Below are 121,896 nucleotides of genomic sequence, written 5' to 3'. Positions count from 1 at the left end.
TGAGATATTTTTTTTTTTTTTTTTTAAATAAACCTTTTTGTAAATTCTTTTTGAAATGATTTTTAAAATCTTTTTAGTTTTATTTTGAACAAACTACTTGAATATAAAACTTAGGAAGGTTACGCCCAAAATTCATTTGGGCTAAAATTTATTTTCAATACCCAAAACTTTTTTTTATAAAAGCCTTTCTAATAAATAATAAGCCTTTTTCGTAAATAAAACCTTTTCAAAAACTAAAAGTTTTATAAGAATATAAACAATAAATTATTAAAAAAATGCGGAGTATTACAAACAGCGTCAAATACTTTTTCTTTCTGTTAAATCGTGAATAACAACAATGGTGAGGTGAAGAAAACAGATTTGAAATTAGGACTTACCAAATAGATGAAGGAGTTGAATTACATGAGGATTTTTTTGAGTGATTTGAGGCATATATATAGGTAAGTGAATCAAAGATTTTCACTAAAAAATAAGTATTAAAAAAAAAAATCAATCCTTTCTAAAACCAACTCAAGTTATATATTCATAATTTTCTTTTCTCTATATTTTTCTTTTTGGACGAAAACCTGATATACTAAGCAAAGTTTTGATTTCAATTTTTTTTGTTAAAGGGTAAAAAAACCCTGGTATTATTATAAAAAAAACGAATTCCTAGAAAAAATATGATTTATTATAATTTTAATTTATTTTTCAGAATCTCATATTTATAAAATGTTATTATAAGAAAATAAATTTCATAAAATAGTTAATAAAATTTGGGATATTACAAAATCCACCCACTCTTGTGACCAATACGAACCCTTGATTTTAAGATGTATGGTTTACTTTTATGTGGGCCATATAGTTATGAACTGTTGGCTCATCTCATATGTAATATGTTGTTGATTGTTTGGTTGGAAGAAAGCAGAGGAAGCGAAGGGGGGAGAGGGGGGAAGTAAAAAGAAGGAGATGCTAGAAAATCCATCCGATCCCTCGTCCAACACTCTGCCTGCTCAAATCAAGCGATATGCACCGCCCAATCAGAGGTCTCTCTGCTTTACTTTGTACTTCATTATCCATATTTCATTTTTCTCTTACCTCCAAACGCATACGCATGCAGGAATCGTGGTCTCAATCGGCGCAAATCTGGAGGTAACTTTTGATTGATTTTTCTTGGAAAACAAAACAAAACGCTTACTGTAACTATGTTTTCTGCTTCCTACTTCCTTATTATTGGAGCTACTGAACTGTTTCTGTTTATAATTGATCTATAGTAGATACAAGTCACATCAATCATAACTTGGTAATGTCTGAGTCATCTACATCCTACTTACCAACATACTTTTTCAATACTTTGTTAAAATTTCTCCAGATCGATCTGATAGAACAACCAATCTCCACTCAACTGATGGGGATACTGGTCTGCAGAGTGCTTTGAGTCTAGATCATTCTGATACAGGGAGCACCAAATCTGTATATGAGACTTTTCGCCCACGTTTGATAGCCCTAAATGGTTGCTGTACAACTGAAGCTTCCCAGCTTTTGCATCAACGTATGTAGCTTTATGTTATTTATCTTGTTACCTTTCCCCCACTTTTTTTTTTGATAATTTAGGCCTAAATAATTATATCTTGTGCTTCTGTCCACAAAGATTTTTTCTTTCTTTATAAATTGAACCTTTTCTTGTCCTAAACCCTTGAAGACGAGGCCAAAAGACATTGATAAAGAAGAAGCTTTTAGCATAGAGAGGGGCAAAGAAATCTGTGGTAGGCATGCGGGTTAGAAGATAAGGAAGAAAGTTGAGATTTTAATAACTTGACCACTCAGAAACTACCAAAATAAATGCACAATAAGAGTCTTCTAGGAAGCAACGTAGTGATGCATGGCTAGTGTCATGATAAACGAGCTTAAAGAAAATGTCAGAGAGAAGGTATGCTGTATTGCTGCTTTGTCTACATAAATATGTGCCGTGTTTCACGGCAATAGTCTAAGTTTACTCGTTTGATTTAAAGAATTAGAAGGTAGGCTGAAGCTCATTGTGGCAAAGTGCATCATGCAGAGCTTTGAACAAATTTCTTGGAGACCATATTTTAAGATTTCTTTTAAAACCGTAGGACTTCACGTGTGTATTATCTTTTGGAGGGAACTTATGCTGTTTAGATAAGAGGGATTTCACTTGGAGAAAAAAAAAGACACTGCAAACATCAGATGACATCCACTTTAGAAGCAAAATCATGATATTTGAACCATTGAATTTCTTCCATGAGCCAACAAGTCAAAGAAACTTTACAAGTGATATAGCTAAATATTGTTGTTACACAAATTGTTCAAGAAGATGGAATTGCGAGAGAGAAGGAATGAAACAATTATGTGATACAAATTGGTGTTCTCACTTCTTTGTCTCCCAAACTTTTTAGAACATTGCTATTTGCTCTACAACAATGGAGGTATTCTGGCGAGGTGATAAAAGTAATGGCAAACAGATTTGAATAGTGTGCATAAAAAATGTTATTTTGATTTCATATAGGGTGCCAGGTTACTAATCTCTGAAGGATGAATTCCAGCCTTCCAGTGGCCTTTAGCTTTGTGTTTTTGCTTTTGTCTTCTTCTCATATTAATATAGCATATAGGAGGGGACTTATTGGCCTCTGATAATATATGGAAGACAACAAAACTTATAGGAGTTGGGTTAAAAATGTATTGTGTGCAACATTAGAAGTTGATTTAGGAAGAAAACAGTCAGGGATAGTGTAGGAATTGTAGGACAAAAGGGGTCGATGTGACAGAGATTAGACAGAGAACAATTTTAAAAAGAAGCCAGACCCATTCACATGTTGAAGCAAGAGGGGGTTGGGCTTTTTCCCAAAGTAGGTAAGTGGATGATAAGCTCAGGAGTTAGGACATCCTAAAATAGTATTGTGGAAGATTAATATCGAATAGAACGAGTACTAATGATAAATTGGTATTAAGATTATGGTGTAGACTATGTTGTGCCCCTCTTGGGTTTGTATGAGCATTTGAATGTCTTGCTCACTGGAGTATTATAGAAGTCTACTTATATGAATTGGCTTGTCTTCCTTTATCCTTTTGGGTCAAGGCTATTATATTGTTGTTTTCTATGGCTCTTCTTTAGTGTAATTTACTTTCTATATAAGGCAAGTGAGTGGTAATTTTCCTTTGTATATGGTCCTTCCCAACCCTATTGTTCGTTCCGACTTCAAAGCCTTTCTTGAGCTTGAGGATTATGGGGTTTGTGTTCCTCAGCGTAATTCATAGGTGGGAGCTTAGCCGTTTTGTATCCTTGTGAGAAGATGGTAGATCTAAGTTTACTTTCAGCATGAAGTCTTTATCCCATGATTCATGATTGTGACCCTGATGATTTGCCTTGTTAGATTGTTTGATTTACTTGATTATTTGCGGGTGAGCCTTATGTAGCTGTTAGACTAGTTTGGGATCTTCGTCCTCTAGCAAGAGACCGTATGGTTCATGTTTGAATTTACTAAATTTGTGTATATTAGGTCAAGCTCATTTTATAATGCAAGATCTTGCCTCCTCTTTCAAATTCGACTCTTGGTTGCAATGGAAGGGCTTGTTATATACTCCCTCCGGTCTTTATTAGTTTACCCGTTTTTTTTTGCACAAAGTTTTAGGAGAAACAATGCTGTGGGACATAGAAGGAAAGAGAAACTATTATTTTATGTTAAAGTTGAAGTATGTGTGATGGAAAGTTAGTGGTCTCATTCAAAAAATAAAAACAAAAGAAATGGGTAAGCTAATAAAGGACATCCCAAAAAAGAATACGTGTAAACTAATAAAGACCGGAGGTAGTATTCAAGAGCTACTCCTTGCTAGACTTGGTGCATACAGCAGGAGGAGAGAATTGACAATTTTTCTTCAGATAGAATATGGACCGGCAATACCATTCAGCCAAAGATATCATTGATAAACTAAGAAACTGAAGTGTAAAACTCATAGAGACGTACCATAAGAACTTACCTGTAGGTGGGAGCACACATGTATCCAACCAAGGATGTACACTTTAGAGAAATAAGGCATGTGCTTAGAAAGGAGTATGCAGAACTAGAAGGCAGAAGAAAACTTTCAGGGGTAAAACGATGTACCAGCGGCGGTTAAGACTCTTACGAGCAACTTTGCCTATGCTCTAGTGGTCACAGAAGTTGGGGGCTATAGAACATGAATAGAGCCTTTCCTCCCACAAAAAATGCTGAATGTTATTTAATTGCAAAATGCAGGCTTCCTAATTCACTAGGTTTGTTTTAGTTTTAATTGCTTTGATTTTCCCAAGTTGGTTTAAGGATTATTGCTTTTGAGGTTCAGTTGACAAGTCAATTTCGGAAAGAAGTATCAACTGCCGGTCTAGAGTTTCAAACTTGTGTAATTTGGAGGCTCATTTTATGACTTGTTTAGGCGTAACTTTTCTGTGAAAAATAGCAGATTTTAGTCTTTCTTGTAATAAACAGCACCAAGCAAATGTTGCCAATAGGGGTGCCCAAGTGTTGCCTCCAGTAAGCACCTGTATAAAGAGGCCAGGATGGTGCTTGGACGTGGGGCGGTGAGAGCTATGTATTACTGAGTCGGGGACGGGAACGTAAATGGGCTTCGGACGGGGATAGAAATCTGAAAAACTCTAATAACGGTTACACCAAGGAAAGGACAAGAGTTAAAATAATTTAAAAAAATATCAGAAATAATGACAAAAATTCAGATTAAGTGCGCATATCATGAAGTGCAAAAAAGTAACAAAGTACTTGGGACGTGGTCAACCCGCCATCTTGTCAATCACTAGGTTGCCGGTGCTTGATGTTCTTAGGAAAGATGAGCAACTCACGAAGAGTTTAAGAAAGTAAGAACCCCGAGAATCTAAGTCAACATCTAGTTTTATAGACCCCTTTCCTTCAAGAATTTAAGTCAACAACTAGTTCAATATGTAATATCTGGCGTGAATATGTGTGCATTTCCAGAACAAGTTGTTTTACAGTTTGTTTGGTAGAAAGAATTTAGAAGGAAAAGAAAGGAAGTGGAAGGAAATTTATTACTTTCCAATGTTTGGTTCATTAAAAAAAAATTAAGTGAAAGGAAATGGGAGGAATTGGAAGGAAAAACTCTTTAATAAAATTTCACTTTCCTTTCCTTCCAAAAGCGGGGGAATTCGGAAGGAAAGAGAAAATTTATACCAAACATGGGAAATTAAGGTTTTTTTTCCTTTCTCTTCCATTCTTTTCTTTTCTCTTCCCTTCCTTTCTCTTCCCTTTCTTTCCTTTACTAAAAATGAACCAAACACACTGTTAGGGAACTACTCCCTACGTCCCCAAATAAAGTTCCCATTTCTTTTGGGCACAAGTATTAGGGAGAAATCACAAGTGGGACCTTAGATGTATGAAATCGGAATTTAAAATTTAAGTTAGTACACTATTCATGTATTGTTTATTGATGAGAGATAATGTGGGAAATTGGATAATATATTAAATGTTGAAAGCTAAATAATTTGGTGGACCCATACCAAATAAGAAAATGGGAAATCTATTTGGGATAGACATAAATGGAAAAATGGGAACTCTATTTAGGGACGGAGGGAGTTATGTTGACATTAAGATCAATTTGTTGACACGACTTTTGAGTTGGGTGCGTTTGACTCACCATGGGAAAATGGACTCGATCCCAAAGCAAGAGGAAGGAAAATCCTCGGAGGGTTTTAAAACTCTAAACGGATATTTGGGGCACCAAATCAGGAAAAAGGAAAATGAAAAGTTGGGGATTTTGGTCGCCTAAATGATGCGACCTGCTAGAAGCCGGTTGCTCGATTGCTTACTTGCTTGTGTTGTTGCATGTTGCACAAAGACGGAGCAAGAAAGAGAGGGAAGACACGGGTAAGCATAGTATTAAGCAATATAGAAGGAGAGGGAAGAAATGGTCTAAGTTTTGGATGTGTATGATAATTCGTAGAAGGCGATCCTCCTTTTCTCTATCCCTAGCCACTTGTGAGTTATGAGTGGCTTTCCCTACGTTGTTTTGGATGTGTATGATAATTCGTAGAAGGCGATCCTCCTTTTCTCTATCCCTAGCCACTTTGAGTTATGAGTGGCTTTCCCTACGTTGTTTGCTACTTTCAAATAATATACTTCTAGTAACCTAGTTCTTTATTTTGACAGCGGACAACATTCAACTTTTATCACTAGCCCCAGATTCAACAAAAAGAAATTTCAAAGTCTTAAAGAGTAATTACATGACCGTAGATAACTATTATGTTTTGTAACATTACAATTTAGGAGTACTTCTAATTATTTGGAATTTTTATTAATATCATAAAGTAACAAAACTTGAATTAGTTCTTCTATAACTTAATGCACTCTTTCCAACTTCCTCCGTTCTATAATAATTGCAACATACCCATTGTCACATTCCTTAAGAAATCCATGGGAAGAGGAGAGAGATAGATAAATAGTAGGAACCATGTGATAGGAGAGAGATAGAGAGAAGATATTACCAAATAAGGAATGTTGCAATTAATATGAAACTTCCAAATAAGGGAAACGTTCAATTAGAATAGAATGGAGGAAGTATTAATTAATTAACGTGTCTTTGAGTCCATATTCTGAATTGGGATAATAATCAAATGTGTCCATGTGTCCTTGAGAATCATGCCCAATTCTCTTGGATCTATACCCAGTCCGAGTATCACAGATTTTATCGATGTGAATTTCCGAATCGACTTGTGGATTTTTGTATTTGGTGAATATTGGTGGTAGTTGTGAAGGGCGCATGACTGTTGAGATTGTCAGTTGCGTAGATGTGCTTTATGGGGAGTTTGGAGGGATCAAGGAGAAGAAGTTAATGAGGCACAATGCTTTCGTGGCTATTGTATGGTGCATGCTAGAAAGGAATTTATGTAGCTTCTAGGGTGTAACTGTATCATGTGATTTTATGTGGGTAAAGTATTCGATTTTCCTTCTTTATGGTGGCTTGTAGTACTTGTTTCTAATTGAGGATTCCTATTTCTAACTTGCTTTTTGATTATATATATATTTATGTACATCAGTGTGCATGTATATACGTTTATATATATATATATATACTCCATGCGTCCCATATTAATCGATAAACTTTGACCGGCAGAAAGATCTAGGATTATTACTTAAGACTTTTTTTGGTAGTTTTAGTGGGCTATATTTTTTTTTTTATTGTAGTTAGTGGATTGTGGTACCCAACCTTTTTTGGAGGATGAGTGTAGAAGGGTGTATCTTTATTATTCTTTGGGTTTCTCATAAAGAGAGAAATAATATAACATTGGCGGGACTTTGCATTTCTAGGAAGTGTATAATTAATGTTGAACGAACGAAAATGAGAAGTTTATCACTTATGTATATATATATATGTATATATATATATATGTATGTATATATATATATATGTATGTATATATATATATATATGTATATATAATATGTATGTATAATATGTATGTATGTATATATATATGTATGTTATATATATATGTGTGTATATATATATATAATATATATTATATATATTATAAATATGTATTATTATGTATGTATGTATGTATGTATGTATGTATGTATGTATGTATGTATGTATGTATGTATGTATGTATGTATTTATGTGTGTGTGTGTGCGCGCGCATGCAGAGTGAGATTTTAGGATCATTTAAATATAGGCTCAACATAGAAAACGAGAAGTAATTTAGGCCTCTAGATATACAAGATCCAAGGGTTAAAGTTGTTCCCTTCTCACCGATGGTATAGAGATGTTAATGTAGTCCTAACTCCTAAGCCTACATATTAAGTTTTGCGATCATATAAGACCGGCCTTAGCACCCAAAGTGAAGTTAGGTCACTAGATGTACTAGTATCTAAGAGTTGAAAAGTTTCCTTTCTCATAGATGGTATTTAATCATCAGCTTGTCCTACCTTGAGGAACTTTCATACTTGTTGTCAAAAGTCCTGTTGTACGGCTTCTCTTCTTGGTTTTGTGCAGCTTTTCTGTCCTCAGAACCATCTAGCATACCTCATCAAAAAACAGTATGGCAGCAGCTCCACACCTCCACCTTTTCCGTTCAGATTTCAAACCAGAAATAAAATGTGCAATTTTGAGCTCTAAGCCTCTAACCTTCTTGCAAATTGCTTAATGTAGCTAAGTCTCAAATTCAGCTATGAATTCCTTAACATATAAGGACTTGCGTTTATATTCGGTCCTCTTTTCCTTTCAGATGCACTTTACAGCTCTCTTGGTTCTGTTTTCTTCCCTTTATTGCTCCTGTTCTGATATGCTGTATGCAATATTGACCATATCCTCTTCAGTAGAGCTTTAGGGGTGTGACCTGATGGATGTTATTTTGATTAGTAATGTCATTCCTCACTCGTGAAGTCTCCATTCTTTTGCTTGTTTTTTTTTTGCTGAAGGAGAATAGCTTGAAAAGTTGCAGTTTGGCAAGAGTTTCAACTTCCGAGAGCACCTCAGGAAAAATTGAAGCAACTGTCTGTTTAGGGGAGCCTAAATGGTGGAGCTATATGGAGCTTATTCCCTTGCTTCATCATTCTACTTGTTTCTTACCCAAGACATTATGGTTCATGCTTTTGTAATTAATTAATTAATTCTCTTTTTTCTAGTAGAATATTTTCTAATTCGAGAACTTCCTGAGTTAGAAGCTGAATCACATGGTGACTTGAGCTAGAAAATTCTGGTGATTCCTCTTATTATTTACATGTACTAAGACATTCCTCTTATTGCTGATATGCTATGGATACGAAGCTTACTGCAGATGCTTCTTGAAGGTGCTCTCCATTTTCTGAGCTTCTTTTTGGTTGTCTGATTTAGAAGCCTCCTTTCTGCTGTCATTGTGCATGTGTTTCTCATATTATCATGCACATGTTACTGCCGCAATCTTCCCCTTGACTCAAATCTCTATGCTAAGGATCAGGTAAACAAGTGCAATATAATAAGATCCAGTAGAAGATCCAGCAAAATAGTAACCTAAGATAGCAAGTTGTATTGATGAATCCAGGATTTCTCCATTTCAACTCTTTCTATTCGAGATGAGAGACTCTCCTTAAGCTGTAACTTCCTCACTTAATAATTTCATCCTTATTCTCGGCTCTTTTGCTTGCTCAATAGCACCATTGTTGTCACAGAACAACTCAATCCCTTTCATAGACACAGTAGTTGAATGTTGGCCTGACGTGATGAGGGTGGGTGGTCCTCTCATAAACAGCTTTGATTGGCCTATACCCACTACCCTCAAGGAGCTAAAAGGCTTCCTAGGCCTCATGAAACGAGGTGTTGTATCAGAACTCAGCCGAAGGAAGCCAAGTGGCCCAAGATCTAGGTTGCCCATGCACAAAGCACCTGTGGTAAGTTTCCAAAGTTTTGTTCACCACCTCTTATTGCCCATCTGTTTGGGGTGATAGGAAGTGCTTCTTAGCAATGTGGCGCCATGAAATTTTAACATCTCCTTCCAGAATAAGCTCAAAAAGATCTTCTCTGTGTCAGAGACTATGGAGGACGGGATTCCATGTAACCTAATTGTTTCCTTGACAAACAGCGAAACTACTGAATATGCAGTGAAAGGGTGCTTCAGGCCTAACAAATGACTGTACTTAGATAGCCTGCGTACCACTACTAGGATTGTGTCGAAGCCAAACGTCTTCCCATATCCGATAAGAGATACAAAGTGGCTGTAACGAGCCAGCCGGGATTAATGTTGAAGTTTTCTGTTGTTGGCAGGTCGCCCACGCAGCTACACACTTTGCTATATCCTTCCTCATGCTAGGCCAAAACCATTCCTTAGCTAACCTCTGATAGGTTTTGAATTCCGCAGAATAACCCCTTAGCTCAGAATCATGATATGCAGCAATTTTTGTATAAAGGAGGAACTTTTGGGAACTATAAGCCTGCCTTTATACTTTAGGATTCCTTGCTCTACACCAAAATCTTTAGGAACTGGATTCTGAAAATTATGGATCAGTGAAGAATGAAAGGATCATGTTGATTTGTTGACTAATATCTTCCCACTTAACCAAATTCCATACTGGCGGCAAATTCCCTTGATAAAGCATCTGCTACCCCTGCCGGAAGGTCCAAGTTTGTACACAATCTAAAAAATAAAGCGTAAGAGCTTGTAGGCCCATTTTTGATACTCTAAGTCAATCTCCTGTTGCTCCATGAGATACTTCAAACTCTCCTAATCAGGCCGTATAATGAACCTATTTTCCGGGGAGATAGTGTCTCTATTTCTGAATAGCCAAGACTATGGCCATAAGCTCTTTTTCATATGCGATTTTCCCTTGTTCATGAAACCGAAGAGTTTATTATAGTAAGCAATAGGATGGCTTATTCGCAATAGCACAACCCCTACCCCAAATCCAGAGGCATCAGTTTCGAGTATTAATGGTAGGTCAACAATGGGTAACAATAATGTACGGGCATTGATCATAGCAGCCTTCTCCACTTGTCCAACCAAAATTATTTTTCTTTATTGCTCTGTGAGACTGTGACTGGTCGTGCAATGGCTAGCATAACCTCCAATGAGCTTCCATTAATAGCATGTGAGGCCTAGGAAGCCTTTTAGCTCCTTGAGGGTAGTGGGTATAGGCCAATCAAGCATGACTTGCACCTTGCTAAGGTCCCCTCCTACCCCCTTTTGAGATATTGCATGACCAATAGGCCAACTCCAACTCTCCAACTGCCCAAAAGCACATTTTTTTCCCATTTGGAAAAGGTGCTGCTCCAACACCTTTAGCACCAATTTGAAGTGAACTAAGTCACTAAGTGTTCCTCAGTATTTTCTTGCTATACGCTAAAATGTCATCAAAAAATACCAGCAAAAATCTCCTCAAATAGGGTCTGAAAACTTCATTCATCAATGCTTGGAAAGTGGCTGGAGCATGGAGAGGCCATAAGGCATCAATAAGAACTTATAATGCCCCTCATGTGTCCTAAAGGCTGTCTTTGACACATCTTCCAAAACTCAATTACAAGTTTCAATTTTGGGTTAGGAAATTACTAAACACAAAATTTTATTGAATTGGATCAATACTTCGAATTGAATGAGTATAAGTAAGAGGTCCATTGATGAAGATAGAAAAAAAAGGTTTCTAATCGTAATCAAATCTTTTTTTCTTTTTTTTTTTATAGAGAAGCAAAAATGTAGCCAGTAAATGATGACCTTAGTTTACTAGAGGCTTCAATCAGCATATTTTTTGTTTGTTTTAGCTTGGTGGAAACAAAATACTTTTTCTTAGGATTAAATAGAGAACAAAGTAAGAAAGATTGTTAGAATCACCTCTTCTAGAGGTTGTTTGAATTGAATGCATTCATGCAAAAAGCTGACATAGATGTTATGGATGAAATTGTCTTGTGTAATTTCACACATGACTCCCGGGAGCTCATCAATGATGGGAATAGGATACTTGTCTGCCACAGTCATCTTCCAGAGTTGTCCTTTCTGACAAGCAAAATTGGGCTAGAGAATAGACTGATGGAGAGTTGAATGATGCCAACCTTTAGCATGTCATGGGTGAGCCTCTTAATCTCATCTGGATTGGTCCCTCTTTTGATATGATGGCATGCTCATTGTTCCTGGAGGGTCTTCTGGCATGTGAAAAACCAAAGCAAACTGAGACAAGAGTGGCTGCAAATAAGTGCGGGCAGACTGAATAAACCCTTTTCCTCCCCTTTTTGCTGCCACTTGGTTGAATTCAATAAAAAATCTCTCCCGCTTTTCTCAAGGACTTAATCATGGCCCTAAGCGAGATTTTAAACCTTCTGAAGGAGGGATCCCCTTTCAAGAGGAATGTTTCTCCATTCACCTGGAACTTCATAGTCCGTGTCCTTCCAATTTGCCTCTGCCTCCAATTTGCTGTCATAGTCCCTAGTTTTCCCCGCCATTGGATACCTAGGATAACATCTGAATAATCCAGGGGACAGATAAGTAATCCTCAGCAATAGTACACACTCCTTTACACACACCCTCTTTAGTGCCCAAAGAGACCCAGATGCTTTGTGTGTGGTTTTGGGTATGGCTAACTTCTCTTTAGTTTGGGTGGAGATGAAAATATGGGTTGCTCCTGGGTCTATCCTGACCACTATTTCCTGTCCATCTATTCCACCACTAACTTCATGGTTTTGGGGCTAGAATAGCCAATAACTGAATTTAGAGAGATTTCATATTGGTTCAGAGAGAGCTGTGGCTCAGAGGTGGGTATATCAAGGTTAGCCATAGGGATTTCTTCTAGGTCTAGCTATTTCCCCACTCTTCTTGAACTGGAGTTCTTTCTCACTTTACCTTCTCAATTTCCCCCACCGGCTCGATCGTTCCCTGAAAACCGTAGTTGGTGTTAGGTGATAAGGAAGTTCCACCCCTTTATTAGGAGTGGCAGTAGTGATACCGTAAGCCTTAGAATAAAAAGGAGCTGAAGCAATATTGTTCTTTTCAAAATAAACTTGGCCAGGCCCATACCTTTTCCTGGATTGGCTCGTAATGTCTTCAAATTTAATAGCAAAGACTAGGGGTGTTAACGAGCCGAGACCGAACCTCACTAGGCTCGGCTCAGCTCGAGCTCGAAAAAAAAAACTTCGGCTCGGCTCGGGAAGGTTCGCGAACTATTCGGCTTGAAAAAGCTCGAGAACGTTTCCGATGCATTTTAGCGGACTTGCTTTGTGCAATGCAGTATGATTCTGTTTTCCAGCTTTATATAATAAACGTTCTGCATACTTTGAACTTAAAAAAATAATAATTTTGTGGACAACAAATTTAACAAAGTTCACAAGTCACAAACTTTGACAATGTTATTACACAAATATCTCATTTGATACTTACACAAACAACAAGTTTATCTTCTTCCTTTGACATTCTTTTCCAAGTCCAAGCCATTATCCATGGTTCTTTTTCTCCTATTAACACCTAGAAAATATGTTAATACATTCATTAAAACAATAGTTATAAAGATATTAGTTTATAAAATTATAACTTATTCATTTATGTAATAGATATTATAAGATTAGAGAAGAGTGAGAAAATAACATCATAAAAGGACACAATTTATGGAATGGCAAGCATGATTTCTTTTGGTTCATCTTCATCAACAAACTACAATTATGAAATTAAAATTAGATATAAAGACTATATTGATAAACATAAAACAACAAAAATAATTTTAGTCTTACTTTGTTCTTTCTCCGGACTACAAAAGTGGACCTACACCAATCTCCAGTGCAAATCAACATTTGCACGGTTTTCGGAAGCAATGAAAGATCAATAAGTGTTAATAGTAGGACTGGCTAAGACATCAGCAACCAATCTAGACAAAACAGGAAATTTGCTAGCTCTCTCCTTCCATCAATTCAAAACTACGTTCTTCATCATCAGTTGCGGTACATTCCTCAAGATATACATCAATTTATGATTTTCTAGGCTCCACTCTTTCCCCACATCTAACAATAAAACCCTTGGCATTTCCGGAAGGCTCCCCCTTAACTATATGTGGAGCTATATTCCTACTTTCTCCAAGTTCTTCAACCAAAAGAGGATACAAAACCTTATACTCATCATATAACTCATACAAAGTATTTCTAACCTTATAATGTTCTCCGTAACAAGATTCGAAGGAAACATATGAGGAAATGTAATTTCAACAACCTTCATTTTCAAACAAGGGTCTAACACCCCACCAATAACCATGAGTAAATTACATTCACCCCATTATTTATCAAATCTTTCTTTCATGTTTTTCACCATATCTTTGAGAAAAGGATCACGAGAACTATCATTTTTGTCCAACATTTCTTTGATATAATAAACTTCACTAAGGAAAAAGTTGAAAGTGGGCATGTTGAGCGTAAGATAATATTTTTGGTATCATAGAACCTATATTATCTGGACTCGTCTAGGAGTGTCGGATATGGGTACGGATCCGAGTATCCGGTACGACACTTAAAAAAAAGGACACGGGGACTCTGTCCGAAATTTGGACACGGGTACGGGTACGCGAAATCAATATTTTGTAATACAAAATTTAATAATAAATCCAATAATCTAAATCTACAAAATAAAAAAATCTATTACTTTCACGCTAGAAAAAAGAGAGAAGAAAAAAAGAGGGAGGGAGGAAAATAAAAACTGTAATATAGTGGGCTGTGGTTGGGTCCACGTGACTACACTTCTGTTTTTTCCTTTTTGTCTTTAAGTATGTAATATTTGAAAAGATGAAAAGCTCCTTAGTTGGCCCACATACTTTTATAATTAAAAAAGTAACTCTTTTTGGCCCACCTACTCTTCATCTTCTTCCTCTTCACTTTGAGTAACTGTTCACCTCCTTCAACCTCTGTCCTCTACAACTTCTTCGTTCCTCTTACCATCAAAATGGATGAAAACAACATCATTGAAATCGCCTCACTAGGGATGCAAAAAGCCCTAATATTATTTACGTATTTCTCATGAATCAACAACAAATCTTAAGATCTAACAACTAGGGTTTAGAGCCGACCGCCGTGTCCGACTGCAATATGAAGGATCCGACTGTATTTCATACCCGAGTCGGTGTCGTGTCGTAGCGACCCAGGTATTTGGCAAAAAATGTCGAGTCCAGGTAACACAGCATAGAACACTTTTAAGATCTCAGGAAGTTCTTCAATTTTATGCCAATCATAAGAACTAGGACAATAAACATAATCGTTGTCCTCCAAAGCAAGTTTAGAAAATACCTCCTTAAACTTGATTACACATGATAACATATCATAAGTGGAATTCAACCTAGTCTTGCATTCAAAGAACCAACCTCCACTCTTTAAGATTGAATTGTTGGACAATTTCAGCAAATTTTCTCAATGTCGCTTCACTTTGATTGAGACAATCTACAGTTTATAACATTCTTGACAATGGTTTTGACTTGTTGCACCATAATTTTCAATATATGTGCATAACAACGTACATGAAACAATGTTTCACCACATAACCACTTTGTAAGTGAGAAAGTATTGGTTAAAATTTGTATGCATGAATTATTTGCGGTGGCATTGTCAACCAAAACCTATATTTAAAAAAAAATGTAATTGTTATGATAAGTAAAGATCAACTAACATGTAAGAATAAACATATTATTCAAAAGAATATGACAAACACTTACTTTATTCTCAATTTCCCGCTCCTTTAAACATTTGAAAATGTAATTTACTATGTCTTTGCTTTTTCGAGGAGGTATATGGACAAAACTCAAAAATCGCTTTTGGAGTTTCCAATCACGGTCAACAAAATGACCCGTAAGAACCATGTACTCAATCCTTTGTGGTCTAGCACGCCAAAGATCAGTGGTTAAGGAAATTCTATCTACATCCTTTAAGAGAGCCTTTAACTTCTTTTTCTCTTCCTCATAGATGAAAGCATTAATTTTTATAGTGTGGCATGAAACAAATGTCCGTTGAGGTATTCTCCTCTTTAACATCATGTTCAAACCTTCTTCTACAACACTAAAAGGCTTTTCATGTATGACAATCCAATTAGCAATCACTTCTCTTATACATAACATATCTAGCTTATCATTATGTAAATCACTAACATGTCCAGAATTTGGTGTACCCGCACTTGAATCAGATGGCAAAAAGTTGATCATACTTTGTTGCTTCAATTTCAATTTTCTTTGAACACAATTAGCCAAATGTCTTTTTAAACGACTCGTAGTGTTAGTCTTTGAAACAGGTAAGACGAGATTTACAATGCTTACATCTTGTTTTCCACTCCGTATTTATGAGTTCAGGATCCTCCAAATCCTTCCACACCTCTGCTTTTCTTGGTCTCTTGAAAGGATGAGCCTGCTCATCCCCATCTAACTCTTGACTAGAGTCAACGAGAGTATCTAGTGGTTCTTGCTCCATTTTTTCATCTTGGATCTCATCATCAACACATATAAAAAATTCTTCCATAATAGGAGTAGAAGAGCAACCAAGAGTCAATGATGGTACACAAGTAGAATCATCATTTGTTAAAAAAGCCAATATTACACACCTACTGCAATGGCTATTGTTTTCCCATCTAATTTTGAATAGCATTGAACCAGAATTTCAGAGATGGCAGGTTCAATAGTAGACAAGTTTGATGCAAAAGGAAGATGAATGTCAGACAACCTTATCTTGTTATTTTGTGTGGCAATAAGAGGTCCTAAACATTTTGTTATGAAACTAAAATATGAGTATAAGTTGTATCAATACACATAATGGTTTTAATCTATGTAGCACGGGTACTTCTTCTAGGTCACGTACCCGCACCCGCACCTGTACGCGTACCCTTTCCTAAAATTTCAAAATCTTAAAGTGTTGTGTCCCCGTACCCGAATCCGCACCCGTATCCGTCTATATGCGACCTAGGTTTTAATAATGGATTTAACGGCTATAATAGTAAAGAACCAGCCTATATCAAATGTTGCTGGATGATTTTAAACCACATGTTATTGTCAACATGATTCACAATATGTTTGAGAATAAGTTCAAAATCAGTCACAAACCGACCTCACCTAATGGAACAGCCTTATTTTAATTCCCTGAATATATCGAAATCCAGAACTTAGGCAAAGTTAGCTTGCTCTTTGAAGCAATTTGCATCAAGCCATAAACGATCAATCAAAATAAAGAAATTAACAGATAGTTGAACAGAAATTCAGATAATACGAATGGAAAATTCAGAGTAGAGAAACATAAATCAAAAACCGCATAAATAATACAACGAAATTCAGATCACCACATAGAACAAATCAATCTTAGAATGAAAAATATTTAGAAAAAGCTCGAGTGAAAAATCGAAAAGAAAACAAAAAAAACGAAAAATAGAAAGGATTACCTATCATACTGTTCGCTGGCTGCTTCTCGCCGCCAAAGACCACACTGCTTGTCGCCAAGGACCAACTTTCACTGTGCTCGAAGCTGGAGAAGTGAGAACTGTTTAGTTGGAGATTAGAAATTTAGGGTTTTTTGAACCTTGAATGGCTAAGGAAGTATGTCATTCTTTCCTATTGCTTTTCTATTTGGTTTTTATTTTTAAATTGGGCCGAAAGTGTTACATCTGCTTTATATTTTAAGTGGGCTTGAAATTGGGCCTTGTGTTTTTTTATGGAAGTCCAAGTTGGAATAAAAATCAATGTATAAAAAATTGTACTTTAAAATTCGAACATGTCTGCGAGCTTTCGAGACGAACTCCACTAGGCTCATGAAGGTCTCGAGCCGATCCTAAACTCGAGTACAACCCTCTTGAGTCGAGCTTTGACCCAGCCGAGCTCGAAACAGTTTACGAGCCACCCTGACTCATTAGCACCCCTAGCAAAGACTATGGTTGCATCTAAAGTGTAGGGCCCACCGCTCATGAAGCCTCACGTGAGCCTTGATGTCATTATACAAACCTTCGATGAAGTTTCCTTTGGCGATCTCTTGTGGCACCCCTTCCAAGGGAGCTAGCATCTCTATAAATTGCCGGTGATAATCCAAGATCGATTTGCCAACCATTGTTTGTGAAGAGAGCCTGATGAGAGCACTAAACCCTTCATATCCTCCTATCGATTTATGGGACGTTGGCGGTACTGAAACATTAGTAAGGCATCTCCCTTTAAGGACATCACCATGGCCTCAATTTGTCTTCCTCTACAACTGGTAGAACTTGAAATACCTCTCGTCAAGATCCAACCATCTGGGGTAGATCCCTCAAATAGAGGCATGTCTAGTATTTTATGCTTCTAGTTTCCGGTGCCATCGTGGTGTGGTGGTCCTCCTCCCTGCCAACCTTGATAATCCCTCGTCTCCCCATCCTCTGGAACTCCTTTGGACTTCTTCATCTTCATGTGGTGGTCCCCTTCTCCCTGTAGGATACAATGGAGGTTTCAACGATGTTCTTCTTAATAAGTTCAACATCACCTTCATTCTTCAAGTTTTCAATCATGGCTTCTCGGGGTCGAGACCCCTGAATGCATTCTTCCAAGTGGTTGTTAATGTCCCGGTCAAGGCTAGGGAAGATTGTAAATCTCCCATCATGCTCCAACAGCTAGATCCTGTGCCAGTTAGAAGTAGGAGCCATAAGTTTCCTCGTTTATCTTCACGACTTCGTGTGATGGCTAAGGATTAGGTAACAAGTACAATAGAATAGAAGATCCACCAAAATAGTAACCTAAGATATTAAGCTGTATTGATGAATCTAAGGTTTCTCAATTACAACTATCTCTATTCAAGATGAGAGACTTTCCTTAAGCTGTAAATCCCTCACTTAATATTTTCGTCCTTAATATCTCTAATCCCGGCTCTATATATAGGCACATGTATTAGATTCTTTCCCCTTTATATCATTCTTGACATTTCCTTACAACCTTTAACAGAATTATCCTAGCAAGATATTCCTCTAGTGGAATTACTAAGTAGCCCCTTTTTGTCTTCTAGCAAAGGAAAAACGTATAGGAGGTGGCTTCCTTGCACTCTACAGTTGCAACGTGGCTGATTATACTAGACCTTAGATTAAAGTTGTTAAATGCCTACGAACTACTTCACAACAGACAACACACAGAGGAAACTTTTTTGTTAGTGTCTAATCTAGCTGATGTATGTTAATGTTGAACATATCATCCTTCTCGTGGACAATGCCCTAATATTTACCCTTGTCCCAATTTAATCATTACATTTTGACTTTTACACTATTCACATTTACTTTCTCTGTTTCTTAATAAGTGAAACATAGAGAAAGTAGGGGAAAAACCAAGAAATCTAGAGAGAAATTTGGGACCACAAAAGGTACTTCACCGGAAACGGTTTTTTTCATCAAACGCCCATGAGTTCTCATGAAATTCACCATATATCTTCCGACTGTTCGGAATTCACCAAATACCCTGAACTTTTGTACAAATAATACAGTATGCCCTTTTGACAAACGGAGTCAGACTTTCTCTAGTCATTATACTCTAATTAATCCTAAACCCTAATTTAACCTAATTAACCAATAAACCTAATATTCCTTCCTCTTTTTATCTCCACCCAACCCTTCCACCACCTAAATACTCCATGCCAACCACCTTTAGAACCACCACAAATCTAAAAACACCCATCACCCACCCTGAAAAACGACCCCATAACCCCAAAATTGTCGTGCGTGATTTTTGAACTATGCCCACGACCCACCTCAAAAATCAGCCACTATCCCCAACACCAACTCCAAAAACACCCATTAAGCACCCCATCGTCCCCATTACCTACCACGAAAACACCCACCACCAACCCTAAACTAAACTCCAAAAATCATTAAATTCAGGAGGGAGTCGCTTTCGGATCGTGGTTCCAATTTCCATTGTCTTCTTCATCATCAATGTTGATGAAGTCTGGAACGTCGTCGTTTTGAGGCAACTACGACTGATCATCGTCCGATTGTCAAAACCACCGCTGCCGCTGTTGAGAGTGAGGGCGAGAACGAGTTCGAGCCAATGGAGTTAGACCGAGATTGCTGCTGAGGGTGAGGTGTTGGGTACCCCACGCCTCGATGTCGAAGCAGATGGCCGAGCAACCTTCTTGGAGAAGTGAAAAAGGGCAAGTTGTGGTTGGTTGATGAGGTGGTTGTGAGATCTTGTGTTTGGTGAGAAAATTGGTGAAGGACACTTGAGGATTGGCAGTGGAGGTGATGGTGGTGGGTTGACAGTGGTCCCAAATGGGTGACGGGGCTTCGAGGAGGGAAGAATGGATTAGGGTTTATTAGGTTTAATTAAGATTTAGGGGTTAAGCAGTGCTAATGACAAAAGCGCATGCAATATTATTTGTACAAAAGTCGGGGGTATTTGGTGAATTTCGAAAAGTCGGATGGTATATGATGAATTTCATGAAAACTCATAGGCGCATGGTGAAAAACGAAAAAAGTAGTAGTCTCCTCTTGCTTTTTAAGTGGTATATTTATAATAAAAAGGATTTGTTTTTGCTATTTCAAGCTTGGTGTTACTTGTTGTGAAATTTCGAAATAAGGAAAGTGTGAAACTTATTAAGGAACGAAGTTATTATGAGTTTGATCATGATATTCTACTTTTTTTGGGCACATAGATTGAGGAGAAAAGGTCTTGGTGGGCCTTAGTTGCATTAAAATTGAATAAAGAATGATATAGTTGTTTAATTTATGAATTTTTTATGGTGAGAGAGGCTGTGGGAAAAAGAAGATAAAATGTCATTTAATAGTGTGGACCAAATCCAAATAAGTAAATGAGAAATGTTATTTGGACAAAGATAAAGGAAAATTAGGAAAGCTATTAGGGGATAGAGGGACTACTAATTTATCAAAATAAACGTTGTTCTATAAGATGTTGCTTATTTCAAAATGCAAAATATTTACTAATAAATAATGAAAGATGTTAATATTCAAAGCTGTACATAGGGAAGTGTGGAGTTAATTTGTGATTAAATTGGGAGTTTGGAACAGAGTGAGTATAAAGGAAAATGATATTTAAAAAGTAGTCTCTAATTTGTACTTGTAAGAGGCAAGGGTCATAAGATTGGTAAAGGCCTATCTTGTGACTATAATTGCAGCTCTAATTATCCTTAGTGTATTCTAATGCAGGTTGGAAGACCGCTATTAATTGCTACAGTGATCCCACAGTAGATTTATCTGGTGAGTAATAATAGCTTCTCACCCCCCCCCCCCTATATTTGGATTAAGATCTTTGTAGGTAAGGAATTTTATAGCCCTTCTATCAGAAGGGCACCTTTTAATCATCCAACTAGGGCCTAGACAATGGCTGTGGTTGTTGTGTGCCTACCAATTTCATGATTAATGTACATGGTGTCCCTTTGGTGTTGAAAGATGTCAATAACGTTTATATGTTGCTTCCTCCATTTTTCTTTTGTTGTTCTTGTATTCCCATTGAGAAATTTCAACATGTTCCTATTTTGAATCTCTCCATACATAGAGTAATTTTATGACTTAAATCCCCATTGGTTTTAAGCTGCAATCAATGTGTTCACACTATTCAATGTTTTACTCTTTTACCTCTCAAACTTTTGTTTTATTGGTTGCCTAACATTAACTCAAAAGCGTTAAAATCTTTATTTTTAATTAATTTAATTTTATTTAAAATTGTAGAATCTTGCCTATATTTTCAGTTGCATTGGTTTCTCCCCGACTGAAAATAGAAAAGGGAGGGTGTACATCACGAATTCCATTAGATACCAAATAATACCATTTTCATTTTGAGAAGAGGAACCATAAGATTTTAGTGATAAATGGATGAGAACCTTTTCATTCATGCTTGAGGTTGTAGGTTTGAAACTTCAAACAAAGAATGCTTGTAATGTCTTCACTGTTGGGGCTATTGTGGAGTGATGACCTTTATAAGAGGAAGAGTGCCACGTGACACACACACACGTATACATACATACATACATACATACATACATATACATTCGTATATATATGTATTGTTAACGCTTTCTATTTATAGTATAGAATATACATATTATATTGGAACTTAAGATAAAGTTTAAAAAATCTGATTTCGTTTGTGGTTATATCAATTAAAATTTTAGAACAAAGAAATCTTATTGTAAGTCATATTTTTTTGACCCTATATATGGTGTTTGTGATTTCATTTATGAGCAAGGTTTTTATAATTAGAGTTCTTATTTATGAGCAAGTGGGTAGAAACATTTTTGTTCTTTTATTTTAGTGTTGAGGTGTATCCTCATTTCATTATTTCATCTTCTTATAGTGATAGTGCTAAGAAAAAGTAAAGGCTAATATTGGCATAGCTACAATCATTGAATAATAAAATATGAGTTGTTTTTCTTTGCTATCTAAATATAGCCAATTCCTCATGCACCTTGAATACTTTTTAAGGGTGTGTTCTCTTCACCTTAAAAGAAAATAAGTGTCGGGAAAAATAAATTCTGACAAGTTCCAATAAGTTCAGAATAGTTTCTGTAAGGGTGCATCATATTTACTTCTATCCCCAACAATGAAGAGATTGCACCCTAAGTTAATTAAATTTAGATAAGTTTCAATGAGTTCAAACACACCATAACATAAGCTTCAATGAGTTCAAACACACCATAACATAAGCTTCAAAGTCCATATAAGATCACATAAGCTTAGATAATTTCTAATAAGTTCAAATAAGCTCTAGAAAATAAGGTGAAGAGGTTGCATCCTAAGTTAGAAAAGTCAGTTCCAGTATGTCCCAATAAGTTAAAAAATTAATTGCAATTATTCCAATATATTTAGATAAGTTCAGTTTAACAAAATTGAAATGATGAGAATGCACCTTTATTTATAAATTTTCACTTTGATATTGTTTCTGTATTGGTGGTGCTGATGCCAAATAGTTTTGAACTTTCTAAACAATATCCGCCTTGATGGTCAAACTTGCGAAATTCAAGCTTGTATCCATTCTTGATGATCTTGATTGTGGCAATGTCAAACATAGTCTTGAACTTTTTGTTTGTTTAAGTGATTTTTTTCATGATGTACAAAGTTCAATATATCGAGCTTAATATTTCAGTCATGATGTGTTCTCAAATCTCAAGTACTCCCTTTGTCCCAAAATAAATGTATATTATCTCTAATTATTTAATTGCAAAAGTTATAAAACTTGGCATGCTGAAAATATACATGAAGATGAATCTAAAAAATCAGGAGCTCGATTTATGCCGTTGCAAAAGTTGGAGTATTCTATCACACAAAATCTTCTCTTACGAGTATGAAGTGGAGGTTTTATGTATTTGCGTATATGATATAATGATGAATGTATTCACAAAAGAAAAAAGGAATCAGCAATTACATACTATTTCAGGATGCCCAAATGCTGAATTGACTTACTATGTTTCCTAATTTTGATCTTTACTTCTCTAAAGTTTGTACCCATGCTCATCACCCACTTTTCTCTATAATTTCATCATCTTTAATCTTCCTTCCTAGAGCAATGATAACTTGCTCTAAAATGGGAAATCGTGTAATTAATGGTGAAGTTATTGATAACTATTTTATAAGGATTATCATCATTATGCTTGTAATATATTAGCAGCTAAATATATGGCTATCAGAATGAAAATCATGATATGAGTGTATTTAGTATGATGCCCAAACTATAGACATCAACAATTCTTATTATTATCATTCTATGAATGTGATTATTAGGAAATACCAAAATATGTGACTCAAGGTTTAACTGTTTAAGGTTCATATGCACATCCATCCATTTTTTTCCCTTCTGAATCTGTGGTATGCCTTAAACTTGTCGAAATGTTGTGATAAATGCATAGATATATAACTTTACGGTGACTTGTTAACACTTTATATATTGTTGATTGGATTTAGGAAAAATTGACAGGAACAATCTCAAATATGAACGTTATGCATTTTTTAGTCTAACTTCTGATTATTTCTCAGTGATCCCAACTTTAGGGTATAATTTACGAAAATGGTCCTAGTGATTCAGTTGACTTTTTCGTAATTTCTTCAGTCTGTTTTCCCCTTTTCTTCCTCCTCTTCCCCCTACCCCGCCACCCCGCTAAATCCCCTCCCCCTCCATGTATAACTCCCTGAAACCTCAACCTTAACATCCTCCTCCTCATGCTCTTCAAACCTCCTCCATCATAGATATTGTCCTTAGCCAAACCAAATGAACCTCCTCCACCGAACTGGAAACACACGAAACCTTTGAATTCTAACCCGAAATCGAAAGTTGACCATATCACATACCAATTTATGGGTCTGCCAGATTGAATTTAGGGTTTCATTGGGGTGATTGAAAGAGAGGAAATTAGGGTTATATGACGAAATGGGGAAGTTGGTGATAGAAGAAGACGAAAGAAAAGGAGAGAGGGAGTAGAAGATCAGAGAGAAAGAGAAAGAGGAGGAAAAGATAGGAGAATTTTGGCGGAAGTGAGGTAAGAATTAGGGTTTTTGAGGTGAATCAGAGGGGGGAAGATCGATTCTCTGGGTTTTGGAGTAGTTAATCGGATTGATGCCAACCATTTTCGCCGAAAAATTACTGGCTTTTGATGAATTCAGTAGACGAAAATTGAAATGGTGGAAGTTTGTTGATAATATTAGGAACTTTAGAGTAGAGAGGAAAAAAAATTGAGGGAGGGAGAGAAAAAGTGGATTCCGGCGATGGGATGGTAGTTTGGGTGGTTTCGATGTTGCTCGAACCAATTTTGTGAATAATAACCCAAAGTTAGGACTAGTGAAGAATAATCAAAAGTCGGGATTGAGAATGGCTTAACATACATATCTGCAATTGTTCGTTGAGTTTATGTCTAATATCCCATAGTTGTGTTGACTATTTTTGACACTTTAGTCAGACACGAGTCACTTTCTTCACGGTACTATTGGAAGATAGGTCAAGTTTTACCATCGTTGGAGAGGCGTGTGTTGTGCCTAGAAGCTTTGTGTGTGGGAAAGTAAGGCACAAGTGTGTTATATACTGCTGGAGTGCTGGGATTCACTGCTCAACAAAGGTTAGTCACAGATTAGGAAGCAAACAAAATATGGAGAAAGGAAGATTGTAACTTCGTATTTCAGTAGCCAAAGGCAAAAACGTTTCTCTGCTTTCTGAGTAGCTGGAATACTCCCAATGATTATAAACTAAATGACTCAATCTTGAAGATGACAATCACCCCTTCTGACATTCTCTGCTAATACCTGCTGCTATCTGACCCCTAACAAACTTCCCAACTTTATTATTCTCCACATCACATTTCATTCCTCTAACTGACTCCAGGTAAAAACCCAGACTCAACCTTCCTTTTGTTGCGCCTGACAAATGTGAACCGTATAGGTGGCTTGGGTTGGTGCATGACAGAATGACCAGCCACCCTTGCATATGTACAGGGCTTGACAAGTATTCTAGAGGTTTTCACCTCAATGTATGCTTACAATTAAGCCACCTGGCTAGCTCTAAAATTTGTACAGAACTTCCAGAGACTAAGTGGAGCCACGTCGGCGTATTTGTTATGGGTAATTCCGCTGAACGCGCCTTTTATTTTATTTTATTTTAATGTGCTTGAGATGCAATGTTTTGTTGTTTATCTGGGAAGCAAATTCCTGCTCTTGTTATTCTTGGAAGAACTAAGTTTGGTGGCACTGCGTCCCTGAAACTGCATTTTCTTTTCTTTTCGTGTGGGGGATGGGAAACATCAAGCCAGCATGGCTATTTGATGAGGTCAGATTCTAGATATGCATGCATCTTTTTCTATCAGGATCTCCTTCAATTTCTCTCTCCTTATCTTACATAGGTTTGGGTTGTCTTTGACACTCAAAGATACTTATGTGTTCAAGTGTCAAAGTCGCTTCTTAAAAAAAATTCTATGTTTCTTTTGAAAAATAAAAAATTTCTATGTTTCTGTTGAAAATGAAGTGTCAAGCGTTGATTTTAATGTCGTAATGTCGAGTATGAAAGAAGAATGCTAGCAACATAGCACTCTCCCCCTTCCTCTCGCGCGCTCTCTCTCTCTCCACCCCTAACCCCTTTCCTTTTTTGACAGAAAATCTTGCACTGATTGATGTGCTTTTGTGTAAACTACAACTCTAAGCGAAATCTTACCAAGGTGCTGTGGAAGGAAGGCAAAATGAAGTGATATCATTAAAACCCAAACCGGCTTTGCCTTATTGTTAGATCATTCTTTTTTTTTTTTTTTTTTCCCCTCTCAATTTTATTGAGTTTTTTTTTTTCGAGATTCTAGTTTCAGTGAGTAACGATCAACAAGTAGTCTCCAAGACTCAAAAACACTTCTCCAGTGATATTCCTATCTGTTGAGACTGGTACCCATGTCTCTTCAAATTGGTACAGAAGGAAAAAAAACAAAAAAGCAGTAACCGAAAGCCTCCCAAGTAGTACTATTTCATAGTTTCACAGTACCAATCGGAAGATACATGAGTACCAAGGAAGGAAAATGGGTACCAATTTATGTGTTCGAGTCTTTAAAAGTTGGAGGCCTAGACAAGCTCTATTTTTGCTAGTGTATGAACTTGTTTGATGGTTAATTTTGCCGTCATTTATTTCGTTAAATATGTTGAATCATCAAAATTTTCAAGAATGTCTTGAAACATCAGGATTCTTTATTTTATTCCTTGCAGAACGACCAGTGATGTACACAGGAAGTGCTGCATCAGCTTGGGGAAACTTTAGATTGCCCCATCAGGTTTTTTTTTAATTATTCCCTGTGATGGCGAACTTCAGATGCTCTGCACAGAGCACTAATATTTCCTATTTTGGCAGTTAATCTCTGGGCCGCAGATGGATTTCTTAGCAGAACTTCAAAATGCTATCAATAATAGTAGTGCAAGCTCGATGAACTGAAGACACTTTGAGATGCTACTATCTGTTACTCAATTAACATCTTGGTGGTTTATCTGGTGATTTAATCCAACTTCATAGTTTACTGTTGACAATTGTACTAATAAGCTAATATATATTGGTCTCTTCTTATGAACTGGCAATATAGGATGGTAGTCTTATCTCTAGAGATGTTTTGGATAAAACCTTGAAACCTTTTCGTGTAGCATGAAGCACGCAGGTTGATTGGAATGAAGCACACTTTAGGAACCGGTTTGGTTTAACAATTTTGGGTCTCTTCTTATGGACTGGCAATATTTCATGTCTTTTTTCAGCTCTGTATATTCCGGCAACATCCATCTTTACTTGCTCAAGCTAAAATAACATCGATGATAAGCATTCATGGTCGAACTCGGCCATTAAAGCTCCAGATTTAGAACTTTAATGGTCAAATTCGACCACTTAAGCTAGATAAGTGGTTGGATTTTTTCGTTACTAGTAAATTCTCTCGATCTCCTCCTTCCTCTCCCATCGTCGTAGGTCACTAACCGTAAAAGTTTTCTCTTTTTCTTTGGGATTTTGATTTTAATTATTTTGAAAACTGTAATATTTTTTGGATTTTGATTTTCATTGTATTGAAAAATGTAAACAGGTGCGTGGTGGTTGTCGGTGTTGTGGTCGGGTGATAGTGGTGATTAGGCTGACTGTAGGTGGTGGCGGCAGCGGCAGGATGGGTGTGGGTACTGGATAGGTGATAAAGGTAAGTCGAGAGACAAAATATAATGAGTGGCGGTGGTGGGTGGTTTGTTTATTGGTGTGGATGAGTTAAAGGTTTGGATGTGTTATTAATTTTAGTTAATTAAAGAGCCACATGTCTCTTTTACCTTCTCTCTAGTTTCTTAAATAACGTGCAAATTCTTTGGTTGCAAGTATTAAGAAACGGAGAAATTATCACATTACTTAATGAGTTTCATCATTTATAAAATAGCAATATCATTAAGAGTGTATTTGGTTGAAAAGAAACAAATCTTCATGAAAAGAGGTTTTATATGAATCATTTGCTATCGCAAAACTATAGTTGAATTTCCTTCCTTTGGTTGCAAGGAAAGTATAGAGAATAATTAAGAGCATAAAGAAGATATAGCTAACCAAATCCGTGGAACAATGCAGGATGAGTAAGATCTTTATGTCACGGTTGAAGAGAGAAATAGTGTTCTTGTAAAAACAATTTTTTTTTGAAATAAGGGAAGGTAAAATCCTTTGCAAGCAGGGGTAGGGGAGTAAGCAAACTGCGAAAAATCCAAAACCAAACTTGTTGAATTGGACTGGACTAGACTAAATTTGTTTGGACTGGACTTGAACTCAAATTTTCGAGTCCAAATATTTTAGAACTGAATTTGGACTCATCCCTTTGGAATCCAATAAATCCAGTCCAATCTAAAAGTATTTATATATACAATATATATAATATATAATTATATATATATAATGTATATATATTTAATATAGGGGTGTAAGTGGATTGGATTGGATTTTGCCAAATCCAAATCCAGTCCAAAGTTTTTTGGATTCGAGAAATTGAGTCCAAGTCCGATCCAAATATTTTTTGAGTCCAGTCCAATCCTGTCCGATAATTTTTTCTTGAGTTTGAATCCAGTCCATTCCAGTCCAGTCTAGTCCGATTATTATATCTTTTTTTTCGATTTAAATTCAATGATTCACAACGTTTTTTTGAAATGTTTGAGCATTTGACATCTGATTCAATTATCAATATCCACAAATTAGATTGAAAGCTTAAATTAAAGTAAAATACTATGAATAAAAAGTTGAATTAGATGCTTACCTTGATCTAAGTTGAGAGGAAGCAGAGAGACTAAGAATTAATCTGAGGGAGAAATAGAGAATGCGAAAGTCGAGACAGCGCGGTAGAAAGAAAATGAAGAGTAAAAGAGGAAGTGAGTACTCCCTCCGTGTCACAATATAAGATACGCACGAGGTTCGAGGTCGAACATTGACTATTAATTACTCTCAATTTATGTTGATAAAAAAATTTAAAAAATAAGATTATTATAGTATTTTTCAAGACGAATCCAACAGTATAATTTTTACTTATCGTATTTGAAAGATATTTGTGGTCAAAGCAAATTTTCGTAAAGCATGAATGCCTTATATTTTGAAACAGAGGGAGTAGTAAGGACTGAGGAGTGAAGTGAGATAGAATTAGTCGGCTACTAACCTACTACTGCAGTACTGCTAGTATAATTTACTTATTTAACAAATGGAGCTAAGTGCAATAGTCTAGCGCCAAGTAAAATTGTCTAGCACTAGTTGAAATATTTAGAGAGGGAAGGTTGAAAACTCCAAAATTTTAAAAATAGTATCAATTTTTTTTTAAATATACATTATATATGTATTAAATATATATTTATATATAAAAATATTTTTGGACTGGACTGGACTTATTGGACTCCAAAGAGATGAGTCCAAATCCAGCCCAAAAAATATTTGGACTCGAAAATGTGAGTCCGAGTCCAGTTCGAAAAATTTTCAGTCCAGTCCAGTCTGACAAGTTTGTACTGGACTAGATTGGACTCTAAACTTTCGTAGTCCGCTTACACCCCTAATTTAATATTTATATATATAATATAAAAAAATATTGTGACTTAGTTTATGCAATGGATATAATGAGCTTAGTTTTTCAATTCAATTATGAGAAAGCATTTATATCTAAATCGAGAAAAAAAAAATAATTGGTTGGATTGAATTCGGACACAAGAAAATATTATCAGAGAATAGACTTAAAAAATATTTAGATCGGACTTGGACTCAATTTCTCGAGTCCAAAAATATAGACTAAATTTGAATTTGACAAAGTCCAATTCATTTACACCCCTAAATAGGGAGATATTGAAAATCCCTCCTTACATACAATGAAAATTGATCTCATGATCTTTGAGATTGAAGGTGATACCAACACCACTAGGCTATCACCTGCTACTCGAGTGCTCTTGTCAAGTGAGATGAACAAAACCTTTTATAATGACGAAAATCATGGCTCTCCTTGCCATTACCTCACACGGTAAAGTTCAATTCCACCGAAAAATAAAGTTCTGCCCATATTCCCCCTCTATAATTTTACCAAACCAAACAAAGAAAAGTATGAGAAACAGTTCTGAGTTCTGGGAACACTTTCCTCCAACCTAAAATACCCTCATACAGTATTAAAAGCAACAAATAAAGGGAGGTGCAGGTATAAGATATGTTTTCAACAAATCATGCACCACGTTGAAAAACCACAGAAACAAAAACTAGAAAATACAGAAGAGGTAAAACAAATTACTGACGGGACAGAAGGGAATGGCATCTTGGGAGATGCATGGCCATCAAGTTCCTGTGAGTCATCTTCCAATAAGGGACTGAAATTTATCAGACCGATGATTCAAACCATATGTATTGAGAAACCAGAACCAAATTATACAAATGGCGCTAAAGCATTGCCTTCAAAAATCAAGGGAGCCGAGCCGAATCTTTATTCTTTCATAAGGATAAGCAAAATGCACCACCAAAATCAAAAGACATGAACAAGCACAATTCAAAGAAAAATCGACCGCCCACTAGTAATAATACAATTATTACACATTATTGTCAGAAAAGCAACCACTGAAATTCTGAAATGAAAACAAAGTGGCTAGTTAAAAGTATAATTAACCATAAAATTGCCATGTTTCAGGCATCCATCCTATCAGCTGCTGTAAAGCAATCTTGCTCCATACATTCATTCTTTCTTCCCAATTCCATGAGACATGTTATAGATCCCTTTACCCTGGAAGAAAGAATACGCACATGAACATCAAAAAGTTAGAACTAAAAGCAAAGAAGTTTCTTTTCTTGAAAGAAGAATCAAAGATAGAAATGAAGACTCACGATCAGGTATGCTGATGTTATGGCTAGAGCAAGAGGAATTGCAACAGAGGTGACCTTGTCGAGGGGTCCTTTCAGATATGTATGCTTGTGGATTTGTTGGAAGTACTTCTGCCTCTCAATAAGCTTCTCCCTGGGGAAAAATGGTGCTTCTCGTTCTGCCATCCTGCATGCCAAGAGATAGTAAACTTTAGCAAGAGCATCTTCAGGAATCATGCAAATAGAATTTTGAAGGTTAAATAACTCGTGAAAGACATCAAAAGGACTGCAACAGTTCCAGATACCTTAATACAAAGAAGATATAGGGTAAATCCTCTTAGCCTTGAAATATTCATTTTAGAGATCGTTGGGTCTAAAGTCCAATTAGGTCTAACCATTTAATTCAATCAGGTTATAATAGTAAAGAGAACGCAATCATATCAATAACCAAGTTTGAAGAAAAAGAATAATCCCGAATTAATTTCACAGCTTCTAAGAAATGTCAATACTAGATCTTATGCTCGATTTTACAACCAGCAATTATCATGCAATTTAGACTAGTGACAATCATTTTAGCAATCCCTCTATACTAGCATCTGCCATTTTACATACCATAAATTGTTTAAGCTAGGAAGAGAAGGAAACTTAATCCAACAAAAGAAGCATCTTTGGCTCCCTCTAGCATATCTTTTCAGTTCGAATACAAAAAATCACCTCCTTAAGTCCTTACCCAGCCTATTGTTATGTTCAGTCACCCTTCTCTTTAGAGAAACTGAGAGTTAAAGGAGAAATAAAAAAAGAATATGTTGAATCAATTGAATTGTTCCACGGCTGCCCCTCCTGCCGTCAGTGTTATTCCGACATCTTCATTTACCTCAAAAACGGGGTGTCGTATCGTGTCCGACACAACACTTTACTTGGATACTTTATTTTAAACTAAAAACTTGACTTTTTTCTACAAAATAGCCAAGTCGGACACGGACACCCGTATCCGAGTAGACACTCAATTCGTGTCCCTGTTGTGGACCATGGGAACTTAATAAGACTATAATTCCTTTGTTTCTTCTAGATGTTGTAGGGAGAAAGTGCACGTTTTTCAAGAAAGGTAGAGATAGCCATAGCAAAGGACCACAAAACATAGGTAAAATCCCCTTTTGAGCATATATGGTCTAAATGTGGAAAGGTGTCCAAAACTAGTTTGTCGGAAGTAATATGACATCTCAGTTTTAGGTAAGTGTAGAAATTAGATATACAAAGAAAAAAAAGAGGAAGTATATTGTTACACTTATTTTGGTACATGTAGATCATAATTGACGATTCTATACGATTTTACCAAATCTAGGGAGCTTTGTCTTAAAGGAAAACTAGGCAAGAACCTTTAATTAGCATATTTACAAGCATAAATGCACCTCATCGTCTTGGTGAGCTCAAGAATGTCAACAAAAGAATAGGAGAGCAACCTATGGCAAAACACAAGTTGGTGACTAATGAGTAATGACTCACAAGCCAAAGCACAAGGATATTAAGTAAAATTTTGTGGCGCCCTAGTCCCCTGTGGTCATGTATGCCGGATAGGTGCTATTGCCACAAACTTTTCATGCTAGCCTAAATCATAACTGCAATGAGCACTAGAAGTTGGTGGCACAACCTCCCACCCGAGCTTTAAAAACCTCTAACAACCTCCACTAGCTCCCGTTACTTAGCTCCATAATCAACATCCCAAAGGTACATTAGCACTTCTAAAGTCTCCCAAAAAAACATTACAAGCTACATCCTCTAACACCAGTTAGTCATGGCTAAAGATAACCGGCAACTCGCATCCTCAAATCTTTCCCAAATTGACTTGCGACCAAGTTACAAGGACCCCAAATAGCCACAACTTGGTGTTGAACTCCATAGGATATTAGTGCTCCCATTTACCTCAAGTGTGTCGTGTCGACTCGTGATATGTGCGACACGACACTTGGACAATTCATTTCAAGAAAAAAACTTTACCTTTTTCTTTAAAATAGATGAGTCAAACACCAGACACCCGGATGCAATTATAAACTTTATCCGGAGCATGAGTAACATAGCATTATGGATCCATGGATTGAGCCATGTGGGATAGAAGTCGTTCAAAAACAAATCAAAATAAATAGACCAAAAGATCCAATATACCCATCATTTATATTTAGCGGTCTTATGCAAATCGCCTTTGCAATACACTTATTGTAGGACCACCTTACTTTTTGCTCCTAAAGGGTCACTAACTATTAAGTTAAATTAGTGACTTTATAAGTTGAAAGGTCACCAAAAAATTTATCATACATTCGGGTGTACCATGAGAATGCTATATACCCAAATCTATTTTTTTGTTCATTACTCATTTGAAATCATCCAAATGAGCAAAATATACTAAAAAAAGTGAATTTCTAATGAGCAAAAATTAACCTTCGGTGTATCATGCACATGGTACATCCGGGTGTATGATAAATGAACTCATGGAGATATAGAACATCATATAAGTTATCATGCTTGCATATCCATCATTTCAATCTCCAATAATTACATATCGGATTTAACCTATGGACGAATATGGAAGCATACATTTCATGCTTGTTTGAGTAATAGCAATGAGATTCTGCAATATCATGCTAGAATAGCTAGGATTTCCAGAAGAAGATGTCATTTGTTTGATGAGAAATAAAAAGGAACATCGAAAATTCAAATGGCTAAAGCCGAAGGAGCTACTTTCGAAGTAACACAAAAGAAAAGCAACGACTCCATCTTTGATGCAGTGCTAGTACATCCGAGAATTCTTAATTGGCTAGTTGTAGATATCCCCGAACAAAAGATTATCCCGAACCTACACCAAGGTATTGACGGAGATTTGAAAATAGAGCAAAACAGAATGAGAATATGATACGACGAGATAGAAAAAAAAAGACAGGGAAGGGGTCACCCAAGGTCACTTTTACTAGAGGTGACCTATTCAGGACCCAAAGGTATGACTATCTTACAATAATTTATCGTAAATCGATCTTACATTAGATTTTGTATTTGTATTTCTATAATTTAGAGTTTCTATCATTTCAATATATTACAATTATAAAAAAATCTAAAATATCCATCATCACAAAAGTTTAGCAAATCGTGACAAGTAATTAGGCACTCAATTTCATGCTTCCAGTATTTCTATCTCTATCAATTGACAAATAACGAATAGACCATTCACCAAAATCAAAGAAGACAAATCATCGTTTATTAAGAATATCAATTAAGTGCTAAAACAAATCTGAAATCTTTCAAAACTAGCACAGACCCTTTGAGAAAAGTATTCTGAGATCTGAATTAACTAACTAACAATGATTCAGGCAAGAATATCAATTAAGTGCTAAAAGAAATCTGAAATCTTAAAAAACTAGCACAGACCCTTTGAGAAAAGTATTCTGAGATCTGAATTAACTAACTAACAATGATTCAGGCCCGTTCCTGAGCCAGGGCAGGAGGGGCGGCCTCCCTGTGGCCCAGGGATAATAGGTCATCTAATCCAGAATTCCAGTCACAAAACTTCAAAAATTGATTTGATGTAGCAGACAATAATAAATGACAAATCGCACATTATCATTGGATTCCATGAAACAAACATGAGTTAAGAAGTTATACCAAAATTTCGAACCATACGTATCTAACATGTAAATTATCCCTAAAAAACATGAAATAACATGAGATAAGAAAAGAAGTTGAATCCATGAAACAAACAATAAAAATCGCATAAAATCAATCGCGTGAATAATCACATGAAGTATATCTTAAAATCGCAAGAAATGATATATCACATGAAAAATCATAATAAAAGATCGTCTAAACAAGTAGATTCATCCAAGGAGAAAATTAAAACCTGAAACGAGCTTTGAAGATCAATTCGAGCGTCAAAATTCGTATGAGTGAGAAAGCTGACAACTTTCTAAAGTTTAGGGTTGGGACGGTGTAGTCTAGATTTTTGATGCAGATGGGCTGAAAACGTTGGGTCAGGGAATTGGTATCTCTATTATAATATTGGAAGAAACGAGGATTTTGACACCCTCTTTTATTATTATTGAAAACTTGTTTTAGGACCTTGCATAATGCACGGGTGTATTTATAACTTTATAACATAAGTAAATTAAATCACATAATAAAGACGAAACATATAATAAAATTTCACGAATTCTACATGTAATTGTGGTAATGAGAAGGAAGTACAAATAAAATAAAAGGCGTTTAACTCAAACTAAATGTTTGCAAACACTTCCTTGTCGACTACATTTGTTGTAGTTGTACGCACACCGTGTTCTTTACCAAAGGGGAGGATCTTGAGACCTTTTTTGCTCGTAACTCTGGACACGGCAACATAAAATTGACCATGGCTGAAAACAGGTCTCAGGAGATACAGACCTACATGGGACAATGATTGTCCTTGACTTTTATTTATAGTCATAGCAAAACAAACCATTAAAGGAAACTGACGTCTCTGAAATCTGATAGGAAATTTAGTCGAGTCAGACGGGGTGAGTGTCATTCTTGGGATAAAAACCTTTGCTCCAACATTACTTCCAGATATAACAGTTAGGGGTGTAAGTTCGATTTTTGGTTTGGTTTTAGGTCAAAACCAAACCAAACCGAAATAAATTCCAAACCAAATCCAAACCGAAATTCGACTCAATCCAAACCAAACCAAACCAAAATATGAAACCAAAAACCAAACCAAAACAAACTGAATTTTTTTTATATTTTCATATTTTCGTAATATTTTCATATTTTCTAAGTTTCGCAACTAATATTTAAAAAAATACACAAAAAAACAGAGATTAATGATATATTTTCGTAACTTATATTAAAAAGAATAAACAAAAAAAATACTCATAGATTAAAATACCTAATCTGAAATCTTCTTGAACCTCTTCAAGTTCAACACTTCAACCGGCGAGAGAAGAGAGAGAAAGAGGTAGAAATGGCGTGCGCAACCGGCGAGAGGAGAGAGAGAAGGAGGAGAGTTTCTGTCGCGTGTCGGCGTGCCGCTGCTGCGTGGGGGTTTCTGTCGCAGCCGTCAGGGAGAGGAGAGGAGAGGAGAGGAGAGGAGAGGATAGGATAGGATAGGTCTAGAGGAGTTAGGGTCCAGCTTATAATTTCGGTTTTATTCGGGGTTTTCGGTTTTCCAAAACCAAAATCGATCCAAACCGAAAAACCGATTTTTTTTGAATCCGAACCAAACCGAATTTCAAAAAAACCAAATTACTAATTCGGTTTGGTTTGGTTTTCGGTTTTTAACCAAATAACTTACACCCCTAATAACAGTTGCTTCAGTAATACGATTGCCTAAATGTTTAACGACTAACCTCGTGCCATTACATAACCCAGATGTTTGATCAATATTCCTTAGCAGCATAACTGGAGCACCAACCTTTAATCATATGCTATGATTCGGGAGACCAGAGCACCTTATCGAATTGAGGAATTCAGTGGAGTACATTTCATGTACTCCGAAGTTACCCTCCTCTTTGCTTATAGCGTCCGAACTCAACTACAGTTTCTCTTCTCCGTGAATGGTAGATAGAACATGATCATTGACTATCTCGACTATCTCATTCGTAGGGGCCAAAATTGCTCTTTCTTGGAAATATTCAACTTCCCAAATATGTTCATTAAGGTTTGGATAAGTGCTATCAACAATTGTCGAAATTGGATCGAGGCTTGGATCTATAAGAATATCTTTTGCAACCTCAATTACGGCTTCTCCATCATTAGGTCCGGCCTTACCGTCTCCTACGCTTAGTATCCACTCCGAAAATTCTCGCAGTTCATCAGCAGAAGATTTAGAAGAACTTGATTGAAGTCTCATATTGCGAGTAAGTGTTAGGACCTTACACGAATCCCACAAGTAAGACGAATTAACGGTAGCAAACACGATATCTTGCCTCGTTCCCTTTGGTACAACTGGTAATATCTGACGTAGATCACCACCAAACACCATAACTTTACCCCCAAACGGCCGATGCATGTTTGTCCTATCAACTAACCTCATTATGTCCCTCAACTTCTATCAAGTGCTTCGAAACAGTACTTATGCATCATGGGTGCTTCATCCCATATAATAAGTTTTGTCTTGATGAGAAGATCGGCTAAATCCGACCCAGGACGAATTCCGGCACATGTAGAATTCTCAGTTACATTCAGAGGGATACCAAATCTCGAATGCGCCGTTCTTCCCCGTGGAAGGAGGAGAGAAGCAATTCCACTCGAAGCTACAGGCAATACAATTTCGCCCATCTTCCTTACTGCGGCACATATTGTCTTCCAGACATATGTTTTTCCGGTACCTCCGTAGCCGTAGACGAAAAACACACCTCCTTCTTGACTTGACACAACATCCATTACTCTGCGATAAATGATGGACTGCTCATCAGTTAGACCCTCAAACAATTTATCGTGTTCCAACGTCATTTCCTCTATGTCGTAAGAAAGCTTATCTGCAATAAGCTTGTTTTGTCCTTCAAACATGATTAGTTCATCCGGAAACGACATCTCACTAAATCTACGCAAGCTGCTGCCATTACTTTGGACCATGGTGTAACACCCCCAAAATCCATACACGTCTAAAGCTACGTCGCATCGACTTTGGGAGTGTTACCGCCGCGATGGAACGCAAGGCATAATTAGAAATACGGTAACTCAAATTCATTGTCTCAAAACCAAATTGCAGCGGAATAGAAAATGTAATTACAACTCGGGAATCATAGATGACCCCTCTTTATTCAAACTCAAACCATGTAATAATGTTCTATAAAATTCATTAATGATCAAACCAAAAGTTAACTTCAACTACAGTCTAGCCCCCATATGCTTGATGTCATGCAGCAGCACCAGCTCACCTAGTCTGCTCCCCATTGAAGTATCAATAGTTCATCACAGGACAACAAACACATAATAACACACAGGGTCAGCTATGCTGAGTACGTAATGAACTATGAAAACCATATGAATATAAGTGAAGCATACATTACAACTGTTATATGAACCCACATAATTGCACATCCTTTACTCTTTCATTATTTGGCATCGAACGGGCCACCGTCATCTTACCAAATCATACGGGCTACTGAATCCTTAATAGACAACTTGGTCTATTAGATGAAATGCAAATACGGTTTTGTTCCGTCTCACACCCATCACCTTAGTATGCATACCCCCAAGATCGAACGGAACCTTCCGCCTACTTGAGTTATCAAAATATAAGGACACTACTGTCGTCACAGTAGGCCTGCGTAGGAGTGTAGGACAAGTCCTACACTCCCCCCATTGTTCTATACTTGTAGGGAGTCCAACTACAAGTATCGCCATAATCTTCTTTTATTACCAATCATTCTTTTATAACTTTAAGGAGTCATTTACATACTCTCTTAATTACCAAACTCAATCTTATCCCTAGTAACACCCTTGTTACTCTATAGATCAGATTAATAATGCTGATGTTACACTACGATAGAACTTCGCATTTCAATGCAACATATTTCAATGCATCATATTGATTTCACGTTATAAACGTCTAACCAAACAATCACAATCAAAATTTCCCTATCATGGTACTAGGTTCCAATAACATGAACTGCAACCTAAACATGATACTAAGCTTTGAAAGTAAACTGGTACGCGTACGTACCTTGTAACGGAGAATTTTCGCTGACTTAATAGAACGAGCCGCTTATGAAATTGGGACCGCTAAATCTCGCCGGCAAAAGAACTCCGGCGACCGACCTCCGGAATCGAAACACCACACCACACGAGTGCACAGTAGCCTCGCCCGGTTTCGCTCGTCGCCCACGGACACCACACCAGCCTTGCTGGTTCGCACAATCCCCGCGCAACAACCGAAACCCTCGTGCGACAGAACTCGCACAAACCACGCACCAACCTGCGACGATTTTCTCGCAGCCTTTCGAACACCGTCGCGCACAACTCGACACGCCTGCGCACCGCTCGAACCAAACCTCGCGCAGCCTTCGTCGCTCGCAACCTCGGCACACCCTCGTCGCTCGCAACCTCGGCACACCCTCGTCGCTCGCAGCGCGAGTTCGCACCACTCGGACTACGCCCGCAGGACCTATACAGCCGCAACTCACACGCGACTGAGAGGGAATCCGAGAGAGGAAGAAAGAAAATCTGAGGGAGAGAGGCTGAAAAATTCGAGAGAGAGAGAAAGAAGGGAGAAATCGGCTGAGGAGAGAGTGAGGAGAGAGAAAAGTCGGCTGGGAGAGAGGGAGAAGAAAGGGTTTAGGGTTTTTTTCTGAAATTCCATCTTCTTTTCTTTTTATACTCCCTTCCAAAAGGTAGTAACCCTAGGTCGATTAGGTTACTCTTAAAAAAATTCCGGAAATTCCTAAAAATTCATATTACTAATAATTTATTCCTATTAACTTGTAAATAAATTAAAATACCTTTTTATTAATTCTTTTATATTTTCTTAATTAGTACGAAATTAGTATTAAAAATACGGAGTATTACAGGCTTCCCCCCTTAAAAGAAGTTTCGTCCCGAAACTTTGAGGTAGCCCGTCTTAACGACGATCTTTTGCACTTCTAAGTCCCAAATTTCACAAGCGTTTTCTAACGTTCACACAATAGATAAGCAATTTTCACACATAACTAGCATATAACTAACATAATCAACATAATTAACATACTTTAGGGTGAAAGCGCGAAATTCTATCGCATTCTTCCCCCCTTAAAAGAAAAGTTACGTCCCCGTAACTCACGTACCTCTTGGAAAAGCTCAGGGTACTTCAGACGCATTGCATCTTCGGCTTCCCATGTGGCTTCCTCGGTAGTTTGATTTCTCCACAACACCTTGACAATTCTGACGTCCTTATTCCTCGTACTTCGCACTTTGCGGTCTAGGATCTGGACAGGTTTCTCCTCATAGGACAAAGTTTCGTCTATCTCTACGTTTTCAGGTTCAAGGACATGTGACGCATCAGGTACGTACTCCGGAGTTGGGATACGTGAAACACGTTATGGACCCTTTCTAGGTCGTTGGGTAAATCCAGGCGATAAGCAACTTTCCCTACCCTCGCCAGTATCTCATAGGGTCCTATGAACTTAGGGCTTAGCTTCCCCTTTTTCCCGAATCGCATCACTCCTTTCATTGGGGACACCTTAAGCAACACTTTTTCCCCAACTTCGAAATTTTCGTCCCTTCGCTTCTGGTCCGCATAGGATTTTTGCCTGTCCTGTGCAGTCTTAATCTTTTCTTGAATGACTCGCACTTGATCCATCGTCTCTTGAATCATATCAGGTCCTAACACTACGTCTCACTGATGTCGTTCCAACACAAAGGGCTACGACACTTTCTCCCGTACAACGCTTCAAATGGTGCCATCTTAATACTAGCATGGTAGCTGTTGTTGTATGAGAATTCTATGAGGTCCAAATGGTCTTCCCATGACCCTTGGTATTCTAAAGCACATGCTCGCAACATGTCCTCTAAGGTCTGAATAGTTCGTTCTGTTTGACCATCGGTAGCTGGGTGAAAGGCTGTACTCATTAATAGCTCACTACCAAATGCTTCCTGGACCTTTTTCCAGAAATTCGACAGGAATCGAGAGTCTCGATCTGATACTATACTTGTGGGTACTCCATGCAATCGAATGACATTTTTCACATAAGCCTTGGCTAAGGCTTCCATACTCCACGTATCTTTCATAGGTATGAACCTTGCTGTCTTGGTTAGTCTATCCACTATCACCCAAATGGTATTATTGCCTCCCCGACTCCTAGGTAAGGCGACAACGAAGTCCATGGATATCGAGTCCCATTTGTCGGAATGTCTAAGGGTTGAATCTTTCCCTGAGGTCTCTTGTGTTCACTTTTGACTTTCTGGCATGTTAAGCATTTGGAAACAAACTCAGCTACTGCTCTCTTCATACCAGGCCACCAAAACATCTTCTTGAGGTCCTTATACAACTTATCTCCCCCTGGGTGGACAGAATACGTCGTGTTATGACCCTCGCTCATTATCTTTTGTTTCAGCTCTTCACACTTTTGTGGCACGCACCACCTACCCTTATATCGTATGCTCCATCCTCATGGATCGCAAACCCCTCTGCTTTGCCCTCCTTAAGCTTTGCCTTGACTCGCTCAAGTTTCACATCCCCAGGTTGACTCGCCCTTATCTCTTCTAGGAAGTTAGGTTCGATGGTTAGGGCACTCAGCAATCTTTCTACCTCCCCTTCATGAACAACTTCTATCTGAAGTCTAGAGAATTCCTCACAAAGTTTGTCGGCAACGACTAATGTATTCAGGCTATGGCTAGACTTGCGACTTAACGCATCAGCAACAACGTTGGCTTTACCCTCATGGTATTGGATGTCTAAGTCATAGTCCTTGATGAGCTCTAACCATCTGCGCTGCCTCATGTTGAGGTCTTTCTGGGTGAAGATATATTTAAGGCTTTTGTGATCGGTGAAGATACGGCAGGTTACCCATAGAGGTAGTGTCTCCAGATTTTGAGTGCAAATACTATGGCGGCCAATTCTAGGTCATGTGTTGGGTAATTGACTTCATATGGCTTCAACTGTCGGGACGCATAAGCTATAACTTTCCCGTTTTGCATCAGAACACAACCCAACCCATTTTTGGATGCATCACTATACACATCATATCCTTCGTTCCCATTAGGCAAGGTTAGGACAGGGGCTGAGGTTAATCTCTCTTTGAGTGTTTGGAAGGCCTTCTCACTGTCCTCATTCCAGGTAAACCTACAATCCTTCTTCATCAGGTTTGTCATAGGTTTTGCTATTTTGGAGAAGTCTTTCACAAATCTCCTATAGTAACCGGCTAAACCCAAGAAACTTCGTATATCCGTGACATTCTTTGGAGTAGGCCATTCACTCACGGCTTTGATTTTCGCAGGATCGACTGATACACCCTCCTTAGAGATAAAATGACCCAAAAATGACACTCTTTCCAACCAAAATTCACATTTCGAAAACTTTGCATATAGTTGGTTGTCCCTAAGTGTCTGCAAAATGACCCTCAAATGATCTTCATGTTCCTCCTTGTTCTTAGAATAGATCAGGATATCGTCTATGAACACTACGACGAATTTGTCTAGGTAGGGTCGGAAAATTCTATTCATAAGGTCCATGAAAACTGCAGGTGCATTGTTAACCCAAAAGGCATAACCGTAAACTCATAGTGGCCATATCTGGTTCGAAAGGCAGTCTTAGGTATATCATGATCAACAATCCTCAACTGATGGTAACCAGACCTTAAGTCATTTTGGAGAACATCCCCGCACCCTGAAGTTGGTCGAACAAATCATCAATCCTAGGTAATGGATACTTGTTTTTCACAGTGACATTGTTCAACTCCCGGTAGTCTATACATAACCTCAAGCTACCATCCTTCTTTTTCACAAATAGACGGGTGCTCCCCATGGCGACATGCTAGGTCTAATATACCCCTTTTCTAGAAGTTCCTCTAACTGGTTCTTTAACTCATTCATTTCTGCCGGAGCCATCCGATACGGGGCTTTCGAAATGGGTCCAGTCCCAGGTACTAGGTCAACGGTGAACTCTACATCTCTCCTTGGAGGCATACCAGGTATTTCCTCAGGAAAGACATCCTGGAATTCCGGACTATGGGCACATCTTCAGGCCTTAACGGATCATCCTCCACTCTTCTCACTGAACACATAAATAGGGGCCAACCCTTGTCTACGTAGTTCTTAAGTTGTAACGCATTGATAACTTTAATTCCTGGTTCTCGAGGTATCCTCCTATATGACACTCTTTTCCCCAAAGGGTCCTTTAGTTCCACTTTTTGCGCATCGCAATCTATCTTAGCCCTGTACTTCCCAAGCCAATCCATCCCCAGAATGATATCTAGGTTTGATAAGTTAAACTCTATCAGATCAGAGGGAAAGTATCCCTCACCTATCTTTAATGGCACTTTTAGGAATCTTTTAGAACAATTAACAGTCTCCCCAGATGGAATGACTATAGGCATAGAAATCGACTCAGACTCGACCAATGTTAAATTTCTAACAGTTGCATGGGCAATAAATGACAAGGATGCTCCAGAATCAAATAAAACTTTAACAGGAGTGGAGTTGATAGAAAATGTACCCGTGACAACGTCTCTACGAGCCTCTTCTTCACTAGCCGTCATCATGTACAGCTTCCCTTTGCCCTTATCTTGGGAACTAGTTGCATTGTTAGCATTAGAGACTTGGTTGCTGGTATTGGTAGCGGGCTTGGAATAGTTAGAATTCCCATTGTAATTACCTCCCCCGTTACCATTCCCGTTACCATTTCCGTTTCGGGGCTTGTCCCCATAGTTCCCTTCCTTTGGCCATTGGGGTTTAGCTTGTTTTTCGAATAGCATTCATAGGCTCTATGCCCCATCTTCCCACATTCCCGGCATTCAACCTTGTTACCCTCACAATCCTTACCAGGTGGTTGTTCGGGCACTTTCTACACCGATATACACGCTCAGGTCTGCGGTTATTGGTGTTATTGTTGCGGTTGTTGTTGTTGTTGTTGGGATTAGGGTTATTGTTGGGTCCCTTACCAAAATTTCTCTGAGGGTTTTGATTATTCTGGTTCCCGTTGTGCTTTTTCTCAAACTTTGACCCTCAGGGTTTGGGTTATCCTTACGTTTCTCGCCCAGCTTACCCCCTTCCTCCCTTTTCCTGATAGCATAAAGGTGGGCAGCTTTGCCAAACACATGGTCCAGAGAGGTGAATGTATCTCCCCCCAGTCTACCCTGCAGGTCAAGGGTAAGTCCCAATTCAAAACGTGAGGCTTTAGCCTCCTCAGTAGGGGCAATCTCTGGGGCAAACCTCATCAGTTCAATAAATTTTCGGTAATATTCCTCTACCGACATGGTCCCTTGTTCCAGCATCATGAACTCTTGGGCTTTTTGTTTCTTAAGATACGGAGGGTAGTACTTGTCTCTTAGGGCCTTTTTAAAAGTTTCCCACCCGAAACCCGGTTGGCTGAGAAGGTTGTCCTTAGCCTGGGTCCACCAGAAATGGGCATCCCCCTGCAGATAGTAACTAGCTAAGGGCACTGTTTTCTCGTCAGGACAGGTTAGGGTGAAGAAAAGCTTATCAAATTCCCCAACCCAGTTTTCCAACTCTTCAGGTCCCCCTTTTCCATTTAGTATAGGTGGGTTCCTACGGGCCACTTTTTCAGATAGGTCCCATCCCGGCTGTGACCTTGGGCTAAGTTGGCTGTAATCTGTACTAGGTCACGTATCGATTGCTCGATGTTAAGAGAGGTGTCAGGGGCGCCTCCCGATCGAACCATTCTGCGCTGAAATTAACATAGTAGCTATTTCAGTGACTTACACATAATTTTTGTTTTAACTTATTCAACGAATACACATTTAACATATAAACATATATTGCGAACACCTTTAAGTCTGTACTGACTTGCATTACAATCATCCAAAATAAGATGCCATATTAACAATAAAAGATAATACTATGCACTATTATTGAAAATGGGAATGTAATATTTGTAAAGAAATACTATATATATATATATATAAATCAAATAATGTTACTCCCTAATCGGCATGCAAGCCTTATTATCCCTAACATAACAAATGAACAAAAACGATCAAAATAAAACAAAAATCCTAATCCTACATATATGTTCAAAAGAACTATGGGCCAAGACGGTGAGCTTCATCCTCTGATCCAGAATCCTCCATCCCTCCATCAAGGTCAATCTCATCTGCCTCAGGCTCGCCGTCCTCAAAGAATATATCTCTAGTATGGGTCCTAGGTCTTCCTCGGGATCTTCTTCCTCGATGGGATCCTCCTCCTCAATGGGATCCTCGTCCTCAATGGGATCCTCCTCCTCAATGGGATCCTCCTCCTCAATGGGATCCTCCGCCTCAATGGGATCCTCTTCCTGAACAGGATTCTCATCCTCAACAGGGTCTTCATTCTCAGCAGGGTCCTCTCCTCAACTGGTATATCCTCTAGTGGAGGTGGCTCATCATCATCATCCTCCCCATGTAACCCTGGTACAACCTGGACCCCACCCAACACTATAATGAAGGTCCTATTGTTCCTTTCATCATCAGAGACGTAAGTGACTGTCCTAAGATTCTGAAAGTCATCGGCTACATAACTCATCCTCAAATGGCTGGTATCTTGGCCTTTTTGCCACAGGTGCTGATGGCGGTTCAGGTATGACCCCTGGGTTCTCAGAATTCCCATCTATGGCCCTATTGCTCGAACTTTCCCTTTCAGATGAAGTAGAAGGGTTTTGACCCCTGGTCTCACGAACCCTCCACTCATTCTCGCAGTATTTAAGGTCAGTGAGGAAGTGCTTTTCGGAAGGCAGGTTCTGGTATCCGTAGGTATGCTTATTCCTATTGAAATACCCTTCTGGAGTCCACATATCCCCATACCTACGATGAACAAATCTATATGGCTCTATATCTGGAACATAACGAAGCATGAAGTGTATCCTAGAGCCCTCAGATCGTAACCACTGTTCCCCTTGCATAATTCTGTAATCCATAGCAGACTTCATTTTAAAGAACCACATATCCCAGTCTTCCCCTACTTGTTTCATCAAAAAGTCCTACAGCCTATGTCGTGAACCATCTGTGAAAGTAAAAACAAAATAGAATAGTCTAAGTTTTTGTAAAGAGGTAAATGCTCATTTTAACTTTGAAATCCACAAGTGAAATCAAGCTCATTCGATCAATAAAATAGTTTTTATACTTAAATAAGTTTTGAGTCTAATCAATTTAGACCTATCTTTGTACACTCTCTTAATCTAGTCACATTTGAAGATTTCAAGAACTTTCACCATTTCAATTACACAGAGAGCACATACAAGTTCGAGATACAAACAAAGTGCAATGATAACATGCCTATGACTTAATGCACATGACATGATCTATATGCTCCTAGCCCATACTACCCGTTTTGAAATCGTTTCGAAAACGTCTTTGAAAATAGGAGCTTCTGGCTCTGAATCCAGTTTTGTAACACCCCCAAAATCCATACACGTCTAAGCTACGTCGCATCGACTTTGGGAGTGTTACCGCCGCGATGGAACGCAAGGCATAATTAGAAATACGGTAACTCAAATTCATTGTCTCAAAACCAAATTGCAGCGGAATAGAAAATGTAATTACAACTCGGGAATCATAGATGACCCCTCTTTATTCAAACTCAAACCATGTAACAATGTTCTATAAAATTCATTAATGATCAAACCAAAAGTTAACTTCAAACTACAGTCTAGCCCCCATATGCTTGAGTCATGCAGCAGCACCAGCTCACCTAGTCTGCTCCCCATTGAAGTATCAATAGTTCATCACAGGACAACAAACACATAATAACACACAGGGTCAGCTATGCTGAGTACGTAATGAATATGAAACTTATGAACATAATATGATGCATACATTACAACTGTTATATGAACCTACGTTATCTCACATCCTTTAATCTTTCATTATTTGGCATCGAACGGGCACCGTCATCTTACTAGAATCATACGGGCTACTGAATCCTTAATAGACAACTTGGTCTATTAGATGAAATGCAAATACGGTTTTGTTCCGTCTCACACCCATCACCTTAGTATGCATACCCCCAAGATCGAACGGAACCTTCCGCCTACTTGAGTTATCAAAATATAAGGACACTACTGTCGTCACAGTAGGCCTGCGTAGGAGTGTAGGACAAGTCCTACACCCCCCATTGTTCTATACTTGTAGGGAGTCCAACTACAAGTATCGCCATAATCTTCTTTTATTACCAATCATTCTTTTATAACTTTAAGGAGTCATTTACATACTCTCTTAATTACCAAACTCAATCTTATCCCTAGTAACACTCTTGTTACTCTATAGATCAGATTAATAATGCTGATGTTACACTACGATAGAACTTCGCATTTCAATGCAACATATTTCAATGCATCATATTGATTTCACGTTATAAACGTCTAACCAAACAATCACAATCAAATGTTCCCTATCATGGTACTAGGTTCCAATAACATGAACTGCAACCTAAACATGATACTAAGCTTTGAAAGTAAACTGGTACGCGTACGTACCTTGTAACGGAGAATTTTCGCTGACTTAATAGAACGAGCCGCTTATGAAATTGGGACCGCTAAATCTCGCCGGCAAAAGAACTCCGGCGACCGACCTCCGGAATCGAAACACCACACCACACGAGTGCACAGTAGCCTCGCCCGGTTTCGCTCGTCGCCCACGGACACCCACACCAGCCTTGCTGGTTCGCACAATCCCCGCGCAACAACCGAAACCCTCGTGCGACAGAACTCGCACAAACCACGCACCAACCTGCGACGATTTCTCGCAGCCTTTCGAACACCGTCGCGCACAACTCGACACGCCTGCGCACCGCTCGAACCAAACCTCGCGCAGCCTTCGTCGCTCGCAACCTCGGCACACCCTCGTCGCTCGCAACCTCGGCACACCCTCGTCGCTCGCAGCGCGAGTTCGCACCACTCGAGACTACGCCCGCGCGACCCTCAAACACCGACTGAGAGGGAATCCGAGAGAGGAAGAAAGAAAATCTGAGGGAGAGAGGCTGAAAAATTCGAGAGAGAGAGAAGAAGGGAGAAATCGGCTGAGGAGAGAGTGAGGAGAGAGAAAAGTCGGCTGGGAGAGAGGGAGAAGAAAGGGTTTAGGGTTTTTTTCTGAAATTCCATCTTCTTTTCTTTTTATACTCCCTTCCAAAAGGTAGTAACCCTAGGTCGATTAGGTTACTCTTTAAAAAAATTCCGGAAATTCCTAACAACTTCATATTACTAATAATTTATTCCTATTAACTTGTAAATAAATTAAAATACCTTTTTATTAATTCTTTTATATTTTCTTAATTAGTACGAAATTAGTATTAAAAATACGGAGTATTACACATGGTGTCAATCTCCGCCAACGCAAACGCTTCGATTTGATCGTCTGTTAGCTGTAGGTCTGCGAAAACATAAATTAAAATTACACAACAGTAACGTATACTAAATATGCACATTTCTTAAGAATATATGTAGTAACTATTTTCAGGATATGTTGGTAGTTGTGTACCTTTATTTTTCTGAATACCCCGCTGCTTGTACAAAAAGTCATTAGACAGTAACCTCCAAGTCTTATGCCAAACATCCTCCGGCTTCGACATACTCCCGGATAACAGTAACATGGAGAACAAATGTCTTAGGTAGTGCCCTGATTCTCTGAAACTCGCTTCCGTGATTGCGTCAACATATTCCTTATCATCATCAAGTAATCCCCTTGCATATCAAGCTTCCTTGAAGGTAGGATACACTACACCATCAACCATTCTAATGTCTTCATAGCACGTCGCTCCTTTAACAAAGTTTAGCAACGTCCTAAGATAGAACTTCTCACCAGATCCCGACGATACGTGGTAGATGCGACCTATTGCAAAGCCTTTATTTCTTGGTGTCCACTCCCTCAACGCCTGCTTCCAAACAAATCTTGTAGGAAACTCCACATAACTAATCGCCTTGGCTTCTTCATATTTCTCATTACACTTCATCCAAGATAGGAATTTCGTATTGTTGATATGGGGCCTGTCTAGTACGGATTCTACATCAGCATGGTCATTAAACAGCAGGAGTTCGATAATGGATGTTGAATCCAAAAATCCTCCAAATTGCCTCGCAAGCTGAAATGTATTGACAATCATAGTACATCTTTATCTCGTCGATTTCTTTCCCTTCACCTTCTTTCTGTTTATCTTGGTACGCCGTAGCAGTAACCCTATCATACCCCTTGTTTATATATTTGAACAGGTACTTAATTGATCTTGGCTGGTTACACCACTCAACATTAATATGTGCTCGATATTTACGTAGCAATCCAGCATTATATGGAACAACATACCTATTGTCAAGATGAACTCCACCCTTATCAACTGTAGATCCATTATCTCTTCGCCTGTAAACGGGATATCCTTCATCATCCACTTTAGTCGCATCAATAAACCTCTTTGGAAAATGCTTACTGCATTGCTTGTCAACCATACACGGCACATTTGTGTTTGCTGCGCCACATGGACTCTGCATCATGAACTCGGTGACGGCTTGATATAGTTCTTTATCTTCACCTTCATCGGGCAACTCGGCAGAAATAATCTTATCAATATCTGAAGCTACGGGGTACTTGTCTTGTTGATGCATGAACAACAAAATATGCGCATGCGGCAAACCATGCTTTTGGAATTCTACTGTATATACCACCGAAAATTGGAAATACAACAAAGTAGGGTTTAATAGTCATAGTACAGACAGAACATAACTACACCAACACATATAGGTAGTTCAGAATCTATAATAATAATAATATAAGTAAGGAATATGTGTTACATACCAGCCCTAACACTGCCAAAATATTTTTGCGATCTTTCAAATCTCTTACCAGTTGGTCTAGTTTCATCTATTATAATAGTGAGAAAGCTGACAACTTAAAAAGAAGAAAAACGTAAAATGAGCATAAAAAAGTTCAATGAGAAAAAAAGTAAAATGAGCAACACGTAAAATGAGCAAAACGTAAAATGAGCAAAAATGTTGATAAATGAGCATGAAATTGTTAAATGAGCAAAACCATAAAATAAGTGAAATAAAAAAATGAGCAAAAATATTATGAAATGATCAACATCTCCTCTATGTGAGAGAGAGAGAGAGAGAGAGAGAGAGGAGGGCTCTTGTGAGAACACCTCCTCTATGTGAGAACACTTTTTTATATGAGAACAAATTTGGACCGTTGGATCTAATCTAATCAAACAATCAAACCATTCTAAATACACTTATGAGTAATGACATTTTTGTAATTTAGTTTAATCCTTACCCTCCTTTTCCCTCACCCCTTTCACGCTACCTTTGGATCTCTCTCTATCTACTCTTTCTCTCTCCTCTATATCGTCGTTCATGGAGTTTTAGTTCTTCAATGTTTTAGTTCGATTATTTGCGGATTCCACATTATTTTTTTCATAAAGTGGGTTGGTTACTATGTTACAACAGAGGGTCACTATGATATAGCAGAGGGTTGTGTTGGTTACTATCTATGATACAACAGAGGGTCACTATGATATGGCAGAGGGTCACCATGATATGGAAATAGTAAATATTATTTTTTCTTGACTAATTTCTTTAAACATGTGATGGATGGTTTATTATGATATAACACATGGCGCCTATGATATTATCTCATAGTTTTACTGGCTTAATTGCTCAATGTCATTTTCTTGATTCTTTTGTTAATTTTCTTCAAGTTTAGCTTTAATGGACAAAAAAAAAACAGCTCGAACACATATGACATATAGTGACCGTTATACATATATAGTCACCCTTCAAATATAGTTTTTTAATGTAATCCTAGAATGTCGTGATTTTCAAAGAACAATTTCAACACGTGAGAGAGAGAAAAAGTTGCTTGATACACACGAGGGTCACTATGATATAGCAGAGGGTCACCATGATATGAAAATAGTAGATATTATTTTTTTTCTTGACTAATTTCTTTAAACATGTGATAGATGGGTTATTATGATATAACACATGGTCACTATGATATTTTCTCATAGTTTTGCAGGCTTATTTGCTCAATGTCGTTTTCTTGATTCTCTTAGTAACCTACGGATGAGATTCATTCTCACAATAAAAAGTGTTCTCACATAGGGACCTATTCTCACCGGATCCCAACCCTATATATATATATATATATATATATATATATTATAATATATATATATATATATATATATATATATATATATATATATATATGAGGAAAGATCACATGAGAATGCTCCTTACATGAGAAATGAGAATGAATCTCAACCATACGATTGGTTTAGAATTACAACACTTATTCATTAGAGTTATAACCCTCTAAAAAATTTTGTTCTTTTTGAATTTTGAAAATTCAAATATTTCGTTTTTGGAGTTACATCACTTTTTCATTAGAGTTACATCACTGTTTCATAAGAGTTATAGCGTGTAAAATTCATTCTCATATAAGTATGCATTCTCATATGAACTCACTTCATATATATATATATATATATGACACTTCATAAGGCAAAATAGTAGCATTTCTTTCATCTTTAATGATCATATTGGCTCTGTTTGGTTAGGTGTAAAATATTTTCAATGTAAAATTATTTTCATGGTGTAACGCCCGACTCTTAAGCATCATTTATTAGCTCACTTAATCAATCATTAGCAGCGGAAGACCTAATTTAGTCGAAGCGTCACTGCCGTACCTTCCATCCAGAAGGTTGAAGGCAACATTATTTCATAAAACTAAACATATTATAATAACCATAGCTAAAATTCCATAATTTTGTGTAAGTGAACTTATAATACATAACCATCATATAGTTTCATAATCTAAAGTTAATATTTCCTCACTGTTATGCCTTCCCATCTTCATAAGCATACCTAAAACATAAAACAAAATGTCGTGAGCCGAGGCTCAATAACATATTACCTTAACATCGTAAAAGCATTCCAATTCATTTTATTAGCAAACAGGGAGGAGAAAAATAGTAAAACCATTTCGTGAACACAACCATTAAATCATAATCATAAAACATTATCATCATTCGTTATTTCATCATCATATATCTTTACTTTGGTAACTTGGCTAGTACAACAGAAGGGACGTGTCCCAATAACATACAGAAAGGCGGACACAACATAGGTGATACTTTTCGGTGCCTACATCATTGACATACAGAAGGGCGATCACAACATAAGTGACATTTGCGGTGCCCACAGAAAGGCGGTCACAACAAAGGTGACACTTTCGGTGCCCAATCATTAACCAGAAGGGTGGCCACGACAAAGGTGACACTTGCGGTACCCACGGGATACTGCCAAGAACCTTCTTTCACTTGAACTTTATCATGTTCCATTTTTTTTATCATTACATAATCATAACATAATCATCATCATATTTTCGTAACATCAAAGTCGTCATACTTCATAAAACATCAAATTATTTAATAAACGTCATTTAGATAGCAAAAATTTCATATCTGCACACCATAAAAACATCGCATAAACATTTCATAAAAACATCTTATGAAACATAGTTGGAAGGGGAGTTCGGGTGCTATCAGTAGACGTTACCTGGATTCCTGCTTAACAACTTTGATAGCCGGGGGAGGCTTGTAATATCCTTTATCTTCTTTAATCTATTCAAGAATAATTTTATTAATGAACGTTTCGTTTTGTAGCTTTTAAGCCTAAATACTCGCTAGCGCTTATTAAGGTCATGTCGTTCATTATAACGTCATAAAGGTATCAACAAAGGTCATTATTAACTTAGTCGTGAACAACTTCTTAAGGTGACTCTTTAATCGACTAATAAGTGAATTAGCTCCTTTAGTTATGCTTTTAGAATTATCGAAACATTATACTTAAGGTTATTATTATATATTATATAACCATTTGAAAGTATATTATTATTAGAGGGTTTCATAGTTGATCATGAGTTAATCGTCCACTATTAAATTAATTAAGTTTAAAGCTATAATATAACCATTAACATTTTTATAATATTATTTAATCACTTAAAACTATTAAGTTAAGCTATCTTGGTATTATAAGTGAACTTAAGGATAACATAAACTCATATTACAAATAGCATGCTCATTGGATTTTTAATCAATTCAACTAGCTTAGTAATCATGAAATACAGCCCAATCATAATTTTTAGGAATCAAGTTAAGTGGTTTAATTAAACTAACTAACCAAATCAGTCCATAAATATAAACATAACAAGTCCAATCATCTTTTAGCCCAACATAATAAAATTCAGATTATGAACACTTAAGTTTAGTTCAACTTGGATTCCTCCTAGGCCCAAAACTAACCTAAATAGCAAAAGGGACTAAACTGGGCTTGGATTAAAACATAAAAAGAAGAATCAAAATTTCTTTTAAATAAAATAGAAGAATGTCGTTACCTCTGCTTCTTAGAGCAGGGACGACAGTGCAGCGAGGAAGGGGGATTCCGGCTCCGGTAGATGGCAGAGAGCAGCGTCGACGACGGAGCGATGGCGGAACGATGCGGGGCGAAGGTCGCCGGTGGTGCTGCACGGTACAACGACGTGCGAAGAAGAGGAGCGAGCGAAAAGAGTGCGAGTGGCGTGGCGGAGCTCCGGCGAGTGTCGGGCGAAGCAAGGGGTGGGGTGCGATTGAGTGCGACTTAGGTCTAGTGGCTGTCTCGGCGTCGCGCGTGCCGGCGGCAAATGGTGGTGGTGCTTTTTGTAACCCGAAACAGAGGAGAGAGAAGGAAAAATGGGTTTTCTTTTGGGGGTTTGTTTGGGTCACATTTTTCGGCGAATTTGTGACTGGAAATATGGTGGTGGTGAAGTGAGAGATGAGAGAATGAAGTTTGTGAAATTGTTGTGTTCTTGGTGATGGATTTTATGGCCATTTATAGTGGATTTATGAACACTAATCCAGTAGTTGGGAGGAAGAAGATTGAAGTAAATATTCTGATTTTTGACTCGAGGAAGCTAAGAAGATGGATTGGTGACAGATTTTTGCAGAGGAAAAAAAATGGAGGGTGGTGGCATGTGTGCCAAGTGCCCATGGATGAGTGAGGAAGAAGGCAAGAGTAATGGAGTGTTTGACCATGGAAGACTTTTACTCATTTTCTCTTTTTATTTTGTAACCACAAAATCGGAAAATTTGCTCTACTCTTCATCAATCTTCATGTGGCTTTGCAAAAGTTTGCTGAAATGTTGGTATTTTGTGCTTTAGTGATTTAACAATAAAACTAACATTCTTGTTTAGTTCATGAAATCGAAAAAAATATAAATTATTGACATCTTGGTAATAACGTTTTTAAGTTGGTAATTTCTATGTTGTAATTCTATGATCGTTTTATTATGTGTTGCCTAATTAGTGAAAGGTTAAAATGAAATATATTTTAACTACTTATTATAATTAATTATTCACTTTAATACGCTTAAGTTTTCAGGATACTACACATGGAAAACAATTTACAATAAAAAACACAATTCCAAAATTAGTTTTCCGTTGTTTGGTTCCATGTAAGAAAAATGACAAAACGAAAGGAAAATGAAAGGGAAAGTAAGGAGGTAGTGTCTCGTCAAAAAAAAAAAAGGAGGTAGTGAGTAGAATGTACAAAAGAGATAAAGAAAAGGAAGGAAAATAATTTTCCCTTTATTTTGAAGGGAAAATGGTTTTTCATCATTGGGAGAGCAATGAGAATGTTTTACGCCCTACCAAACAGAGTCATTATGTAATACTATCCTTATATGCACGTTATGCTTGCAAAATCATTTTCAAAGTTAAATTAATTGTATCTAGCACAATTTGTAAAAAGTATTATCTACAAAGTACTACTAAAGGAAAATAATTTGAGAATAAAGGAAAATAATTTGAGATCTTTTTTTTTTTTGAAAGAGAAATTTCATTAATTGAAGGTCAAACGGTATCTACAATAGATATTAAAGAAAAACAAGATATAATTAAACAAGGTCAAATCAAATTCGTCTTCGAAGAAACTATAATTAACCAGATCGAGCAATACAACGCAACCCCCTTGTATTTGCTGAATCAAACAGCTATTGATGAGGAAGTCTATCATTCTGACATAGTTTGGGAAGAACATTCTTGATCGAGTCATGTTAACTGCATCCGAGATTCCAATACCTTCATGTAGACGCTTGAACGTCAACCAATAAGAACAATTTCTCATACCTAAAAACAAAACAACCACACTCACAACTCCCATAGGGGAGAAGGAGATCTCCACAACAGAGACTAAAAATCCCATAACGGGATTTGAAGAAATCTCATAAAGAGATACTAATTTATTCGACAAAACAAGAAAATAAATTAAAAACTGAAAATAAAAGGGAAAAGGGGGCTTACCATGGATGAAATCATCCATGGCAGCCCCTAACTAATGAAGAAGGAGTAGGTAAGGCTAGGGTTTTAGAGAGAAAAGGAGAGAAGGGGAGGCTAGGATTTTGTTCTATATGATTTTCAAATAATTTGAGATCTTAGTTAAATGAATATATCTCAAAGCCAATTACTAATAAATGAAATAATTTTCAAAGTTAAAAAGTAATAACTGGCGTAATTATCTCAAGAAATTATTTGAACCGATACTCTTAGTTACGTGAATATATCTCAAAGCTAGATAGGAAGCTCAATTTGTTCACAAACTAAAATAATATATAATGTATACAACAAATTTATGATAGCACAACAATGTAAAAGATAATAAACTTTTCACTTCCTACATTGTACCCTACCTTTTTAGAATTCCACACACTACATTCAAAATTTACCTCTTTTTAATGCACTAAACCCCTGCTAATCACACATCATTAATTTTGTTAACTTTCTGTAATCGAGTAGACCTAATGTAATATGTAAATATTCTCTCCAAAAATTAAACGATGTGGAACTTGTATTAATTCCACTATATTACAAAAAGTAAATGAAATTAATGACCTATCATAAACAGTAGAACATCGTGCATTAGAAAAGGTGATTTGTACTGTGTACCATTTTAAAAAGGTTGGCTACACTGTATAATTTGAAAGATTACAACACAGAAAGACCCAGTATTTCAATATTCCCTTCAATAAAATTTACACTATGTATTCCTTCATACCGTCCAGTGACAAATAAATGAAATAACTACAATTGACAGTGGATTCTAAAAGCAAAGAGACACCATTATCGTCATCACACTATATCAGGGTTAAGAACTACAACAACCAGCCGCTGACCTGGGCTGCTCAACAGTAGTATTTTCATCTTCTTGCAGAACTACTGTACGCCCATTACTCAATGACGATGAGTCATTCTTCTTTAGCTCATGAGATTGCATCACTTTGCGGCTCAAGATGGTGTAAATTTCTCTAACAACGGTCTGGAAAGCAGCAGCAACATTGGATGAATCTAAAGCAGAAGTCTCTATAAAGAATAGACCTTGTGCCTCGGCCAAAGCCTTCCCTTCAGCAGTTGACACCTCTCTTGCATCTTTAAGATCAGATTTGTTACCTACAAGTATTGTAACCACATTCATATCGGAATGTGCTGCCAAACAAACATCACAAACTATCAATTAAATGAATAAACGTTATCTGGGAGGACAACAAACTACAAACTGTCTTACAAATCCTACACAAACCCGTTAATTAATACCCAATTGAACACTTTCTCGTTTAAGTCTGAATCTCAGGCATTGCTGAGAAATCTATCATCATTTTCAAAGTATTTCGCATCCAGTAAAGATAATATCCTAGCTCTAGGCAGCACTTAAATAAGGTACTAAAACAAAGAAAAACAGAAAAATTAAACTGAAAGGGGAGGGGAGCATATCATGAGTAGGCAGTTGAGATAAAAGCAAATGCAGAAATTATGAAAACAAAACAAGTTAAAGCATGAGCCATAGCCCATATTACACGTGGAATCAGGTCAGCCATTTGTTATTATTCCAGTTGTATTTGGGTGATGAGTCACATGGTTCGGGTCGGATCATATTAAGTCTGTTGTTAGTACTTTAAAGGGAATAGATCACTTTTTTGCCATTAGTTGCCTAATCAGGTTAGGTTAGGTCACATCAGGTGAGAATCAGGTTATCCTAGTACAGTTTTGGTTAGTCGGGTAAATTTCCCGAGTAAACCAATTTGCCAATTTGCAATGCGAATTATGTGACACTGGTCTAGCCAATATTCATTATCTGACATTCTTAGCGTTGAAGTACCAAATCAAATGTCACAGTTCACAAGAAAATATGTATGATTCACATAGATATATACATGATCTCCAACTAAAAATTGTTGTAAATAATATAACTACAGTAATGACATGCAGACATTGACATTGACATTGACATTGTGCAGTGTGCATTTGTATTTTATCTTATAAACGCAGAACAAGTCAATAGAAGCACAAGCAGTGAAACAGGTAAGCTCAAATCGATGCTTACTGTGAAGTTCATTGAGCCATCTGCCGATGTTATCAAATGTTTGGCGTCTACTGATATCAAACACCAAAAGAGCCCCCACAGCACCTCTGTAGTATGCTGATGTAACTGCTCTGAACCGCTCCTGACCAGCAGTGTCCCAGATCTGTGCTTTTATTTCCTTTCCATTTATCTCAATCTTCTGTGTTTGAAACTCTACACCTATAGTTGACTTTGAATTCGGGTAGAACTCATCTCTAGCAAATCTTGCAAGCAAATTGGATTTCCCGACAGCAGAATCGCCAACTAATACTATCTTAAAGAGATAATCCTCAGCTGGTTGTTCCTCTGAATAAAATGCCATCTTCCACGCCTGAAAATGAAGTCAGCTTTAGAAATTCATACTATCTACTTTCTAGTCTAAATATTGAAGATATGTCAAGGACTCTGTACTGTAATATAGTACCATCTTCCCTAGTGCAGTAACATAGAATGCAGACACGTGAAGACAAAACAAAAACTTCGAGCGCATGCAAAGAACATCATCAATATAAGGTTGGTACCAGAACTCATAAGCAAACCTCCCACCACATCAACCATTCAGACACAGGTGCAAGCGCCACATATGGGTACAATTTCTTTTTCCAGTAAGGTGCAAGTAAAATTTAGGAGACCTCTCAAGAGAAACCAGGTATGAGTCCAAGTGTCTAGGTTAACAAAATTTAACAGGGGGACCTATCTTTGAATTCCAACATGGGTGCAGGGACACAGCATTTCGAAGCATATTCCAGATTCTAAGAGACTTTAGCATGTCTCTTCACAATACAACTACGTTAGCACACTTTTTTCTGATAAAAAATATGCACACATTTTACGTTTACTTATGTGCTACTAATTCTGATCTGAACCCCATCATTGAACACATATAACACAACTATTTTATTGTTTCTCCCTACAAAATATGTTACCAAGATACTTGAGACGTCAAAATGGAAATTGAAATAGCAGATGAGAAGTCCCATACGCTTGTCCGAGTCGTGTCGGATACAAGTACATAAGATAAATAGAAGAGTCAAAGTGGTCCCCAGTTAGAAGGCAAACAAGAACGCAAAGGGACCATGTCCAGAAGCGAGAATAGAGAAAGCATACTGCTGGGCACTTTCACATCAACATTCACCATACTTGTGATTACCCAACACCTTGGGCAGCCTACTCATGGGTCAGATGTGGCTGCAGGAAATGGAATTGCTATACTGAATTATTACTGATTCCACATAAATGCCTATGGTTATCACATTCAAAATTTAGATCCCTGGATTATTCAACGACCTCCTTACGTATCCTCAATACTCAATAGTCAATACTTGTCAGTTTTCTCATGGTTGAGTTTGAAAAAGTGTTGTCTATGAAGTCACCACATATTGAAATACAACCAATTGTTCGTGTATAAAATTTCATGACTACAATAGACAAGGTTTTCAATGAGCTGATAAGTATTCATAAGATTCGCACATCATGTGTTATAAATCTCAACAATACCTTCCTCAATTGTGCCCACTACATATTACCTGGAATGCAATAGTTAAGACCGTAAGATAACACGATTTGCTGATTAGATGCAATGTTGATGGACAAAAACTGTTGTGTTTGCCATCTCTGGATAATGGTTATTAACCAGAGCAATCACATATCTACAATCTAACGGAATGGAGGTTTCAAGACACCAAACTTATTGAGCATAGTGATGGAGATCCAACTTCCAAGGTTCACATTGAACTATGGAGAAGATTTTGTTAAAGTGGGGAGAGAAATTGGATTGCAGTGGGACAAGGAAACCTATAATTTAACGTTTCTAGTCTAGTCTAGTCAAACAAATGGACTGTATCAGTGCATTGAAGTTAATAGACAAATTTTGAATAAATAAAATTAAAGGCAAACATGTAGAATCAACTTACGATTTCTAGATACAACGATCCGGCTTCTTCAGCCGCCGCCTTTAGCGAATTTATGACATAGCTTGACCCTTTCTAAAAAGGGCCTTGAGAGAACCCCAATTTGAACTGTATGATGTATATATTTTCCTCCTGCCAACTGATTAATACAGAGTCATCATTACTACATAGACAAATATAATCTATTGTAATTTGGGCCGGGAAGGAGGGGTGTTGAGGAAAAATGTGGATAATTGTACATAGGCAAAGGGGGTACAGAAATCAATCAGGTGATGTTGTTAGATAAATGGAAAAACAATTATGCTCATCCAACAGATACTTCCAGAATTGGCCAGAAGGAGCTAAATCAAACACAGACAGGCAGAGCTACTTACAAAGTCATAGTAGATCAAACCCATAAAATATATATGACAGTCATATTTTGCCACATGAAGCCAGGATCAAATTTGGACATGTACAAGATGTGTACAGATAATCAACAAGGTCATAGTAAAAAAAGCGCATGAGAAGAACATAACAAGTTCTGCATGACATAAAAAAGAAATCTTAGCAAAGGTACCCACTAACTAGAAGTACAAGGGCTACCTTCATTCATGATTAATCAAAGCAATGGATTTATCAAATTCAAAGTGAATTCGACCACGAAAACACTCCGATGTGATCAAGTTTTCACAAGGATATGGCAAGCACGCAGAACTAGCAACTGTTATAGCAGCTTCAAAGCATATGCAAGCAAAATGACAGAAACACAAGGGTCTCCTACATGCCAAACGGTGACACTGTGTGTTGATGTGTGCAGCTCCATATAAGTAGTCACTTTGTTTGACATGGAAAACATGCTCACAAGCACTGAGAAACTTTATCATTCCTCATCAACCAATTTTCACAGCAGCAAGTCTTTCTGGGTCATTTCTTGATCCTCATGTACAGCCATACTTCGAAGAGTGCTAAAAGAAAGAGTACATGTGGTCACGTTCATGCTAGCCTAAATCCTAACTGCAATGAGCACTAGAAGTTGGTGGCAGAGCTCCTACCAGAGCTTTAAACTTGAGGCGACGAAAGTCGGCTTGCTTACTTTCAAAATGGGTCTCTGGAAAGCGAGTGCACTCTTCATTATTATGGGCTAGCCTATTAATGATAGAGAGCGGCTGGACCTGTACTACCAATGCTGACTAGAAACAAACAAGACTTTTGTTTCCGACTGGCACAGATTTTCAAAGCAGCGAGCCTATACGCGAGGCGCATCCCCTCCCGCGCTTTCAGCTAAAGTATGATTCCCGTGCCTTCCATAAACTAGGCAGGAACCTTCAATAGGCATACTTACAACTTACAAGCATAAATGCATCTCAACATCTTGGTGAGCTCAAGAATGTTGTGAACACAAAAAAAAAAAAAAAGGAGAGCAACCTATGGCAAAGCACAAGTTGGTGACTAATGAGTAATGACTCATAAGCCAAAGCACAAGGATATCAAGTAAAAGTTTGTGGCTCCCTAGTTCCTATGGTCACTTAAGCAGCATAGGTGCAATTGCCACAAACTATTCATGCTAGCCTAAATCCAAACTGCAATGAGCACTAGAAGTTGGTGGCAGAGCTCCTACCAAAGCTTTAAAAACCTCCATCACCTTCACTAGCTCCAGTTACATTGGCTCCACGATCAACATCCCAAAGGTACATTAGCACTTTTAAAGTCAACAAAGATAAATAGACTAAAGTATCCAATATTCCAATAAATTATATTTAGTAAGTCGTATGTAAAGAATAGAGATAGTTGTACTCTAGTCTAAGTACTTATATAACCGAACTTGAGGCAATGAAAGTCGACTTGCTTACTTTCAGAACGGGTCTTCAGAAAGCCAGTGCACTCTTCATTATTATGGGCTAGCCTATTAATGATGAAGAGCGGATGGACCTCTACTACCAGCTAACTAGAAACAAACAAGACTTTTTTTTCCACACTGGCAAAGGTTTTCAAAACAGCAAGCCTATACGCGAGGTGCATCCCCTTCCTTTTCAGCTAGCGCACACTACCTAAGTCTTGAAGCAAGTAAGCGCTTTAAGCTAAAGTGTGATTCTCATGCCTTCCATAAAACTAGGCAAGAACCTTCAATAGGCATACTTACAAGTTACAAGCATAAATGCATCTCATCGTCTTGGTGAGCTCAAGAATGTTGTCAACACAAAAAAAAAAAAAAAAAAAAAATAGGAGAGCAACCTATGGCAAAACACAAGTTGGTGACTAACGAGTAATGACTCACAGGCCAAAGCACAAGGATATCAAGGAAAAGTTTGTGGCTCCCTAGTCCTATGGTCACTTACGCAGCATAGGAGCAATTGCCACAAACTGTTCATGCTAGCCTAAATCCAAACTGCAATGAGAACTAGAAGTTGGTGGCAGAGCCTCCTACCATAGGTTTAAAAACCTCTATCAACCTCCACTAGCTCCATTTACATTGGCTCCACAATCAACATCTTAAAGTCTCCAAAGATAAATAGACCAAAATATCCAATATTCCAATAAATTATATTTAGTAAGTCTAACGTAAAGAAAGATCTCTACTCTAGTCTTAGTACTTGTCAAACCGAACTTGAGGCGACGAAAGTCGGCTTGCTTACTTCAGATCGGGTCTCCGGAAAGCCAGTGCACTCTTCATTATTATGGGCTAGCCTATTAATGATGAAGAGCGGATGGACCTGTACTACCAGTGCTAACTAGAAGCAAACAAGAATTTTTTTTCCACACTGGTACAGGTTTTCAAAGCAGCGAGCCTATACACGAGGCGCATCCCCTTCCTTTTCAGCTAGCGCACACTACATAAGTCTTGAAGCAAGTAAGCGCTTTCAGCTAAAGTGTGATTCCCGTGACTTCCATAAAACCAGGCAAGAACCTTCAATAGGCATACTTACAAGTTACAAACATAAATGCATCTCATCGTCTTGGTGAGCTCAAGAATGTTGTCAACACAAAAAAAAAAAAAAAAAGGAGAGCAACATATGGCAAAACACAAGTTGGTGACTAACGAGTAATGACTCACAGGCCAAAGCACAAGGATATCAAGTAAAAGTTTGTGGCTCCCTAGTCCTATGGTCACTTAAGCAGCACAGGAGCAATTGCCACAAACTGTTCATGCTAGCCTAAATCCAAACTGCAATGAGAACTAGAAGTTGGTGGCAGAGCCTCCTACCATAGCTTTAAAGACCTCTATCAACCTCCACTAGCTCCATTTACATTGGCTCCACAACAACATCCCAGAGATACATTAGCACTTTTAAAGTCTCCAAAAAGAGATACATTAGCACTTTTAAAGTCTCCAAAAATAAATAGACCAAAATATCCAATATTCTAATCATTTATATTTAGTAAGTCTTATGTAAAGCCCCCTTGCAATACACTTATTGTGGGACCCCCTTACTTTTTGCTCTAAAAAAGTCACTAAGTTAGATTGGTGACTTTTTTTAATTCAAAAGTGACCTATTTAAGACCCAAATTTATCCCTATCTTACAATAATTTATAGTAAGTCGATCTTATATTAGATTTTGTATTTGTATTTCTAGCATTAGAATTTCTATCATTCCAATATTTTATAATTGATATTTCACCAAGTATCCCGACCAGGTACCCTGAGTTTCATGGTAATACATCAAAATGCCCTTAATGACTAACGCCGGCTAACTCCGTTAGTCATTAACTCTGATTTCTTTGTTAAACCCTAACTAACCTTAATTAATCCCACTAAAAAACTCTAATTTATAACCTCTCCCTAACCACCAGTACTCAACCACCACCACCTGACCCCTAACCACACAACCTCACCCAGCTGAACCAGACCCCCTCCCCCTCCCCCACCCCCACCCCTGTAAGCCCGACCTCACCCCCACGAGCAGCCTACTGGGATTAGGTTGTGTAATTAAGGGTCAGGTTGTAGTGGTTGAGTGCTGGTGCCTAGTGATTAAGGAGAGAGATTATAAATTAGAGTTTTTAGTGGGGATTAATTAAGGTTAATTAGGGATTAACAAATAAAATTAGGATTGATGACTAATGGTGTTAACTGTTGTTAGTCATTAAGGGCATTTTGATGTATTAACATGAAACTCGAGAGTACCTGGTGAATTTTGAAAAGTATAAGGGTAGTACGTGGTGAAAAAACCGTTTTATAATTATAAAAAATCTAAAATATTCATCATTGCAAAAGTTCAGCAAATCATGAAAAGTAATTAGGCGCTCAATTTCATGCTTCCAGCATTTCTATTTCTATCAATTGACAAACAACGAATAGACCATTCACCAAAATCAAAGAAGACAAATCATCGTTTATTAAGAATATCAATTAAGTGCTAAAAGAAATCTGAAATCTTAAAAAACTAGCACAGACCCTTTGAGAAAAGTATTCTGAGATCTGAATTAGCTAACTAACAATGATTCAGGCCCGTTCCTGAGCCAGGGCAGGAGGGGCGGCCTCCCTGTGGCCCAGGGATAATAGGTCATCTAATCCAGACTTCCAGTCACAAAACTTCAAAAATTGATTTGATGTAGCAGACAATAATAAATGACAAATCGCATATTATCATTGGATTCCATGAAACAAACATGAGTTAAAAAGTTATACCAAAATTTCGAACCATACGTATCTAACATGTAAATTATCCCTAAAAAACATGAAATAACATGAGATAAGAAAAAAGAAGTTGAATCCATGAAACAAACAATCAAAATCGCATAAAATCAATCGCGTGAATAATCACATGAAGTATATCTTAAAATCGCAAGAAATGATGTATCACATGAAAAATCATAATAAAAGATCGTCTAAACAAGTAGATTCATCCAAGGAGAAAATTAAAACCTGAAACGAGCTTTGAAGATCAATTCGAGCGTCAAAATTCGTATGAGTGAGAAAGCTGACAACTTTCTAAAGTTTAGGGTTGGGACGGTGTAGTCTAGATTTTTGATGCAGATGGGCTGAAAACGTTGGGTCAGGGATTTGGTATCTCTATTATAATATTGGAAGACACGTGGACTTTGAGTCTTTGACACCCTCTTTTACCATTATGTAAAAATATTACTTCCTCCGTTTTTTTTATTAGATGTTACACTTTTCAAATAACAGACTCCTAGGTAATTTTTGAAGAGGAGAGAGATAGAGAGAATGGAAAACAAAATGGCCCCATATGAGCATGTGATAGGAGAGAGATAGAGAGAAGTTATTACCCAAAATAAAAGTGTAACATCTAATTTAAAACTTCCTAAAATAGAAAGTGTAACATCTAAAAAAAACGGAGGAAGTATAAATTTTACAATTTTATGAGTTTTTGAAAAAAAAACATAAAAAGAAAATCAACACATTAACAAACCGTCAATCGTAGAGAGAGGTGGCAGCTCGATGGAGTACCACTCTAAATTATAGGGTATTTTTCAGATATCTAATCCTTATCCTAACAATATATTAAGGCATTTGTTTCTATATTATTTAATCTCATACCCAACTTCTGAGTTGGTATGCCCTGCACGCTAGTAGCTTAGCAGAGGTTAATATTCAAACCAATTATCTTTCCTAATAAATAAAAAAATAATCAATCCTATTTAGAATTTAGGGATAAAGTTTGGAAGATGGTTATAGAAGAGGTAGGTCAAACCTCACAGGATTATGTTGTTTTGGGTGATTTCAATCAGAGGGTTTCTAACTCAAAAAATAGGTGGATCGATTGAAATCCCAGGCCAAAAACAGTTCTCAAACTGGAGAAATCATTTACGATTGTCAGAAGTGAATTTCCATGGCAACATTTCAATTAGTGTAATACTAGATCAAGTCCGGATAAGATTTACGAAAGATTGGATATTTTTCATGCTTTAGAAAATTGGTTACATTTCTTTCCCGATGCGATAACTTTGAACTTACCTATCCTAGTATCGGATAATAGCCCAATCCTTCTCTATACTAATCCAGAGAAGCAGAACTATACTAATCCAGAGAAGCAGAAAAAGGCGAGGCTCGATAAAAACCGATGTTGGTGCTTTGAATATCAAGAAGCCAAAGATTTTGCTTAGAGGCAATGGACTGAGATTTTCAACGGTTCGCATATGTATAGGGTCGCACAAAAGTTTTCAAACACAAGATTCAATCTTCTTAAATGGTGCAAAGGAATTACTGAGGTTGAAGATAAAGTCGGGAAAGATCAACTTGATGAAGTTTCGATCTAATTGAAGTATTGGCAACAGCGAGCAAAAGGTAAATGGTTGGCATGGGAAGGCTCAAACTCAAAATGGTTTTTAGGAAAGCTAAAATTAGGGGGAAAAATGTTTTTCACCAAGTACCCCTGTGGTTTTTCAAAATTCATGGGGTACCCCTACTTTTTTTTTAATGCACTAAGTGCCCTTACTATTTCAATAAAATTCACGAAATGCCCTTCATGACTAATGGTGTTAAGTTTCTGTTAGTCATTGACCCTAATTAACCCTATAATCCTAATTAACTCTATAATCCTAATTAACTCTCTAACCCTAAGTCCCTAACCCTTAAACCCTAATCCTAACACCTAACCCAACCGTAACCACCCACCCACGCAGCCCCCCACCCCTCCCCCACCACCTCCGTCGAATTCCCCCTCCCCACCCCTCACCCCCGTTGAATTCCCCCCCTCCCAACCCTCTGCAGCAACACTCCACCCCCTTCGAATTCCCCCTCCCCACCCTACCCCCGTCAAATTCCATTTGCTGCTGTTCTTAGAGGTCTCGATCTCTCTCTCCTTCTTCGTTTTAGAAAACTGATTTCGAAAATTATTTTTGAAAATGATTTCGAAAATTAATTTCGAAAATGATTTCGAGAATCAATTGGGGGAGGTGAGGTGGTGGATGGTCTGGTGTCGTGATATTAATGAGCGGCGGTAGGTGATGTAGTGGTGGAGGTCTGATGCGGCGAGAGTGTGATAGGAGGTGAGGTGGTGGATGAATGGGGGTGAGGTTTTGAGAAAATCGACAGGGGAGGGGGCTACTGCCGGAGGTGGGGGTGGGTGTGGGTTGGGGAAATCGACGAGGGAGGAGGACTGCTGCAGGTGGTGAGGGAGGGGGGGGAGGTGGTGGTGGGGCTAGGGTTTGGAGTTATGGGGTTAGGGTAGGGTTAGAGCAACTCCAATGGTAGAGCAAAATGAAAATTGGCTTAGAGTGCCACATAGATTTTTCAAGCTAATTTCAATTTAAGCCAAAAGTCCCCCAATGGTTAACCAATATGAGTAGGTCCCACATGAAGTAAGATAGTCTTTTTTTTTTAGAGAAGAGTAGAGACATTGTTCACCAAAATTCCCACATGGGCCCACAATTTTTGCTCAAGCCAATTGGCTTAGTTAAGCTACATTGGCTAGCAAATGAAATTCTAGCTACTCACTCCAATGGTTGGGCTAATTGCTTAACTTTTTATTTATTTGCTAGCAAGTCCCTAATTTTCACCATTGGAGTGTTTAGTTAGTTAATTAGGATTTCATTAGGGTTAGAGGGCTTAATTAACTCTAATGACTAACGAAAACTTGATACTGTTAGTCATTAAGGGTATTTCGTACATTTTACCTGCAAAGTAAGGGTGTCTGGTGCATTTCGTACATTTTACCCCCAAAGTAAGGGTGCCTGGTGAATTGAAAAAAAAGTAGGGGTACCCCATGAATTTTGAAAAATCACAGGGGTACCTGGTGAGAAAATCGAAAAAAAATGAAATCCTAATGTTAAAGAATAAGGATGGTGTATGGGAATGTGATGGGTTGTTGAACACCTGTCAAAAATAATTCCTGCAAAACCTTCTAACAATATAGTAGGGTAAGTAGGGTCAAATCCACAGAATGATGGTTATTATAATCTACCTTCTTAAGTATGGAGAAACTAAACAAGATCACAAAATTGAAATTTAAGGTTCTAAACTAATAAAAATATGAAATTAAACTAAAAAGATATAGGGTACCTTTAGACACATAATCATGTCTCCCAAAAATATAAGAAAGCGGGTTAAAGTATTATTAAATCAAGGAATATATTTCAATAACATGTGTCGTGTCAAAGAGTCTCCTGGTTTAGTGAAATAGAATCATGAGTTTTTCCATCCGAAAATGTCAAAATAGTATAGACTCGGGTGCACGGCTCGGAGACATTTTTCATGAAGTCAAATAAAACTTGTGAAATATTTTCTATTGTGTTTAGATACAATTAGGAAACATATATGTTATGAAAACAAGAATATATAAGTCGGTAAACTTAAGCATTATAATTATTAGGATGTCAATCGAGAATATAATTCACAATTGTAAGATGCAATCAATTTAGATAGTTTCAAAAACATGTGAGTCATCATAAGAAACGTTTTTTTAGTCTGGAAAACATTCTCAGTAAACAAAAATCATAAATTCAATTTTTTCATGAAACAATCGCTTCTGAAGACCCGGGTACACATCTGTGTGACAATTTCTTCATTAGGACATTAAAAGTCAATTTAGTTAATGCAGAGTTTTACCAACACCATTATTCACCACAAATTAGTCCAAAGTCTCTCATATAAATATTAGATAAAAAGATAACATTGATTCCAAAAAGTTACAGTATTCCCCGTTTTGAAGACTCAGGTACACGATGCCAACACATGTGAAATAAACGTTTTTTAACACACTAAACATAAGAAAATGGGTAAAAGCACTTTAAATCAAGGAATATTATTCTAATAACCCATGTGTCGTCTCAAAGAGTCTGAAGGTTTAGAGAAATAGAGTCATGAATTAACGTTTTCCCATTCGAAAATGTCAAAAGAGCATAGACTGGGTACACGACCCGGAGACATTTTTCCTGAATCAAATAAAACTTGTGAAATATCTTCTATTGTGCTTGGATACCATTGGAAAGTTGCATTTCGATATCCCACTTGTTGAAATCTTCAGACCACTCATCGGGTTGGAATAATAATATACGAGTAATACGACCTATATTTTTTCGCTATTATCTATAAAGGCAATACAATATATTTTCGAAGAATTGACTGAGTTACTAACATGAAACCCCTTATTACTTGAGCAAGTGGAATGTTATCCCAAGTTTCGGCTATTTTTGTTCGTGCTTCTTTTTTTCTTCTTCCCTTCTTTTGGATTGTTTTTGTATCTCTTTCGCCTTTAATTCTTCTTTTTTAGAATCAGAAATATGAAATTTTGCATTTTTTCCCATAAAAATTTTTAAAATTCGTTTAATTAATCTGGAAACAGTAAAATAAAAAAAAGAAGAGTTTTCTATTCTGTCTAAAAAAAGTGGGGAATGTATATTTGCTTGAAAAAATTCCCAAATAACTATTTTACGTCTTTGAACACGCATGGAACCCTTAATTATATCTCGACGAAAATCAGATATTTGTAACACCCCCAAAATCCATACACGTCTAAACTACGTCGCATCGACTTTGGGAGTGTTACCGCCATGGTGAAACGCAAGGTTTATTGAAATGAAACATTAACTTAAATCATTATTATGAAAAGTAAACTATAGCGGAAATAAAATGTTAACTAGAACTCGGGAATCATCATTGACCCCTTTATATTCAAACCACAAACTAAGTAAATTATAATAGTTCTATAATGTTTAACTGAAATGTTTAAAAGTCTAGAGACTAGAGAATATCCCCTGTATGCTCAATCTCATGCACCAACACCAGCACACCTAGTATGCTCCCCATTGTAGCATCAATGGTTCATCACAAGTCAACAACAAACACAAATAACAAACAATCAGCTATGCCGAGTATGTACTAAAACATTGAGATAATATACTAAGCATAATCAAAACAATAAGAATCGTTCCTAGACATGATATTATACGATAGTATTACATTTATTACTTTTATAATTTAGTTGGCAGCGAACGGACACAGTCGTCTTATTAAAATCATACGGGCTACTTAATCCTTAATAGAAAACTTGGTCTATTACATGAAATGTAAATACTTTTTCGTCCCGTCCCACATCCATCACCTTAGTATGCATACCCCCAAGATCGTACGGAACCTCCCGCCTACTTGAGTTATCAAAAATTCATAAGGACACTACTATCGTCACAGTAGGCCTGCGTAGGAGTGTAGAACAAGTCCCACACTCCCCCCATTGTTCAGGGAGTTCAACTACAAGTTTATTTCCAAAATCCTTTCTTAGTATTATCCATTCAGATAACATTAAACATGTAATCATTTAATGTTCTTTCTTAGATACATTGCTCAATTCTTTAATTCTTGTAACATCCTTGCTACACCATAAATCAAAGGATGCCAATCCAATAATTTTCATGCTTGTTAAATGATAGAATTACGCATTTCAATAATAATTCAATCTAATTCACAAGTCATACAATAAGGAAATACATATAGATTTCAAATCCATTCCATGCTACCAAACAATCTCATCAATCATAATCATACAATTGTTCCCTATCATGATTCTAGGTTCCAATGGAAGAATTCATAACCTAACATGATACTAACATATGCAACTGAACTAGTACACATACGTACCTTGTAACGAAGAATCTTCGCTGACTATTTAAATGCTCGCCTTATGAAATTGGGACCTAAAAAGCACATTTCACCCAAAGGGCCCCAAATAGTAAAAGCCAAAGTCTTCTAAAGGTTTCGTGTTGCCTTTTTAAGATGGTTTTAAATAATCACGAAAAATCCCTCACATGCGTGTACCAGGGGTCACTCAACATTGAGATTTTAAAGAATTGTTGAAATCTTTAGAAAAATGGCATCGGAATGAACTTCTACTGTCTAGAAATCAATGCACACGAACCCTAAGTCTACTCGGGGACCAGAAGCGGCATCCTTAGCTTGATTTTATGAAATCTTCGAAATAACACTCATGCGTGTACCCCGGTTCACTAACTCGGAGAATTTTTAAAAATGTGTATTATTTCTCACAAAACAGCATTGTAAAGCACATTTGACCGCAAGGGACCCCAAAAGTGGAAACGAAAGCCTTCCAAATGTTTTTTTTTTCCTTTTCAGAATGGATTTTAATAATCATTAAGATTGCCTCACAAGCATGTATTGGGGGTCACTAAACATATAGAATTTAAAGAATGGTTGAAATCTTTAGAAAAATGGCATCAAAATGAACTTCTACCGTCTAGAAATCAATGCACAGGAACCCTAAGTCTACTTGGGGACCGAAGACGTGTCTTTAGTTTGATTCTAAGAAATCTCCGTAATAACACTCATGCGTGTATCCCGGTTCACTAACTCGGAGGATTTATTTAAAAATATGTTTGATTTATCAGAAAATGACACTATAAAGCACATTTGACCCAAACAGACCCAAATAGTGAAAGCCAAAGTCATCCAAAGGTTTCGTGTTGCCTTTTTAGGATGGTTTTATATAATCACGAAAAATGCCTCACAGGCGTGTACTGGGGGTTATTGAACATTGAGATTTTGAAGCGTTGTTTAAATCTTTAGAAAAATGGCGTCAGAATGAACTTCTATCGTCTAGAAATCAATGCACAGGAACCCTAAGTCTACTTGGGGACCAAAAGAGGCGTCCTTAGTTTGATTTTAAGAAATATCTGAAATAACACTCATGCGTGTACCCCGGTTCATTAAATCGGAGGAGTTTTTAAAAAAAACGTTATATTTCTCAGAAAATGACACTATAAAGCACATTTGACCCAAATGGCCCAAATATTGAAAGACAAAGTCTTCGAAAGGTTTTGTGTTGCCTTTATAAGATTGTTTTATATAATCACGAAAAATGTCTCACAGACGTGTACCGGGGGTCACTCAACATTAAGATTTTAAAGAATTGTTGAAATCTTTAGAAAAATGGCGTCGGAATGAACTTCTACCATCTAGAAATCAATGCACAGGAACGCTAAGTCTACTCGGGGATTAGAAGAGGCATCCTTTTTTTGATTTTATGAAATCTCCGAAATAACACTCAGGCGTGTACACCGGCTCACTAACTCGGAGAATTTTTAAAAATGTGTTTGATTTCTCACAAAATAGCACTGTAAAAAGCACATTTGACCGCAAGGGCCCCCAAAAGTGGAAATGAAAGCCTTCCAAAGGTTTTATTTGGCCTTTTCAGAATGGTTTTTAATATTCACTAAAATTGCCTCACAAGCATGTACCGGGAGTTACCGAACATATATAATTTAAAGAATTGTTGAAATCTTTAGGAAAATGGCATCACAATGAACTTTACCGCCTAGAAATCAATTCACAGTAACCCTAAGTCTACTTGGGGACCAGAAGAGGCGTCCTTGGTTTGATTTTAAAAAATCTCCGAAATAATACTCATGCATGTACCCCGGTTCACTAACTTGGAGTATTTTTTAAAAAATATGTTTGATTTCTCATAAAATGACACTATATAGCACATTTGACCCAAATGGCCCAAATAATGAAAGCCAAAGTCTTCCAAAGGCTTCGTGTTGCCTTTTTAAGATTGTTTTAAATAATCACTGTTGAACCCTAGTTTCGATGATGACAAAGAAACAAAGATGCAAACTAAGTAGTGAACTAATGAGTTATTTAAGTGTATGATTTTTAAGGTATCAGTGAAAGGAACTAGGAGAATACGAAGTCAAGGAAGAAGTCAAGAGAGGATTTCAAAGACTAAGTAAAGAGTTTCTAGAAGTTGATACTGGAGAGCATTGGATCAAGAAGAATAAAAGCAAGGCGTTTTATTTTCTAGTTCCATTGTTAAAGGAACAAGTAAGGATGGTAAGGAACATTGGTAGTCTTATTTGAGAATGAGATTTGTTCCTTTCTAAGGAACAAACTAAATGGCACTAAACGAATCTGTTAAAGGAACTTAAATAAAAGGAACTAGACTTAGGCTTGAAGCAGTATAACGGTTCAATTATGAAGTTGAGTAAGTCATGCCTAAATAATAGGAAACCGTTTTTATCTAAGTGAAAATCAGTTTTAATAGAAAATCTTTTTAAGAAAAGATTTTTTTTTCGAAAAAGAAAAGAAAATAATTATCCGGTTTTTAAGAGATTTTATTTAAAAGATAATATTTTCTTAAAGATTAAAATTCAGTTTTTAAATCTGTTTTAAAGTTAACTGATTTTCGGATAAAGCTCAAGAACTCCTAATCTTTAGGAGAGTGGCAAAACATTCCACGTCCAAAATGAGATCATGGGATATGTTAAGGAACGTGTTCCTTAAGGGAAGGAACATCATGGATAATGGATTTAACATGAACTCGATTTTAATTCCCACGTTCTATATGTTGTCACTATAAATATTGAAGTCTAAATAAGTTCCAAAGTGTGTCTGACTAAGTAATTAAGTGAGTTTAACTAATTAAGTGTCAGTGCCTTCATTCTCTCATAATAGCCATTTGTTCTTTGCTTTCTTACTCTAATTCCACTAAGCTTATTTCGATCAATTGTATTTTGGTTTTTGGGGTAAGGGACTTTGAGTGAAGTTCTGTAAGAGAGAAGCTTTGAGTAAAGCTAGTAAGAGTGAGAAAACTTCGAGTGAAGTTGAGAGGAACTACTGTTAAGGGAACAGTGGCTCAGGAACTTGAGTTTAGGAACTCAAGGTGTGGCTCGAGAATAGAATTAGGTTGTAACAAAGTTGTTTGGCCTAATTAGTGAAAGAGTTGAGTTTAAAATCCCTAGTGGTCGAGGTTGTTTCTTCTTGTTGGGCCCAAGAAGTTTTTCCTCGTAAAAATCCCTTGTGTTCCTCTAGCTTGTTTTTGTTTAAGTTTAAATTTCCGCACGTTTATTTCTACACATACAATTCACCCTCCCTCTTGTAGTGTTCCTAGGGAAATAACAATTGGTATTAGAGCTAGAACTCACGACGATAGGAAACCCTATTGAGAAAAAGATCCAAGGAACAATGAATACCACCGAGAAACTTGAGGAAGGTTACTCACTCAAAGGCCTCCTATGTTCAATGGGAAGTACTACAACTACTGGAAGAACCGCATGGAGATATTCATCAAAGCTGAAAACTATCAGGTATGGAGAGTCATTGAAGTTGGTGATTTCGAAGTCACAACTACAAATGAAAAAATGAGGTAACTCTAAAACCCCTCTCTGATTATGACAAATCTGATTTTGAAAAGATGGAAGTAAATGCCATGGCTATTAAACTGTTGCATTGTGGACTTGGACCCCATGAACATAATAGGATCATGGGATGCAAATCCGCAAAGCAAATATGGGATTTACTAGAAGTAACCCATGAAGGAACTAATGAAGTCAAAAGATCCAAAATTGATTTACTTATGAATCAATATGAACTGTTCTCCATGAAAACTAAGGAAAGCATTCGAGATATGTTTACTCGTTTTACAAACTTTATTAATGAGAAACAGGTTCGAAAGGTTCTTAGGAGTCTTCCTAAGGACAGATGGATGGCTAAAGTCACTGCTCTTCAAGAAACAAAAGACTTCACTAAGTTCAACTTAGAACAGCTGGTAGGGTCACTTATGACTCATGAGCTTCACCTTGCAATACTGAATATGGTGAAAGCTCCAAATCAAAATCCATTGCTCTCTCAAAGCAGATGATGAAGATGATTCAGACTCAGAAGAAGAAGTAGCAGCCCTCATGGTTCGAAAATTTCGAAAGATGTATAGGAACATGAAGAACGGGAACTTCAAAGGTAAAACTAAGAAATTTTCTAACAAAGCTGCTTGTCATAAATGTGGTAGTACAGATCACTTCATCAAGGAATGTCCACTTTGGGAAAATGACAAAACCAAAGAAAGGAACAAGGAACGCTTTGCTGAAAGGAACAAAGAATCCAAGGCACCTTTCTCTAAGGCAAACGTGCGCAAAGCAATGATAGCTGCTTGGGGAGACTCAGAGACGGAAGAAGAAGAGGAACAACAATCTGAAGAAACAGCAAACCTTTGCCTCATGGCAAACATTGATGAAAAAGAAGATGAAGAAAAGGTTGAGGTAAGTCAACATGGTTTTGAGTCAGACTTAGATTGTTAAACTAGGCCTGAAATATATGATCTTCTTTATGATGCAATTCTTGAATGTAGAGATGAATGTGAAAACGTGAACAAACTGAACAAGCCCTAAAGGTCTGCAAAGAACACATAGAATGGCTTAAGAAAATGAGAACAGATGTTGAAACAAGATTCTTTGATTTATTTGATAAAAACTTGAAAATCAAAGAATACTATGAAAGTTTGAAAAATGAAAATTATCTAATCAATTTAGAGATTTCACACTTGAAGGAGTTTGTCCCTGTTCTAAGTTCCTTTGATATAAGATCAACTCCTTTGAAAGGTTACAGATCTGAGATTGAAAATTTAAATAAAGAAAAAATTTCTTTAAAGGAACAGATCTGCAATCTTAAAAAGGAACTGGTTGTCGCAAGGAGCAAAGGCAAAACGATGGCTGTTCCTAAGTGGATTGAGAAACCACAGACCAAAAGAAAAGAAGGTCTTGGTTTTGAGAACTACAAGAAAAGGAACAAGACCAAAAAATATGTAGATCTACCTAGTGACAAATTTTGTATGTACTGTGGAAAGGTAGGTCACTACATAAATTAATGCAAACTAAAATCTGAAATGATTGGTAAGAATGTGAAGATAAGTAACAAGAAACGGGTTGTCAAATCAAGTCCTAGTCAAGAACAGGAACCCACGAAAGAAGGGGTTCCTACAACTAACAATTAGTTGATTTTTGCACGTTGGAGTGAGGGGGAACAACACATGGTATCTTGATAGTGGTTGTTCCAAGCACATGACAGGAGACAAAACTAAGTTTCTCTCACTCACAACCTATGAATAGGGCTGGCAATGGGTCGGGTTGGGTCAAGATCAGGTTGGGTTGGTGGGTTGGCGGGTTGAGAACCCTTTGACCCAACCTGACCTGTTAACTTAAACGGGTTAAAATTTACAACCCAACCCAACCTTATGATAAACGGGTCCACCTTCAGGTCGACCCGTTTAATTTTTTTCGTGTTTTTTCTAGAAAAAAATAATAAAAACATAATTTATTTGCAAATAACAGTAGGCAGCAAATTAAAATTAAGTCATTACATAACCATATGATAATATTGTTCAAAATCAACACAAATGTTTAGCCCAATTTTTTTGGGCTGAAATCTGAATTGAGTTAAGTATTTTTTTAGCTTGTTTTTTCATAAATGGGTTAGGTGGGTCAAAATCAGGTTGGAATTTTCAACCTGACCCAACCCATTAAATTAAACGGGTTGGGTCACGTCGACCCATTTAATTAAACGGGTTCAAAATTTTGACCCAACCCATTATTAATGGGTTGGGTTCGGGTCGGGTTGACGGATTGGGTAATATTTTGCCAGCTCTACCTATGAAGGTGGTAGTGTAACATTTGGTGATAATAAGAAAGGTAACATAGTTGCCATGGGCAAGGTTGGTAAGTCACCACTACACTCCATTGAAAATGTATTTTTAGTTGAAGGTCTAAAACATAATCTATTAAGTATTTCTCAATTCTGTGACAAGGGAAATACTGTAAAATTTGATAAAGAAAAATGCTTGATCATCAACATTAAAACTAAGAAGGTTATCTTGGAAGGAACAAGGAAAGGGAACACATACATTGTGGATCTTGACCTTGTTCCTAAACAATTTAACTTGTCTTAGTGTTATTGAAGATGATTCACTTCTTTGGCACAAGCGTCTAGGACATGCTAGCTTTTCATTACTTGAGAAACTTAGATCAAAAGATCTTGTTTTAGGATTACCATCCATAAAATTTCATATTGATCAAGTTTGTGATGCATGTGCACGAGGTAAGCAAGTAAGATCCTCTTTCAAATCTAAAACGATTGTAAGTACCACTAAACCATTAGAATTAATTCATATGGACTTATGTGGACCATGAGAATTCAAAGCAGAAGTGGAAAGAGGTATGTATTGTTATTGTAGATGACTACTCTAGGTATACTTGGGTTATTTTTCTCACTAGTAAAGATGAAACTTATGATGAGTTCCTTGTCTTTGCTAAAAGAGTTCAAACACTTAGTGGTCATAAAATAATGCACATTAGATCAGATCATGGCAAAGAATTCGAGAATTATAAATTTGATGACTTAAGCAGAGATAATGGCCTAGATCATAATTTTTCTGCCCCTAGAACACCACAACAAAATGGTGTTGTAGAAAGGAAAAATAGAACTTTGGAGGAAATGTCTAGAACCATGTTAATTTCCAAGGAACTTTTGGGCTGAAGCTGTTAATACTGCTTGTCACATAATTAATCGTGCCATGATGAGACCTATCATTAAAAAACTCCTTATGAACTTTATTTTGGAAAGAAACCAAATATCACTATTTTAGAACATTTGGTGCAAGTGTTATGTGCATAATAATGGAAAAGATAATCTTGGAAAATTTGATGCAAGGAGTGATGAAGCAATATTTTAGGATACTCTCACATAGTAAAGCTTATAGAGTATATAACAAGAGAACTATGTGTGTTGAAGAAAGATTCACGTAATCTTTGATGAATCTGACAAATACAATCCAAGCATACAGGTTGATGACTATGAGATTGGGTTGGTACAACCAAGTGAGAAAAACGCAGATTCACAAGAAGAAGAAGAAGTAAAGAGGAAAGGAACGAAGAAATTGGAAAATCAATCGATGAGTTCCTGTTCCTCAAGGAGGAGAAGATGTTCTTGTTCCTCAAATGAAGGAACAGAGTCACCGAGGCTAACAGAGGAACAACTGATCAGAGTTCCTCATCTACTCAAGGAACTCATGAGGAACAACATGTTCCTATAAGAGAGTTTCAACCAAAACCTTGGAATACAAAAGTCACATCCAATGGAACTCATAATCAGCGACATATCCAAAGGTACGCAAACTAGATCTCAGTTTTGTGCATTTCATGCGTTCCTATCAATGATGGAACCAAGAAATCATGAAGAAGCCTTAACTGACTCTGATTGGATCACTGCCATGCAAGCTGAATTAAATGAGTTTGAAAGAAACAAGGTATGGCATCTAGTTCCCTCATCTAAACAACAAAAAGTAATTGGCTTAAAATGGGTGTTTAGAAACAAACTAGATGAATATGGAACCATTGTAGAACAAAGCTAGACTTGTAGTAAAAGGTTATAATCAACAAGAAGGAATAGATTATGAAGAAACCTTTGCTCCTGTAGCTAGATTAGAAGCCATTAGAATTTTAATTGCATTTGCTGCTTACATGGGATTTAAACTATATCAAATGGATGTTAAGTGTGCATTTTTAAATGGCTATCTAAATGAAGATGTATATGTTGAACAACCCCCAGGCTTTGAAAATAATAATCTCCCAAATCATGTCTACAAGCTTGATAAAGCTCTTTATGGGTTAAAACAAGCACCTAGATCATGGTATGAGAGATTATCAAAGTTCCTTTTAGAAAACAATTTTAAAAGAGGAAAGGTTGATAAAACCTTGTTCCTAAAATCAAAGGAACTGACATTTTCTTGTTCAAATATATGTTGATGACATCATATTCGGAGCTACAAATGAAACATTTGCAAAGAATTCTCAAGTCTCATGAGTAATGAATTTGAAATGAGTATGATGGGTGAGTTAAATTTCTTTCTTGGTTACAAATCAAACAAACTGAAAAGGGAATAATTGTTCACCAACAAAAATACATAAAGGAACTATTAAAGAAATATGGCCTCGAAAACTCAAAGATAAATCACACTCCTATGGGAACTTCAACTAGATTAGATGAAGACTCCATAGGAACAAGTGTTGATCAAACAAAATATAGAGGAATGATTGGTTCACTTTTGTATCTAACTGCTAGTCGTCCAGACATAGCTTTCAGTGTTGGTTTGTGTGCTAGATTTCAAGCAAATCCAAAGAGTCTCACCTACTGCGTGAAGAGAATTCTTAGATATCTTAAAGGAACAGATGATCTTGGACTCTACTATCCAAGAAGTGATACATTTGAGCTAAAAGGATATGCAGATGCAGATTATGCTGGAGATCTTGTAAATAGGAAAAGCACCTCAGGTATGGCACAATTCCTTAGTCATAGTTTAGTTTCTTGGAGTACCAAGAAACAAAACACAGTTGCTTTATCCACTGCTGAAGCAGAATATGTAGCAGCTGCTGCATGTTGCTCTCAAATGCTTTGGATAAAACAACAACTTAGTGACTATGGAATAAACTTTGATTGTGTTCCTATTTATTGTGATAATACTAGTGCTATTAGTATTTCTAAAGATCCAGTGCATCATTCAAAGTTAAACATATACATATCAGACATCACTTTTAAGAAAAATGTTGAAAAAGGTTTGATTAAACTTGAGTTTTGTCAAACTGAGAATCAGATTGCTGATATACTAACTAAGCCTTTGCAAAGAGATAGATATGAAAAATTAAGGCTTGAGTTAGGATAATAAAAATTAAGTGATTGTTCCTATTCATTCCCCCATGTCTGAATCAATTTGAGTGACTTTGTGTGCTAAAATAATTGTGTTTAATTGCCTAAGACCATTGCAAATTGGAATGTTACAAAACATAAACATGAATTCAAAGGAATTAAACAACTCACAAATGTCACATAATACTCCCCTTACTGTTCCTAAGGTAAGAAACATGCATGATATGAAGGACATTGATATGTAGCATTAGTTGTTCCTATAGCACAAGTTCCTTAGCATTTATTTTCTTTCAAAAATTAAAACTCATAAAAATCCAAAAATCCAAAAATCCCAAAAATAAGGAATCAGATTTAATTAAATCTTGATTTCATTTATCTTCTTTCGTTTTTTTTTTTCTTTTTATTGTTTTATTTTTTTCCCGCGTGTCAAAACACTGTTACATGCAACTTCCCTCTTTAATTCATCTTTCTAGAAACCGTGTTCCAACTCTTCATCTTCGCCATTAACGAAACTTCTCACACCTCTTCACAAACCATAAAACCCAATCTACTTCACATCATGGCAAAACCTCACGAAATTCTCCTTTTCCAACTCAAAAACTCCAATCCTCTAAAATGGAAAACTCTCCTTCTCCTACCAAAACCCTGAAATCGACAAAATCAAGAAACACCCACCAAATGAGCAAAATTAGAATCTCCAAGAAGGAGTATGCGAAGAAGAAGTTAATGGGAGGGATGATGAAGAAGAGTCCCCGGAACAAACTCAGGGGGAAGAAGAAATCACTCGTGTTCCTTCCAAAGGAACTGTTCTTCTTCTTCAAAGAAACGGGTTGAAAGAAGCGAATCACGGTATGTTAGGTTTTTGCGTAGATCTAGAATGGGCAAATAATGTGAAATTTAATGAATTAAAGACATTCTAAAGGAACAGGGTATGGAATTCTTTTGAATTGCTTTTAACAATGCACTTGTTCCTTTAGCAATGGAGAATTTGTGCGAATTTTACCAACACTGATGGTCTTTGCACAACTGAAGTTAGGGGAAGAAAATTAAGTTTAATCAAGAAACATTGGGAAAGTTTGGGAAGTTCCTTGCAAGGAACAGATTTGTATTTTAAAAGGAAAGGAACTGTTTCTTTCCCTAATTTTCCTCAGGATAAATTGTTAATATTTTGGAGGAACTGCTGGTCAAACAAATAAACCATAACCTACTCTCTCCACTTCACAAATCCTGTTCAATTTAGTATGGAGAGCACTCATTCCTCGCACTGAAAAGAGGAATGAAGTGGGTCTCTTAGACATGTTTATATGTTCTGTTTAGACACCACATACAAATCAACTTTCCCTCTCTTTATTACAACATCTTACCCACTGTATAGAAAACAACTGTGTTGTTGGTTATTGCGCCTTGATTACATCCCTCCTTCATCATTTTGAAGTTAAACTTACTGGTTGGCCCACTTTAGGAGTTAAGCAGGGAAATATCTTGAATGAGAAAACTCAATGGATTGGACTCTCTGTCCAAGGGAGTACTCACTCAAGGGAGAACAACTCCAGTTCCTCTAGCAAGAGGAAACTGCCTAGGTAGTTGTTGAGGAACTGGAAGATGTTATTCTAGAGGAACCAATTCCTACACCACAGGAACCTAAACCAAAGAGGCGCAAACACATTGCCAAAAAGCCTACCCCTCCTGTTCCTAAGAGAGTGAGGCAGAGCACTAGATTAAAAATGCTCTTCTGCTCTGTTCCTTCCAACAAGGACTCCCCTTTAGTCCTTTTTGATGTGGAGGAACAGGAACAACCCACTCTCAAGGAACCCACTCCACCATCATCTCCAAAGCTTTCTGTTCCTCTCACCAAATTATCCTCTATCTCTCCCTCATCCTTTTCTGTTCCTTCCAGTTTTGAACAGATTAAGGATGAGTTGACTAGGACCTAACCCTTTGCTCCACCTCACAACTCTTCCACCAACACCACCATTTCTCCTTCCATCTACAACACCTCCCATCTGTTTCCACTCCGGAACTGATGGTCCTTCAACCAACCTACTCCAGTTCCTCCACCAAAACCTCCTACTGCCTCTGGTTCCAAAGGTGAGGAACAAGCTACTCCGGATGATTGTGGCTGGGTTAACGATGTTTGTCTTCCTGCACAACATATGATAAAATTTTATAATCATCTACACTGGACTTTAGAGCTAAAACTGACAAATGCTGGTCTTATGAAAGTTCCAAGTGATACGGTGATTGAGCAACAAAAGAAGATGGAGACAATGGCCCTAGCCTTGGAGAGTTTGAAGGAGAGGTTGGTGCAAATCATGGTGAATGATGAAGAAACTGGAGGATGTGGTGAAGAAGAAGTTGTTGAGGAAACAATTCCCCTTCCCCTTTCTTAGTTCTTAGTTCATGTTTCCCTTTCGAGGAACAAGACTGTTGTTTAGTTTCTTTTTCTTTTTCTTTCTTTGTTTTTTTTGGAACAAGTGCTATATAAAAATGACTTTTGCTATTATGTCTGTGTTTGTGATTATTTATGCATAATTTCTTCCTTGGAATGGCTAGTATTCTGTGATTGATGTTTGAGCAAGTTTATCCTTTGCAATTCTAACTTAACCAAAATTGGTGCTTGCTTATGGTCTTAAGGTCCAACCAATTATAACTTACGCAGAGTCTACTCTTTTTGAGGATGACAAAGGGGGAAAAAGATTTAAGGAACAAACTGTAATAAATAAGTTAAGTAAATGAAAAATCAAAAATAGTTAAGGTAAATGAAAAATCAAAAATAAGTTAAGGTAAATGAAAAATCAAAAATACGTTAAGGTAAATGAAAAATCAAAAATAGGTTAAGGTAAATGAAAAATCAAAATTCAAACATTAAGTAGGTTACTTAATTTTGTTTTATTTTTAATTTTCTGCTTTATTGTTTTATCTTTTTCATTCACTTATATTATATGTTATTTCCTTAGTTTGTACCTTTGTTGTCATCATCAAAAAGGGGAAAATTGTTGAACCCTAGTTTTGATGATGACAAAGAAACAAAGATGCAAACTAAGTAGTGAACTAATGAGTTATTTAAGTGTATGATTTTTAAGGTATCAGTGAAAGGAACTAGGAGAATACGAAGTCAAGAGAGGATTTCAAAGACTAAGTAAAGATGTTTCTAGAAGTTGATACTGGAGTAGCATTGGATCAAGAAGAATAAAAGCAAGGCGTTTTATTTTCTAGTTCCATTGTATAAGGAACAAGTAAGGATGGTAAGGAACATTGGTAGTCTTATTTGAGAATGAGAATTTGTTCCTTTCTAAGGAACAAACTAAATGGCACTAAACGAATCTGTTAAAGGAACTTAACATATAAAAGGAACTAGACTTAGGCTTGAAGCAGTATAACGGTTCAATTATGAAGTTGAGTAAGTCATGCCTAAATAATAGGAAACCGTTTTTTTATCTAAGTGAAAATCAGTTTTAATAGAAAATCTTTTTAGAAAAGATTTTATTTTTCGAAAAAGAAAAGAAAATAATTATCCGATTTTAAGAGGATTTTATTTAAAAGACAATATTTTCTTAAAAGATTAAAATTCAGTTTTAATCTATTTTAAAGTTAACTGATTTTCGGATAAAGCTCAAGGAACTCCTAATCTTTAGGAGAAGTTGCTAAAACATGTCCACGTCCAAAATGAGATCATGGGATATGTTAAGGAACGTGTTCCTTAAGGGAAGGAACATCATGGGATAATGGATTTAACATGAACTCGATTTTAATTCCCACGTTCTATATGTTTGTCACTATAAATATTGAAGTCTAAATAAGTTACAGAGTGTGTCTGACTAAGTAATTAAGTGAATTTAACTAATTAAGTGTTAGTGCCTTCATTCTCTCATAATAGCCATTTGTTCTTTGCTTTCTTACTCTAATTCCACTAAGCTTATTTCGATCAATTGTATTTTGGTTTTTGGGGTAAGGGGACTTTGAGTGAAGTTCTGTAAGAGAGAAGCTTTGAGTAAAGCTAGTAAGAGTGAGAAAACTTCGAGTGAAGTTGAGAGGAACTACTGTTAAGGGAACAGTGGCTCAGGAACTTGAGTTTAGGAACTCAAGGTGTGGCTCGAGAATAGAATTAGGTTGTAACAAAGTTGTTTGGCCTAATTAGTGAAAGAGTTGAGTTTAAAATCCCTAGTGGTCGAGGTTGTTTTTTCTTGTTGGGCCCAAGAAGTTTTTCCTCGTAAAAATATCTTGTGTTCCTCTAGCTTGTTTTTGTTTAAGTTTAATTTCCGCAAAAAGTTACGTTTATTTCTACACATACAATTCACCCCCCCTCTTATAGTGTTCCTAAGGAAATAACAATCACGAAAAATGCATCACAAGCATGTACTCGCGGTGATTGAACATTGAGATTTTAAAGAATTGTTGAAATCTTTAGAAAAATGGTGTCGGAATGAACCTCTACCGTCTAGAAATCAATGCACAGGAACGCTAAGTCTACTCGGGGACTAGAAGAGGCATCCTTTTTTTGATTTTATGAAATCTCCGAAATAACACTCAGGCGTGTACACCTGTTCACTAACTCGGAGAATTTATAAAAATGTGTTTGATTTCTCACAAAATAGCACTGTAAAAAGCACATTTGACCGCAAGGACCCCAAAAGTGGAAACGAAAGCCTTCCAAAGGTTTTATTTGGCCTTTTTTCGGAATGGTTTTTATTAATCACTAAAATTGCCTCACAAGCATGTACCGGGGGATGGGGGTCACTCAATATATAAAATTTAAAGAATTTTTGAAATCTTTAGAAAAATGGCATCAGAATGAAATTCAACCGTCTAGAATAAAATGCATAGGAACCCTAAGTCTACTTGGGGACCAGAAGAGGTGTCCTTAGTTTTATTTTAAGAAATCCCCAAAATAACGCTCATGCGTGTACCCCGGATCACTAACTCGGAGGATATTTTTAAACATACGTTTGATTTCTCAAAAAATGATACTATATGGCACATTTGACCCACAGGGCCCCAAATAGTGAAAGCCAAAGTCTTTCAAAGGTTTCGTGTTGCCTTTTTAAGATGGTTTAGAATATTCACGAAAAATGCCTCACAGGCGTGTACCGGGGGTCATTGAACATTGAGATTTTAAAGAATTGTTTAAATCTTTAGAAAAATGGCGTCATAATAAACTTCCATCGTCTATAAATCAATGCACAGGAACCCTAAGTCTACTTGGGGACCAGAAGAGGCGTCCTTACTTAGATTTTAAGTAATCTCCGAAATAACACTCATGCGTGTACCCCGGTTCACTAACTCGGAGAATTTTTTTTAAAATACGTTTGATTTCCCGGAAAATGACACTATAAAGCACATTTGACCCAAAGGAACCCAAATAGCGAAAGCCAAATTCTTACAAAGGTTTTGTGTTACCTTTATAAGATGGTTTTAAATAATCACAAAAAATCCCTCACTGGCGTGTACCAGGGGTAACTTAACATTGAGATTTTAAAGAATTGTTGAAATCTTTAGAAAAATGGCGTCGGAATGAACTTCTACCGTCTTAAAATCAATGCACAGGAATGCTAAGTCTACTCGGGGACCAGAAGATATGTATTTGCTTGGAGTTCTTTCAAGGTTGGCCTATTTTTCCTAGGTTCTTTGGAAGGTGAACCCTTATTATTTTCAGTACCAGCCTTGCTAGAGATCTTAACGGGCGAGGAGGTAGTCGTGATCGACATTGACTCCTTAGTCGAACTTTTGGCAGTCTTGTCAGTTTTCTTAAAATCCTTCTTCTCTTTCTTGTACTCTGAAGAAGTGTTACTTTTACCTCTATTGTTGGCAATGGTAAGCTCCATGTCCTGAGCTCGCGTAGCCAACTCTTGAAAGTCCTAGGATTTATACCTTGCAAAATGTAAAGCAAGTCACAATCCATTCTTTGAATGCACATCTCAACAGCAGTGACTTTAGTCAGGCGATCTATACCCTCTAGACTAAATGCGCGTCAACGGTTGATGTAATCGATGACTAGCTCATCCTTCCACTGGTGAGTCTTAGTTAGTTCAGTCATATTGACAATACGTCGAGTGCTATAGAACCTGTTCCAGAATTCCTCCTCCATTTGATCCCAACTGTCGATGGATTGTGAGGGTAAATCAGTGTGCCAGTCAAAGGCCATGCCTTTAAGAGAACGAACGAATTGGAAATCATCTGTGGTACCAGCATTATTGCATGTTTCCACAAAGTGAGCAATGTGTTGCTTAGGATTTCCTTTCCCATCGAAATGCTGGAACTTGGGGGGATGATAGTCAAGTGGCATCTGCAGCTTGTCAATTCTTTTGGTATAAGGCTTTACATAGCGATGACTGCCTTGAGAACTTTCCCCGAGTTGATTTTTGATAGCGTGAGCTACCAATAACTCAAGTTGTCAAGTTGTAGGTGGGCGGCGAGCGTCTTCACCACTATCGCCTTCGCTTTCACCCCCATCCAGTCTTGATGCTGCGTCGTCTCCCTCAAGTTTCTTATTGAGGGCAACGATTTGCTCATTTTGGAGTCGGATTTGAGCATCTTTTTCTTCTCCATCCTTCATTAATTTTTGGAGTAGGCTATTCATTTCAGCAAGTTGTTCCCTCAACTGTCTTAGCCGAGGTCACCATAACAACAATAGTGTTTGACTGAGAAAAGAGCAAGGGTTCCTCTAAGTTGATAATCTTTAGAGGTGATGAGTGAACAATGTCATCACTTGTCTCATTGTCACTCCCCACATTGAGTGGGTCAAAGAGAGGGCTAGTGTGGACGGTCATCCTGTCTGACTTATTAGATGAGAGTTGCTTCCATATTTGAAGCAATCAATGATGGCTTACGTTCAGCCAAAGCGGTTGAGCGAAACACAGGGGCTTCACGCTCCTTGTATGAATCATGCACGACAGATGATTCAGTAGCAGCAGGCTTAGAGAGCTTTCTTGGCCTAGTAGGAACGTTTGTAGTTCGGAGCTTTGCAGCGGCGGAAGTAATAACAGCCTTTTTCATTCCTCTGGTGCGAAAACCAAGAGTCATATCATCCATAAAATCACCCAAAGTTACAGATTTTCGTGGGATGTTAGCAGACTTTTCAGAAGATTAAGAGATGTTCTTGTTTGAGGCCATTTCTCAGATTTGTTGTTGATGACGAAACAGAGATGAGAGGCAGAGATGGTCCCCCCGAGCGCGCCAAAATCTATATACACAAAATTTCGAGTCAAAATATATAAGACAGGAAATAAAGTAACAAAGAAATTATATTTCAATAAATGTATTGAGTACAATCTCTGTAAACAATTTATAATGGAAATAAAGTATGTCCTCTGATTCTGTTCCGTAGCTTGAGAGTGACACGTGTTGGTGTCGACGTGGAGTTGAGTGTAGGCTGACGTGCTGTCAACATCAACCCGAGTTTGAGTGTGGACTGACATTTTGTCAATGTCAACCTGAGTTTGAATGTGGGATGACGTTTTGTCAACGTCAACCTGAGTTTGAGTTTTGTTTGAGTATAGTCGAATGAGGGTTGACAAAAGCTTGAATCTCAGTCGAATATGTTTGAGTGTATCTGAACAGTCAGTACGGATTTGATGTGCTTGTTGACTATTTGTAGAGAGAATTCCTAGAGAAATTTATGAGCTCTTGAGAATAATAATTTTTTGGTCCCTCCAACTGAGAGATGTGAGGCCTATTTATAGGGAATGAAAATCCCTTCATGGACTTGGTAGTTTATGGGTTTGGGCCCGTTTATGACTTGAAAGTCTTTTTACCTTTGCCATTTGACCATCTTATTTGGACTAGTAATATAGGTTAGCCCAAATATTTTAGAACCCAAATTATATTTGTTTAGTTTAGTTTGGATGTGTTATTTGAGTGCACTAAATTAATTAAACTAGGCTAATTATATTTATTTTAGCTCAATAATTATTAACTTATTTTAATGCAAAACACTAATAATTTTTTAGTGTCTTCACACCCTAAAATGAGAATTAATTGGAACACTAGATGAGACATCAAATGGAATAAAGAATTCCTAATGTGCAACAAAGCATTTGGGACCAAGTTCTAAGATATCAAGAAAAACACCAATACAGCCAGCATACATGCTCCATCCAAGCTCTCAAACGGTCACATCTAACACAGCCCATCAAAATGATTCCCAGTTGAATGAAACACATCCTCGAGTAGCTCGGATATTTTAAATCTAATATCTACTCACAATATACTAAGACTAAGCAAAGAGAGTTAATTAGTTGTACAACATCATCTAACGAACAAAATTAGCTATCATGACATGCCATCATCACTATCCGTCAAAGTCCGGTTAAAAACGGTAGGAACCATCTGGCATGTATCTATTTTCGACATTGTAAGGGTTAAACCTTGGATCAGTGTAAGTCACCTCTTTAAATTCGTTAGGTTTAGGTTGGGCTGCAGGAGCCCCTGAACTTAGTTCTCTGCTCTTATCTCGGTTACGATGCTTTGACCTCTCTTTATGAGCTTTAGATCTGGTTTGCCCACTATGATGAGGGACTTCACTTGAGCCATAAAATTCTGAATATTCATGTCGCTTGGAAGATCTTTGTTTACTTGGCAAAGAAGCGTCCTTCAAAGTACTTGATCTCATCTTTGAACCCTTTCCTTCAGGATATTTCTCTGTTGTATTCCCGGCATAGGCCTTTGCTTCAGAATATTTCTCTGTAGTACTCGGGCCATATGCCTTCCAGGATTCCGAAAGAGGGGCAGGAGTTCTCTGCTTTTGGGCTAATTGAGGATTGACTTTATCTTCTGGCATCTTATGAGAGTCTTTTATGGGAGTGAGTCCTTTCCTTGAGCTAAAACGAGAGGGTATAAAGGAAACAACAGCATTACTGAGCGACTCGAGGGCTAGTTTTGAAAGATCAGATATCATATGTCCAAATGAAGACCATCCAGGTTCAGCCACGTGTTCCTCCTTAATGCTGCCTAAGATTGAATTTTGCTTCTCCTGGAGTGATTTTTGCAGAACATCTGATGCAGAAGGTTGAAGCTGCAGCAAGACATGAAAAGCAAAGTAAACACTGAATATCTGAGCTTACTTGTCACCCAAAGTTTCTTGAGGAAGTCCTTACTTTGAGGCTCGTGAAGTTCAAATTCGGCACATAAATGTATGGATACTACGAGAAGCTATTATACCAATTTTCAAAAAAATTATTAAGGACAAGCCACAGTAAGAATCTTTAAAAGTATTATGAAGGATAAGCTATTATACAATGGGAAAGCTTGAGCACGGTGAACTTTTCACCTAGTTTTTTAGAGAACTGGAGAGGACATCTAACAAGTTGCTAGGAGTTATAATAATAATTGTGGAAAAAGCAAATTTGCAAATATAAAGAATTTTTCAAAGTAACTGAAGCAAAACAGATATCTAATGATAGCTGAAGTTAACCAAAGGACTGCTTTTACACAACGATCTGATTGCTCTGTATAAAAGCTGGAAGATGATAATACTCACAAATTTGGGGAAAGATGCAGGTCCAAAACCCTGATGAAGCAAGCATGAGGCATAACCAGCAAAAATAGCACCAATGACCATGACAATATCTGTACACAAGAACCAGGGTATTGATTAATATTTGGCATAAAGCAAAATAATTTAGAAGAATAAAAGCTTTCAGTGATTTCTGATGCCCAAGAAGATGCAACTCTTTTAGTACAACAAAAGCAAGAAAACTTTGGTTGTATTCAAGAGAGCATAACAGAGTTGCTAGCAAACAGAACGTGAGCACACACGTCATCTCACCTTGTAAAAAAACAGAATCGTGAAACTCTTTACATAATCATAGGGGAGAAAAACCATTGTCATACTAGAAGTTGTTTGGAATTAAACAGCATGCTCCTTTACCATTATTAGGACTTCATCTCTTACTAGCTAAGTGCAGGGGCGGAACTTCATGGAGACCGCAGGAGCCTTGGCCACCCCCAAGTTTCGAAATTAAAAGTAAAAAAACTAAAAAAAATATTCTAACTAGGTTAAATTGTTAACTTGGACCCCTTTTAGAAACTTGAAAAACGATGTGCGCCCATTCAGAAAAAGTTCTAGTTCCGCCCGTGGCTAAGCAAGACCATAAAAAATAGTAGACATAAGAGAATACCCAAGATAATGAGATATTATATTTGGAAATCACTCCTAAACATTGAAGGCCAAAAACCAGTACTCTAGAATATTCGGGGTGATACCAACTTCACCCAAACTAACCCTCGGTCACAGGTATGGTTTATACTACAAGAGAATTGGCTTCTTTGCAACAAAAGATCACAAGACTTTTTCAAGTGGATATCCCACTAATCCCTCGTTTAGACCATACTATGAAGTGGACCATCAAAAATACCACACACTAGAAAAGGCACTTCCTCCAAGGCCTTAACCCCAAAGCATGCGGCGCGCTCTTGTCTGAAAACTAGCCTTCATGCGAAAATAAGGCCCGTTTCTGAAAGGGCACTCTTGCCAATTGGCGACAAGGAGGAACAAGGGCTGATCAGGGCACTCATGTGCACAAGGTGGGCACGAGCGGGGCAAACAACGTGAATATACCTTCGTTTGGTAGGGTGCTTTACTATATGTGGCTTAACAACACACAATATAATAAATCGAGAACAAGAGACCAAACTTCCATTCCATCCATCCATACCCCCCCCCCCTTAAAAAAAGAGAGGTTAATTGTGAGATACTACAATTTTCCAATAAAGAACTACACAATGGAAGCTAGAACCTATGAAAAACATCTCAAAATAAAGACTAAAAAGCATAAACTAAGAAGAATACATATAAAGGCACATTGGGTTCTAACATTCTTCACATTTACGACCTAAGCCAAATTCAATAACAAAGCTGATTTCTTGAAAGCTTCATCTTAAAGACCTTTTACTCCTAATCGAATCATTTTTTTAAAATTGTATAACCCACCAAATTTCTTCTAATATCTTTTTACCAACTAGGAATTTACACAATGAACAATAATCGAATCTTTTTTCCTGATTTTGCTAGGAATTTCTTTTCATACGAAAATGTCACCTTAGACAAGTGAAACAAGAAAAGTAGAGGAATAAGCTAAAAAAGAGTAAAAAAAATGAGAAAGTGTAAGTGAAAAGAGAAACCATCATGAATAAGTAAACGTGAAAAACAAAACATGAGGATACAAAATAAAGTTTGGGAGTCATATAAAAGAGGACTAAGAGGAGACATAAAGAGAAAACAAATGAAGAGGTTAGGGAAAACTTGAAGATACAGAACAAATAAACGATGCTTAAGGGAGAAAAGTTTGCAAAACAGACAAACGAAGTAAAAGTTTTAATATACAAGTCAAGTCATGTCATCTACATTAATTCTCTTCGTCATCTACTGTGGGGTATCCAACAATTCCTCAATTCTAAGTAGATTCATATCATAATCATAACACACTTATATGATACCCTAAAATACCTAAGAAAGAAAAAGGTCATAATGTTTTCTCAGTTCTTCGGGCATAAAAGTCACTTTAAACACACCTAAAACTAAGAAAGCTTTCAAATATGAGGTAACTAAATATGGTCAAGCGACTTTAAACACACCTAAAACTAAGAAAGCTTTCAAATATGAGGTAACTGAATATGGTCAAATGTTCAATTCACACAATCTGTCCAGACAGTAATAGACATATTATCATAAAGCATGACATTCAGGTGGTTCAACGATATAGTCAGCTAAGTAGAAAGCTTATTACATACTACCTACAATCTAGTATATAAGTCTTTTGCTTCCAAATATAAGTCGGTTTACAATATCGAAGCAACAGTAGATACTACTTCATATAATCCGTCAAACGTTATAGATAGTTCTAAAATATCACCATAAACATTACAAGCCAATGCAATACAAATATTAACTAGATGTAGACGAGTTCTTAACATGTGTAAAAAGCCTTAAATGGCCTATTTTATTAGAGAAAGTAAGATTACTAATATGTTTTGTATGGTTCTTGAATAATGCCAGCAATTATGTGCATTGATAAGAACAAAACTTCAACAACCTTTCTCAAAATCAGAGCACTGAGGAAGCTCTTGTACATTCCTAAAAACTCCCTATCCAACTATACACGAGTGATTTCAAAGGCAGTAAAGAGCATATGCATACAAAACAGATGACATGAAGCCCACCTGACACTGAAATGGAGCTGTAATTAGCATCACAGTCTTCTTGGTTGAGAGAAATTTGCCGAAGTGCAGCATTTCCTCTGTCAACAACTAACAAAGAACAAGTGGAAGGAACATACACCACATCAAAATCTGTGGAAAACTTTGCATCCTCGCTTGGTCCATCTCTGTAGCCGGCAACATTTGACTTCCCCCCAGCAATTGTTGTCACTCCTACCAAAACATTTCAAAAACATCAGTTTAAAATGAATTGGAGCAGGATAAGCCATATGAATAGTTACCAATAAAGTGTAACAGAAAAGAAGTGGTTATTCTAGTATCGTTGTCATTGTACATACCCCCTTCTCCAACCTTTCTAACAGCAAGATTGTCGATGTCAGCAATGTACACGTTTCCTTTATCATCCATTGCGACTCCTTTAGGATGATTAAAACGAGCATCACTTGGTTTACCATCTACATGCCCTGTTTTACCCTGAAATGATCCAGCCACTAACCTCGCCCTACTATCTGCAACAAGAAAATTAATGACACACATATTTACAAGGCATACTCGAACCCCAGTTCTTCATGAGTTTTCTACACCTAATATTTGTTTAGATGACCCAACCACCAAATCAAGAGAATACTAAACAAACTTTTGACATATAAGCAATCAAAAAGTGCTAGATCCCTTCAGCAGAATTGTCTTAGCAACACCCTAAGTTACATGAACATGGCCAATTCGGGTGCCAAACTTCCCTATGATCATACATATGAAAAACGTACGCAAATTCGGCCTAAATTGAAGTATATCAAACTATCCATATACATGAGCGACCGCTAATAAGTAATAAGTGATAGGTTTCCATAATATAAATCCATGTAAGTAGCTTGCAAGTTCCAACCCTTTCCTACCTTATACTTAATATGTTTCAAACATGAAGACAATATCAACATATAAAGCAATTAAAGAAGGATTAGCAAGAGTAGAATACATTGTGAAAGTGGAGGAGTGATTCGAACAACGTTGCTATTATCAGAATCAACAGCAAAGAGCTCCCCATCCTCGGCAATCCTGATCGAGTAAGGTACAACTCCAAGTGCATTTCCTTCCACCACTGTCTCCACTAAGTACCCATTCTCAAACTGAACTACAGGTCCATCTGTTTTCATTTTATTTTTTAAAAATTACAAACACATCCATTAAACATCTGAATGTCTAGAACATGAATTCACTATCATTAAATTAACAAAATTAAATTTTGAAAAAAAAACCCCAAAAAAATACCTGATTGGGTAGATTTAGGGGAATTCTTGGTCCATTTGAGAAAGGAAGAGAGATGTTTAATGAATGGACCTGTAAATAACGGATTACAAATAGAAGATAAGACAATCAAATGATAGTGTTATACATTCAAGAAATTGAATTGGGGATTAGAGAGAAAGAGATCACCAGCAGGAGTAGAAGCAGCAGCAGCAGGAGAGAGATAAGGAAGACAAAGAAGGGCTAAAAAAGTAAGAGAATGAAGGAATGTTCGCATTGTTCAAAGGAATCACAAACACAGGAGGAATCAGTACATAGATTAGAGGAAAGATAGAGAGAGAGAGAGATGTAGGGCTAAATTATCAGCAAGAATTGAATTGAAGATACTGGGAAATCTGGAGTGCTCAGCTCAACTAGTGTAACACTGTAATTGTGTAAGTGTCGTAACACGCTTTTAATCTACTACATTTTTGCATCTACTTCTCTTACTCTTCCTCCCTTAATCTCTAACACGTTTTCAGCACGAACAACTCTAAGCTATAAATTTTTTTTCCTACTTCACAAAAATTACTACAAACTACTTTAGTTTTTTTTTTTTTTTTTTTTTTTTGTGAGAGGTATGCTCTATAGTTACCGAGAACTCGGATCTTCTATATCGAAAACTCATAAAAAAAAAAATTTAGAAACTTTTCATATCTAACTCTACTAGACTTCCCGAGAAATTATTTGATACAAAGTAAAAAAAAAAATATACTCACCATATCCACTGCATACCTTCATCTCTTTTTTTCCTTTTTGGTACTCGCTCTAATAATATGATGTAATCGAATCATGAATTTTTTTTCTTTTATTGGACATACACTAGATATCATAATACTTAAGAAGAAAAATAGAGGGAGAAAGAATATATGACTTTTGAATATGAGAAATAAGAGGGAAAGTAAGAATGATCTACTTCTTATAAGCTGTAAAAGAATCCAAGGTCATGTTTTTTTCTTTCATAATACATATGGCCTTCATGCATGAAGACACTCCACTCCATAAAGAAAAATAGTTTTACTGTAGCCTATAGTCTAATGGCATACACCATCATTGATCTCATCACTCATCATTTCTTTCCTTTGCATATCACGTACAAGCTAAGAAAAAAAATTGAAAGTCCTACCTATTTTTGGCATTTTCCCCTTGTTTTTATTATCTAGCATTTATTTCCTTTTCTAGTATTGTTGTTGTTTTTGTTCCTTTTGTCTTTCATTTAACCTTATAAGAGAGAACTAAAACTGATGATATATAGAATATAATGGTCATCTTATGAGATACTTATATTGTTGTCACAAGTTCTTTTGGGTATTGCTTCGTCTTATCAAATAAGTTTAATAGTTCTTTCTTGTTTCCGTTAATATTGTTATCATTGGTAATAGTTACTTCTGGTCACTTGTCCTAGTTTCTCGAATATTATTAAATAATTATCTGTTTATTACCAACATGTATACATTTACATATTGTAAAATACAGTTTGGCAATTACCTCTATAAATACCGGATTACCCGTCTCTTACCACCACACACCCCTTATCTTATCTTTACTTTTTATCCAAAATCTATCCATCTCCCACTTTTCTTCTTCCACCTAATTTCGACTCCCATTTTTTCCCGACCACCATGACTCCCAACAACAATAACCAACCTTCATCTTCTTCTTTTGAAGAAGATTTTATGATGATACGTTTTTTTTTTTTTTTTTTTTGGCAATTCAAAGTTATTATTGACTACCAAAAAAATATGGTAAAGATACAACCAATCACAATGAACTAAATCTCAGCAGAACAGTCTCTGCCTGAGTTAACAGACCAAGTACATCAAAATCAAAACAAAGCAACAGAGGGATTAATAGACTAACAGTTGTCTATCTTCCTCTTTACATAAGCAAGCTACCCTGAAAATAATATCTTTAACCACCTGATTACAATCCAAGCATTTGCCATTGAAAATTTTATTGTTTCTTTGACCCCACACAGCATAAATAGACTCACTGAAGCACATTGTGTAGATCTTTGCCTGCCTAGTGCTTCCTCTAGCTTTAGCAGCAGCTATAGCACATTCCTGCTCAAATGTCCTGCCTGAGCTTGTAGCACAGATGATTTGACACACCTTTCTCCAAATACTTGCAGAGTATTCACACACAAAGAATAAGTGCTGGACACTTTCCTCTTCTCTATCACATAAGCTACAACTTGCTCTGCAAGGCACATTCCACTTGATAAGCCTGTCAGTGGTGGCCAATCTATTTTGGATAGCAAGCCAAACAATAAACTTGCTCTTTGGAGAGGCATGATTGTTGCAGATAAGTCTTTTCCAGGGAACATGTTGCTGATTGCCCTGAAGAAGCTTGTAAGCTTGCTTAATACTGAATTTGCCAATGATACGGTTTTATTTATCCCTCATTATGGCTCTAATAGCTTTAGTAATGGGGATACTTGTTTTCTTTTTTACACAAAAATAAAATCCAAATCCCCCCGCGAAATAGTCGAAAAATGCACAAAAATTTTCATTAATTGTGCATTTTACTTAGTATTTTTCTTTTAGTATGTATTATATAGTCTTTTTTCCTTTCTTGTTATCATTTATTTTTTGATTTTTTTTGTTTTGTTTTAAAAAGATTGGTAGTTGTTATATACTAAACTTATATGGCTTGTGTTTGTAATATTTATTTGCATAATATTTATGATGATAAAAATCAGGGGGAGATAATATATATGATTTATTATGATTTACTTATTTCAAATATTTACATGTTTGTAGTAAAAAGATGGGAGATCTAATGAAAAGACAATTTAACATACTAGATCTATCTAGGCATAAATTTTTAAAATGGAAGGTGGATGCCCAAATACATTTAAAGGCCCAGGGATTGGAACATACAATTCAAAGTATCACGACCCAACAAAATGATGCAACTACATCAACCACATCAATTAAAATAGCAACTGAACAAGAAAAGGCAAAAGCCTTAGTCCTTCTCAGGCATCACTTACATGACAGTTTGAAAACTGAATATCTACTTGTGGAGGATCCCAAAGAATTATGGGACAGCTTAAATGAAAGATATGGGCATCACAAAAGTGTGCTCCTCTCTAAGGCACATTTTGACTGGACAAATCTGAGATTCCAGGACTTTAAAACAGTCAGTGATTACAATTCAACATTGTTTAGAATTGTCTCATTGTTGAAATATTGTGATAATCCCATAACTGAAGAAGAGATGATAGATAAAACACTCTCCACTTTCCACGCTACGAATATAATATTGGCACAACAATACAGGTTAAGAGCTTTCAAAAAATACTCTTAGCTAATCTCAGTGCTGCTTGTGGCTGAACAGAATAATGATCTTTTATTGAAAAATCATAATCTCAGACCTACAGGGTCTTCAGCCTCACGTGAAATAAATGCAATAGAAAGCTCCGATCTACCAGAAGCAAATGTTGTACATAGGGGTGGATGCGGTAATTACAACGGTCATGGGAGAGACCATGGTAATTATCGTGGCCGAGGGCAACCAAACATTTAGTAGAACTCTACCAAGCTTACAAAAAAAAGGAAAGGATGCGGAAGCCAACTTTGTCAATGAGGCAAATACCTCCATGCCTAGGCTTGACATATCTGACTTTTTCATGGATGAAGCTGACTCGGGTAAAGACTTTACCCTGGGAGAAAACAACAATGTTTAGCTAATGCATGTATCAATTTGTTTTATTTCCTGTTCACTTGTACTTTTGTTTCAGTCATGTACTTCATTACTATCAATAAAATACACATTTGTTTTCTCTTAAACTAACTATATGTTTATTTTACTCTGAAGATATGAATCGAGTTCGAAATGAATATCAATGCCTTTTGGATAGTGGAACAACACATACCATATTGAAAAATAAAGAGTATTTTTCAAAATTGGTAATGTTCCAAGCCGATGTTAACACTATATCCGGAATATCCAAATTAATAGAAGGCTCTGGAAAGGCTTGCATAATGCTCCCAAATGGGACAAAATTAATCATCAATGATGCACTATACTCAAGTAAATCTCAGAGGAATCTCATAAGTTTTCGAGATGTGCGTAAAAACGGTTATCATCTAGAAACAATGATGGATAGCCAGAAGGAATATCTTTGTATCACATAAAATAAATGTGGCAAGAAATTTATATGTGAAAAATTGCCAGCATATTTATCAGGATTATATCTTATTAACACATGTCCAGTTGAAATAAATATGATCTCTAAGCGAAAATTAGAGAACGAAACATTGATTACTTTATGGCATGACCGCTTAGGTCATCCTGGCACAGGAATGATGGAGAAGATAATCGAGAATTCAATTGGACATTCGATAAGAAACATAAGAGTTCCTAAATCAGATGAATTATCATGTGTTGCATGTTCTCTTGGTAAATTGATAACAAGGCCTTCTAGAAATAAAATTGCAACTGAATCGCCGACATTTTTGGAGAGAATACAAGGCGATATTTGTGGGCCAATTAACCCTCCATGTGGACCATTCCGATACTTCATGGTATTAATTGATGCCTCAACATGATGGTCACATGTGAGTCTTTTGTCAAGTAGAAATATTGCTTTTGCAAAACTTCTTGCTCAAATTATTCGATTAAGAACTTAATTCCCAGATCACACAATAAATAAATTGAGGCTTGATAATGCAGGGGAATTTATGTCCCAAACGTTTAACGATTATTGCATGTCAATTGAAATTATGGTAGAACACCCTGTTCCACATGTTCACACACAAAACGGTCTAGCGAAAGCATTAATTAAGAGGTTTCAATTAATTGCAAGACCATTATTAATGAAGTCAAAGTTGCCTTTATCTGTTAGGGGTCATGCTATATTACATGCAACATCACTAATTCGCTTGAGACCCACTGCCTATCAGAAATTTTCCCCATTACAGTTAGTCTCTGGAAGAGAACCAGATGTCTCACACTTGAAAATCTTCGGATGCGCTGTATATGTCCCCATTATTCCACCACAACGCACAAAAATGGGTCCACAAAGAAGGCTGGGAATATATGTTGGTTTTGAATCACCATCCATTATAAAGTATCTTGAACCAATGATAGGTGATCTATTCACAGTTAGATTTGCTGACTGCCATTTTGATGAGGCAATATTCCCACCCTTAGGGGGACCAAAGATGGACCCAAAGAATAAACAAATTGAGATCACATGAAATGCAACACGATTATCATTTCTAGATCCACGAACTAATTCTTGTGAACAAGAAGTGAAGAAAATCATCCATTTACAAAGTGTTGCAAACCAATTGCCTGATGCATTTATGGATATTAAAAAGGTGACAAAATCACACGTACCAGCTGAAAATGCCCCTGTACAAATTGAAATTACTACTGTGAATAAGGCATTGGATAATGAACCGATGGCACGTAAGCGAGGAAGACCGCCTGGCTCTAAAGATTCAAAGCCAAGAAAAATGAAAAAACGAGAGGAAGTAGTAGATGAAATAAAAATGGCTCTTCCAACTGAAAATAATAAAATCCAAGCTGAAAATAAAGATACAGATGCCTCAAAAGATGAAGAACATGAAATCATAGACAACAATGAAACATCGATTAATTACATTTCCACAAAGAAGTAGTGGAATCAGAAAATATTATTATGAATGACATCTGTGCTTACTCCATAGTGGTTGATATAATATATGATGAAGATGATATGGAACCAAAGACAGTAAACGAATGTCGACGTAGACAAGATTGGCCAAAATGGAGAGAAGCAATTCAAGCAGAACTAAAATCACTTGAAAAACGTGATGTATTTGGACAAATAACCCGCACTCCTAAAGGTGTGAAGCCAGTCGGATATAAATGGGTATTTGTAAGAAAACGAGATGAGAAAAATGAGATTGTCAGATACAAGGCAAGACTTGTCGCCCAAGGATTTTCTCAAATGCCAGGAATTGATTATGATGAGACATATTCCCTAGTAGTTGATGCGACAACTCTGAGATTTTTGGTGAGTTTTACAGTCTCAAACAGATTGCAAATGCGACTAATGGATGTCGTGACGACATATTTATATGGGTCGTTGGATGCAGATATTTATATGAAAGTTCCTGATGGGTTAAAATTATCAGAAAATCATATACCGAGAGAAATGTTCTCCATAAAATTAAAAAGGTCACTATATGGGCTAAAACAGTCTGGTAAAACGTGGTATAATCGTCTTAGCGAATATCTTCTAAAGGAAGGATTCAAAAATAATCCAATCAGTCCTTTTGTATTCATCAAACGATCTCAATCAGGTTTTGCTATAATCGCAGTTTATGTTGATGACATGAACATCGTTGGAACCCCTAGAGAACTTGAAATAACTGCCAAGTACTTAATGAAAGAATTTGAGATGAAAGATTTAAGGAAGACAAAATTTTGTCTTGGGCTGCAAATTGAGCATTTTAAGAATGGAATTTTCGTTCATCAGTCAAACTATACAGAACGAATCCTTAAACTTTTTTACATGGATAAAGCCAATCCACTAAGCTCTCCAATGATAGTTCAATCTCTAAACATTAAAGATAACCCTTTCCCACTGCGAGAAGAGAACGAGGAAATTCTTGGTCCTGAAGTGCCATACTTAAGTGCGATTAGTGCTTTAATGTACTTAGCTAACAACACACGACCGAATATTGCTTTTCCAGTAAACTTGTTAGCTAGATACAGTAATTCGCCAACAAAGAGGCATTGGAACGGAGTTAAACACATATTTTGTTATCTCCGGGGAACACACGATCTCAGGCTGTATTATCAATCAAAGCCAAACGCATCTGTAACAGTCCATATTTTTAAGCATGTTTTAAATTAAGTATTGTGTTTATTAGTTTAACTAAGCTTTATATCAAACAGAGATTACTAAGAATTATTATTTTAAATACAATTATGATGGTGTGGATTTTATCAATTTGAGGTATTTGGTAAATGATTTGAAGCTTAAAAGAAAAAGAAAAAAAATATATATAACCCTCTTTTATTCATGTCATGTTACCCGTGTCATCATCTCCTCAAGACAAGCATTCCAAACTCTTTGAGATGTCAAAATTTTGGTGAAATAATTTCAGTTTAATTACTCCAAGTTGATCAAGAATTGAAGAAACCAAAATCAAATCAAAACAAACCCCAAAATCTCTTCTTTCCTCTCACCTCTGTTCTGTCCGTCTATTTCAAGCAACATGCAGTCATTTTTTAGTCTTTGTTCCTTCATCAAAGTTGTAGATCTCTTCGAGATATTGAATTTAGGCTCAAAAATTTCTCGATTCGGAGTTCGGAGCTAAGAGTTATGCTCTCTGGAAGTTATGGTTGTTGTTGCCATTGTTGCAGCGTTTTTCTCTCTCCTCTTCTTCGTGGATGTTCGGTTTTGAATGTCTTTTGCAAGGTATAACCTAGATCTATTCTCCCTTTTCTCTTATTGAATTACAAGAATCTAAATTCAGAATATATATTGATGTTGTTAAGAACATTCTTTAAAATAAAAATTCGAATCTTGGGTATAATAGAAAATCAGATTATTGTTGTTTTTGGATGTTGGGAAAAAGATTAAAACTTTCTTCTGTTTAATTGATTGAAATTGGTTTTGGAATATATAATCTTAGTAAGCTTGCTAAATTAGATTTTTCAAGTTCTGTTTCGTATATTTCAAATCCAAATCCTAATTTCATGTATGCAAATCAGTGTGATGGTTTCCCAAATTTCAGTAATTAGAGTTGGATATTGTCAATGTGAATTAGATTGAGAAATGATTGTATATAAGTTGGGTTATGGGTTATGTTAAAGTAAGAATTCAGATTTATAAAGGTTAAGTTATTGATTTAACAAGAAGTTTAGTTGCATCTACTTAGTGATATTGAGGACATGTGTATGATGGACTATGATCTATGTCTTAAGTTAAGTTTATGAAACCTGATTATAATGAGTTATGTTGTTTAATAATATTATCTGTGAATTATACTTGGGAATAAATGGAATCAAAATGTGAGTTGGTTAGAAAATGATTTGCATATAAGAGTGGTATTAGTTCATATAAGAGTTTAGAAATATATAAGCAAGTTAAGATGGTCAATTTGAGTTGTTCTAAAGATGGATACTAATTTTTATTGTTCTTATGAGGTGAATGATTGTGAAACTTGAGTATAATTTGGATAAGAAGGATATTGGATTCTTGAGGATAATTTTGGAGTTGGGTGCTATTTGAAGATGCATAGAGGTACACACATGTCCTTCCACTTTCCGAATATATTATTGATATTTCGATTGATCATATAAACTATATAAGTTGATCTTGATATGTTTTCATAAGTTGAACTTATGTTGTATTAAAAATTTGATTTGTGTACTATATGGTTTGCGAAATACATGTTTATGAGTTTTAATACAAAGGTAGAACTAAATCGCAGGTTAAGTTATATTGGCTATAAGTTATGTTTTATGTTTTATGTTTTCACTAAAGTGGGCGTATGAATTATTTCAAGCACATGTAATGTAATATCCTTAAAATCTTAAACATATTTAAGTGAGTAATTAACGTAATAATGTAGTTAGAATATATTTTATTTTATTCGTTTCACTAATTAAGCAATGTATAATAAAATGTTTATAGAATTTTTTTTAACATAAAAATTTACTAACTTAAATTATGACGATAATTTATAATCTACGATTTTATGAGTTAAACAAGAAGGTTAATAAAGTTGATAATTCACTTAAAGTACAAAATGTCAACATTTCACCCAAAATGTCATCAAGCCACGTTTGAAGGTTAGTGTGGAAAATTTTCTGATTTTTGGTTGGAAAACACAAAGGGCAAAAGAAAAAGAGAAGCCATGGTCAACTCCCCCATTAATTTGCCTTCTTCCTCACATTTTCATGGCCATTTGGCACCCATGCAATCATCACTCTCTTCTTCTTCTTCAGTCAAATCTATTACCAATCCTCACAATTGCTTCTTCAAGTTAACAAAATCAGATTACTTACTTCACCATCCTCCTCTCAATCACTGATTTTAACTCCCAAATTTCCACTATAAATAGCCATGGAAGTTCAACAGCAAGAACACAACAACAACCTTCATCATCTCTTCTCCCTCTAATCTGAAGTTCAGTCTATAATCGCCGGAAAATTGTAACTAAAAGAAATTAAAAAAAAAAAAAAAAAAAAAAAAGAGAAAAGAGAAAACCCAAATTTCTTCCCTCTCTCTCTCCTCTGTTTCGCCCCACGACCGACCACCGTCGGCCACCGCGCGCGCCAACTGCGCGGCGCCCTGTTCCGCCTCCACCTTGTCGTCGCTCGCCGGTCACCAGCCCGCCGCGCAGCTCCGCCAAACCGCCAGCAGCTTCGTTCTCTCTCTCCTCCTCGCGTTCTCCCTCGCTCGTCGCGCCAGCAGCACGCGCACAACGCCACCTCCTCGCCGTCGCACTGCCGCCGTTCGTCGGAGACCGTCGCTGCTGCTCGCCGGCGTCCATTCCTCAGGCGTGATTTCGTACTTCCCTGCTCTTAGAAGCAGAGATTAAGGAAGATAAAGGATATTACAAGCCTCCCCCGGCTATCAAGGTTATTAAGCAGGAATCCAGGTAACGTCTACTGCTAACACCCGCATTCCCCTTCAAAGTATGTTTTATGACCATGATTAATATTATGTTTTATATATGGATTGCGGGAAATGAAATGTTTTATGATGGTTATTATAATATGATGCTATGAAATGATGATGATGATGATGTTATGATGAAATGAAAGAATATAATTATTCACGATGATGATGTTACTTAAAACCAATGAAACATGATAAATTCAAGTGAAAGCCGGTTCTTGGCAGTATGATACGGGCACCGCAAGTGTCACCTATGTTGTGACCGCCTGATGGTTTAAATGATACGGGCACCGCAAGTGTCACCTATGTTGTGACCGCCTGATGGTTTAAATGATACGGGCACCGCAAGTGTCACCTATGATGTGACCGCCTGACTGTTTATGATATGGGCACCGCAAGTGTCACCTATGTTGTGACCGCCTGATGGTTTAAATGATACGGGCACCGCAAGTGTCACCTATGATGTGACCGCCTGACGGTTATGTAGTGGGAGACGTCCCCTATGTTATGAGTACTAGCCAAGTTACCAAAGTAAAAGATATAAGATGATGAACATGATAAAGAAGATAATGTAACCTACTATGATATGTTTATGAAATGTTTTACTTATTCTCTCCTTCCTGTTTTTAACTAAAATGATGTGAAATGAATTTACGATGTTAGAGTAGTATGTTACTGAGCCTCGGCTCACGGCGTTTTGTTTTATGTTTTAGGTACCGATGGTGATAACGGGATGGCGTAGCAGTGAGGACTTAATTAATATCTAGATTATCTAGACTCTCATGGTTTTAATTTAAGTTTATGTCAAAACTCTGATTAGTAACTAAGTTTCTATTAATCAAGACTAATGTTGGATCTATATTATGCTTCATGTTATAAATGTTTAAGTTTATGATTTTATGTTGCCTTGTATTTTCCTTATGGAAAGTACGGCAGTAACGCGCCGACTATCTAGGTTCCGCTGCTAATAGTCGATTAATTAACTTAACCACGATGATTAGAGGTCGGGGCGTTACAGGTTGGTATCAGAGCAACGGTTCTCGATGCCTCAAGTAAAATCTCAAAGGTTTTACTTAAATTAGTAAATAGTGGTAAAGTAATCTAGTAAAACGAGAGTCATCACCATAAGTATAGGGTTCATATAATAATATGAATACTAAATGGTGTAGTTAATAAGTGTTTGAAAATGAAAATGAGTGTGAGTGTTAGGATCGGGGAAGGGAATATTTTTATATATTATTTTTACGATGACATCTATGCCTCGTTTAACATGTTATGCACATGGAATATGTGATGTTTTAGAACATGGCAACAAGTGGAAGTGGACCTACTAATGGAGGAAGTGGAACCCATGGGCCTGAAGTCACACTTGAAGAAATGAGGCAAAGGCTAGATACCTTGCGAAGTGACCCTGTTTTCGAAGAAACAACTGAAAATGCTAACGGAAATCAGGTGGATATAATGAAGCTGATGATGGAATTCTTGCAAGGAAACCGACCAAGGGCCAAGACGGAGCAAGAAGAATGCTCCAATATGTTCAAAAGGTTTTCTGCTCACAAGCCGCCTACTTATGATGGAAAACCTGATCCCACCGAGTTCGAGGAATGGTTGAATGGCATGGAGAAACTCTTTGATGCCACCCAGTGTCCAGACAAGTGGAAAGTTAACTTTTCTGTATTCTACTTAAAAGGGCAAGCTGATCTGTGGTGGAAGACTGCTAGAGAGATGCAGAATCAACCTGGATTTGGATGGGAAGGTTTAAAGGAGGCTATGAGAAACCAGTTTTACCCTCAGTCTCTGCAACTCCAGATGGAATCTGAGTTTATCCATCTGAGGCAAAGGGGTATGTCAGTTCTGGAATATGCTGTGAAATTTAATGAGTTAGCTCGATTTGCTCCTGATCTGGTGTCTACGGATCGTCAAAGGATGAATCGATTTGAAGGAGGTTTGAATCTGGACCTTCAAGAAAGGCTTGCTGCAAACATAAGTAAGTCCTATCAAGAGCTATATGATCGGGCTATCAATGTTGAAAGGAAAATGAAGCTGCGAAAGGATGTTTATGAGAATGGAAAAAGGAAGGTAAAGGTCAAGAAGTTTCAATAAGCAATGCCCTTAAGAAGCAGAACACTGGATTCTCAGGAAACAACAACGGTCAGAGGCAAATCCCTCGCTGCAACATATGCTCCAAATTGGGCCATGTAGCCAGGGAATGTCGAGCAGGAACCGATCAGTGCTATCGGTGTGGTAAGACGGGCCATATGGTCAAGAATTGCCCGGCTGTGGAAAGGAAGAACGAGAACACTAACAACCGTGTGCCAGTGCAAAGGAACAACTCTCAGAACTATGGTTATGGTAGGAATGCAAGTAATAATGCCAACAGAAACCCTCCACGTGGACCTCCACAAGCCGGACGAGTGTTCATGATGCAAAAGAAGAAGCTGAGGCTGATGACACCGTTATTACTGGTACTTTTCCTGTCAACTCTGTACCTGCTTATGTCCTTTTTGATTCTGGAGCTTCCCATTCGTTTATATCTACTGCATTTTCTAGAAGCTTGAATGCAAAACCATGCTCTGAATTTTCTGCCATGTCTGTCACCATCCCTAATGGTGAATCCATCTTATGTGATGTCATGTATAGAAATTGTCCTATTCTCATAGGAGGATGTGAATTTCAAGTAGACCTCATTCAATTTGAATTAACCGACTTTGATGTGATATTGGGAATGAATTGGTTGTCGAAATACAAAGCGGACATAAATTGCCTTAACCATGAAATAACCCTCAGAAGCCAGATGGGTTAAGGTTTCTTATCGAAGAAGAAAAGTCCAACCCAAACCTGAAATCATCTCATCCTTGAAAGCCTTTAAGTTACTTTCAAAGGGTCATCATGGTTACCTATGCAGTGTGGTAGACCTAACCAAACCTGAACCCTTGCATCCGATATTCCCATAGTTTGGAGTACCCTGATGTATTTCCGGAAGAGATACCTGGCATGCCACCAGAAAGAGAAATAGATTTCAGCATTGACCTCGTTCCTGGATCTGCTCCTATCTCCAAGGCACCTTATCGAATGGCACCTGCTGATGTTCAAGAACTGAAAAAGCAACTAGATGAATTACTCGAGAAGGGGTATATTCGACCTAGTGTGTCGCCATGGGGTGCACCAGTTCTATTTGTCAAGAAGAAAGATGGAAGCATGAGTTATGCATTGATTATCGAGAGTTGAACAAGATCACCATCAAGAATAAATATCCATTGCCCGTATTGATGATCTTTTGACCAACTTCGAGGTGCAACTATCTTCTCCAAGATTGATTTAAGATCGGATATCATCAACTCCGCATAAAGCCAGAAGATATTTCAAAAACCGCTTTCAGGACCCGATATGGTCATTATGAATTCACAGTAATGCCATTTGGGTTAACCAATGCCCCTGCTGTCTTCATGGATCTGATGAACCGAGTATTTAAATCATACCTCGATAAGTTTGTGGTTGTATTCATCGATGAATCTTGGTGTTTTCAAGAAACTTGATTGAGCATGAAGAACATTTGAGGAAGGTGTTAGAAGTGTTGAGAGAAAGGAAGTTGTATGCGAAGTTGAAGAAATGTGAGTTCTGGTTGAAAGAAGTTGCCTTTCTAGGGCACATCATTTCAGATACTGGAGTCTCGGTTGATCCACAAAAGATAAGAGCTATCATGGAATGGCCTAGACCCACTAATGTTCCTGAAGTTCGGAGTTTTATGGGTTTAGCTGGATATTATAGAAGATTTGTCCAAGATTTCTCCAAGATAGCCATGCCTATAACTCGATTGGTGAAGAAGACGGTTAAGTTTGTATGGAGTGATGAATGTGAAGCAGCTTTCAAGAGTTGAAGAAGCGTCTCACTACTGCTCCTGTTCTTACTCTCCCTTCTGGAACTGATGGATTTGTTGTGTATAGCGATGCCTCTAAGCATGGATTAGGTGTGTGTTGATGCAGAATGATAAAGTTATAGCATATGCTTCCCGTCAACTCAAGCCTCATGAACAAAACTACCCAACTCATGACCTTGAACTAGCCGCAGTTGTGTTTGCTCTCAAAATATGGAGACACTATATGGTGTTCCGTGTAAGATCTTCACCGACCACAAAAGCCTTAAATACATTTTTACCCAAAAGGAATTGAACTTGAGGCAACGTAGATGGCTTGAACTCCTAAAGGATTATGATGTCGAGATCCTATATCACCCAGGCAAAGCTAATGTCGTAGCTGATGCTCTAAGCCGCAAATCCTACCTAAACACAACCTTAACCTTGCCGAAAGAAATCAATGATGATTTGATGAAGATGAAAGTGGAGATCATGCAACCGAAAATAGAAGCACGGTTGTACACATTGGAGTTGAGGCCGACTTTGTTGGAAGAAATAAAAGAGGCGCAAGATGGAGATTTGGAGTTGCAAAAGATAAAGAGTGATGTGAAGAAGGGAAATCACCGGGATTTGTGATCCAAGATGATGGCACGTTGAGATTTCAGGGTAAACATGTGTTCCAGATAAGGAGGCATGAAAAAGAGAATTCTGGAAGAAGCTCAAACAGTCCTTTTTCTGTTCACCCTGGAGGAAACAAATTGTACAAGGATTTAAAGCAGACCTTCTGGTGGAGCAATATGAAGCAAGAAGTTGCAGAATTTGTGTCAAGATGTCTGACTTGTCAAAGGATAAAGATCGAACATCAGAGACCTGCAGGATTGCTGCAACCATTAGATGTTCCTGCATGGAAATGGGATTCAATTTCTATGGATTTTATCATGGGGTTGCCACCATCATTTGAGGAATGAACTCTATATGGGTCATTGTGGATAGACTGACAAAATCCGCACATTTCTTAGCCATTAGAAATAATTGGAGTTTGGATAAGCTAGCTGAGTTATATATGAGCACAATTGTCAGATTGCATGGAGTGCCAAGTTCTATTGTGTCAGATCGTGATTCGAGATTCCAAGCAAGTTTTGGAAGGAATTACAAAAGGCACTTGGTACGAGACTGGATTTTAGTACCGCTTTCATCCAGCAACAGATGGTCAAACAGAAAGGACCATTCAGACTCTTGAAGATATGCTGAGAGCATGTATTCTGGATTTTCAAGGAAGTTGGGAGAAATACTTGCCATTGGTTGAGTTTTCTTACAACAACAGCTATCAAGCTAGCATCCAAATGGCACCATATGAAGCACTGTATGGAAGAAGATGTAGAACACCCCTGTGTTGGAGTGACATCGATGAAGCTCGAATGATTGGACCTGACTTGATACAAGAAACAACAGAAAAGTACGATTAATTCAAGCCAGGATGAAGGCTGCACAGAACAGACAAAAGAGTTATGCGGACCGTCGAAGGAGACCATTGGAGTTCGAAGTAGGTGATCATGTCTTCTTGAAAATTTCGCCTACCAAGGGTATTATGAGTTCAAACTGGTAAGCTAAGTCCGAGGTACATTGGTCCATATGAGATTTTGGATCGAGTCAACGAAGTAGCTTATCGCTTGGCGTTGCCGACCGACTTGGATAAAGTCCATAATGTTTTCCACGTGTCGATGTTGCGAAAGTATATACCAGACCCTAGCCATGTGATCAGACACGAGCCTTTGCAGCTAAGGAACGATTTGACTTATGAAGAGAAACCGATTGAAATTCTTGATCGTAGGGAAAAGCGACTTAGAAGAAAAGTAATTCCTATGGTTAAGATTTTATGGGCTAATCACACGTCATCTGAAGCCACTTGGGAAGTAGAAGATCAGATGAGAACAAAATACCCTCACTTGTTTGAATAGATGACTTTGATGTGTTTAATTATGTGCTTCTGAAACCTTATGTATGAATGTTCAAGTTTATGAATGCATGATTTTATCCTTTTGACAATGCTATGTAAGTTTCGAGGACGAAACTTTTTCTAAGGGGGTAAGGATGTAATATCCTTAAAATCTTAAACATATTTAAGTGAGTAATTAACGTAATAATGTAGTTAGAATATATTTTATTTTATTCGTTTCACTAATTAAGCAATGTATAATAAAATGTTTATAGAATTTTTAACATAAAAATTTACTAACTTAAATTATGACGATAATATATAACTTACGATTTTATGAGTTAAACAAGAAGGTTAATAAAGTTGATAATTCACTTAAAGTACAAAATGTCAACATTTCACCCAAAATGTCATCAAGCCACGTTTGAAGGTTAGTGTGGAAAATTTTCTGATTTTTGGTTGGAAAACAAAAAGGGCAAAAGAAAAAGAGAAGCCATGGTCAACTCCCCCATTAATTTGCCTTCTTCCTCACCTTTTCATGGCCATTTGGCACCCATGCAATCATCACTCTCTTCTTCTTCTTCAGTCAAATCTATTACCAATCCTCACAATTGCTTCTTCAAGTTAACAAAATCAGATTACTTACTTCACCATCCTCCTCTCAACCACTGATTTTAACTCCCAAATTTCCACTATAAATAGCCATGGAAGTTCAACAGCAAGAACACAACAACAACCTTCATCATCTCTTCTCCCTCTAATCTGAAGTTCAGTCTATAATCGCCGGAAAATTGTAACTAAAAGAAATAAAAAAAAAAAAAAAAAAAAAAGAGAAAAGAGAAAACCCAAATTTCTTCCCTCTCTCTCTCCTCTGTTTCGCCCCACGACCGACCACCGTCGGCCACCGCGCGCGCCAACTGCGCGGCGCCCTGTTCCGCCTCCACCTTGTCGTCACTCGCCGGTCACCAGCCCGCCGCCGGAGCTCCGCCAAACCGCCAGCAGCTTCGTTCTCTCTCTCCTCCTCGCGTTCTCCCTCGCTCGTCGCGCCAGCAGCACGCGCACAACGCCACCTCCTCGCCGTCGCACTGCCGCCGTTCGTCGGAGACCGTCGCTGCTGCTCGCCGGCGTCCATTCCTCAGGCGTGATTTCGTACTTCCCTGCTCTTAGAAGCAGAGATTAAGGAAGATAAAGGATATTACAAGCCTCCCCCGGCTATCAAGGTTATTAAGCAGGAATCCAGGTAACGTCTACTGCTAACACCCGCATTCCCCTTCAAAGTATGTTTTATGACCATGATTAATATTATGTTTTATATATGGATTGCGGGAAATGAAATGTTTTATGATGGTTATTATAATATGATGCTATGAAATGATGATGATGATGTTATGATGAAATGAAAGAATATAATTATTCACGATGATGATGTTACTTAAAGCCAATGAAACATGATAAATTCAAGTGAAAGACGGTTCTTGGCAGTATGATACGGGCACCGCAAGTGTCACCTATGTTGTGACCGCCTGATGGTTTAAATGATACGGGCACCGCAAGTGTCACCTATGTTGTGACCGCCTGATGGTTTAAATGATACGGGCACCGCAAGTGTCACCTATGATGTGACCGCCTGACTGTTTATGATATGGGCACCGCAAGTGTCACCTATGTTGTGACCGCCTGATGGTTTAAATGATACGGGCACCGCAAGTGTCACCTATGATGTGACCGCCTGACGGTTATGTAGTGGGAGACGTCCCCTATGTTATGAGGTACTAGCCAAGTTACCAAAGTAAAAGATATAAGATGATGAACATGATAAAGAAGATAATGTAACCTACTATGATATGTTTATGAAATGTTTTACTTATTCTCTCCTTCCTGTTTTTAACTAAAATGATGTGAAATGAATTTACGATGTTAGAGTAGTATGTTACTGAGCCTCGGCTCACGGCGTTTTGTTTTATGTTTTAGGTACCGATGGTGATAACGGGATGGCGTAGCAGTGAGGACTTAATTAATATCTAGATTATCTAGACTCTCATGGTTTTAATTTAAGTTTATGTCAAAACTCTGATTAGTAACTAAGTTTCTATTAATCAAGACTAATGTTGGATCTATATTATGCTTCATGTTATAAATGTTTAAGTTTATGATTTTATGTTGCCTTGTATTTTCCTTATGGAAAGTACGGCGGTAACGCGCCGACTATCTAGGTTCCGCTGCTAATAGTCGATTAATTAACTTAACCACGATGATTAGAGGTCGGGGCGTTACATGTAAGTTATAAATGGATTTGATTCTAGAGTGAGATATCAAGTATAATCGATATATCTATTAGAGATATTATGAATTTAGATTATATATGTAAATTATAGATAGATGTTTGTGATGCGACTTGCTATAACTATAATATAAGTCTTCAAAGTAAGGTGTTTTTCCGATACAAATTTTGAGGGTTTTATCCTTCGGCTTTGAGGAATACGAGTTTCTAAGTTCATAAGCTAAATATTGGGTTATGTGTGTGTGCAAGGGGAAGAAGTCCAGGTTATAATTAAATTATAGTATTTAGAAGTACCTTCTTGAAGAAACTTTGGTTATACGATGGGAATTTATGATACTATTGGAGCCAATAATAAATCATTGGGATATTATACTTAATATGCATCTGCAAAGTGATAAATAAGCTTTCTGAGTGTGTTTTAGAAAGGAAATTTCGGACTAAAAGATATATCACATTATTCAGAGGTAGTCTTTGGAGAATTCTGAATCTTTGAAAATGGGTTTTGTAAGATAGAAATTATATGTTGGAGATGGTGGTGAGTTTGATGGATTTCTAAATAGGATTAAATGAAAAGGTGATTCTTCGTAAAGAATATTTGTGTCTTAGATATAAGTTATATAGAATAGAAACTCTAATTTAGAGTTATGATCTTTTGGTAAGAAATGTTTGTTTTGGAGAATCTTGTATGGGATTGAAACATAGTTCTTTAAAGTCGGTATTTGAAAAGAATTTAGCCAAAGAATTTTTATAAAAGGCTGATTTATACCAAGTTAATAGAAACTCGATTATATTATGCAAGTACTTTAATTTGGGTATAGTTAATACCCGAAAGTGTTCTATTATGAGAATTTGAGATTTATGAATCTGAACTTTTGAAAGTATGAATTTATAACTCTGTTTTTATGACGGGAAGAAGCTGCTAAGCAGTGACGAACAACATTTGTGGAGCGGGTTTGCTCATTATGTGTTTGGAGCGGGTATTGCTCCGTTATGTGGGGTCATGACCTAAAAGTCTTGCAAGCAGTACAAAATGGAAGAGGGAGACGTCCCTTGTAAAAAGCTTAGAGAATTCGCCTGAAAGGCCACTCTATTCGTGTTCTCTTCCCCAGTATATGATGTCTGAAAGAAAATAGAAGATGTATTTGAATATTCAATTGGTTTCGTGGAAAGCTATTTCAAACTTTAATTTCTGAAATGATGTTTTACTCACCCAAGTTATGGAATTCATGCGCCGATTATGGAAATGATTATCAAGAAGTTGATGGGAATTTATGCAGGAGTTAGTTACGATATACATATGGAATAGAGGTGTTTGTGAATGATCCACAGAAGGGGGAGAGATTTATTGAAATAAAGTATGTTAGAGTTGACTTCGGAAGATCGTATTAGCTTTATAGAAGAACGTTACAAATTGTGTTCAATATTTTTTATATAATTCTTTATTTATGGCCTCACTGTATCTTGATTTCAAATGTCTTGTAAGGTCTTAATTACAATTGTTTCGTAAGATAAAAATGTTTTAAGCCACTGAAAATATGTTATTGGTTGGACAGTGTGTACTCAGTTTCGCTGATTTTGTTCTTGGAACCTGTCCTGGTGGGGGCAGAGTTCATTGTTAGTGACCTTGCAGGTTCATGTGTGGAAAGCTCGGAATGGATCAAAAGGAAGAATTTGGATATTAAGGTTATAATTAGATTTAATAGTTCAAAGGTTGTATTTGGAAGTATTCAAGTTCTTAGTGAAAGATTTAATATTCTATTGTTTTGGGAATAAAGTAAATTGTAATTTGTTATTGGATGTGAAGTTATATTGTTGTGGGCCCTGACCCACAGGTCCAGGATCGTTTTAAGGTTTTGTTTCCGCTGCGAGTAAGTAGTTAATTCGAGGTTATTAAGTGCTAATTGAGTTTTATAAATGTTAAGTATGATTAGTAATAGTTAATTCGAGGTTATTAAGTGTTAATTGAGTTTTATGAATCTTAAGTAAGATTAGCTAGCAGCTCGGAAGCGCGGGCTGTTACAGCATCACTTATTGGATATGCAGATGCTGGGTACTTATCAGATCCACAAAAGGCGAAATCACATTCTGGTTACTTGTTCACTTATGGAGGTACTCTCATATCATGGAAATCAACAAAATAAACCTTGACAGCTACATCGTCGAATCATGCAGAATTAATAGATCTTTATGAAGCAGGACGAGAATCCGTGTGGCTCAGGTCAATGGTTACTCATGTTCAAGAAGAATGCAGGATGAGAACAATTGCGGATAATCCAATTGTGATATACGAAGACAACACTGCGTGCATCACACAAGTAATTGAAGGGTTTATCAAAGGAGACAAGACCAAACATTTATCACCAAAACTTTTCTACACCCATGACCTCCATAAGGACGGAAAAATTGATGTTCAACAAATTCAATCATCTCGGGTCACCTAGAGATTTTAAAGAATTGTTGAAATCTTTAGAAAAATGGCATCGGAATGAACTTCTACTGTCTAGAATTCAATGCAGAGAATCATTAAGTCTACTTGGGGACTAGAAGAGGCATCCTTAGTTTGATTTTGTGAAATCTCGGAAATAACACTCATGCGTGTACCACGCTTCACAAACTCTGAGGATTTTAAAAAATATGTTTGATTTCTCAAAAAATGGCATTATGAAGCTCATTTGACCCAAAGTGCCTTAAATAGTGAAATCCAAGGTCTTCCAAAGGTTTAGTGTTGCCTTTTTAGGATGGTTTTAAATAATCATGAACAATGCCTCACGGCGAGTGTACCGGGGGTCATTGAACATAGAGATTTTAAAGAATTGTTGAAATCTTTAGAAAAATGGCGTCGTTCTGAACTTCTACTGTCTAGAAATCAATGTACAGGAACCCTAAGTCTACTTGGGGACCAGAAGAGGCATCCTTAGTTTGATTTTGAGAAATCCCTGAAAAAACACTCATGCGTATACCTCGGTTAACTAACTCTAAGGATTTTAAAAACTATGTTTGATTTCTAAAAAAAAATGGCATTGTAAAGGTCATTTAACCCAAAGGGCCCCAAATAGTGAAAGCCAACGTCTTCCAAAGGTTTCGTGTTGCCTTTTTAGGATGGTTTTAAATAATCACAAAAAATGCCTCACAAGCGTGTATCGGGGGTCACCGAACATAGAGATTTTAAAGAATTGTTTCTATCTTTAGAAAATGGCATCGAAATGAACTTCTACTGTCTAGAAATGAAAGCAGACAAACCCTAAGTCTACTTGGGGACCAGAAGAGGCATCCTTAGTGTGATTTTGAGAAATCTGCGAAATAATACTCACGTGTGTACCTCGGTTCACTAACTCCGAGGATTTCAAAAAATATGTTTGATTTCTCAAAAAATGGAATTGTAAAGCGCATTTGACCCAAAGGGGCCCAAATATTGAAAGCCAAGGTCTTCCGAAGGTTTCGTGTTGCCTTTTTAGGATGGTTTTAAATAATCACGAAAAATGCCTCGCAGGCGTGAACCGGGGGTCACCGAACATAGAGATCTTAATGAATTGTTGAAACTCTTTAGAAAAATGGCGTCGATATGAATTTCTACCGACTAGAAATCAATTAAAGGAACCCTAAGTCTACTCGGGAACCAGAAGATGCATCATTACTTTGATTTTGAGAAATCTCTCAAAAAACACTCATGCGTGTACCCCGGTTATCTAACTTTGAGGATTTTAAAAAATATGTTTGATTTCTCAAAAATTGGCATTGTAAATGTCATTTAACCTGAAGGGACCCGAAATAGTGAAAGCCAAGGTCTTCCAAAGGTTTCCTGTTGCCTTTTATTGGATGGTTTTAAATAATCAAGAAAAAATGTCTCACAGGTGTGTACCGGTGGTCATCGAACGTAGAGATTTGAAAGAATTGTTGAAATCTTTAGAAAAATGGCGTCGGAATGAACTTTTACTGTCTAGAAATTAATGCACAGGAACCCTAAGTCTACATGGGGACCAGACGAGGCATCCTTAGTTTGATTTTGAGAAATCTCCGAAAAACCACTCATGCGTGTACCCTGGTTCACTAACTCTGAGGATTTAAACAAATATGTTTCATTTCTCAAAATATGGCATTGTAAAGCGCATTTGACCCAAAGAGTCTCATATAGTGAAAGACAAGGTCTTCCAAAGGTTTCGTGTTGCCTTTTTAGGATGGTTTTAAATAATCACGAAAATGCTTCACAGTTGTGTACCGGGGGTCACCGAACATAGAGATAATAAAGAACTGTTGAAATATTTAGAAAAATAGCATCAGAATGAGCTTCTACTGTCTAGAATCAATGCAGAGGAACCCCAAGTCTACTTGGGGACCAGAAGAGGCATCCTTAGTTTGAGTTTGAGAAATCTCCGAAATAACACTCATGCGTGTACCCCGATTAACTAACTCGTTGGATATTTAAAAATATGTTCGATTTCTGAGAAAATGGCACGTTAACGCACCTTTAACCCAAAGGGCCTAAATAGTTAAAGTCAAAGTCTTCCAAAGATCTCGTGTTGCCTTTTTCCGATGGCTTTAAGTAATCACGAAAAATGACTCAGAGGCGTGTACCGGAGGTCACCGAACATAGAGATTTTAAAGAATTGTTGAAATCTTTAGAAAAATGGCGTCGATATGAACTTCTACTGACTAAAAATCAATGCACATGGACCCTAAGTCTACTTGGGCACCAGAAGATGCATCATTAGATTGATTTTGCGAAATCTCTAAAAAAATATTCTTGCGTGTACCCTGATTAACTAACTCTGAGGATTTTAAAAAAAGAGTTTGATTTCTCCAAAAATGGCATTATAAATGTCATTTAACCCAAAGGTCCTCAAATAGTGAAAGCCAAGATCTTACAAAGGTTTCGTGTTTCCTTTTGAGGATGGTTTTAAATAATCAAGAAAAAATGCCTCACAAGCATGTACCGGAAGTCATCGAACATAGAGATTTGAAATAATTGTTGAAATCTTAAGAAAAATGGCGTCGGAATGAACTTTTACTGTCTAGAAATCAATGCACAAGAACCCTAAGTATACATAGGGATCAGAAGAGGCATGCTTAGTTTGATTTTGAGAAATCTCCGAAAAAAACACTCATGCGTGTAGCCCGGTTCACTAACTCTGACATCATTAGTTTGATTTTGCGAAATCTCTGAAAAAATATTCATGCGTGTACCCTGATTAACTAACTCTGAGGATTTTAAAAAATAAGTTTGATTTCTCAAAAAATGGCATTATAAATGTCATTTAACCCAAATATAATATAAGTGTGAAAAAACCAGTCTTTCATCCATCTTTTCTCATATATGAATACTTCTGTTGTCGATTTTTGTCTTCCTGTTGTCCTAGTACTTTATCAGGTTCTGATGCTGACTATGGTTGGATTTCAGATGGGAACCCCAATCTGCGTTCCTTCACAGGAATTTATAGCTATTGGGCGTATTGCATCCATCGAAAATAATACAAACCAGTTGACGTGGCAAAGAAAGGCCAGCAAGTTGCTCTTAAGGTATTCTCGGTTTTTTCTTTGTATTTTGTGGGTTTTTTTAATGGGGTGGGGTGGTTGGTGGAGGAGAAGCTTGCTAAGTTGTTATTCATTTATTTGTTCGCTTCCCTAAGAACTCGCTTCAGGATCTCTTCCCTAATGAAGGTAGTTTCGGGTTGCATTGCTATAGGCTATAACGGCGTTCATATGGAGGCGCTTCCAATCTGGGTTTCCATAAGTAAAAAGAATGATTTAATAATAGATTTTTGGGGGAACATATGTAACCTTTCTTAGCATGTGAAACTAAGTAAAATGTTGCTTCAGACATGTAATATGGCAAATTAGACGATTGAGGAGCAATAGTGTACTTATTTCGAGGTAATAGTCATTGGTAAATTCGTCTTTTAGCATAACTAGAAATAATCTCCCTCCTTAATACCTGCCCCCTCCCATGTCTTATTGGTGGGATAAGAGGGTTTTAATCCCATTCCCCTTCACATGGTAATTTAGATATCCCCTCAAACAAACATGGGATATCTACACATGGGGATATAATATCTTATTCCCACCCCGTAATCCCCCTAAACAAACACCCCCTGAGGGTATTATAGAAGGACATCCCAATGATTCTCATTTGCTCCAGGTGAAGGTCAAATGGTTAGAGTAAAAAAGAGAGGCAATATAAATAAGATTGATGCATAAAAGGATAATTTTGGTTCCAGAAATAGTTTTATGACTTTTATCTTATTTTTTACCTTACTTATCTAATCTTAGGCGGATATATGGAGTTGGTAGATGCAATCCTTAGGTGCGTATGCCTTTTAACATTGATGATAGTTATTAATTTGCAAACTTCTAAATTTTTGTCAATTTATTTTATCTGATTCTATTTTCCTCTACTGTTCTTATTAGTTTTTGTTTAGACTAGTGATAATACCTCCATACTCAAATGTGTTGTTTAAGTCTTTCTTATGTTGCAGATTTTATCAGTTACTAATAAAAAACAATAATATGATGGTTTGGAGATCGTAAAAAGGCGGACTGAACAACGTTTGTATAGTTGCAAGGAGTATCAACTTAAAAAAGATGTACGTAGTACTATAAACTATGCATCATCCTACCCTTTTAAGAGTGGGAAAGGTGGTTCATGAACAATCATTTACATGTGCATTGGGGCGTTGTTGTTGTTGTTAAAAAAAAAATATTTCTAACTTGCTTTTGCTATTAATCTTCACCTTTCAGCTACTTCGCTTTTATGCCTATTATGCAACAAATTATCCATGGCAAGAGCTTTGCCAATAAGAGCTTTGGGAGTAGGTTCTTGTTTTCATCATCTAAGTCGTTTTTTCTCATGGTTTGCAATAAAACTAAGGTTTTATAAACAAAATCTCTTTCCCGTCAAAAAAAAAAAAACAAAATCTCTTTAGTTTAAGAATGAGCTGGTAGGAAGAGGCAATGGGAGTTTCCTGAAGACCATAAATAATGAGGTTGTAATGAGTCAATCTAAACTCTAAAGTAATCAATATTTAATTTTTTGGAAAAAAGTACCTATTAAAATCAAAATTTTGTGAAAAACTACCTAATAAAAAAAAAGTTGTGAAAAACTACCTAATAAAATACAAAAGTTTGTAAAATACTACCTCCCGCCGGATTTTGACTGTTGACTTCCGTTCTCCGGCGTTGACTTCCCCACGTGACCCTCACGTGACCCCCACAAATCATCCCCCACCTACAGCCACCAAGACACCACCCCCAACCACCAAGACACCACCTCCACTACCCTTAATGCCCCCCAAAACACCCTCCCCTACCCCCAGCCACCACCCCCTCCCCCACCCCTAGCCACCACCCATTGCGCCACCCAAACCTCCACCCATTACGCCACCCAAAACCCCCAGCCGCGCCACCCAAATGCCCAAACATTAACCCTCTCCTCCCCACCCCGACACCCAAAACAGCCCAAAAACCCACCCTCCCTTCCCGCAACCCACCCTCCACTAATTTTCGGCACCCCACAAACCTAATCCCCCACCCAAAACCGCTAATAACCCACAAAACCTAGAAAACCCGTTAACCCGTTAAACCCTAGAAAACGGGTTTTCTGGGTTTTTATTGGTTATTGGTGGTTTTGGGTGGGGGATTAGGTTCATTTACCTTCTGTCTTTTCTCTTTAAAATTGAAATCTAAACTCCGAAGAATTCTCTTAATTTCAAATTTATTTATTTATTTATTTATTTATTTCTTAAACAAAAATAAATCATATAAAAATTAATCAATTGTAAGATAGGCAATAAACTTATGAAGTCGTACCTCCCCATTATTTTCAAGATAGATATCCGGCTAACATCAAAAGAAGTAAATATTAATAAAAATATGTTAAAAAAATTTGCTAATGTAATTGACCATTGTCAATGAAGCAAGAAAGATGATCGATTGAGCAACCCCGCAAGAAATTTGGTATTTGAGTGAAATACTGTAAAATTGTATGTGGAGCAATTAACTTAAATTTCAACATTATTCAGACTAATGGAACAAAACAGCTCAAATAAATCAATTATTCCAATATATACCGACATAAAATAATTTTGCAAACATGTAAACAACCCAAAAAAAACAAAATCTACTAGTAATTTAAATAGGAGTAAGTTAGGGAGTTAGGGGGACGTACTACATATTAATCAACAACAAAAATAATTCAACACAACTACACTTCAATAAAAACAATAATCCCAAAACCGAAAAATTCAAGAATTAACCCTTGCATATTTTCGTTCTCTTCACCTGAAAATTATGTTATAGGTTTAGATAATTATAAATTTATAATTATTATACGGAATAGTAGATAATATAAACCAAATAGTCTAAACATAAATATTATATTTAACAATTAATCTCTATTTTTAATATATCTCTCAATCAAAGTCGTATAATGTTTTGTTTGGATCTTTTCAATATATCTTATCAAAATATCTAATGGATATTATGTTTACTTGATATGCATTACTATATATATATTTTTTTTTACAGGAATTACTATATATATTGATAATTAAATTTATACATTGACAAACGTAATGAATAAATTATGCCAAATAATAAAGAACGAGGGAATTAGTTACCAAGCCAATTACAACAATAATATGGGGTGACAAAGTACCATCATGGAAATTTGCAAAAAAAATTATCAAATGAATACAATAATTAAGTATCTGTCAAAAAAAAAATACAATAATTAAGTGAAACAAGTAAATGTTAATGACATTAGAATAATAAAAAATTGAAAAGAGATGAATGGAGTTATAATGGTTATATAGTTAAATAATAAGGGAAAATCAAATAAATGCCAAGTAAAAAGACACAAGGGTAGGTTGCCCCACTCACTTAGATAGTCTAAAACTGGCAGACTAAATTGAGCTAGTTCATTGTATCAAATTTACCAATATTAAACTTCCAAATATTTTGATACAGTTATGCTTCCAACACAAACTAGTGATTCCAAGAAGTTCCATAATTCAAAAATCAGTAATCTCACCCACTGCTCTACTCACTGCCACTAGTTGCTAATTTATTCAACTAACTATAAAAAAAAAATCGTAGGATTTTTGAGAATGTGTTTGATTTCTCATAAAATGGCACAGTAAAGCACATTTGATCGAAAGGTCCCCAAATAGTGAAAGCCAAAGTCTTCCCGAGGTTTCCCGTGGCCTTTTTAGGATTGTTTAAAGTAATCACGAAAAATGCCTCACAGGCGTGTACCGGGGGCTACCGAACATAGAGATTTTAAAGAATTGTTGAAATTTTTAGAAAAATGGCATCATAAGGAACTTCGACCATCTAGAAATCAATGCACAAGAACCCTAAGTCTACTCGAGGATCAGAAGAGGCATCCTTAGAGTGATTTTATGATATCTCCAAAATAACACTCAAGCGTGTACCCCGATTCACTAACTCGTAGGATTTTAGAAAATATGTTTGATTTCTCATAGAATGGCATTGTAAAGCACATTTGACTGAAAGGGCCCCAAATAGTGATAGTCAAAGTCTTCTAAATATTTCGTGTTGCCTTTTTAGCATAGTTTTCATTAATCACGAAAAATGCCTCACAGGCGTGTACGGGGGGTCACTGAACATAGAGATTTTAAAAAATTGTTCAAATCATTGGAAAACTGGCATATGAAGGAATTTCGACCGTCTAGAAATCAATGCACAGGAACCCTAAGTCTACTCGGGGACCAGAAGAGGCATCCTTAGTTTGATTTTCTGAAATCTCCAAAATAACACTCAGGCGTGTACCCCAGTTCACTAACTCGTAGGATTTTTGAAAATGTGATTGATTTCTCATAAAATGGCACTGTAAAGCACATTTGACTGAAAGGTCCCCAAATAGTGAAAGCCAAAGTCTTCCCGAGGTTTCCTCTGGCCTTTTTAGGATTGTTTTAAGTAATCACGAAAAATGCCTCACAGGCGTGTACCGGGGGTCAGCGAACATAGAGATTTTGAAGAATTGTTGAAATTTTTAGAAAAATGGCATCATAAAGAACTTCGACCGTCTAGAAATCAATGCACAGGAACCCTAAGTCTACTCGAGCATCAGAAGAGGCATCCTTAGTGTGATTTTATGAAATCTCCAAAATAACACTCAAGCGTGTACCCCGGTTCACTAACTCGTAGGATTTTGGAAAGTATGTTTGATTTCTCATAAAATAGCATTGTAAAGCACATTTGACTGAAAGGGCCCCAAATAGTGATAGTAAAAGTCTTCTAAATATTTCGTGTTGCCTTCTTAGCATAGTTTTCATTAATCACGAAAAATGCCTCACAGGCGTGTACGGGAGGGTCACTGAACATAGAGATTTTAAAGAATTGTTCAAATCTTTGGAAAACTGGCATAACTTCGACCGTCTAGAAATCAATGCACAGGAACCCTAAGTCTACTCAGGGACCAGAAGAGGCATCCTTAGTTTGATTTTTCGAAATCTCCAAAATAACACTCAAGCGTGTACCTCGGTTCAATAACTCGTAGGATTTTTGAAAATGTGTTTGATTTCTCATAAAATGACACTGTAAAGCACATTTGACCCAAATGACCCCATATAGTGAAAGCAAAAGTCTTTCGAAGGTTTCGTGTTGCCTTTTTATGATAGTTTAAAGTAATCACGAAAAATTCCTCACAAGCGTGTACCGGGGGTCAGCGAACATAGAGATTTTAAAGAATTGTTCAAATCATTGGAAAAATGGCATCGGAAGAAACTTCGACCGTCTAGAAATCAATGCACAGGAACCCTAAGTCTACTCGGGGACCAGAAGAGGCATCCTTAGTTTGATTTTCTTAAATCTTTAAAATAACACAATGGCGTGTACTCCGGTTCACTAACTCGTAGGATTTTTGTAAATGTGTTTGATTTCTCATAAAATGGCATTGTTAAGCACATTTGACAAAAAGGACCCCATATAGTGAAAGCAAAAGTCTTTCAAAGGTTTCGTCTTGCCTTTTTATGATAGTTTTAACTATTCACGAAAAATGCCTCACAAGCGTGTACCGGGGGTCAGCGAACATAGAGATTTTAAAGAGTAATTCAAATCTTTGGAAAAATGGCATCGGAAGGAACTTCGACCGTCTAGAAATCAATGCACAGGAACCCTAAGTCTACCCGGGGACCAGAAGAGGCATCCTTAGTTTATGTTCTGAAATCTCCAAAATAACACTCAGGCGTGTACCCCGGTTCACTAACTCGTTGGATTTTTGAAAATATGTTTGATTTCTCATAAAATGGCACTGTATAGCACATTTGACCAAAGGGCCCTAAATAGTGAAAGACAAAGTCTTCTAAAGGTTTCGTGTTGCTTTTTTAGGATAGTTTTAAATAATAACGAAAAATGCCTCACAGGCGTGTACCGGGGGTCACCAACATAGAAATTTTAAAGAATTGTTGAAATCTTTAGAAACATGGCATAAGAAGGAACTTCGACCGTCTAGAAATCAATCACAGAACCCTAAGTCTACTCGGGACAGAAGAGGCATCCTTAGTTTGATTTTATGAAATCTCAAATATAACACTGACGTGTACCCGGTTCACTAACTGGAGGATTTTTGAAAATGTGTTTGATTTCTCATAAAATGGCACTGTAAAGCACATTTGACCAAAAGGGCCCAAATAGTGAAAGCCAAAGTCTTCCAAAGGTTTCGTGTTGCCTTTTTAGGATAGTTTTAAGTAATCACGAAAAATGCTTCACAGGCGTGTACGGGGGTCACCGAACATAGAGATTTTAAAGAATTGTTGAAATCTTTAGAAAAATGGCATCAGAAGGAACTTCGACCGTCTAGAAATCAAACAAGAACCCTAAGTCTACTCGGGACCAGAAAGCATCCTTAGTTTGATTTTATGAAATATTCAAATAACACTCATGGCGTGTACCCCGGTTCACTAACTCGAGGATTTTTGAAAATGTGTTTGATTTCTCATAAAATGGCACTGTAAAGCACATTTACCAAAGGCCCCAAATAGTGAAAGCCAAAGTCTTCCAAAGGTTTCGTGTTGCCTTTTTAGGATAGTTTTAAGTAATCACGAAAAATGCCTCACAGGCGTGTACCGGGGTCACCGAACATAGAGATTTTAAAGAATTTGAAATCTTTAGAAAAATGGCATCGAAGGAACTTCAACCGTCTAGAAATCAATGCAGGAACCCTAATCTACTCGGGACCAAAGAGGCATCCTTAGTTTGATTTTATGAAATCTCAAATAACACAGATGTGTACCCCGGTTCAATAACTCGAGGATTTCTGAAAATGTGTTTGATTTCTCATAAAATGGCACTGTAAACACATTTGACCAAAAGGGCCCAAAGTGAAAGCAAAGTCTTCCAAAGGTTTCGTGTTGCCTTTTTAGGATAGTTTTAAGTAATCACGAAAAAGCCTCACAGGCTTACCGGGGTCACCAACATAGAGATTTTAAAGAATTGTTGAAACTTTAGAAAAATGGCATCAGAAGGAACTTCGACCGTCTAAAATCAATACAGGAACCCTAAGTCTACTCGGGACCAGAAGAGCATCCTTAGTTGATTTTATAAAATCTCAAATAACACTCAGGCGTGTACCCCGGTTCACTAACTCGAGGATTTTTGAAAATATGTTTGATTTCTCATAAAATGGCACTGTAAAGCACATTTGACCAAAAGGGCCCCAAATAGTGAAAGCCAAAGTCTTCCAAAGGTTTCGTGTTGCCTTTTTAGATAGTTTTAAGTAATAATGAAAAATGCCTCACAGGCGTGTACCGGGGGTCACCGAACATAGAGATTTTAAAGAATTGTTGAAATCTTTAGAAAAATGGCATCGAAGGAACTTCAACCGTCTAGAAATCAATGCACGGAAACCCTAAGTCTACTCGGGGACCAGAAGAGGCATCCTTAGTTTGATTTTATGAAATCTTCAAAATAACACTCAGGCGTGTACCCCGGTTCATAACTCGAGATTTTTGAAATATGTGTTGATTTCTCATAAATGGCACTGTAAAGCACATTTGACCAAAAGGCCCCAAATAGTGAAAGCTAAAGTCTTCCCGAGGTTTACTATGGCCTTTTCAGGATTGTTTTAAGTAATCACGAAAAATGCCTCACAGGCGTGTACCGGGGGTCACCGAACATAGAGATATTATAGAATTGTTTAAATTTTTAGAAAAATGGCATCATAAGGAACTTCGACCGTCTAGAAATAAATGCACAGGAACCCTAAGTCTACTCGAGGATCAGAAATGGC

General features: G+C 37.0%; 4 protein-coding genes and 3 long non-coding RNA genes across 12 annotated transcripts; 2 read left to right on the top strand and 5 right to left on the bottom strand.

The window, feature by feature from the left end:
• The first annotated feature begins 865 nt into the window (after positions 1–865).
• LOC104902507 (hypothetical protein) lies at positions 866–26,569 on the top strand. Of its 3 annotated transcripts, none has more exons than XR_002040858.3 (6): positions 866–1,025; positions 1,100–1,131; positions 1,352–1,531; positions 20,570–20,620; positions 24,729–24,964; positions 26,084–26,145. XR_002040858.3 is itself a non-coding variant. In XM_010690296.4 (6 exons), the coding sequence occupies exons 1-6, from the start codon at positions 949–951 to the stop codon at positions 26,304–26,306; spliced, it is 486 nt and encodes a 161-aa protein (XP_010688598.2). In that variant the 5' UTR covers positions 866–948; the 3' UTR covers positions 26,307–26,569. The 3 variants fall into 3 exon arrangements, 2 of the variants coding, with proteins under 2 accessions (XP_010688598.2, XP_010688599.2); XM_010690296.4 differs by lacking the exon at positions 24,729–24,964 and adding an exon at positions 26,226–26,569 and having other exon boundaries at positions 26,084–26,148; XM_010690297.4 differs by lacking the exons at positions 20,570–20,620; positions 24,729–24,964 and adding an exon at positions 26,226–26,569 and having other exon boundaries at positions 26,084–26,148.
• A 3,304-nt stretch (positions 26,570–29,873) lies between these two features.
• LOC104902506 (hypothetical protein) lies at positions 29,874–34,225 on the bottom strand. Of its 2 annotated transcripts, XM_010690294.4 has the most exons (4): positions 34,066–34,213; positions 33,831–33,870; positions 30,207–30,369; positions 29,874–30,105 (listed from the first exon to the last, which is right to left on the bottom strand). In XM_010690294.4, exons 2-4 carry the CDS (start codon positions 33,857–33,859, stop codon positions 30,058–30,060), a joined length of 240 nt encoding a protein of 79 aa, XP_010688596.1. In that variant the 5' UTR covers positions 33,860–33,870; positions 34,066–34,213; the 3' UTR covers positions 29,874–30,057. The 2 variants fall into 2 exon arrangements, with proteins under 2 accessions (XP_010688596.1, XP_010688597.1); XM_010690295.3 differs by lacking the exon at positions 33,831–33,870 and having other exon boundaries at positions 34,066–34,225.
• A 2,631-nt stretch (positions 34,226–36,856) lies between these two features.
• LOC130590054 (uncharacterized) lies at positions 36,857–38,279 on the bottom strand. The gene is made up of 2 exons (XR_008967647.1): positions 37,864–38,279; positions 36,857–37,080 (listed from the first exon to the last, which is right to left on the bottom strand). It is a non-coding gene; the product is annotated as an uncharacterized LOC130590054 (long non-coding RNA).
• A 7,017-nt stretch (positions 38,280–45,296) lies between these two features.
• LOC125493380 (uncharacterized) lies at positions 45,297–47,126 on the bottom strand. The gene is made up of 2 exons (XR_007269930.2): positions 46,300–47,126; positions 45,297–45,520 (listed from the first exon to the last, which is right to left on the bottom strand). It is a non-coding gene; the product is annotated as an uncharacterized LOC125493380 (long non-coding RNA).
• Positions 47,127–54,764: 7,638 nt separating this feature from the next.
• LOC104902505 (ras-related protein RABA5a) lies at positions 54,765–63,156 on the bottom strand. Of its 2 annotated transcripts, XM_010690293.4 has the most exons (4): positions 62,996–63,156; positions 58,155–58,290; positions 56,224–56,572; positions 54,765–55,328 (listed from the first exon to the last, which is right to left on the bottom strand). In XM_010690293.4, the coding sequence occupies exons 3-4, from the start codon at positions 56,561–56,563 to the stop codon at positions 54,991–54,993; spliced, it is 678 nt and encodes a 225-aa protein (XP_010688595.2). In that variant the 5' UTR covers positions 56,564–56,572; positions 58,155–58,290; positions 62,996–63,156; the 3' UTR covers positions 54,765–54,990. The 2 variants fall into 2 exon arrangements, with proteins under 2 accessions (XP_010688595.2, XP_057247749.1); XM_057391766.1 differs by lacking the exon at positions 58,155–58,290 and having other exon boundaries at positions 62,996–63,133.
• A 22,376-nt stretch (positions 63,157–85,532) lies between these two features.
• LOC104902504 (hypothetical protein) lies at positions 85,533–91,833 on the bottom strand. Of its 2 annotated transcripts, none has more exons than XM_048636126.2 (7): positions 91,669–91,833; positions 90,935–91,003; positions 90,642–90,809; positions 90,004–90,174; positions 89,669–89,878; positions 86,988–87,076; positions 85,533–86,522 (listed from the first exon to the last, which is right to left on the bottom strand). In XM_048636126.2, exons 1-7 carry the CDS (start codon positions 91,688–91,690, stop codon positions 85,818–85,820), a joined length of 1,434 nt encoding a protein of 477 aa, XP_048492083.1. In that variant the 5' UTR covers positions 91,691–91,833; the 3' UTR covers positions 85,533–85,817. The 2 variants fall into 2 exon arrangements, with proteins under 2 accessions (XP_048492083.1, XP_010688593.2); XM_010690291.4 differs by lacking the exon at positions 91,669–91,833 and adding an exon at positions 91,100–91,502.
• Positions 91,834–97,648: 5,815 nt separating this feature from the next.
• Positions 97,649–101,483, top strand: LOC130590110 (uncharacterized). The gene is made up of 2 exons (XR_008967777.1): positions 97,649–99,200; positions 101,297–101,483. It is a non-coding gene; the product is annotated as an uncharacterized LOC130590110 (long non-coding RNA).
• The last annotated feature ends 20,413 nt before the right edge of the window (positions 101,484–121,896 follow it).

This window comes from Beta vulgaris, chromosome 9 (assembly GCF_026745355.1).
Source record: "Beta vulgaris subsp. vulgaris cultivar EL10 chromosome 9, EL10.2, whole genome shotgun sequence".
Lineage (NCBI taxonomy): Eukaryota > Viridiplantae > Streptophyta > Magnoliopsida > Caryophyllales > Amaranthaceae > Beta > Beta vulgaris.
The sequence above is the reverse complement of the archived record's forward strand: the minus strand, read 5'-3'. Positions and strand labels throughout refer to the sequence as shown.

Bases quoted from the DNA above. Each gene is read 5' to 3' on its own strand.
- LOC104902506 (XM_010690294.4), bottom strand. From the start codon at position 33,859: ATGTTAGATACGTATGGTTCGAAATTTTG. The intron at 30,370-33,830 runs GTATAACTTCTT...CTTGGCATGCAG, and splicing joins ACGTATGGTTCGAAATTTTG to GATGGCAGAACGAGAAGCAC. The intron at 30,106-30,206 runs GTGAGTCTTCAT...TCTTTCTTCCAG, and splicing joins TAACATCAGCATACCTGATC to GGTAAAGGGATCTATAACAT.
- LOC104902507 (XM_010690296.4), top strand. From the start codon at position 949: ATGCTAGAAAATCCATCCGATCCCTCGTCCAACACTCTGCCTGCTCAA. The intron at 1,026-1,099 runs GTCTCTCTGCTT...ATACGCATGCAG, and splicing joins TATGCACCGCCCAATCAGAG to GAATCGTGGTCTCAATCGGC. The intron at 1,532-20,569 runs GTATGTAGCTTT...ATTCTAATGCAG, and splicing joins TTCCCAGCTTTTGCATCAAC to GTTGGAAGACCGCTATTAAT.
- LOC104902505 (XM_010690293.4), bottom strand. From the start codon at position 56,563: ATGGCATTTTATTCAGAGGAACAACCAGCTGAGGATTATCTCTTTAAG. The intron at 55,329-56,223 runs GTAAGCATCGAT...TTTGTTTGGCAG, and splicing joins ATGGCTCAATGAACTTCACA to CACATTCCGATATGAATGTG.
- LOC104902504 (XM_010690291.4), bottom strand. From the start codon at position 91,187: ATGCGAACATTCCTTCATTCTCTTACTTTTTTAGCCCTTCTTTGTCTT. The intron at 89,879-90,003 runs GTATGTACAATG...ATGTTTTGGTAG, and splicing joins TAGAAAGGTTGGAGAAGGGG to GAGTGACAACAATTGCTGGG. The intron at 87,077-89,668 runs GTGGGCTTCATG...TCTTGTGTACAG, and splicing joins CAGCTCCATTTCAGTGTCAG to ATATTGTCATGGTCATTGGT.